At 53.4% G+C, this 140,746-nt stretch overlaps 3 protein-coding genes and 1 long non-coding RNA gene across 20 annotated transcripts; 1 reads left to right on the forward strand and 3 right to left on the reverse strand.

Annotated features, from left to right (window-relative positions):
- Nucleotides 1-14,701: 14,701 nt before the first annotated feature.
- SEMA6C (semaphorin 6C) lies at nucleotides 14,702-49,233 on the forward strand. 3 transcript variants are annotated; one of them, XM_059718270.1, is made up of 20 exons: nucleotides 14,702-14,871; nucleotides 21,210-21,293; nucleotides 29,781-29,991; nucleotides 30,156-30,270; nucleotides 31,324-31,381; nucleotides 31,641-31,697; nucleotides 31,774-31,875; nucleotides 32,204-32,294; nucleotides 32,625-32,747; nucleotides 33,263-33,351; nucleotides 33,812-34,029; nucleotides 34,229-34,360; nucleotides 34,625-34,780; nucleotides 35,393-35,566; nucleotides 37,631-37,768; nucleotides 39,255-39,332; nucleotides 41,236-41,291; nucleotides 41,754-41,804; nucleotides 43,052-43,192; nucleotides 47,317-49,233. In XM_059718270.1, exons 3-20 carry the CDS (start codon nucleotides 29,874-29,876, stop codon nucleotides 48,495-48,497), a joined length of 3,078 nt encoding a protein of 1,025 aa, XP_059574253.1. In that variant the 5' UTR covers nucleotides 14,702-14,871; nucleotides 21,210-21,293; nucleotides 29,781-29,873; the 3' UTR covers nucleotides 48,498-49,233. The 3 variants fall into 3 exon arrangements, with proteins under 3 accessions (XP_059574253.1, XP_059574254.1, XP_019334537.1); XM_019478992.2 differs by lacking the exon at nucleotides 14,702-14,871 and adding an exon at nucleotides 15,805-16,257; XM_059718271.1 differs by lacking the exon at nucleotides 43,052-43,192.
- Nucleotides 49,234-59,101: 9,868 nt separating this feature from the next.
- LOC109281032 (uncharacterized) lies at nucleotides 59,102-61,632 on the reverse strand. Of its 2 annotated transcripts, none has more exons than XR_002087539.2 (3): nucleotides 61,524-61,632; nucleotides 59,520-59,638; nucleotides 59,102-59,202 (listed from the first exon to the last, which is right to left on the reverse strand). It is a non-coding gene; the product is annotated as an uncharacterized LOC109281032 (long non-coding RNA). The 2 variants fall into 2 exon arrangements; XR_009457332.1 differs by lacking the exon at nucleotides 61,524-61,632 and adding an exon at nucleotides 60,735-60,818.
- A 590-nt stretch (nucleotides 61,633-62,222) lies between these two features.
- On the reverse strand, nucleotides 62,223-87,213 carry GABPB2 (GA binding protein transcription factor subunit beta 2). The gene is made up of 9 exons (XM_006275397.4): nucleotides 87,116-87,213; nucleotides 84,891-85,030; nucleotides 83,401-83,568; nucleotides 82,584-82,778; nucleotides 81,903-82,053; nucleotides 78,047-78,160; nucleotides 74,503-74,688; nucleotides 71,185-71,318; nucleotides 62,223-70,334 (listed from the first exon to the last, which is right to left on the reverse strand). Exons 2-9 carry the CDS (start codon nucleotides 84,996-84,998, stop codon nucleotides 70,050-70,052), a joined length of 1,341 nt encoding a protein of 446 aa, XP_006275459.1. The 5' UTR covers nucleotides 84,999-85,030; nucleotides 87,116-87,213; the 3' UTR covers nucleotides 62,223-70,049.
- Nucleotides 87,214-92,572: 5,359 nt separating this feature from the next.
- Nucleotides 92,573-110,105, reverse strand: LOC106738349 (uncharacterized). 14 transcript variants are annotated; one of them, XR_009457326.1, is made up of 9 exons: nucleotides 109,858-110,105; nucleotides 107,158-107,462; nucleotides 106,298-106,402; nucleotides 101,693-101,755; nucleotides 99,592-101,132; nucleotides 98,703-99,053; nucleotides 98,271-98,333; nucleotides 97,654-97,798; nucleotides 92,573-97,562 (listed from the first exon to the last, which is right to left on the reverse strand). XR_009457326.1 is itself a non-coding variant. In XM_059718278.1 (6 exons), exon 1 carries the CDS (start codon nucleotides 105,320-105,322, stop codon nucleotides 104,348-104,350), a length of 975 nt encoding a protein of 324 aa, XP_059574261.1. In that variant the 5' UTR covers nucleotides 105,323-106,281; the 3' UTR covers nucleotides 92,573-97,562; nucleotides 97,654-97,798; nucleotides 98,271-98,333; nucleotides 98,703-98,791; nucleotides 99,592-99,654; nucleotides 101,693-104,347. The 14 variants fall into 14 exon arrangements, 7 of the variants coding, with proteins under 7 accessions (XP_059574261.1, XP_059574260.1, XP_059574258.1 ...); XR_009457329.1 differs by having other exon boundaries at nucleotides 99,592-99,654; nucleotides 109,858-110,104; XR_009457328.1 differs by having other exon boundaries at nucleotides 99,592-101,755; nucleotides 107,271-107,462.
- Nucleotides 110,106-140,746: the final 30,641 nt, after the last annotated feature.

Consider the following 140,746-nt stretch of genomic DNA (forward strand, 5'->3'; position numbering starts at 1 on the left):
AGATGTTTATGGCTGTGGCACTAATTGCCTCTGCAGTTAATTGTTTTAGCGTGATAGATGAGAGGAGCGACACTGGGCGGGGGGAGAGCACCCGCCTGCTTTGTTCCCTGCTGTGCTGGCGAGAAGGAAGCTGGGTTTCCAGCCCGGAGCTCCAGGCTTCCTGCCCCGCCAACACCCACCTTGTGTGTATGTGTGTGTATGTGTGTGTATGTGTGTGTGTACGTGTGTGCATGTGCACGTGTGCATGTGTGCATGGGGCTCTGCTAAAGCCCCAAGGGGATGCCCCAAGGGCATTGCCACTGTCCCCCCTACTCTGAGTCCACCGCTCGTGGCAGGGGCAGTGAGAGGCTGGCCTGGGGGTCTTGGAGAAGGGGCCAGGCAGGTGAGGCAGGGTGTGGGCATGGAGGTGGTAGCACATGTACGTGCTGGTGTGTACCCATGGGAGCATGGGCAGGCATGTGTACGTGGGGGTTGTACAACAGGGAGGGGAGAGCATGTGGCTTTGTATGCATGGGTCAGGGATGGGGGGTGTGCAGGCATGGGGCACACGGATGTGAGTGCATGGTAGGTGTGTGCACACATGTATATGTGTGTGTATGCATACATGTGGCTGTGTAAGGGTGCAGGGGTATGCACATGGAGAGGCATGTGGGCAGATGCACATGCTCCCCACATGAGTGCACACACATAGTGGGGCGCATGCATGCATGTGGGTGTACTCACATAGAAGCGATGTGCCCATGTATGGGTATTATAAGCATGTACACATGGGGAGGCAGGTGTGCACAGAGGTAGGTGTGAGTAGAGGGGCAACCACAGGTGAAAATGTGTGAGCATATGTGTGTACCTATGGGGCTGTGTATGTGCACATGCATGTGGGGCATGCACATGGGGAGGTGTGTGCATGTGCCTATGGGTGTGATGTGAGTGCATGCAGCTGTGGTCACAGGGTGCATGCATGTGGCTATGAGTGTACACACATCCAGATTGAGGATCTCTAGAAGAAGCCCCCCCACAACCCCTGCCCCTGCCCCTCCCTCATGGCTAAGTGGGAAGGATGGGGGTCCCAGGCCCAGGGCCCAGAATAGATGATGCCATGGAGGGGCCAATCCCCTTTGCTACTGCCCCCTGCTGTAGTCGGTGCCACTCTGCCATGTGTCCCACGCCCTGTATTGCTTGGGGAAAGGGGTGATTCCCATCTCCCATGTTAGATCTCCAACCCAACCCCCCCATGCATGTTGCCTTGCTCCCATGCTGGGGGCGGAGGGAGAGCGCTGGCGCCCACTTAGCAGAGAGATGGATACGTCTGGTCTTCCCTGGGCTCCGTGCAGCCTTGGAGCAATCTGATTATAGCTCTGGCAACAGGATTAGCCTAGGCTGGTAATGCAATTCCACCCCCCCGCCCGCTTTGCCTTCATCTCATTGCTCTCCCTACCGCGACCTGCCAGGGCCCTGCCCAGTGTGGTGCCCAGCTCTGGGCCAGCCGGTTCCCAGCTGCGTACAACCTGGCATGTGCCCTAGTCCCAGCCCTGCCCTAGGTTTGGGCTAAATTCCACGCTTTTTGGGTCTGTCCCCGGCTGACATGCACCTCTGCAGTGGCTTCTGGAAGCCTGAGCTCCCCTTGATGCAGGGCAGGGCCTGGAGGTTGCCCAGGCTGCCAGGGAAGTATCCCTTGCCCACCACCAGCATCCCGGACCCAGTGCCAGTTCTCCCCCGGCACTGCTATGGCTACACAGGTTCACATGGGGCTCCAGAGCTGCAGGGAGAGCATCCAGCTGGCCTGGGGTCTCCTTGCCAATGCCAGGCAGCCTGGAGCAGGAGGGGGCACCAGCCTGGGATGGGGGCAGCACAGGTGGCTGGACCAGGGCAGTGGGGTGGGCACTGGACTCAGCTGAACAGCCAGAGCCGGGAGCTGGGGGCAGGAAGGTCCCATGTCTGGGAGGCAATGGCTAAGAGATTGAGGCAGGGTCCCATGTGCCATGTAGCATGGGGCATGTGTGTATGTAATATATATGTATAGACACATGCCTGCATGCACCTGCACATATATCTGTGCCTATGTGTGTGTGTGCATATACAAGTATGCGGATGTATATATAAGCATGCATTCCTATGCCTTAAAAGCTGCATGCATGTGTATGCACACACGTATAGATGTGTTTGAGCATATTTATGCATGAATGTACATATGGGGGGGCCCTAGCCCCCAGACGCGTGTGTAGGGGTGTGCATGGGCATACCTGTAGGCTACAGGTATACACATGCATGGCCACACGCGTGTGTGTTCCTCATGCATATGCATAGCCATAAGCATACGCCTATGAATATGCATGTACCCCCAGCCTGGCCCATCTGTCCCGCCCCAGGCTTCCCTGCGGTTCCCCGCAGAGGTTAATCACGGTGTCAGCGCGGCCAGAGGGGAATTATCGCTTCATCGCGGGCGGCTCATAAATCAGCCTGGCCTGGGCGGCTCCACAGCCATTTATCTCCCCCCCTTGTGCTAATTCACTCCCATAATGCACCTGGGCCTGCAGCCCGCCCCCCACTTCCAAACTACTGCAGCCAGAGCTGGAGGGTGTGAGGCTGCAGGGGCAGTAGGGCTGAGCCCAGGGGGCCTGGCTGGGCCTGCATACCCCTGCGGGGCCTGAGTGGCTCCCCCTTTAACCCCTTGGTGCCAACGGGGTGTGGGGGAGTGAGCTGGGCAGGGGAAACTGAGGCACACCGGCAGACCCAAAAGTGGGACCCCACTCCTCCCACCCCTGGGCAGCGCTGGGGCCCAAACCCCCCAGACCCCTCCCTGTCTGCCCCCCAGCTCCTAACACCCTCTGTCGCTGTCTCCATGATCCTGGGGGTGTCCAATCCCAGATCTCCCCCCACAGTGGGATCAGGCCCTGCCCAAAATGCAGCAGGGCTAGAGCAGGGCTCTTCAGAGCAGGGCTAGAGCACGTACGTGCATGCACTCGTGCACATGCATGCACACGCCTCTCCTGCTCAGAGGGCTGAAGGCCGTAGCCCCCAGCTCCCCGCTGCTGCATGAGGGCTGGCAGGGCCAGGCGTGCCTGGCTCCAAGGCTGGTGCCCGCAACCCCCCCAGCCTCAGTGATAAGAGGTGGCAAGAGACCTTGAGGCCCCTACACTGCCCTGGCTCTGGCTCTGGCTCTCCCTCTCCCCTTCTTTCCAACCCGGCTACAGCAGGACAGGACGGGGGCGGGCAGTGCCTCTCCCCCGGTCAGGCAGAGACAGGGCATGGACCAGGGCCGGAAGCCCTGGGAGCGGGTATAAGGGGCAGGGGGGCACCAGTGGGCCAGTGTGTGTGTGTGTGTGTGTGGGGGGGGGGGGCAGGACTCCTGGGTTCCTAGTTTCAGCTTAGAGAGAATGAATGGACGGCGAGCCCGGACTCCTGGGTTCTCCTGGGGGGTACATCCAGGGCTCCTGGGTTGCATGCTCTCTGCTGCCTGGCCTTGCCCCTGCTCCGTGCCTCAGTTTCCCCCTCAGAGGCAGTACAGGGGGGCTGCACAAACCAGGGATGACCCTGGATTCTCCCAGATGGTGAGGGGTCCTGGGTCCCAGTCCTCCCTTCAGGGTTACCATAATGTGTGTTATGCATGCCCCGAGGGTCCTGCCCCCCCCTGTGCCCCCGGGGTGGTGGGAGGAGGATTAGGGGGTAGGCTAGGTGTGCTTGTGGGGCAGCTGAGCCTAGGGAGGAGCCTGGAGCAGAAGTGTACCCCACTTTGCTCATCAACCCCAGGCAGCCCTGGCCTCCCATGTGGGGTCTGGGGGACACCACCACAAAGCATGCTGGGAAAGGCGAATCCCTGCTCCCCCCGTGATCCGGGCGTCTGTTCCTGGGATGCAGGATCAGGCCCTGAGGCCAAGGCCAAGGGCATCTGCAGCTTCTTGGGAGCGCCAGCTCAACCCCCAGGTCTGGGCTCCCCGCTCTGCCAAGCACAGCCCTGCTCATCACGGCCAAGGGCTGGTGCCCACTGGCACCATGACTTTGAAGGTAGGATGCAGAGAGGGTGAGCAGGGGAGAAGAGACTGGGAGTCAGCACAGGCGGCTGCGGGGAGGGTGTGTGTGTGTGCGTACATGTGTGTGCACGTGTGTGTGTGATACCCACCACTCAATGTGCGTCAGTGTGTATGTATAGGCATCTTTGACATTGAAAGCAGGGTTGTGTGTGTTTGATCTCTACTGCACAAAGTGTGTGTGTGTGCTTGTGTGTGTGTGTGTATGTGCATGCATGCAGGGGGTCCTTGGTACTGCATGGGTGGTGTGTGTGCGTGTGTTTCTCTAGCACACCAATGTGTGTGTTTGGGCTCCCTAGCACACAGAAGGTGTGCGTGCACAGTGCTCATGCATGTGCGTGTGCACACGCACACACACATGTCTGTGTGTACTGACACACCAGCCCCAACTCCCATATATTTGAGCCCCACCTCTGCCTCCTTCCCCCGCCTACAGCTGGCAGCTGCTGGCACTGAGCAGCCCCTGGCATCTGCTTCTCCTTCCTCCTGCAGCCACGGCTCTTACAGCTTCAGCATTATGGTCTCCTGGAGACTCCCCCTGAGCCATACAAAGGCTATGACACACAGTTCAGTCCCCAGCCAGCACGAGGCAGCGGTACTGGCTCCTGCTCCCAGCTCAGCTCTGGCTTCTCCTCAGGTGCCTATGCCTGACTGTCCCCTGTCTGCAGGCACTGTGCCCACCCCCCTGGCACAGGAGCGAGGGCACCTGTGCTGGGAAATTCATGGGAGAGCCTCCACCCCTGCCACGGGCATGCCTGGCCCTCGCTGCGGCAGGCCAGGGCTCGTCCTGGTCCCAGTGCGGTAGGGCCCAGCCCCAGGGCCCCTGGCTGCTCCCGTGGCCTGTGGCACCACCCCAGCGCCCTGAACAAACTCGTCCTACTACTAAAAAGCAGTGGGAGAGGATGGATAAGATGCGGCTAACTCGACTTGGCAAAGCGACTCTTGGCAAAGGCTATTCAAAGACACTGAGAGCTGGAGTGGTCAGTGATAATGAAGACGACAGCGACACAACCAGACCCCAAAACAGTGAAGACAACAACAGCAGGGTCAGCAGCAGCAGAAGCAACAGTGAAGGCAACAGTGACAACAACAAAGACAGGGAATAAGTGGACAATGTCAACCCTAACAGCGGGGTGAAAACTAAGAGACTGTGTTATGGAAAGCACTGCAGATGGGTATGCAGGGGCACAGAGGTGCAGGGGTGACCATTGTAACGGGTGCACAGGTTTTAAATGCGTTTTAAGGTTTGTGCAGAAATGCTTATCCGGGATGCTGTATCTATAGAAGTGTATATATAGAAATATAGTTTTCCAAAAAAAAAAACCCTGAACAAAGGTGTCGTGCCTCACTTTGAGACAGGGAAACTGAGGCATGGACTTTCCCCGGTCACACAGAGAGCAGGGCTGGGGAGGGGCAGAGCGAGGGCCTAGGATAAGCTTCCCCAAGTCCATAGCTTTCATTTCAAGGTCAGGGGCAGAAAGCAGAGGGTGGCAGGGGGATGTGGCCCCCACCCCGGGGCCTGGCTGTCCATGGATAGGGTGTGTCGGGTGCTGCTCACATGCCCTCCCTACCCGGTAGCCAAGGCTGTCCCTGCTGCTCCCACCACAAATGTGTCACCAGCCTGGTCTGTACCCCTAGCCTAGCCGCGAGAGTAGGTTGTTATCTCAGCTGCGGGCTGGGGATTCCCTCTGCCCCCCACTCCCTGACGGAGCCCAGCTTGGGAGCAGCAGAGATTTGGTCCAGGAAGGAAATGACCAGTGAGACCTTGCCGGCCCCAGGGCATCACCCCTCCTGCTGACATCGCCTCTGACATCACTGCCCCAATCAGCTGCAGGTATTACCTCACTGGCACTTGAATTGCACGCCCACGGGCTCCCCGCCCCGAAGCAGGCACGGCTGAGTGCCTGGCCCATCCAGCCTGGCCTCCTCGGGGCTGGTTTTACCTCCTCTCTCCTGGGAAGAGCTTGGAAAACAATCATTAGCCAGTGGGGGCAGGTGGGGTTACCCCAAGCTCAGCCCTGGCCTGGGGGGGAAGAGGCATCCCTGGGGTCTCCGAGGCCACTACCTGTGGGGGGAATACTCCCAGCAACATGGATCTGTTCCCAGTGGGCCAGGTTCCCTGCCCCCACCCCAGGCATCTTTTGCACCAGTGCAAAGCAGTCGTGAAACCCCCCTGGTGGGTGTGCACGCCTGGGGCACTGACAGACTGGGGATCTGGCCCCAGCTCACAGCCGCTGCGGTCTTTGCAGAGCAGCTACGGCCTCTCTAGCACGTCAGGGCCCCGGAGACGCATCCGTCACTGTCAGGGTGCCGGGAAGCAGCCTGCACACGGTGGCTGGGACGTGCCGTGGTGCTGACATGGGGAGGGAGTGTCGTGCCAGCCCCCTGTGCGGGGGCACTGAAATCCCTCTCTAGCCCATTGTGCCCAGGGGACAGCGGATCCTGGTCTCCCCATAACCCCTGAGTGTGAAGGCGCCACTACCACCCAGACCACGGGGCTAGCCAGTGATGCCACTTTCTCCCTGGGATTTTCTGCTGGAAAATCAGCCCTGAGGAAAAGAACAAGGACCCACCAGGGAAACTCCACACTTCCCTTTGGGTCCAGAGAAACCTTCTGTCCGGATCCAGAGTGATGGGAAAGCTCCCCAAAGTCTGTTCCCAGCTGAACTTGGTGGATCTTCCCCCATATCCTGTTGCAGCTGAATCTCCCTGACTCCTCACCCAGGGGCTTTTCTTCAGCAAAACTCCAGTGTCCAGTCTCCCCCCTGTCTTCTCTTCTCCAGCTAATGCCCCCCACCCCCAGCCCTAATCTTCCTTCCTCTCCTGGGGCACTGTGCTCCTAGCCATGCCATCGCACTGCTGGGCTCTGCCCAGGTTCCTCTTGTTGCCCTGTGCCCAGTGCTGGAGCCTGGGTGCTGGAGGCCTGCTAACCGGGACACCAGTTTACACCAGTTTGCACCCCTTTTGGGGCTGGTGTGCAACCGACTGGGGTAGATCCTGAGCTGGGGCAGATCTGCAGAGCTCCACTGAAGTTGGAGGAGCTGCTTCTGCCAGCTGAGACCTTGGCCTGGGTTCAGCATCTCTCTATGTCCTTACGGAGATGCCTCTGTGGGGAATCCTCCACTTGCTCTGCCCTGGGGGTTGGGAGAGGACAGTGCCGCCTAGCGGGTATCAGATTTACCCCCTCCAGAGCCTGATCCATGGGAATAAAGGCTCTACTGTTGCTGCCAGCTGCTGGAAGCCGCTCCTGCAGCACCAGGCTTCGGACTGTCCTCCTAGCTGAAGCCCCTGGGGTTGGTCCCAGAACCAGAGCAGAGAATGGGGGGGCATATGTAAATGATATGCAGATACATCCCTTGCACACCTGCCGTGGGATTTGCCAGCTCTTTGCCCCCTGTACAGCCCTTCTCACCAGTGCAATCTGCAGGCAGCTGCTTTCATCAATGCAAGGACTATGCAAAGTGCTGCCCCTGTCTTGATCTGCTCATGTTTCATGCCCATTGTTACACACATGCAAATGCCTTTGCCAGGTCACAGCCCTGGAAGGGACGTGTCATCATGCTGCGGGAAACTCCACTGCCCGTTGGGTCAGGGTCACTTCCTGTGTCTCCCAGACCTGCGGTCAGGATGGGTTTCATCTCAGCCCTGTCCCTGCAAAGCAGCTCCTAGTGGAGTTGGGGCGGGAATTTCGGCTGAGAAATGGCCTCAGGAGTACAGCCGGATGAGGAAGTTTTTTGGATGAGTGGTAAATACACCCCGGCTCAGACACATCAGACTCACTGGTGAGCTCAGACCTAGATCATTGAATCCTAGAGCAGTGGGGCTGGAAGGGAGCTCCGGAGGTCACACCTAATCAACCCCTGCCTGAGGCAGGATCAGCCCTGCCCAAACCATCCCAATCAAATGCATCATCTTAACTCTTAGCAAAACCACCCTCAGTCCTGACACCACACAGCACAACACACCCGACCCTGCCCCAGGAAAAATAGGGGGACTGCAGCAGCCAACCTCTTCCTGCTGCAAAGTGTTAATATACACTCAAGAGATCCCAGGCAGAGGCTGTGTCCCTGTTACAGAGGAAGGTGAAACCCCGCAGTCCATACCAGTCTGAGCACGAGGGAAGTCCCTTTCTGCCCCAGTGTAGCATCTGTGTGACCCTGAGCAAAGAGGCAAGACCCTCTAGCCAGGACCCTCCGACTTTGGTCCCTGCAGGAGCACTGGCACAGCCCAGTCCCCATCCCCAGCCTGGGCTGCAGCCAATACCCAGTGCCAAAACCCCCTGACACCAGTAGCAGAAATGGAGGGGAGGGTTTTCTCTCCCAGCCCCAAGCAAGAACCAGCAAAGCCAAGGATTTCAGCTCCAAAAGAGAGGGAAGGAGCATTGAGAAGGCACTGGCACCTCCAGCCTCCCGGCTTGGAAGGACATGGCAGTGTTTGGGGAACTGCCTGATGTTTTTTTCCAGTGCGCAGGCATGTTAAGGATGGAGCCAGCCAGGCACACACAGTGGACACTGCTTGGGGGGCTGGAATGGAGCTGGGGGGGTCTCGCTCTCCCATCCCACATCTGCTCCTCTCCCCTGCCCCTTGCCCCTTCCCTGTAACAGTTCCAGTTGGAGGTTCACTGCTTCTGGGTGAGACGTCACCTCCTTTTCCCACCAAAAATCAGGGCACAGGGCTGGCCAGCTCTGGAAATATTCCCTGTAAGGAAAAAAAACGTGGTGAAACCTGCTGGGAGGTGGAATGACCCATGAAGGAAATTCCGCACTTCCCTGCGGGTCCAGAGAAAACTTCTGCTTGATCCAGAGCTCCAGGAGAGCTCCCTGATTCCTGGTCCGGCTGGAGCTGAAACAGATGATCCTTTCCCCCTTTCCTGTTTCAGCTGAATCTCCCCAACTCCCTCAGGCTCGTTCTCCAGGGGGCTTTTCTCTAGCAAAACTCTGCCAGGCGGTTACCCTGCTTTCCACGTTCGAAGTGCTGTACAAACAGTGGCTAATTAATCCTCGCGGTCCCCCTGGGATGCAGGTAAGAGCATCTTTTTATCTTCAAAGCACTTTCTGGGCCTCGGCTAATCCCCGAGCACTTCTGCGAGGCAGAGAAGCGGTGGAAGTGTTATTGTTGTTGTTGCCCTGCTCTCATCCGTGGGGGAAACTGAGGAAGAGGGGTGCCCTGGGAGGGCAGAACCCAGGAGTCCGGCCAGCAACACCTAGCGATGGGAGATTCAGCCACGTTTAGGGCTTGGCAGGGAGACGGAAATGAGACACGGCTGCTAAGGAGGTTGTTACCCGGGACTCCTGGGTTCTACTTTCAGTGCTGCCACAGGCCAAGTCGCTGCCCCATTCTGTGCCTCAGTTTCCCTGTCTCAAAGCAGCGTCTGTCTTTAGCTCTTAAATCTGGGACAGCTTGGGCTGTGCACGGGGTCAAGAGTCTCTTGTGAGACTCTTTGGAGTTGAGGGCGTTTGAAGTTACACAGTATGAGCCGGTTTCTATGCTGGGTTTGGTGGGTGGTATGACGGACTGCTGCTCTGATGCTTAAGGGTATGAATAAATTGGACCAGTTTGTACCCTCCTGTTATACTGATGTATGGCTGGGGAAACTGAGTCACCACTGTGAGACAGAATCCAGCAGGATCTGGAGTGAGGCCACTTGCACCGATGTAGCTGTGATCACGTGCGATTGTATGTGATCGGACCAGGAGCATGGTTTATAATCCAGGGGGCTGGGGGTGACATATGACTGGTGCCTGGTGTGCCAGGGATACACCCCAAGTATTATATTGATGGGCACAGGTTGGTGTCGGTGGGAGGGGGAAGGCAAGGCACTGAAGACCTCATTACAGTCACGCACGATACAGGCTCCCAAGGACGCAGGTTGTCTCAATGAGAAGCCCTGCTTGTTAGTGGTCTGTTACATGCAGGAAGTCCTGCCCCAATACTGGCAATGATGGGTTAACCTGATGGAGGTGCCTGTGATGCCAATTTAGTTGCCCCTGTTCTGGAATGAAGCAGGGATGTTATATGTGGGACCTCTACAAGGGCCAAATTTCCAAAGCAGAAAGCAAGCACTGGCAGGGACCCAGAGTGGTCCAGGGACATCCCACAGACCCTGCCCCACAAGGCCACGGATGCAAAATCAAGGCACAGGGTCAGGCTAGTCAAGTGGAGCCGTGGAGGCAGGAATCAGATATGGAAATGAATATACAAAGGATAGGGAAGGAAGTGGCTATGTGTGGAAGTCTGGGTTACAGAATGCAGGGTGCTGATAAGGAATCAGGACTTGTGGTAGAGGTGATACCTTTTATTAGACCAACTAGATTTTTGGAAAAAAAAAATCTTTAATTGCAAGCTTTCAGGCACAAACACCTCAGCTCCAATTTTCAACAGCTAAATTTTTGGGAAAAGGTGCATGTTTTATGCAAGACAATAAGGCATGCTCAAAGCAACAACCCCCCTTCCTAAACTTGCCATCAGGGTAAAGCAAGCTGGCAGGTGCAGCTGGAGGGGGGTAAGCAGTGACGTGGAAAAGAGAGAAACGTTCACTGGATGTTTCTGGTCTGTGCTTGGAGCAAAGCCGGAGGAGGTCGCTGTCTTGTACCCTGTCATCCTCAGCATACATCCGGGTCACAAGAAGGCTAGAATACGCTGACATCTAATACAGTAATTACTTGTAAGCCACACAACCCTCTTTCCCCCAAAATGTAGCCAGGAAGCTGATACAAACTGTTCTTCCTTCTCACAGACAAGGCACAGGATTCATTTCAGGGCATGGGGTATGGGAGGAAACACAGTGGTCTTTTTTTCCCCACATTGACAAACCTGGGTAACTTACAGCCAAGAGTTTTAAGGGAACTGGCTGAGGAGACCAATAAAACACACTGAAGTTTTAATAAATCTGTGGGGGGGAAACAGGGAAATCCCAGAGGCTTGGAGGAAGGGAAATATTTTGCTGACATTTAAACTGGGTGAGAGAGAACGCCAGCGTCTCTACTCGAAAACACATGGAGTTCTCTATGCAAAGAATCAGGGGCTATGAATAGGATGAAGACCAGTTACGTGGTTTACTGGGAGGTAAACCACGGCAAACTGACCTGCCTTGGCAGCTGTGGCTAACGCTCATATAATGCCCTGGTTTCTCCAAGGTGTGTGACTTAGACCCGCTGGATGCTTTAATTAATATGTGTCTGATGTGGAAGGGCTGATGGCTTCAGTACTGGCTCCCCAACACCGCAGGGTTAATACTGAGGGGGAGTGGAAGCAGCAGGGCCAGGGAGCCCACTGGGGTCAGAGCCCTGCAGGGGGGTGGGATACAGCCAGACCCTGCTTGGTGTGTGTGTGTGGGGGGGATTTCTCACTCTCCTCCAGCCCCGGGGGCCCTGCTAGCCCCATTCTCCGTTGGTGTAGATAGGGGCCACTCCCAGCCCCTGCCCCCCATTGCAGCAGGCGTGAATCAGCGCTGCTGCACTCACAGCCCCTGAGCACAGAGCTGCGGGTCTGGGGCAATCGGGCGCCTCGAATCTACCGGGGAAAAATGAGCCCCAAAGCCAAAAGCCTGCCAGTGCGTTAAAGTGAGTGGAGGCTTAATCGGCTTAAGGGGATTTAATTAGCAGTGGGCGCGCTGCCTGGAGCAGGCTGCTCAGGTGGGGAGAGACAGAGACAAGGAGCCCTTGGTCCCCCTCTCCCCTGCTGCGGGCTGGCTCAGCACTGGTACCAGGTCCTTAAGGACCCGGCTGTGGTGTGGCCACATACCTTGCCTCAGTTTCCCCCACTAAGAAGCAGGCTGCAAGCACCAGCTGCAGGGCAAGCCTCCTGCCCGGGCTGTTGGACAGAGACCCTTGTAGGGCAGGGTGGTGCAGGGTCACCCCCCACCCCCAAGCTCCCTGGCCTGCTGGGCTGTGGCAAGCCCAGGCCTGGCAGCGTTGCTCAATGTGCTGATACTGGTTTGTCAGGATCCAGAGGGGCGAGGCACAAGGACGAGCATGTCCTCCTCAGGCTCTGGGCTTCTCAGCAGGTCCCTCCAGCCCTGGTGGGGACGAGCTGGGGTGAATCCAGTCCCTGAGGGTGTGAGATGGGGGCAGACAGGCATTCCCTATACCCCAGGACTGGGTGCTCCTCTTGCCATGGTTTCTGGGCAGTACCCGGTGCCTGCAGGGCTGGGCCATGACCATCGGCCACTGCGCTGGCACCAGACCTGCATCTGCGAGGCCTGAGTGCTGGGGCTTGGGGGGACATTTGATCCTGAATATTTTGGGGAGACTCAAGCAAACTCAGCAAGGAAACAGCCCCTGCTCCCCTGCTCCCCACTCCCCATAGCTTGTTAGCACTGGCTGGTGCCTGCATTAGGGCAGCCATCCAGGACAGGGGGCATTCACGTGGGAACCCCCTGCCTTCTCCCCCCCAACGTGGAAATGGGACGGTGAACCCTCCAAGGACTCGATTTGCAGTCAGTGATAGATCCAGTAGGACAGGCTGAGGCAGGAAAGGCCGATGGGGGCTGCTGGAGGGGTGTGTGTTGGGGGGAAACCACTGAGATGGGGGGCAGGTCAGTTCCTGATCCTGAAACGGGGGTTGGGTATGACCTGGGGGCAGCTTGGGGTCAGGACTTCTAGGTTCCTTCTTTGTACGACTCCCAGTGCAGTTGCCCCCCTTTCCCATCTTCTGTGCCTCAGTTTCCCCATTGAGGAAGGGAGTGCGATCAACTGGGCCAGGCACTTGTCACAGCAAAGAAGCCAGGATTGGGGCCTGGCAGTGCCCCCTGCCAGCGCAGCTGCCTTGATCTGTGTGCTGGGCCCCAGGAGCAGAGGGGGCTGGGAGGTGAGAGCATTGCCCTGCTCACAGACCCCTCTAATTTGTGTCCTAATGAGCAGATACTAATTGCTGCATTGGAGGTGGCCTCTGCTGTTGCTTTTTCCCCACAGCGGGAAATTCCAAGTACTGGACCCTGACCTGTGTGTCCAGAGTCCGCCTCCCTGGGGGGAAACCGAGGAATGAGGAGGTGGTCCCGACAGAGGTCTGGGGTCTGATCTCCTAGGACCCAAAGAAGCCCAGAGGGACTGGACCAGGCCCGGGGAAGCAGAGCCAGCTGTAACCCTGGGATTGGCGTGGGAATTGGAGCTGTGGGCTTACAAGCAGGGGCTGGAAGGGAGCACGCGGCGAGCGCCATGGTGGGGCGGGAGTACCTGCCTGTTCCCATTCCTAAGCACCTACCTTGAATTATCTATCTATCTATCTATCTATCTATCTATCTATCTATCTATCTATCTATCTATCCCCATAGACATCCTTGGATCTTTCCAGGCCAGACACACCCTTGTGTGCATGCATATATCTACCTAATATACCTACCCTTACCAGACCTTGACATATATCTCCCCCACTCCCCCCCCCCAGCCACGCCAGACCTCCAGATCTCACCAGCACAACCAGGGGACCAGAAAATGTGTCTGATCTGGTCCCACTGCTGATCTGGTCCCACCGGTCACCTTGACCCCAGGCAGTTATATTGCCCCTCCTCCACGGTTGCGCCGGCCTGGTCACTGGGCAGCGACCTCTCCATGAGTCCCCCTGCTCTTTTGAAGGTGGGGGCAGGGGTCACGTTTGCATGTAGTTACCTCCACCCCCCCTTCTGATGCTGCATTGAGAAAAAAAAAAGAGAGAGAAAACAGGGAGAAGGAGATGGCTAATTAGCGCAGAGCGAGTGACAGATGTTTCCCGCAGCCCGAGGTTTGTCGGGGCCTTTATTTGCCTCTTTCTGAGAGAGTCTCCCGGCACCAGGGCTAGAGTCAGACTATCCAGGACTGGGCCCAGCTCCGGCTGCGTGTGCCCTAGGGCCCGCTCCGGGAAGGTGAGGTCTCAGTGACCCACCCGCAGCCGTCTTGGAGCCAGGAGCCAGGCAGGGCTGGGCTTCCTTCCCCTACTTCCCCACGCAGAGATAACAGCTCCTGCTGCCTGGAGGCCTCCCTTGGCAGGGGGGCGAAGGAGGAGAGGTACATCCTCACTCCAGCCTCAGCAGAGAGGTGACTGTCCCGTGCCAACCACTCCCATGTGTCTAAATGGGCCACACGGGTTCAGAAGTCTCACACGTGTTTGTGGGTCTCACATTTGTTTGTAGGTGCCATGCAGGTTCATAGGGGTCACCCATGTTCATGGGTGCCGCACATGTTCATGGGTGTCAGATGGGTTCATGGGTGTCACGTGTTTATCGGTGTCACACGTGTTCATGGGTGTCATCTGGGTTCATAGGTATCCCTTGTGTTCATAGGTGACACATGTATGAATAGGTGTAGACATGTTCATAGTGTCACCCGCATTCATAGGTATCACACGTGTTCATAGGTGTCACTTGTGTTCATGGGTGTCGCACAAGTTCATAGACGTAACATGTTCATAGAGGTCACACACGCTCATAGGTGTCACACGTGTTCATAGGGGTCCCGTGTTTATGGGTGCCCCACATGTTCACGGGGGTCACTTGCGTTCATAGGGGGCACACGCATGTATAGGTGTAACACGTGGGTATGGGTGTCACATGGGTTCCCGGGTGTCACCCCCGTTCAGAGGGGACACCCGTGTGCCGAGGTGCCCGGGGGGCCGGGGCCGCCCGGGCAGAGGAGCGGCGCGGCCGGGGGAGGCGCTGCCGGAGCGGGCTCACCCGGGGCGGCCGGAGCGGGGCGGGGCGGAGCCCGCCGCGTCCACACGGGGGAGCCCGGCCGGGCCGGCCCGGGAGCCCGGCGGGAGCGGAGCAGAGCGGAGCGGAGCGGAGGGGGCGGCGGCTCGGGCTTGGAGCCCCGCGCTCGGCTTTGTTGTGCCTCCGCCCCGGGCCGGGCCGGGCCGGGCGGCGCCGCGGACACGGGTGAGGCGCGGGCGCGGGCGCGGGGGGGCCGGGATCAGGATCGGGGCCGGGGGGTGAAACTTGCCCCGGGGGCGAGCACCGCCCGGGGCCGCGGCCGCGGAGTCTTGCCCGGAGCCCGGGGCAGGGGCGCTGCGAGCCGAGCCCGGCGCCGGGGGCAGCGAGCCCGGCCCCAGCTCTGCAGCGGCCGCGGGGGGACGGGGCGGCGGGCTCCGGGGCAGCACCCTGGGGTGCAGCAGCTCGGGGGTGCAGCGGGGCCCCGCGGACGGAGCCGGGCAGGGGCTTTGCTTTCCTTGCGCAGCACGAGGGGTCCCCGTGGGGGGCAGGGGGTGGCCAGCGGGTGGGGAAGGCTGCCTGCCTGCCTGGCACTGGCACTGGCTGCGGCCAAACCCCTCCAGGCTTGTGCCAGGGGAACTTTCCCACCTTGCCCTGGCTCGGCCAGAGGTGGTCACCCCCGGGCTGGGCACCCAGGGCAGGGAGGGCAGTGCCACGGGATGCACCCGGTGCCAGGGCCCCATCCACCACGGCCAGACCCCCGATGCCAGCAGCAGCCTGTGCCCCTTGCCCTGGCGGGGTGGGGGCCGAAGGCACCAGCCCCCCCTGAAGTCCCGGCCCCCACTGGCCCTGCCAAGCCCCTCCTGCCCTGGGAGGAAGAGGTCCAGCAGCTCCCAGTTGATTCCAGGTCAGCTGATCCCAGCTTGGAAACATCCTGGAAAACAGGGGGGTTGTTAACCCTCGCCAGCCCAGGCCCACCCTCCCCCAGCTGCAGGAACGGGCCACGGCAGGGTGTGGGAAGGCGCAGGGCCTGCTTGGCGTCGCAGCTTGAGGAGGGCCTGAGGAGGGTGGGATGCAGGGGGTCAGTGTGACGCCCCAGGGGGAGCTGGGGGTCCGGGTGCTAGTGGGGTGCAGCTGCCGCTTGGGGTCTGTGGGTGAGCGTACAGTGCCGTGCGCTGCGGGGCTGGCAGGGCCCAACCTGGCTTCTAGCTCCTGCTTCCCCAGTCCTTGGCTCCAGATCAGGCTTGAATTTGGCCCCTGAGGCTTGCCGGGCTCTGAGGATCCAGAGGCTGCAGTGGGATTGGATCCCATTGGAGCCAGCGCGCCTGGTGCTGTAGGAACTGTGGCTGCAGGGGAGGTGTGAACCTGTCCAGGGCCAGGTTCCCATTCTCTGCTGGGGGAGGTTTGGGTCCTTCAACTGGGGAGGTGCGTGGCTATGAGGTAGCCAATCCCCTGCTGGCTGCGTGGGAGGAGCCTCTTGAAAACGAGGCTGAGGCGCTGGTGCTGTGGGTGAGCACACGAAGGCCAGATGCCTGTAGGGGACGGGAGCCCCAGTGCCGTGGGGCTGGGCAGGCAGAGGGAGCCCCCTGCGCCTGGATCTCTTGCTGTGACCAGGTAAGCTGCTTCTCTGCTCCATGCCTCAGTTTCCCCTCTCTGGTGCAGGCACTGCCCTCTGCTGGGTGGGTGCATCAGGCTCAGCTGTGTGTCACGAGCCCCGTACTGTGCTCAGCTGAGCCTGTGAGCTCAGGGCTTTGGGATCCAGAAAGGTGCAGGGCTTGAAGCTGTAATGCCTAGGGTCTGCGCCTGGCCCCGCCCTGCCCTGTGGTGTGGGCTGGAGCATGCCATGTCCCCGTTCTGTGCCTCAGTTTCCCCACCTGTGGTACTGAGCGCAGAGTCCTGACGCAGCCTGGGACTGAACTAGCTGGGGCTGTTCCTACGTGGGGTGTGAAGAGCAGCTGTGTTCCACCCCAGAACCAGCCGCATCTCAGCTGGTGAGGAAGTGGCTGTGGTGCGTCGGAGATGGATCTTGTACTCCCTTTTGCAGGGGGATGGACATGCTGCCTTGTTGTTGTAGGTCCTACGTAAAGATAGGGGTTGCCTGCTGGGCTGGTGTTGCTGGCTTTGCCCTGAGGTCTGGATGGGGTTTCATGTCCCAGCAGAGGGTGCAGCCTTTTCCCCCCTTCCCTGATGTGGCTGTGTCTGGGTGGGGTCGGGGTTACTGGGCTTCCTGGGGGCAGGGGGTTGCCCTTGGGGGCCATGGGCCCAGCATCATGTGGGCACTAGGCAAGGGCACAAATTAACACCGGCTCCTCGTTCTCATGCCTGCCATTCTAGGCCCCGTGTGGCACACGGGTGCCCTGGTGCCCCCTTGCTGCCCCGCTCCATAGCCAGGTCTGTCCTGGGCCTCACCTGCATGCAGGCTACAGTTGTCCCTGGGGCCAGGTGTGGGGGAGAACAAGGCACTGGTGTCAGGAGCACAGGATCCCAACACGTTGGGGGCATCTGCTCTGCTTGGGTGCAAGCTCCGCCCTATTTTTCTGGCTTTCAAGAGAAGAAAACAGCCTTTTTTTTTCTGCCTCACGGTTGATTGTCGCCTGGGAGCTGACAGCGGGCAGGATCATGTGGCTTGGGGCCTAGGTGTGGCTGGCGCACGGTGCCCAGGCAGCCCATCCTGGGAGCACCCTGGCCAGACCCACCGTGGGCTGGGGTCACGGGGCTATGGACATGGGGCTTGCATGCTAAATCCCACAGACCCTCGAGCAGACAGACCTGCTGCTGTCCTGGGGGGGCTGTTGGGCTCTCACATTTGGCACCCTGCGAGGGGCTATCCTGGGATAAGGATACAGGACACTTATACTGGTATCACTTCCCCATGAGTTTTGCCCTGATCCTTTCAGGGGGGGTCTAGGCAGGAGGGGGTGATGCTACCCCAGGAGGAGGGGTTACACTGGTGTAAAGGGGTAGTTTGTCTGGGCCCCTCGTTACTGCTGGGTAGCGATGGGCAGTGGAGCAGGATCATTGGAGGTCAGGCCCCGGTTCCCCCCTGCACCTTGTGCACCCTGTCATGCAAAGCGTGTACATGTAGATGGGCACAACTGTGCCTGGGGACACCTGGCTCCCATACAAGGTGCTGGGGGTGCAGAGGCCATTGTGCGAGGGGCCATACACAGTGTTTTCTACAGGCATCGCACGACGGCCAATGCGTGAGTGCCGGGCGCGTGGAGGGGAGCCAAGAGGCTTCGTGGCCGGCTGCCTCCAGCTGCTGCTTCCAGGCTGGGCTCCTGCAGAGGGAGGAGAGTGGGTGCTTTGCACGGTGAAGGGGTGTGAAGTCACCCCCCACCCCTTCCCTGCATGCCTGCTGCCGCCTCAGCCCTGCCCCGGCCCCGCTTGCTGCCCGCCAGCCCAGCCAGCGCCGCCGCGGCCCCTTCTCTGAGTTATTGTGTTTACGAGCCTTTAACAATGGAATAAATAAGGGGATCGATCACGCCAGGCATGCAGACAGGCGCATGCACGCACACAGACACATGCAGAGACAGGCATGTGCTGGCACGCACAGATGCACGGACACAGTGACAGGCAAACACAGACAGAAACACACATATAAGCACGTACAGACACACACACATGCACACTGAGACAGACATACATGCATGCCCACATATGCTCACACACATGCACACAGAGGCGGGAACATAGGCACACACAGACAGACACATGCACACACTGAGACAGGCGCATGCGTGCGTGCGCGCACACACACACACACACACACACACACACACTGAGATGGGCATGCACACACACATGAACATACCGATTGGAACATAGATATGCACACAGACACATGCAGAGATGGGGAAGCAGGACGGGGAATGGTGATGGCTGGGACCTGGGCCAGGTGCCCAGTGATCCCAGCCCTGGGGCCCCTGCGTGGGTACGGACCTCGCTGCTGGCCCGGACTCCTGGGTTCTCTTCCCAGCTGTGGGAAGCAGGGGCTGGGGTGAGTGTGCTGGGGCAGGGATCGGGACCCTGGGTCCTCTGGCTGGAGGCCAGGGCAGGCCCTGGGCAGTGGGTGCATTCCCTGCTGGTGCCTCTCCCCACTATGTACCCGGCCTGCGTGGCCTCGATCCTAGGCTGGGCTCTAGGCGCCAGTGCCGGGATCCCCGCGCTGCAGTGATGCTAACGGCTCTCTTGGATCCTAGATGGAGAGGAGCCGCCAGGACCTCCCAGCACCGCACCAAGGTGGCAGCAGCTGGGGAACAAAGTCCCTGTGCCTGGGCCACGCGTCTCCCCGCGCTCAGGGCTCCATGTTGGGCCATGGGCCAGACTGACCTGCGGGCAGCGACAGCAGCAACAGCTCCAGCTCCAGCCGGATGTCCCGGCTGTGAGGCTGCTTCCTGCCATTGTCCCAGACCCGGCCAGGGCCGAGGCCCCCCCTTCGCCTCCCCTCTGGCACAGATCGCAGCCCACATCTGCTAGGGGTTGCGAGCCAGGCCCGCACAGAAGCCAGGCCTGTCTGGGGCGAGGGGAACCCAGGAGTCTGGGTGCCCTGCACCCCCTCTGCTCTGGACCCCAGCTCCCACCCCTCCTCCATAGCTGGGGAAGAACCCAGGAGTCTGGGCGCCCAACCCCCTGCCCCCACCAGCTCTGACTCCTAAATCTCTCCCCTCCCAGAGCCGGGGAGAGAACCCAGGAGTCCTGGAACCCAGCCTACCCACTAGCCCTGGCTCTCTCCCAGAGCCAGGATACACAAACCCAGGAGTCCTGGCTCAGGGCCCCCTGTCCTTGGTGTAACCCGGCAGAGCCCCCACGCTCCTGTCTTGGAGCTGGGAAGGGAACCCGCATGTCCTGGTGCCCTCAGCTCTAGTTCCCGTGCAGGATGGATCAGGACGCTGGTGCTGCCTGGAGGTGGTGGTGGTGGTGGGGCATAGATGGACTGGGGCTAATTAACACACTCAAGTGTTATCCCATTACCCCTTTGCAGGGCAGCTGGGAAAGGCTGGCATGGCAGAGATGGGCACCAGTAGGGCCAAGCACAGCACAGACCTGGACAAAGCCTCTCCCAGCACTCTCCTGGTCTGACCAGATGCGAGACAGGAAGGGAAATCGAGGCCCAGAACCCCCCCCCAAGGGATTTAGGAGCCCAGCCTCAATGGGAGTTAGATACTCGGGTGCCTTCAAGGGCCTGGAGGCATGAGGCACGTCTGGTCACAGGACCCAGATTCCAGGGCTCTTGGCTGCTGGATTGTGTGGATCCTGGGGGCACCGGGCTGGTATGGACCTGATCTTGGCTGGGCTGCGGGCAGGGATGGGTGGCAAACAACGAACAGAGCAGGCCTGGTTGCTGGGACCCAGGTGTCCTGGTTGCATGACTGCAGGCAGGTTGTGAGAGCCAGGTCAGGGCGGGCTGTGTGTGCAAGCATGTGGAGGCATGTACATGCGTGTGGAGGTGTGTGCAACCCCATCCTGTTCCCAGAGCAGCTTGGCACCGGTTTCACTGGTCCCCATGGCCCCTGGTAGCCCTGCCAGCCGTTGCCCCATGCTGGCAGGAGAGGAGGGGCTGAGTCAGGCCTGTGTTGCATGGGGGGTTTGCATGTTGGTGTGTGCACACTCAGCCCTTGGGGATGCACCAGGGCCTGGGAGCTGCAGCCAGGGCCCCTGTGCACTCTCCCCCTGCCGGTGCTGCTCCCTGCCCCTGGGTCTGTCTGGTCCGGGGCTGTGAGATCAGTGGTCGGTGGCTCCAGACTCAGGGTCAGCCCCAATGTCAGGCACTGACTGGAGACCAGGGCAAAGGCGGCTGCAGCCGGTGTTGGGGGAAGGGTGATCTGTACAAGGCAGAGTGATGGGGGTGGGGGTTTGCACGGGGATCACGTGTGTGTATGGCCACATACGTGTGCACATGCGCCCCCTGTGTATGACTTGGATCATGGCTTCTCACACTGGGGTGCAGTGTGCATGCATGTGAATGCACAAGTGCACACTGGTGCTGGCACACGAGGCTTCCGTGCCCCCCCACAGGAAGGCCAACCCATGCCTGCGGCACCTGCCCTTTCCTCAGTTTTCCCACATTGTCCTGACCTACTGTGGGGGGGCTTCCACGGGCACTGTGCTGGATGCCTCCCTCATCTCTAAATGCCTCATCTCCCTTGGCCACATACCCTCTGGGGACCCAGGTGTCCAGACTCCCCGCTCCCCCGAGTTGGGGTACAACCCAGGAGTCCTGCCTCAGTCCTCGGTGCCCTGCTGGGGCTGGGCTTGGGGCTGTATCGGAGAGAGGAGACATGGGCAGCTCCCCCTGTCCTATGCTGGGCCTCAAAGGGGTGGGGGGGCTGGGTACCACAGAGATCCCATTTGGTGCTTGTGCTGGGAGGGGGGGCTGTGGGTCAGGAGTGAGGGGCACTGGCAGGGCTGGGCACAGTCTCTGCCATGCTCAGGGTATCTGGTGCAGGGTGCAATGGCTGATGGGGGGAGACCCCCACACCCGGACACCTGGGTCCCATGGCGGGGGGGTCTCATGTCTCCACATGTGGCCAGCTCTGGATCTCACCTCTCTTTTCCCCTTGCAGCCCTGCTGGACCCCCTGGACGTCACCCGAGCCCCCCTGGCTTCCCTCAGGTGCTGTCAAGCTGCCGTGGACCCGCGAGCCCCAGGTAGGGCCCAGCTGTGGGCTGGTGGGTGAATCCTAGGTATGGGGTGTTTCAGACTGAGCTGTAGGTGCCAGGGAGGAGCGGTGGGACCCAGGTGTCTGGGCGTGTGGTAGCTGCTAGGCCTGGCGGACAGGTTCAAGTTCAGGGACTTGGGCTTGGCACTGGGGCTGCTCCAGCCTGGCAGGGTCCCTGTGCTGAGGCTGGCTCAGGTCTAGCTTTACTCTGTGTCTGCAGCCTTGCACTGGGTGCATCCCACCAGGCTGCAGGGCTCCAGTAGCTGTTGGACCCCCCTGGCACTGCCCAGCCCACAGAGGGGCTGGCACTGCTGGGCACAGGCGCTGGCACTGGGCAAGGGCTGGCATGCAGCCGGCAGGCCTCCTGGCACTGACTGGCACCACACTCTGCAAAGCTAAGCAGAGTCTGGCTCATTCATCATTTGGATGGGAGACCAGGGTGGAGGGTGCGGGAGTGCCTGGCTCCCTGAGACATCCCCCCAGCCCTGCATCCGGGTCTCTGACCTACCCGAAGCACTGGCTGTGCCGCGCCCCAACGCTGGCTGCATTGGGGCATGTCCCCGGTGCTCCCCCGGCCACCGTCCCCATCACGTCTCCAGGCTGGCTCCAACTGGCCGCTGAAGCTGAATTATTCATATTTTAATTTCTGACGCAGCCAGACGTGGGGTGGGGGGGGCTGGGCGCGGACGTGCGGGGCTCAGGGGGGCGGGCTGGCAGCCCCCTGCTCGTTAGGGCTCGTGTGTGTCATAGCTCCCGTGTGGCTGGTGGTGGGGGTGAGTCTCCAGCAGAGCGCAGCATGGGGGTGTGGATCAGGTGAGGAGTGGGGGGCAGGCTCTGAGGGCCTGAGTGAGGGTCCAGTCCTGGCTGATCAGAGCGCTGGGCTGTTGGACCCAGGTGTCCAGTCTCCCCCACAGCACCGAGCCAACACCCCTGTCCCCACCCTGGCAGCCTCTGGAGCAGTGACTAGAGACTCTTGGGTCCTGTGCCCAGCTCGCGGGGAGGGTAGCGGTAGGGGTTAGGTCAGTAGTGTCTGTGCCAGGGCTCCTGGGTTCTCATCCAGGAGGCAGGTCACTGAGCTGGGGGAGGTGGTGGGGGGGCAGGCTGGGCTCCCAGGGCATCATGGGAGCAGGGAGAGAGGGACCAGGCTGTGAGTTGTGGGGGGCAGGGGGCAGGACACTAGGGTTCAGCTCCCAGCTTTGCCACGGCACTCCTGCCTGGCCTTGGCCATGTCACCTCACCCCCACCCACCTCCCCCGTGGCGTGGGAGACTGGCTTTTGAGTGTGGACAGGAAGTGGCAGGCATTTGAGACAGAAAGTGGGGTGGCACTGCAAACGGGAACTAGGGGGCATTTGAGACAAAGTGGGGGACACTGCAGGCCAGGACTTTAGGTATAGGGGTTCAAATCCCCAGACAGCATCATTGCAGACAACTCGCCACTCGCTCTGTGCCTCAGTTTCCCCAACTGTTGCTGGGCTCCACACGTCAGCCATGGCTGCCTGGCCAGTGCCCAGCAGTGAGAACCCACAGGGTTAACCCCCAGTCTCTGCCCTGGGGCACGGGGTATGTGCAGTGCTAGCTCCCAGGGCTTCAGGGAAAGCATACATTAGGGCAGCCCCAGGGTGACTGTAACTGACTGGCACCGGCACCCGGCTGGCCCTGGTCCTTTCCTGGGCTTGCATAAGTATAGGCCTACGAGCACACGCTTGCATGCACAGACCTGCTGATATGAGTACATGCCCAAGTGGGGGTGCCCCCACCTCTGCACCTGCAGGCCCAGGCACCTCTGGATGAGCACACAGCTGTGTGAATACACGCTCACACATACCCATGTGAGCACGCACATGCCACCTATTACATGCATACCTGCCTGAACAGATGTGAGTACATGCTCATACATGTGTGACCCAAGCAGGCACATACTCATGTGAACACACTCCTCCAGGACCACTACTTAGACATGCATACCCACATGAGTGTGCCGGCCCGTGAACTCTGCATACATGTGTACCCCCACGTGAGTACATACCCATGTGAACACATATCCACGCATGCTCATGTGAAAACACACCCCATGTGAACACACCTCCGGCATGAAGACCTCATGCATGTGAATACCTCTGTGAGTACACACCCATGTGAACACATGCCCACGTGAAACCACATTCCTATAGGCACACCCCCACCTGAACACAACTCTTAGATGAACACTGCATTCATATGCATACCCATGTGAGCACACACTCGTGAACATGCTTGCCCATGTGAAAACGTGTGTAGGCACACACCCATGTAAACACACCCTTTACCTGAGCACTGAATACACATGCACACCCATGTAAGTATACACCCAGTTGAACCAACTCACACCCATGCATGTTCACATGAAAACACACTCATTGCAGGCACACTTCTGTGAACACCTCCTCCCTCCCATGTAAGCACACACCCACGCAGGCAGCGTCCATGCACACACCCACCTGCTTGAGTAGAGGCCCATGTAAAAACACACTTGTGTAGACACCTGGGTGCACACTCATGTGAGCACATGCCCCATGTGAACATGCACCGATGCTGGCACATACCGCACATGAACACACAAGCATATACGCCTAGGCACGTACAGCCTGTACACGCCCCCACGTGGGCACATGCGTGCACACCCACTGTGTGCAGTCCGTCCCTCTCTGGGGCACTGCATGCCCCCGCTCTGCTCTCGGTGGGGCTCTGCCCAGCCCCTGCCACGCAGCGCCTTCTCCCCTCCCCCCGTGTGGCTCTGGTGCTCCCCTGGGAGCCAGCTTTGCAGCAGTGTAATTAACGGCGCTAATGACGCGTGCGGCGGCTCCGGCAGCCGGGGCCTTCATTAAAAATAATGGAGCAGAGAGGAGTGATGGATTTCGGCCGGGGGGAGAGACGACTGGGAGCCAGGACGCCTGGGTTGCTTCTCCAATGCCAGGAGAGGAAGGGAGGTCCATTGATCAGAGCTCGTGCACGTGTACATATGCATACATGTGCATATATACACACAGGCAGGCACATGTGTACATATGAACAAGCACACACAGGAGCACATGTACATGAACCATACACACACCTGTACACAAGTGTACATACAGACATGTACATGCACTTGCATACCTACGTGTGCATACAGGCATGCACATGCATGTATACACAAATGCATATGATTGTGCATACAGACATGGATATGCACACACATCCACACATGCTTGCACACACGTACACCCCCATACGCACACCTGTATACAAGTGTACATACAGACATGTATGTGTAGACACAAGCACACATGGGTGCACATACACGGGGCCCATGCACAGTTGTGCACACAATGACATCCTGGGTTTAGCTTCCTGTTAACCAGGTCTGCGGGGCCTCCAGTCCCACGGGGTTGCCGCACATCCCTCCGCCTGCTGTGGGCTGGGCTGCCCCCACCCTGGCCCCAGCTGGGGGTGAGTCTGAGAGCCTCTGTGTCACCATCGTGCTTGTCTTGGCCCCTTGTGCCCGATGTTGCACGTGCATGAGACAGCCCTGCCCGCTGGGGTGTGCACCGGGGACAGACAGGGGCTGAGCCCCAGCTGTGCCCAGGCTGGACTGAGTCTGAAAGGCACTGAATCAGGCCCAGGCTTCCCCCTGCCTGACCCCCATCCTGCCCCAAGCAGTGGTGTGGCTCTGTCCTGGGGGTCCTGCCCCCTTCTACACCAGGAGACACATGCACGGCTGGTGCTAGGAGCCAGGACTCCTGGATTTTCTCCCCTGTGCTGGAGCCAGGATTTCTGGGCTCCATTCCCAGCGCCAGAAGGCCTGTCTGCCAGGTGCAGATGAGAGATAGGACTCCTGGGTTCCCTGCTTAGCTTGGGGTTGCTAGCCCGGCTCCTGGGGTCCATGCCTGGCTGGGCCCCGCTAATGGGTGCCCCTCGCGATGTGCATGGTGCTGCATATACCCATGCCTGCCTGTATAATTCCCACTATTTAAAAAGGCCCCTTCCCCTTCTAATGATCTCAGGCAGGCTTAACAGGCACATGCCCACCTGCAACCTACACCTGGCCACTGTAATAGCCCGGCGCCTGCCGGGTTTTGGGGGCAGGGGTGGGGGGCTGGGTACCACAGAGATCCCATTTGGTGCTCGGGCCTCTTGGTGCTGTGCTAGCCAGGAGGGGCCTCTCTAGGGAGCTGCAGGGCAGTAGCGTGCCCCTAGGGTCCATTGTGCGAGGCGAGAGACCCGTTGTGCGAGGCAGGGTGAGCTCGGCTGCATGGGGGCTGCCGTTCCTAGGCCTGATCGCTGCTGTGGCAGTGATCGTGTTAATGATGGGATGATGATTGACAGTGCCTGGAGCCTGGCTGGGGGCGCTCGAGGTGAGCCACCCACTATGTGCCACATCAGTAGCCACGGCCCTGGGGTTCAAGGCTCTGTACATCCTGGCGTTATGAGACAAGCCCAGGCAGGAGGAGAAACTAAGGCACGGGTGGGGGCAGGACTCCACAAGGCCCCGTGGCAGAGCTGGGAGTAGCCTCTGGGCCCCAGATTCCATCCCTCCGGTGTGGCCCCACTGCCTCCTGCTGGCCATAGGGGTACCCTGTGCAGAGCTGTCCCTAGGGGCGTGCGGGGCGGTTTCCCTGATTCACTCCCCACCCGGGACGACCCTGACCCTGTGCCCATGCCCACAGCTAATGGGGTTTTCCCCAGGCTGCATTAGTGGCAAAGGCTTTTGGGCCCCAGGTCTGGCTGGGGGTCACCACCTGGGTGCTGCCAGTCCCCAGGGCTCCTCAGGATGCTGCCAGATGTGCCTGCCCCCATGGCATCTGCACTGGGGCAGATGGGCAGCAGGCACTGCCCCCAACACAGAGCCTGAGGTGCCCTGCTAGGGTTGGGCGGGGACAGAGAACTACTCCTCCAGTCCCTGCCAGGGCAGACCCTCTCCTGCCAGCCAGTGCTTCATCACCCGCAAATTACAGCTCCAGCTAATCATTCCCAGCTTCCAATTAGCCCTGATTGGGCTGGTGCAGCTCTGGGTAATTAGCAATCCAGCCAGGAGCTGGAGGGCGGGGGCTGGGCTGCAAAACAGCTCACAGCTTCCCAGCCTCAGACTACCGCACGCGTGTGTACACACACACACACACACACACACACCCCGGCATCCAGGGGACACACACATCCCACACTTCAGGCATCCAAGGGGTGTATACACACAGCCACCGCCCCCCAGGCATCCAGGACACCCCCCACTCCGGCCATCTGAGATGCACACACATACCGAAACCATGTTTCTGACACGCACAGAAACCATGAGTGTCTCTCTCTCGCGTGTGCATACACACAAAAGAGCCAGCAACAGAGCCGTTGATACCCAAGTATCTGATACCCAAGTATCTGATACACATCCGCACGCACACATGTGCACACACCCAGTTCCCAGCACAAGCCAGAAGCAACTGAGTAAGGACGGGGAGGGAGGGGCTGATAGCTGCACCCCTGGAGGGCAAGGGGCAGGGGGGGCACTTGGGCACAGTACCCCTGCTGGCCAGCACTGGAAGTGCCCCAGGGCGGTGGGGGCAGGGGGCACTGGAGCGCACTCTGCCCTTCCCGCAGCTTCATAGGGCTTGCAGGCCCTGTCCAGCTGTGTGACGGATCACCACGCCCCGGTGTCTAGTGCTGCTGGGGCACTGTGGTATGGGGCTGGGGCCTTGGGATAGCATGCCAGGCCCTGCCCACTACTTGTGTGTGCAAGCCCACACGGACACATGTGCACAGATAAAGACACATGCACAGAGCAGGCTTTGCCACTGTCCGGCTGAATGCGCACGCACAGGCACTAAGTATTACCCCAGTGACATGCACACATGTGGCTCTTCCTCTGTCCTGCTGCTTGCACACACATGTTGATACCAGGCATGGCCAGTGCCTGGCTAAACACATGGACACTCTCGCACGTGCACACACAGCACTTCTCCTGTCCTGCTACATGCATGCACATGCATGTTTGTTCCAGGCCTTGCCACTGCCCAGCTAAACACACATATACACATACACACTGCACTTTTGCTGTCCTGCTACACACACACACATCCCTGAGCATCACTCTCCTCCTGCCTCCCCCCTCTGTCTCGTTTCCTTCCTCCTTCCCTTGCTTCCCCCCCTCCAGGCCCGAGATGGGCCTCCCTGGCCCCACCTCATACCCGTGCCCCTGGCCGACCCCTCTGCACACATGCGGCGGCATTACCATCCATGGCTAATCGCGGCCACTCCAGCCTGATTGCACCCAGCTATTTATACCTCCTGGCACTGGCTCTGGGCTGCAACCGCAGCCCTGGTTGGAAAATCATGCCCCCCCCCCCCCCCCCATGTCCCCTCTCTGTTCTGGGCTGTAACCCCTGCTATGCAGCGGGGAGGGCAGGGGACTGGCTGCCGGGACTCCTGGGCTCCTAACGGCCCGTTCCTGGGTTCCCATCATGGCTCCGGGATAGTATTGTTTGCTAGTCTTTGGAGCAGGGTGCAGGCTGCCAGGACTCCTGGGTTCTCCTCTCAGTTCTGGGCTGGGTAGGGGGGAACGGGGCTCTCTTCTTTGGGAGCCAGACAGCACTGTGCCTTGCTCTGCCCATATGCCCTCACTGACCCAGACTGATTGTCCCTAGATCCGGGTCTGAGCGAGTCTGGGTGCCCCCGGGAGCACTCCTGCATTGTGCCAGAGGCAGCACTGCCCATGGCAGGGCAGGGAGGTGCCCGGGGAGGCTGAGCGACGTCAAGTCCCGACCAGGGGGAGCTTCGAAGCTCTCGTGGGAGGCGAACCCACGTCAGCCCCTGCCAGTGCCGCCCCATGCTGACGCCAGTGCTTGCCACGGCCCTGGGGACCCAGCTGCCCACAGTGCCCTGTGAGCTGGTGGTTAGGAGCTGTCTCTCCTGGCACCCTCCAGGATGCCCATCCATGTGGGTGTGTATGCACAGATGTGTGCATACACACTCATCTCCACACAGACATGCCCCAGCAGTAGGCACGGGTGCCCACGCCCTCCCAGTGGCTACACACAAGCATGCACACACCTTACACAGATGTGTGCACAGAGCACGAATACTGTATACCCAGATGCATGCCCTCTCCACCTTCTACATGCCCCCTGTGTCCAGAGAGACCGCCACTTCTGGGACACCCCTTTCTGTGTATACAGACACCATACCCTTTGTGCGTACACACATACACACACAGTATACCCCCATGTGCATCTACACACACCTCTTCCACAGTATACAGCAACATGTGTCTAGTCCACAAACACCTCTTCCACTCTCAGTTTACACTGGTGTGTGTCACACACACACCTCTTGCCCAGGTATGAATAGATACCAGCACATCTTGTATATATTGTACACACACACACGTATGTGTACAGAGGTGCACGTGCAACCTGATACACACCCCTGCCTGCTCCGGCTCTGGGGTCTAATGGGTTAGTATGGAGTGGGGCTGGGCACTGGGACGCCTGGGTTCCCTGCCCATTTCTGGGGGGCATGGACTCTGGCGGTGAGACTAGGGTGATGGGTGTCAGGACACCTGGGTTCTCTTCCCAGCTTGGGGAGGAGAAGGGGGCTTGGTGGTGAGAACTGGGCTGGGCTTGGGGACACTGGGTCTGTCTCACCAGCAGCAAACTGAGAAAGAACAAGTCAAGTCACCTCTTCCACTCTCCCTTCCCGGCTTCCCCAACCAGCTCTGGTGGTAACTCTATCCCTGCGCCAGCTGCTGCGCCCGCGTGCTCCCCAGCCCTGTGCCAGGACGGGGGGGCTGGGGGTACACGCCCTGTTTGCTATGAGTGGGGGGGGCAGCTCTGTGTCATGGGGGGATAGGGCTGGAGCCGGGGGGGGGGGCCATGGGACTGGGAGTTTCCCCTTCAGACCAGACAGCGCCGGTTCACCCCCTGCAGTGTCACAGCCCTGGGAGTGGGGCAGAAAGGGGTGTAAATCTGGAGCAGGCTTCTCGGGGCTGGAGCCCAGACTTCTGGGTTCCTGTCTGGGATGGGAGTAGGTGGGAGCAAAGTGGGGCTCTGTTGCCGGCTCTGGAGAGGTCTCGTGGGCTCAAGCACGAGACTCCTGGGTTCGTTCTTCATTGCTGGAAGGAGCATGGGGTCCAGAGCGCCTAAGTCTCCCACACCTGCCTCTGCCTTGGGCCAGCCCCGGTGCCTGGTCCTGCTGCGTCCCTGCCACAAGGCCCCCCCACATTAGCAAATGAGCCCCCAATGCCCGGTGCAGGGGAGAGTGTCTCCTGGTGGTTAGGGCATGGGGGGCTGGGAGTCAGGACTCCTGGGTTCCCTTCAAGCTGTGGTGGGGGGTGCGCGGAGGGGCCTGGAGTCCGGACCCCTGGGTTCTGCTCTGGGTTTGTGGGGCATGTGGGGATCCACGGCCGGGGGCTGTGCATGGGAGGAGTGCTGGCGAGGCTACAGAGATGTGAGCCCAGCCGTGTCTCCCCAGGGCTGGCGGCAGGTGAGCAAAGGATGGCGCAGCCCTAGGCCCTGCTGGGAAGATTCCTGCCTGCACCGCGCTGCTCCCGGGACGGCCGCGAGGATGCCCTGCTCCCTCCCAGCTGTGGCTCTGCTCCTCCTTGCCCTTACCCGGAGCCTCCCGGCGGCCACGCTGTCCTTCCCCGGAGACCTCGTCCCCCTCAGCACCGTGGGCCTGACAAGTACGTGAGCTGGGTGGCAGCCGTGGCGGTCAGTGGCGATGATGATGAATGCCTTGGTGGGAGTCTGAGGTGGGGCCGTGGCAGGCGTGGGGGTCCCAGATGTGGTTCCGCCGGGTGAGCGTGGGGCAGTGTGTAACGTCCACCTGTCCTCACCCTGCTGCCAGGCACGTCCCAGTACCCCTGGTTCCGGGGCCTGGCGGGGGACAATGACACGGCCCAGCTCGGCCTGGACTTCCAGAGGATGCTACGGCTCAACCAGACACTCTTCATTGCCGCACGGTGAGTGCAGGGGGGGCAAGCTGCCCCCCCCAACCACAGCACACAACATGCACCCAGCCCCAGCACACCCATCGTACATGTTTTGCACAAGCATCATGTACAGCCAGTGCCGACGTGCCCCTTGTGCCCACTCCCACCGCAGCATGCATCGTGCACGGCCCTCGCACAGCTTCTGCATGCCCCTAGTGCACCATCCCAGCATGCTGACCCCCGCTGCCAGCCCCACTGCCCTCCCAGGCCCGGTATTTCAGCACCCGTGGGTGCTGGGATGGTTCATAGAATCTGAGAGCTGGAAGGGAGCTGCGGCAGTCACGTCTAGTGCAACCCCCTGCCTGAGGCAGGATCTGCCCTGTGCAAACCAGCCCAGACAAATCCATCATCCAATCTCTTACATAAGACAACTGTCAGCCCTGACACAGCACAGACATCGCCCCCACCCACTTGCCCCAGGGAAAGCTGGGGGCCCACAGCAGCAGCGTCCTGCTTCTGTGAAATGTTGTTGATACACCCTCGAGAGATCCCAGGCAGAGGCCATGCCCCCACTGCAGAGGAAGGCAAACCCCCCAGTCTGTACCAGTCTGAGAAAAAGGGAGAATTCCTTCCTGACCCCAGTGCAGCATCAGTCTGATCCTGAGTGAAGGGGCAAGACTCTGTAGCCAGGACCTGCCAGCTTTGGTGCTAGCAAGAGCATTGACACAGCCCAGACCTCATCCCCAGCCTGGGCTGCAGCTAACGCCCAGTACCTCTGAGGGAGCCTTTAAAACCCCTTGACACATGGAGCAGAAAGGGCTGGGGGTTACCCAGCAAAGCCCAGAAGCCTGGACAATCCTCATAGTAAAACACAGGCATCACTACACCTAGATCACCCTCAACTAGTTGCTGTGCAGCCTCTCCTTGAACCCCTCCAGTGATGCAGAGTTCACCCTTCCCTGGCGTCTATGCCGTGGCCTCCCTGCTCTGACAGTGCAGAAGTGTTTCCTGAGGTCCAGTCGAAACCTGCTTTGCTGCCACTTCGAGCCATTCAAGTTCCACGTCCCCTCTCTCTCCCCGCAGGGACCATGTGTATGCCTTTGATCTCCAGTGGGCCAAGGAGCTGCTGTGTCCAGACAGGGTAAGGGGCAGAAGGAACCATGGCTGTCAGAGCAGGGCCAGGTGGGGTGTGGGGTGAGATGCAGGACTCCTGCAGTCTAATCTCAGCTTTGGGAAAAGGAGGGCAGCCCAATGGTTAGAGCTTGGGAGAGAGACTGGAAGTCAGGACACCTGGGTTCCAGTCCCAGGGCATCTGCATGGTGTTGGGCACTGCCTAGGCCCATGCAGGAGAAGGCTGCTTCCTGGCGCCACCTTTTAACCCTCTTCCTCCCCCACATCAGTATCTCACATGGAAGACGCAGGACGTGGACAACTGTGCCATGCGCGGGAAGCTCAGGGTAAGACCTACTTCCCCGCACCCTGATGTGGGAACTGGGGCTTCTGGTACTTACCCCCTGTCCCCTCCCCTGGCAGGACGAGTGCTACAACTACATCAAGGTGCTGGTGCCCAAGGATGACCGGACCCTCTTTGCCTGTGGGACGAATGCCTTCAACCCCATGTGCCGTACCTACAAGGTAAGGGGACAGGGTTTCTCCTGCTGCAGCTGGCTACGTGCCCTCCCCATTAGCCCAGCTGGCTGGTAGCCCTCTGCAAGGCCAGCTAGCCCCCTTGCCCACTCCAGGAGGGGAGCAAAGCAGTGACCTCACTCTGCTGGAGCTGCCTGCCACGAACCAGGACACCTGGGTTCCAGTCCAGGCCTTGGGCTCGAAGGCATGGGGCTTGTCAGCAGGCTGTGGGTGGCAGTGGGTGAAATGAGTTTGCTGGACCTCAGCCCATCCAGTCTCCAGAGTAGAGCCACGCAGTGGGTGTCCTCCCCGGTCTAACCTGGGCACCTGGTTTCAGATCAGCAGCCTGGAGCAGGAGGGGGAGGAGCTGAATGGCCAGGCCCGCTGCCCCTTTGATGCCAAGCAGACCAACGTGGCCCTCTTTGCAGGTATGTGGCTGTGGCTGAACTTGACACGTGGGGCAATGCAGGGGTGGATTGGGACATGACTCCAGACCGCTGGGTCTGGGGGGGAGAGGCCCATCCCTGATGCCTGGGCAGTGCCCATGTGGGGGCAGTCAGATCCAGCGGGCACTAGACCACAGGGTAGCTGCGACCAGGGCACAGCCAGCTGTGTCCCTCGGAGATCGCCAGCTGCTGCACCCCCTGGGATAGATCAGACTGGCATTGCTGCAAGAGGGAGGCCATGTGGGGCACCCCTCTATGCCAGCCCCCTGCCTCCCTCCCTCCAACCCCAACCTCTCTGCTCTCCCCTTGCAGATGGGAACCTCTACTCAGCCACGGTGGCTGACTTCCAAGCCAGCGACGCGGTGATCTACCGCAGCCTGGGCGAACGCAGCCCCATGCTCCGCACAGTCAAGTACGACTCCAAGTGGCTGCGAGGTGAGGCGGCAGGGGCAGGGGGCACAGCTGGTGGGGCAGGGACTCCTTTTTTCTCAGAGAAGCACATGTGTGGAGCTGTCTTAGGTGAACGAATGGCAGTAGAGGTCAGGACTTCTGGATTCTCTTTGTAGTAGCTCGAGCCACCGCCTGGTAGCCAGGACTCCTGGGTTGTGTGCCCAGCTTTGGGAGAGCCGTGGCATCTAGTCGGTGGCAGGCCTGAACCTCTGTCCTCTCTGCTGTAACCCCCAAGCTTGGGGCTGGCAGTCGCTAGAGTCAGGAGTCGGGACGGCTGGGTTCTCTTCCCAGCTCGGAGAGGAGATTGGGTGCCAGGACTTCTGGGCTCATTTCCTGATTAACCCAGGCCTGTTCCTGCCCCTCTGCCTGCCTCAGCTTCCCTGATGCCCTGTGGAGCCATGGTCTCAGCGTGCTCCTGAGGGGCAGGGCAGCAGGCACCCAGGCCAGGTGCTGCTTGGACAGGCCTGGCCTGGTGAACCCAGCTTTTCTCCTGCCCCCAGAACCGCACTTCCTCCATGCCCTGGAGCATGGCAGCTATGTCTACTTCTTCTTCCGGGAGATCTCCATGGAGTACACCACGCTGGGCCGGGTGAGCATGGGGCAGGGCTGGGTCTGTGTGGCAGCATGGGCCCAAGCTGCCTGTGGGACCCTGGGCATCTCGGACCGGGGGTGCTGATGCTGGGGGCCTTGGGACAGCTGGGTCCCTGGGCTTGCCTGTCACCCTGGCCTCAGGCCAGGCTGCTTCTCCGTGGGAGCCAGGCACTGGGGGCACTGAACCCCAGGGTCTTCAATCCAGGCTTCGTGAGCCCTCAGTCAACAGCCTCTGTCCCCAGCTGGGGAGGCAGTGACGTCTAGTGGGTGTGGGGGTCAGGACTCCTGGGTTCTTTCCCAGTTGGGGGAGGGGAGCGCAGTCTAGCAGGGGTAGGATCACTAGCTTAGGGAATGGGGATCTAGCACACCCATGGGCCCTGGGGCATCTCTGCTGCCACTGTGCTAAGGGGCAGTTTGGCTGCTCTCGCCCCACCATAACTGGGACTTCGCTGTGCCAGGTGGTGTTCTCGCGGGTGGCACGCGTGTGCAAGAATGACCTGGGCGGCTCGCCCCGTGTGCTGGAGAAGTATTGGACCTCTTTCCTCAAGGCCCGGCTCAACTGCTCTGTGCCCGGCGACAGCTTCTTCTACTTCGATGTGCTGCAGGCTGTCACCGGTGTGGCCCAGCTAAACGGGCGGCCTGCCGTCTTTGGCGTCTTCACCACTCAGGCCAACAGGTACCATGGCAGGTGTCTCTCCTACCAGTTCTCCCACTAATATCCCAGCAGCCTCTGAGGCAGGAGGCTATGCACCCCACAAGGGGTCTGGGACCTTCAGGAACCTGAGAAAGCCCTGAGGCCCCATGCCCTGCTAACTCTTGGACCCAAGCAGGGGGTCCAAGCTGTGCCCCATGCTCACACCTGCCCATTTCCCCAGCATCACCGGCTCGGCTGTCTGTGCCTTCTACCTGGATGACATCGAGCGTGTGTTCAGAGGGAGGTTCAAGGAGCAGCGGAGCCCAGATGCTGCCTGGACGCCTGTCCCTGAAGACAAGGTGCCCAAGCCCAGGTACCGGCTTTGGTGCAGCCAGTTGGTAGGGGCAGGGGGCTGGGATACCTGGCTCCCCCTCCCCTGTGGGTCTAGATGGGTCTGGCTGTTCTTTGCCTGCTTCAGGGGCACTAGGAAGTGATGGAGGTGTGGTTTTGGGGTGGGGGCTCCTTGCATTGTCCCCCTGTCTCACTGGGCCCCGGGGATGTGGGGCAGTAGGGTGCATGGGGCTGGGCAGAGAGTGCCAAGCTGCTATGCCCATGGCTGGGTGCTCTCTCCTACCAGGCCAGGCTCTTGTGCTGGCTCCGGGACTGCAGGCGCCTACCGCAGCTCCAGTGAGTTCCCCGATGAGACCCTGGCCTTCATCAAGTCCTACCCACTGCTGGATGAGGCCGTACCCTCCGCCACTGGCCGGCCCCTCTTCACCAAGACGGCCAGCAGGTACTGCCCCTGAGGGCAGCTCTGAGTGCATGTACACGTGTATGCACGTGGGTGTGTATGTGGATGCATATGTGCCTAGTTCTGTGTGTGCGTACATGCATGTGTGGATGCATGTGTGCATAGATCTGTGTGCATGTGCTTACTTGTGGGTGCATAGATCAGTGTGTGGGTGCATAGATATGTGCATACATGTATATGCATATGTACATGTATATGTGTGTGCATAGTTTGTGAGTATGTGTTTGTGCATAGATCTGGGTGTGGGTGTGTAGATATGAGCTTGTACTTGTGTGTGCATGGGTGTGCACATCAATCTGCATATGTGTACATGTATGTAAGCCCATGTGTGCGTAGATATATGTGTCTACACATAAGTACATAGAACTACATATGTGAGTGTGCACAGACTGGTGTGTGCATGCACGTGTGTGCACAGATCTGCATGTATGTGGGTGTATAGAGCTGTGTGTGTGTGAACAGAGCTGTGTCTGCATGCATAGATCATTGTGTACCTACGTGTGTGTGTATTCATGTGTGCAGTGTACGTGTGCATGCGTGTCCAGTGCATTCTAGATCTAGCTGGCCTGGCAGTGAGGTGCCCCTGTTCCCCAGGTACCGGCTGACCCAGCTGGCTGTGGACCCTGGCGCTGGCCCCCACCGCAACCACACGGTGATGTTCCTGGGTGCCGAGGATGGCACGGTGCTCAAGGTGCTGCTGGGCAGCACAGCGAACACCAGCCTGGAGCCCGTGCTGCTGGAAGATATCAACCTCTACAGCCCAGCCAGGTGAGCCTGGGGCCAGGGCGGTGCTGGGCTCCTGTGCCAGGGTATCTCAGTTGGCAGGGTGGGGGCATCTCAGCAGTTTAGAGCCCAGGGGGCTGGGAGCCAGGACTCCTGGGTTCCTCTCCTGGAATCAGGGGGCATGTGGTGTAGTAATTAGAGAAGGGGTTTCTCCCCAGACTTGCACCTTAACAGGGTGGAGAGGCTCTTGTGTGCCAATGACCCTAAAAGCAACGCTGTCTGGAGTCTTGTACTCCTGGTAGGGTCACCCATGGTGGTAAGGTCAAAGGTGAGGAATCAGACAAGGAGCAGGTGGGTGCAGAAGGCACATTTCTCACTGGCTGCGGAGGCGGATGAAAACTGCAGTGGAGGAGTAACCCCAGTTGTCTTGGATCCCTATGCCACTGGACACAAGTTTCTCCACAATGATCTATGTGGTTGTTGATGCGCAACAAACTCCTCATGTAAAGCGAGTCACACAATCTTCTCCCACTGGTGCAACATCTACTACAATAACTGGTGCTACTGGGAGCTGGGGGTGGTGCAAGTGCGGTGCTAAGGTGCTCAGTTGACAGCCAAGAGGTCACAAGTTTGAGGCCACAGCAGAAGAGCTTGCGGTGCAGCCTGTCATTCCAACAAACCTGCAAATTCTGTTAAATACATGGTCATGAGGATGCAGGGAAGAATTGGTGGTTGCTTTCCTACCTATTTAAAAATGATTACAGGATAGATGGGAACCTTTTCAGTGTCTCCCACCTCCACGCCAAAACCAGAGATAACTTCGGTCTCGATTGTAGAACTTCAGTCCGCCGATGATTGTGCTGTCGTTGCACATACAGAGGACCTGTGAAGGGCCCTTAACTGCCGCTCTCCAGCATATCAGTGCCTGGGACTGACCCTTAACATGGGAAAAACAAAGGTGCTTCAGCAGCCTGCTCCAGGGCAATCCACCCCGCCTTCCCTGGCAAAGATCCTCGGTGACAGACAGGAACTGGAGAAGGTTGAACCCTTTGCATACCTCCGCAGCCGTCTCTCCAAGATGGCCAACGTCGACAAGGAGATCCAGTATAAGATCCGATGTGCCAGCTCTGCCTTCAGAAGACTGAATCACTGTGTGTTCAATGATCACAGCATCGGGACTCAAACAAAGCTCCTGCTCGAACAAGGCTGTGGTGACCCCAATTCTTCTCTACGTCTGAAGCTTGGGCGACCTACAGGGACCGCCTGGACACCATCACCAGTGCTGCCTTGGCATAAAGTGGGAGGATCGTCACACAGGTGCCAGTGTCCTCACTGATGCTAACACCACCAGCATGGAAGAGTTGATTATTCACCATCCTCTCCGGTGGACAGGGCACTGTGTGCGCATGCCTGATACACATTTACCAAAACAACTGCTGTATCCTGACTCCACCAAGGACAAAGGATATGTGGGGGCCAGAGGAAACACTTGAAGGACACCCTCAAGGCAAACATTACGAAGTGTGGTATAGACACCACAAATTGGGAAAAGTAGCCCAGGGTAGGGCTACGTAGCAATGCCTTGTGAGAGGAGGAGGTACATCTTACTTGGAGGAAAACTGTCTTGCCCTGGAGGCAGAAAAATGACAGGAAGAAAGGAAAGGAAACAAGACTGAGAAATCCATGGTCCTGTGAACCACCACCTGGGTCGTCTGCCAGAGTTTGCAGCTCTAGGATTGGCCTTCTTAGCCATCAATGGACTCATCTACAGCCTGTGGGAGTGATCGTCTACGACCTGCGGGATTGCCAACAATGAGAGAAGAGGGCTGGGAGCCGGGACGCCCGGGTGCCATTCCTGGAATCAGGGACACGTGGTGTAGTGGTTAGAGAAGGGGACTAGGAACCAGACACCTGGCTTCTATTCCAGGCTGTGCCACTGCTAGGTTGCTTGACCCTGGGAGAGCTGCCTTGCATACTCTGTGCCTCGGTTTCCCCACCTGTGTGACATCTCTGTTCTCCTTTCTCCCATCCCCCTCTCCCCATCCAGGGCTAGTGGTGTGGTGGGGAGGGCTGGCTTGGTTCTGATCCGGGTGCTCTGCTCCATCCCAGGTGCACCGTGAGGCAGGAGAACAGGCGGATCCTGGGCCTGGAGCTGGACACAGCGCATCACGTGCTGTATGTGGCCTTCTCAGGCTGCATGGTGCGCGTGCCGCTGAGCCGCTGTGAGGCCCATGGTGCCTGCAGGAGGTGAGGGGCTGGGGAGAGGGGGAACAGGGGCTGCCCAAGCTGCTACCTCCGGCTCTGCCATGCTCAGTGGGTCTGAGGGAGTGGGGCAGGCAGCAGGGTTTGGGGGAGCAGCCATGAGTGCGTGTGCAAGTGTGAGGGCTTGTGTGTGCAATGGGGAGTCGGGAGTGTGACTAAGAGAGGGAGCTTGAGAGGGAGAGAAGAGGGTGTGTCAGGGCAATATCTGTGTGCGCGTGAGTGTGTGAGAGAGAGAAAGTGGGCGTGTTCGTATATGAGAGAAAGTGTATGTGTGTGTGTATGTGTGTAGGGAGCACACGTGCACAGGGGTGTCTCAGCCATGGACTCTGCCCCATGCTGCATCCCTGGCCCTGAGAGGTGTGTGTGTGTCACAGGAGAGCGTGTGAATGTGTGTCAGAGGGAAGTGTCTGTGTGTTTGTGGGAGTGGAGGGGGAAGTCTCAGCTGCAGGCATTGCCCCTTGGATGTGACCTCCACCCCCTCTGGCAGCTGTGTGTGTGTGTGCATGCGCATGCGCACATGTGGAACACATGTACAAGGATGTTTCAGCCGCAGACTGCCCCATAGCTGCATCCCCGGGCCCAAGAGATGTGTGCGTCAGAAGAATGTGCAAGTATGTGTCAGAGCAGGGTGTCGGTGTTTGTGGGAGCAGAGGTGGGTTTCAGCTGCAGGCCAGCACCCTTTGGCTGTGTCCCTGCCCTGGCAGGCCTGAGTGTGAGAGGGGAATGTGTGTGCATACGCATGTGTGCGTGCGTGCTTAGCTGGGCAGTGGCAATGTCTGGTATGAATATGTGTGTGCCTGCATATGTAGCAGGGCAGGGGAAGTGCCGTGTGTGCGTGCACACACAGGGGGTGTCTCAGCAACAGGCACATCCCTTGGCCACATCCCCGAGGTGAGGGTGGGGTGTGCGCGCACATGTGTGTGCAGGGGGTGTCTCAGCTGCTGGCACGGCTCCTTGGCTGCCTCCCCACCTCGACAGGTGTGGGCATCAGCCCTGGCGGTTCCAGGAAACCCAACGTGCCGCGCTCCCCCCTGACCTTTCTGCTCCTTTTGCTGGCACACTCGCAGGCTCCTATAAAAAGCCGTGCAAAGCCCTGCACAAACAGCCTGCCCCTGGAGCCCCCCTTTCTGTCCCTGGCCTAGAGCTGCAGGCATCGGGCTCGCCAGGGCAGGCTGGGGGTCAGGACACCTGGATTATGTCTCCAGCTACACCAGGCATTCATGTGCCTTTTCCTCCCTTTGTCTCAGTTTCCTCTCTGTGAACCCATCTCCTTCGTTGGCTGGACTGGTGTCCTAGCCAGGCCCAACTGGGTCAGCAGATGGCATAACGCTCCCTGGGTCCATTTGCTGCCCAAGGCGGGTGAGGAGGGGCATTTCCTTCCTGACCCTCAGCCATGTGCCCTGGGGCGTGCGAGTGGGTGGTTGCATGCTTGGTGCTGCACATGTCTTACCTGCATTTCCACCTGCGGCAGGAGCTGCCTGGCCTCCCGAGACCCGTACTGTGTCTGGCTGAGGACAGGAGCATGCGTGGCGTTTGGGAATGACATCAGGTAGGAAACTGGGGCGTATGGGCATTCGTGTGAAAAAGTCACCCTCCTTGTGTGTCAATCCAAGGCCCTGTGTAAACACGCCTGTGCTGTCAGAGGGCCCAGGTCTCCCCTGCAGCTCCTGCTGTCTGGCCCTTCCCTTCTTCCCCTCCAGTTCTCTGCCTCTGAGTCTTTTACTGCTAGCCCACCCCGCACCTGCCCAAGTGCACGTCCCTGCCTGGGCACTGGGGCTTCTGTGAAAGCCCCTTGATGCTGGTGTAAATCCCTTCTCAGGGCAGATCTAGGCGGCCCCGTGATGCCTCCCTGATGGCAGAAAGTTTGGTAATGAACAGGACCAGTTCCCCATTCCCCTGCCTCTCACACACTTGCTTCGCCAGGCCATCGGTGCGGCCAACTACTGGGGAATGCCATGGGCATGGGCAGCATTTGCCAAGTGCCAGCCAGGCAGGGCTTTGCGTGTGCCCACCCTGGCACTGAGCCCTGGAGACCCTCCCTTTCCCTGCGGCCTTCGGCTGCCAGGCATAATCAGAGCTGGGCCTTGGGCTGGTGCCAGCATCCGGCCCGGTGCCACAAGGAAGCCAGAGGGCACGAAATCCGTAATTAGCCTCATTAAGGCAGCAGCACAAACGAGCGTGCCCAGACACTAGGCCTCCCAGCTGCAGTTAATTAGGCTCTGGTGCTGGGGAACAGCTGCTGGGAAATGCTGGGCCGGGGCCTGGGAACGTGGCGTGTGGGCAGAGGTGTCCCAGCAGGCTCCCTGGGAAGCTACCGGTCCCCCTGTCCCCATCCCCATGGCCCCCGGACTCCTGGGTCCACCCCTGCTGTGCAGTGAAACAGGAACCTCTGCATCCGGCCCATGCAGGAGCAGGGGCCTCTGGGCAGTGACGGGGCTGGGACTTGGGTGGGGGGTTGGTGAAGGGTTTGGTGGGGCAGGGGGAAGGAAGAAGCCGGGGTTGCGGGGCTCGTGCACTGGGGAGTCAGGGTTGGGCTGAGCCAGAAGGAGGTGCTGGGGGTCCTGAGCTAGGGGCAAGTCTGGCCGAGGGGCATCAAGGGGGTTCTCCGCCCCGGGAAGTTTAGGTCGAGACCAGGGGGCTTTCCAGCCCCTCTGCGCTGGGTCACCCACAGTCCCCAGGCTTGGAGTGGGGAGAGGCTTGGAGAAGGCCTGGGGCTGGGGTTAGGGCCTCGTGGCTTTGCAGGTCTACTTGCCCTCCCACCTTGCACCCCCACGTGCGTGTGTGAGCAGCCCCCTGCCCGAGCTGGCGTGACTGCCCCTGTGTCCCTGCTTGGGGAACTGAGGCATGGAGTGAGGGTGCGACTCAGCCAGGGTCGCTCAGGGACAGAGCTGGGGAGAGGACTCAGGAGTCCTGACGCCCACCCGGCTCTGCTCTAACGGTGCGATTGTTGCCCTTCTCAGGGACCCAGGAGTCCTGAGCCCAGGCTCACACCGCCCCCCTCACTTTAACCACTGCACCCACTTCCACCCATTTCAGGGGGCTCTAGCTGCCTGGGCAGGACGTTCTGCGAGGCTGTTGGGGTTCATCATTGCTTGGAGGGTGGAAACCCCATGTGGTGGGGGTCTCTGCTTTGGGGTCCTGCGTGTCACCCCCTCTCTGCCCCCACACAGGCCCTGATCTCCTGGGTTTGTCCCTCCTGTCCCCATGCCTCTGCTTCCAGACTTAAGATGCAAACACCCAAGCAGTAAATTGCCTCCGACATCAACCCAGTCTCTGTGCAGGAGCTGCCACACGCTCCAGGGCAGGCCACGCTCCCATGAGCAGTGTTGCAGCCACGGCTGGCTCCCGGCGCAGATGAGGCCATGGTCCTCTGCACCCCACCCCGGTGAACGAGCCGAACACATAATGACAGCTCTCGGTCCCTTGCCCACCCTCTCTCTCCTACCCTCCAGGGCTGGCTTCGAGCAGGATGTGGAGAACGTGGCTGGGAACCTCGGGGGCTGCCAAGGTGAGTGGGGACTGGAGCGGGTCGAGGGCAGGAGCCAGTGGGCCAGGCTGCCTGTGTTTCCCTTGGAGGCCTCTTTGCTGCCCGTGGGGGTGCTGACTTCAGCCATAAGGGGAAGAGGAGGGGGGCTAGGGTAGCTTGGACACAGGGGGTTGGCCCATCTGGAGGGATTCATGGCTGCACTGTGGGCCCAGAGCGGTGGGCGCGTGGGCACACAGCACAGTTACCGCGGGGCAAGCGGACTTAGCTCCATCGTGAATGGGCTCAGCCCTCTGTTGCTGTGGGGCACCTCTCTCTGGGGCAGGGGTGCCCCTCCAGAGCCAGGAGCTGTGCCCCGGGGCAAGTTCTAGCAGCATGTCTGCTCCCCTGGGCTGTTTGATCCTGGGGTAAGTGTTCAAACCATGCAGGGCACAGTGGAGTGCCATGTGGCTGCACCTTGATGACACCAAGTCCCTTTTCTTGCAGATGTCGCAACCGCCACAGGGAACCGCAACAGCGCCAGCGACTCGGCGTACGGTCAGTGATCCCCTTCTCCCTGCCGCCCCGAGACACCCACCGGGCCTTGGAGACGTGGCCAGCCTTGCCTCTTGCCCCACGGCCCTGGGGGAGGGCAGGGGTGCACTTGTCCCTGTTCTCTTGGGACACCCCGAGGGCAGGGGACAGAATATGAGGCCGTCTGTCGGGCACCATATTAGGCCTCAGCAATGCAGTGGTGGTGGGGTGGGTGCTTTGAGGTGCCGTATTGGGAGCCCCCTTGATTTGCTGGTAGACACCCCCTCCTCTGGAGCACCAGGACGTGTGCTGCCATCCTGGAGTCCGGGTGGCCTTGGGGAGACTCCTCACTGAAGGCCTGTCCTGACATGCTGGGCCAGCAATGGGGCCCCTTAGGGCAGTGCATCACGGCCAGGTCCAGTGAGGTGCGTCATCTCCAGATGGCTCCCAGCAGGCATGCGGTGTCCAGAGAGGGATCCTAGCAGCCCACAAGGCTTAAACATGTGGGGAGAAAGAGGCTGCTGGGGGGGACCTGCCTCATGGGGCCACACGTCACCACTAACTGCATCCTGCAGCATCTGTCGCTAACCCTGTCACCCCCCATCACACCACGTGCCACCCCCTCTCCACGGCACCTGGAGCACCCGTGGCCTTTCTGTGGCAGGACAAAGCAAATCTGGCTTGGCATGAGCCAGGCAGGGGCCTCCGGTTTGGATCCCATGAGCTTGCAGCTGCTCTGGGTTAGCTCTGGTCTCTGGTGGGTTTCTGGGTGCCCCATGGCTGGGGGCTGTCAGCAGACCGGGCACTGGCAGGTGGGGGCTGCGGAGATGGTCGTGGGGGGCAGAGGGCTGCTCGGCAGGCAGGGGCTGGAGGCAAGCCTCTCCAGCCCCAGCTCAAAGCCCTCTTGGCACCCTGTGGGGAGCTGGGCACTGCTGTGCTGGGCTTGAACAGTGGAAGTAGTGGGGCAAGGGTGTGTGTGCACACGCACACATGGGTACACACGTGGGCATGTCTTTGCATGCACTTGTGAACCTATATAACCACGTCCACCTAAGTACACCTGTGCGTTCGAGCATGTACGTGCACCTGCCTATGTGTGTGTAAACACTTGTTGTGTGTAGATATGAGCCTGTTTAAAACTTCTGGGTGGCTGTGTGCACATATAAGTGCACACATGTGTATACACATCTATGCCAGTGTGTAGGGCCTGGCAATGAGCGGGACACCCTGGGGCTGGTCTTGCCCTGACCTTCTTGTTGCTGGTCACACAGGGAACACCGGCCCCACCACCAGCGTCGTGCCCTACCAGGTTCCCACAGATCAGCCCCCAGTGGGCACAGCCCCAGATGCCCACCCTGCCCCTGGCGCTGGGGACCCGCGCTCCACCTTGCGCGTGGCTGTCAGCACTCAGGGTAAGAGGGCTTGGCACGTACAGCACCAAGCACCCTGGCCTGGCATGGGCACTGGTAACCCGGGTACGGGGGCTTGGAATGGCTGAAGGGACCCCAGGGTGCGGTCTAACACCCCTGCCCCCCTCCCCCGGCCTGAGAAGCATGACACCAACTGGTGTGCTAACAGCCAGCAACTGGTGCATTCCCATTCAAGCATGCTCGGGCCATGGCAGGAACACAGGGCATGAGCTTGGCAGTGCGTAGAGAGATAATGCGTGCCTAGGAGTGTGTGTGTGTATGTGTGTGTGCGCGTGCGTGCTTGCGTGCAGTGGAGTGAAGGGAGGGGTGTGTGTTTGTGTGTATATGCATTGGGCTAGGGCAGGGTCTGTGTATGTTTGTGTGTGCACAGTGGGGTGAAGGGAGGGTATATGTGTGTGCCCAAGAGTGTGGTGTGTGTGTGCGTGTGCAGTGGGGTGAAGGTAAAGGGGTGTGTTTGTGTGTATGTGGTGTGCGTGGGTGGGTGGGTGTCCAAGGGCTGTGTGTTTGTTTGCACACGTGTGTTTTGTGTGTGTAGTAAGGATGCTGCTTTGTGTACATTGGGGAGTGAGGAAGGTGTCATGGCTTAGCCCCCATGAGAGGATTGTGCGGCCATGTGCACAGATGAGGCATGTGGTGTGTTGGTGGGTGGCTGTCCAGGGTGATGTGTTTGTGTACATGAGTGCCTGTGTGCCAGGGGTGTGGAGTGGGCATTTGTGAATGTGTGTGCGGGGTAGGTGTTGGTACAAGGGGACTGTGGGCAGGGTGTATGATGTGGGTCTGTGGGTGGGCGTGCAGGTGGCACTCATGGGTATGGGAGGGCCATGCACAGGAGGGAGAGGGTTATGTATCATGCCTGTGTACAAGCATGTGCACACGGGCAGGAGGGCATGGGCATCCTGTTGGCTCTGGACAGGGTGCTGGCAGGTCAGACTCCTGGGCTCCATTCCCCATGCTGGAAGGAGAGTGGTGTCTGGCCAGGATCTGCCGTGCTAGGCCAGCGCTGGGGTGGCAGTGGAGCCCAGTGGAGAGATTGGGGGATGGTTCTCAGGACTCCTGGGTCTTGCCCCTGCTCCCCAGGGCTCGTCCACATGAGCAAGCCAGGGTGGGAATTCAGGGGGCTCTGCTATCCTGGGGTAGCTTTTCCAGTATGTCCATAGGGGGTTTACCCCAGAGCTGTCCAGATCTGCATCCGCATCAGCTCTCTCACATCAGCACTGTGGTGTAAATACTCCGGCTGCTTACGCCTGGAATGGGCTTTGCCTGCCAGGCTGGCTGGGGAGGGTGAGGCCCAGGGTGAGGAGGTGACCTGGTCATGGCATGTCAGACAATGACCTCGGCTCCCCTTCCCTCCCGTTCTGTACCGACATGCGACCACCTCTGAGGTGGGACATAGCAGCTGTGTCTGCAGAGCGCCTCCCAGCGTCCCCTGTCCCACAGCTCCCTCTGGTTGGGGGTGCTCCTGCCCTTGTAGCATGTGCGGCTGCCTCTGGGGTGGAGCGTCCCACTGGGGTGGAGTGTGATTGTTGGCCCTGGAATAGGCCTGGACCTGGGTTTGCCTGCGGCTCAGGCAGGAAGGGCAGTGGGGGGGCTGGACATGTGGTCATGCTTGTCTGCGGGCCGGCACCAGCCCCCTCCCTCTCCTTGTATTCCCAGCCTCTCTGCCCTGCGCTCCTCTGTGCAACCGCCCCCGCAGCCGCGGCCAGAGCCTCTCGTGAGGCTGGCCCTCTGCCACCCGTCCTGCTGCCTTGGGGGCCCCCACTCCCTGCCTGCCCCCCCGCCCTGTGTGGGTTGTGGAGGGGACTGGATCCCTGCCAGGCCCCACGCGGCTGGCTCCAGCTCTGGCTCCCTGTGCCGGTTAGAAATAGCCGAATCAGCTCCAAGACTCTCCTCCCCACAGCCGTGGGAACCCCCGCTCCCCCCGTGAGAGCGGGCAGGGCAGAGGCCCTAGTGCCCAGCGCTGCCCGAGGGCCTCCAAGGGACAGGGGGAGGGGACAACAGGCGTCCTCCCTGCCTCTGGCGAGATTAGCCTCGTCATGGGGAGGCCACAGCCAGTCGTGTCGTTCCCCCCCTCTCTCCGCCCGCTTGTGCAATAGTCTGGATTGCTGGGAGTGGCGCCATTTATGCCCATGGGGGTTTGGCCCCTTGTCCCCTGTAGCCTCCCAGGCCCGGAGCCAGCCCCCCACCCAGGCCTGTGGGCACCCCTGAACCTCCTTCTCCTCCATGCCTGGCCAAGCCAGGGGAGCTGCCCACAACCCCCCGTGGCAGGGCACACTCAGGGTTGTCTGCTGCAGAGGAGGAGATGCAGTGCCGGACTCCCGGGTTCTCCCGGTGTCTTGGAGGAGTCGTGTTAGGGGTAGAGCAGTAGCGCTGGAGTCAGGATGCCTGGGTTCTGCTTCTGGCCACGGAGGGCTGCGTGGTTAGAGCAGGGGGCTGAGGCCATGACACCTGGTTCTGCACCCAGTTTTGGGGGTGTTTCCTATTTGTGAAGCGGGCAGGGAAAGCCCTGGACTCCTGGGTTCCACACCTGGCTCTAGGGGAGCGTGGCTTGGTGGTTACTGGGGAGCACTGGTGTTCAGGACTCCTGGGCTCCTTGGTGGCTCTGGAGGGGAGTGTGGTGCAGTGGTCTGAGTCGGGGAGTATGCAGGGGGACAGCAGCTTGCTGAGGTCCCGGGTCTGGGTGCAGGGACCAGGACTCAGTCAGTGAGGCTGGGGGCCTGCCAGGCACTGCCCACCCTTCCCCATGGCAGGGCTATTGCTGCTGCATGGCACTGTTGCTTGCCCTTCCTCTGCCACATGCTTTCTGCCATGGCCCCACAGCTCGGCCCTTAACTCACCCTGGCACATCCGTACTAACTGCATGGAGCACATCACTGGGGCGCGTGGGGAGCCTGGGGCATCGGGCAGCCGGCATGACCTGGGCTCTGGGAGGGGGGCGGTTTTACCCCTCCTGCCCTCTGGCGGCAGCATCCCAGGCCCTGCGGCCTCACACCCCACCCAGGTCTCAGCCCACCACTCCCTGCCCCGACTCTCCATCATGGTGCCCAGCCTGCCCCTCTGGCTGAGCACAGCCACCATGGAGGGGTCCCAATTGCCCTGTCCTACCCCCCTCCACCTGGCACCAGAGTTAGTCACTGGTACGCATCCAAGCCTGAGTCCCTCCTGCATGTGTGCCCCCACGGGAGGGCAGCCCCAAGCCTGGGCCCACCCGCCACCCACCAATCCATTGTCCCTGCCCCCAACCCCTGGGCCCTGGTGCCTTTGGGAGCAGAACCAGGGAGGGGGGAGAGTGAGCGGCATTGCCCTGCCTCCCCTCTCCAGTTTCCCTTCCTCTTCCTGGTCCTCTCCTCCATCCTTTCCCCAGGGTGGGACCCCCATCATTACCCAGCATTACCCTTCTCTCAGGTCGGGGGGGCATTGCTCCCTGGAGCTGCCTGACCAAGCCCCGTGACTGTGATAGGAAGGGGGCAGGCCAGACGCAGCCCCCTCCGCCGGCCGGGCTTCCCCAAAAAGTGAGGGGCTGCATTGGCCAATGGGGACCACCAGGGGCCCAGCCTCCAGTGGGAGCCATCATGGTCCTCCTTGTCCTCTGTCTCCAGACCCGGCGTCTCTGTCCCAGGTCTCCTAGGTGCTGCCAGGGCCCACAGCTATTTGCTAGGAGCCTCAGGGGCTCAGGCTGTTCCCAGCCCACGTCTCCACACGGGGCAGGCATCATGGGGTGTAATGCAATGTATGTGTATTTGGGGGGGGGGGGAGTGGATGAGATGATGTCATGGCCCCCTGAGCCAATTAGAGGCTTGGTTGAACCCATGGTGCTGATGTCACCACCATTGAGGTCACTCTGGCCAACTTCAGCTGGAGTGAGGCCAACCTGGGCTCCGGGAGACCCTCCGAGTGTCACCTGGCACAGGCCGGGCAGCCCCATCCTTGTCCGCCCTCCTTTGTATGGGGCCAACTTCCACCCTGGGTGCAACTCCATCCCCACCACAGCGTCCATCCCTCACTGCCACAGCCCCATCCCACCCCATCCCATTGGCACTGTGCTGCCCTGTGGGCAGGCACGGGGCCCTGGCGCTCACCCCTGTGTGTGTGTTGTGTTGTGTCCCCAGGGGTGCGGCAGGATGTGGAGGGCAGAGACAGCGCCAAGACTGTGCACTTCACCTTCCTCATCGGCTGCGTCCTGGTGGCTTTCGTCCTGGGCGCTGCCTCCGCCGGCCTCCTCGTCTCCTGCTACTGCAGCCATCTCTTCCAGAAGGCCAAGCGAGCCGGCAAGGAGCCCGAGGGTGCCCTCCCACGCCCGCTCTCCCTGCGCAGCCTGGCCAAGATGAACGGGCTGCTGGATGCCCCACCAGGCAAGGACGGGCGGCCTGAGGGCCCCTCACCCAAGCTCTACACCACGCTGCTGCCCCACGAGAAGGAGCCGCCCCGCGCCAAGGAGCATCCGGAGCTCTCGGGGCTGCCCACGCCCGAGTCCACCCCTGAGCTGCCTGTGAAGAACGTGGTGGCCGTTCGGAGCCCGTGGGAGAGGAACCACAACGCCAACAATGCCAAGGAGGCCCAGGGCAAGGCCCAGCTGTTCCCTGGCACTGCCACCCAGGGCTACCCCTTTGCCAGCGGCCTCCGCGGCTATGACATGATGCCGGGAGGCTGCGGGGAGGAGAAGAAGGCGCCGCATGCAGAGAGGGTGCTAGTGCGCCCGTCAGCTGGCATGGAGGTGACCACCCTGGAGGAGCTCCTCAGACATCTCCATGAAGCCACTGGGCCCCCGCACACCACGCTGGGTGGGATGCCTCTGGCCCAGCCGGCCGCCAGCCCCCCTGGCGCACTGTCCTTTGCCAACCGGGTGCAGCCCAAGATCCCCGACACGGAGAGCGCTCCCTACTACAGCTCCTCCACCCTGCCCAGGGACAGCCTGCCCCGGCGCCTGGACGTACCCCCCGACCCTGCCCCCCAGCCCTGCCCAGAGAAGCAGCCACTGCCCCGGCCTCCAGGCCACAGACACTCGCTGGTGAACGTTGGTGGCGGTGGCGGCGGGCTCCTCTCACGGCAGCACAGCTTGAGCCAGGCCACGCGGCCACACCCATCGCTGCTGACACGTGTGCACTCTGCGGGCACGCCGGGGCCCCTGGCCGGCCATGCCGCCTTCCTCCCGCGCCAGCGCCAGGGCTCTCTGCCCCAGGCTGCTGGCGGCGGCATCAAGGGGGCAGGTGCCGCCAAGCCCAGTGTGCCACCCAAACCGGTCTTCATGCCCTCGTCCCCTGTAAAACCTGCCGGACAGTTCAACTACTGACCTGCCCCGTGGCTGGGGTGCAGGGCTCTGCTTACACCCTGGCTGGAGCCCCCCGGCCTGGGCCTGGGGAGAACAAGAGGCAGCAGAGACAGCCGTGGCATCAGGAGCACGTGGCTGGGAGCAAGGCCATTGGGCTAGCGGTGCTCACGGGAGCAGGGACACACTCCTGGGAAGGCCACATCCCTGACAACCTCCCTGCTACCATGGAGCTGCAGGGCAATATCCCAGTAGCAGCCTGGGCACTATGCCAGCCCTTGCCTGTCTTTGGCTGTCAAATCTCCCTGGGTGCTGGGGGCAAGGGACAGGGCCACGTTCTCCCTGCCCCCATTGCAAACCCCAGCCTGGGGCTTTATTTATTAGACTTGAACTGCTCTTTAATTTAAACCAGGCAGCACCACTGTAGCATTGGCCCACGCGGGAGCCTGATGCTGGCGCAGCCGGCTCCCCCCACAGCGACGCTTGTCGGCTGCACATCAAAGTTGGCTGCACATCAATGTATTCCAGGCCCGGCAGGGCTGGGGAAGCCGATTTTGGGGCAGGAGGAGGGGGCTGATTTGGAAGGACAGCGCAGTCGGAGCTGAGGGTTCGGATGGAAGAGGCCTCATACAGAAGCGGGACAGAGGGCAGGGACGTGGAGGGCAGTGTTTCCTACTGTGTAGGAGCCCGGACTGCGCTGGGGGCGCATCTGGACATGGATGCACCCCTGCCACCGTCTGAATTATACGGTCTTCCTGTCCCTGGCCTCGGGTCTGTGTTTGGGGGCAATTCTCTGGAAACTGGCTTTCTACAGAGGGGGGCAGCAGGTGGGGACTGGGCGGGGAGTGTGTGTCAGTGCCCGGTGAAGGCAGCATGAGACTGGTGTCATCCTCGCTGCAGCTGGTGCCTTCGCTCGGCTCCATCAGTCGGGGGGGTGGGGGGCGGTAAAGCAGCTCCCTCACCCACCCCAGGACCTAGAGGGACCCCATCCCCTCCACTACAATGAGCTGTGGGCTGAGACCAGGGGCAGGGATTTAAATCCAATGCATCAGCCCCATGGATGCTCTGGCTGAACTGGAGTAAATGGGGAACAGGTTTGAGCTGGGCTGGTTGGACTGGATGCTAGGTCACAGCCCCCCTGGGTATCGGGGAGCCTGGACTGGGGGCAACCCTTTGCAGGGCTCATCAGGCCTGAGGCAGGGTGTTGGCACTGGGCCGGGCTGCGGGGCCTGCTGGGTCCCCTCCCTGTTGCCACCGGGCATGGAGGGGACACGGTCTTGTCCCTGCAGCATCCCAGCTCGGGGCACAGGGGGTAGACCCCATCTGGATGGGGGTTGGGAGGGGGCAGGGGATACAGCCCTAAAAGACCCAGGGGCCAGGCCTTCCCAGCATGCATCAGGCCACGGCAGGTCCAGGCCCTGGGATCGGCAGCAGCATAAGGAGAGGGTCCAGGGCTGGTTCTGTGCCTCAGTTTCCCCTCCTGACCATGCATCGCCCCAGGTCACTGCATCGGCAGCACGGCCTAGTGGTGGCTGCAGCGCAAGGCTGGGAGCCGGGACACCTGGGTTCTGACCTGGCTCAGTTCACACAGGTCCCGTCCTGTCTCTGTGCCTCAGTTTCTCCTCCTAGCAGTGAGCTCTCTGGCACATCTGCCACAGCCGTCTCCTGCTGTGGGCACCACAGATGGGTAGCTGATGCTGAGAGAGACGGCTGCTCACCATGGCCGCATAGAGATGCCCTGTCCACCTCCCTGCTGCAGGAAGGACAGGATAGCAGGGTGCAAGAGGCCTGGACAGTGAAGGAAGAAGGGGCAGGGACCCCAGTTAGGGTGAGGCCCGGGGCTGGGCCGGGCTGGACTGCATGGAGGCAGAGCAGCAGCTGCACAGGTCGTGCTCCAGCCAGGTCTCCCCATTGACCAGCATGGTCACCGCTGCTCGCCCTCCTCCCAGGAGGGTCCTCTAGGCACCCAGCTGCTGAGCCCCCTGCCTGGTCCCAACTCAACCTATGCCCCTCTCCCTGCTCTGGTGACAGACAGGGGTGGGACTGGGGGAGTTGTGGGGTGGGGGGAAGCCAATTGCACCTTCTAGCTCGGCACAGACTCATCCCTCCCCCCACCCACTCCTGTGAGCCCCATCGTGGCCCTCCCATCCTGTCCCCCCACCTCCTGCAGCGAATGCCTCCAGCCTGGTGGAAGGTACTTGGGAACAATGCACTGACCTTGGGGTAATGGTGCATGTATGTGTGTGGGGGGCACTCCTGCACCCCCACCCCCACCCTCCCTATGAGTGGGGGGCCCAGCCGGGGGGGGGGGGGGGGCATTGGGTGGCACGTTATATGGGGAGAAAGAGGAGTGTGTGTGTGTGCGTGCACACGCGCGCATACATGCAGGTATGTGTGTGTGTGTGCCTGTGTGCATGTACAGGTGTATGCCAGCATATGTGTGTGTGTGTGTACATGTACATGTCTGCACAGGCATGTGTACAGATCTGAATGTGTATACAGGTGTGTGCATGTGTGTGTATGTGTGTGTGTGTGCATGTACAGGGGGGTGTGCCTGCATGCATGCATGTGTGCGTGTGTGTGTGTGTGTGTGTGTGTGTGTGTACAGGCCTGCATGCATGTGTGCAGTTGCCCGCAGGACCTTGAGCAGCCTTAGGTGACACCCTGTGCACTCCTGCCCCACCTTCATCCCCACCCCCAGGGCCCACGCAGGGCCCTTGGAGCAGCTGTGCCCCCCCACCCCCAGCAGTGGGAGCCCTGTACAGCCCTGGGCACAGAGACCAGGGAAACTGAGGCATTGGGGGGTGGGGTGGGAATGGCCCCTGTAGCTGGGGGTGGGGTGGGGTCTGGACCAAATCACATTCACACATGCAGCTTGGAAGATGCACACACATGCACACGTGCATATCTGCAGGCCCACACACATGCATATGCATGCACATGCACGTGCTCACTGTGCACACATGCAGGTCCCTCCTCCCCACACATGCATATACACACAAACACAGAGTCATGTACACCCATGTGTGCGCGCAACACATGCACCCCCCCCCCGACAGTCCGGCCTGGCAGAGCTGTGGGTGGGCCAGTGGCGCCCCCACACTTTGGCCACTGGAGCTCAGTGCAGCCCCTCCCCCTATACTGCACCAGTGCCCCCCAGACACCCCCCCCAGCCCTGGGACCCCCATTACTCCACCACATGCTCCCATCACCCAGACACAGCAGCACAGCCGCTTCCCCAGGACCTCACACACAAAGTGGCTGGAGGGGAAACAGAGGCATGACGTGGGCCATGGATACATCCTCGTGGGGGCCAAAGCTCTGAGCTTGCCTGGCTCCTGGGACGTGGCAGTGTGCCCAGCAGAGGGGCAGACACAGCAAGGGATGGGCACGGCCACGGCAGAGCAGAGCCCAGGGCCATTTTAGGATAGGAAGCGGAGGCCTGGAGCGCACCCCACCCCGTCCCTGTTAGAAGTCAGCACCCAGCACCCAATCTGAGCTGGGGACAGGCCCAGGCCCCACAGCACCCCTGAGCAGCCCAGGTAGGAGAAGGGCAGGAGGGGAAACTGAGGCACAGGGAAGAAGCAGAGCCCCGAGTCACCCAATTAGCTCCCCACCCAAATGTGGGAGCCTGAAACTGCCCTGCTCCATCCAGCCTAGCCCCTGCCTGGCACAGGTCAGTCCAGGGCTGGAGCGGGGGGTGTGTGTGTGTGCAGGAGGGAGAGAGTGTATGTGGGTAGGTGGTGTGTGAGTTTTGTGTCTGAGTATGTTTGTGTGGATGAGAATGTGTATGCATATGTGTAGGTGGTGTGAGTGTAAAAAAGTGTATGGTTGCATGTGTGTGTGTATATGTGAGTGTGTGTGGATGAGAGAAACTGGATGGATGAGTGTGGATGATGCATGTGTATGAGTGGATGACTGTGTGTAGGTAGGTGTGTGTGTGTGTAAGAAAGTGGATTGCGTGTGTATGGGTGTGTATATGTGTGTGTATGGATGAGAGTATGAATGAGCGTGTGTGGATGGTGCATGTGGATGACAGTGTGTATGTGGATAATTGTGTATGCGTGGGGGCGGCATGTGGGTACATATGTGTGCATGAGTGAATCTGGGAGTATATGCACATGTGTGCATGTGTGTGTTGCTTAGTTTCATTGCATGCGAGTGCATGGCCCTGTGTGTGTGGCATGTCTATTGTGAGCTGTGTGTGTCCTTGTGGGGGCTGGGAGGGGCTGTGTGGGCTGCAGGTTTTGGCCTGTCTGGGGGGAGGTCAGCCTGGGGTGTCTGGGTTAGTGCGTGTGTGCAAGTGTGTATGTGCACAGCTGATGGGGTGCTCAGCATGGGGAGGGAGGTGTCTGCAAGGGTGAGGGGTGGTGTGTGCGTATGTGTGTGGGGGAGGTGTAGGTATGTACATGTGTGAGTGCCTGTGTGTGTGGCTGGCTGTGCTGGCCTGGCAGGGTGTGAGAGCGGGGTTTGTGTGTTTGCCTGTTGTGTGAGGTGGGTGTTTGTGTATGTGTGTGTGTGTGTGACTGGGTGTGCGGTGCGTGTAGGAAGCCTGCTGGCTGCCTGGTTAGCGTGTTTGTACCTGAGCATGGTGAGGCAGGAGCTGTGTGTGTGTGTCTGTGTGTGTGTGTGTGTGATGTGGAGGGCTTGTGTATGTGCATGAATGTGTGCACTGGTTGGCCTTGGTGTGAGAATGAAGCTAGCGTGTTTGTTTCTCTGTTGTGTGATGTGTGTGCATGCGAATGTGTGCTTTGCTCATCTGCATGTTTGTGTGTGCACTGCCCACCTACATGTGAGATGTGGGGGCTGTGTGTGTTCCTGCCTGTTGTGTGTGTGCTCTTCCCATCTACATATGAGATGGGGGGGGCATGCATTGTGTGTACCTGTGCACGCGTGTGCATTGCTTTCTGTATGCATCATGCGTGCCACCTCCCATGCCGTCCCCGGCCCAGTCCAGATGATGCTGCTAGCCCTGGGCCCCCTCACCCACCCCAGGCACCTCTGGGACTGTAGGCATCTCTCCAGCGCAGGCATCACCCACGTTACAGCCAATGCGGTCCCTTCATGTCGCTATAGCTACTGGTTGCCACCAGCAACGGGTCCAAAGCATCCCAGGCTGGTGTGTGAGAGGGGGACCTGGCAGCCAGGCATGGGCCAAGGAGGTGCGGGGGCTGCAGACTGCCCCTGGACAGGGTAACGGGACCAGCGCCTGGCACCAACGTGGGGAGACAGGTGACATCCTGGTAGGTACCGTGGGCTGTTGGGGGCCGACTCTGGGCTGGCACAGCTGGAGCAGGTGGCACAAGACATGGGGAGGCCTGGCTGGTGGGGGAGGCAGTGAGACCCCTGCCCACTGGTCGCCCTGTCTGCCCTGGGCAGTCAATGCTGTGTGGGGGGCGGGCACAAGGGGCACGGACAGGTCTCTCTCTGCATGCGTGTGTGTGCGTGTGCAAGTGTGTGTGCATAGCAGCCAAGCTAAAGGGGCCTTCTCTCTGCACTGTAGTAACTGGAGAGGGGTGTGTGTGTGTGTGTGTGTGTGTGTGGATGTAGCTGGCTAGGTAAAGGCACCTTGTCACTGCACTGTAGAAACTGGAGAGGAGTATGTGTGCATGCATGTGTGCGTGCATGTGCATGTGTCTATGTGTGCATACGTGTGTACATGCACAGAGGTTGCAGGTCTGTGAGATGTGTGATGAGGAGAGGGGGTGTGTATGTCCCATGATGCAGAGAAGGATGTGCGGGTGTCTATGGGCTGGCTCTGAGTGTGTGAGATGATGGGGAGCTGGTGTGTGTGTGGGTGTGTGTGTGTGTGTGTGTGTAGGCTATGAGTGTGTACAGATCGTCCGCTGATGGGTAGAGGCCTGACTACATATAAACACGTGTAGGCTTTGTGTGTGCATGCTGTCCTGGTGCATGTGTGCCTGTGGGCTCTGTGCGCATATGCAGGGACACACACTCATGCACGTGCACACACATGCATTGTGCTGCAACCCCAGCTAAATCACCCTGTCTGCAGAGCCACATATACATATACATATGCACAGGCACACACACACAGATGCACACCATCATATGAACAATTATAGACACAGTTACATAGACACACACAATCACACAGATACAGAGATGTGCAATCATGCAATGGCGCACACACACATGCAAACAATTAGAGACAATGATACAGACACACACACACACACAACCATGCAAACAAGTCTGTAGATTCATGCAGCGACACAGACGCACACAATTGTGCAGTTAGAGCCCTACCCACAGAGGCCAAGCAATTACACACTCAGAGATGTAGACACTGTCATACACACTATGATACAAACACACAGACACGCACAATCAGGCAGTTACAGAGATGTGCCATCACGCAATGACAGACACACATGCACACGCATGTGCGTGCACACGCACATGCACACACAGTGTCAAAAGAACAATTCCACACACACGCATGGTCAGAGACGCGCACAAACATGCAGTTACAGAGATTTGCAATAGTGCAATGACACCCCTCCACACACCCCCAGGTGTTCAGAATACACACACTCATGCACACACACACACACACACATGCACTGTGCTGCTACTCCAGATAAATCACACTGCCCACAGAGCCACATACTCATATGTGCTTGCACACACACACACACACGCGCGCGCGCGCACACACAGTCATTTGAACAATTATAGACACACTTAGTCACATAGACACAATCACACAGATATAGAGATGTGCAATCATGGAATGGTGCACACACGTGCGTGTGCATGCACACACAGAGTCAAAAGACCAATTCCATGCACACGCATGGTCACAGAGACATGCACAAACATGCAGTTATAGAGATTTGCAATTGTGCAATCACACACACACACACACACACACAGAACCTAGGCATTTGGGACACACTGTGTTTCTACCCCAGTTAAATCACCCTGCCCTAGAGCCACCCACATGCCTTCTCCCTGAAAATACCCCCCCTCATCACACTCCCCCACCCCGTGCCCAGTCCCTGCCCATGGCCTGCTCCCACAGCTGCTCGCTCTAGACTTCCCCCCCCCCCCAACCGTGCCCCCGATTCCTTCACACAAGTGATGCCAGCCATGAGGACATGGCAGACACACATATGCACACACATGTACCTGCACAACACCCAAGCTCAACTCCCTCTACCAGGCTGGCACAGGGGACACAGGCACGACCACGACCTTGGCCTTGCAGCCCTGCTTCCAGATGGTAACCTCAGGGCCATGGGGATGACTCCGAAACCCACCACCCCCATCACCTTGCGTGGCTGGGTCGTGGCAGAGGCTTGGTGCACCCCAACCCAAGCCCAGGACCCCATGGATGAGGTGTGGGCACTGCAAGCTTCCCCAGGGAGGCACTGCATCTCCAGTGCCCAGCCCTGGGGAGCAGTCCCTGAGGCCAGGGGCTCTACTGAGACAGCTCATGGGAGCCCTTGCCATGAGCTGACAGCTGCCCTGGAGTGCCCAAGCTCTGGGGCCCACAAGCTTGAAGGAAGGGCAGGAGTATGCTGTTTGACAGGCTGCCTGGATGTGGGTGCCCATTATTAGGTGAACTATGGTGGCAGCAGCTAGGGAGCAAGCAGTGGCTGGGGTCTTGAGGACTGGGGGTCAGGAGGCCTGGAATCTCAGTGCTACCTCCGCACAGGGAGTGGGGCAGCGGGAGACAGAATGCCTGGGTGCTATGCCTTGTGCCTCAGTTTTCCTACCTGTGCAATGGGGACAAGCCCTCCCCAGCTGGGCTCAGGGCCCTGATATCCTCAGCTGAAGGGGCCTAGAGAGAAAGAGGGTGGGGGAAAGGCTGGCCACAGGCAGCGATGCCTTCCCTTGAGCCCCAGCACCTGCTGGGCACGTGGCAGCTGGGTCAGGGCAGGGCTGGAGCCAGACCTGTTTGGAGAGAGCCTGGGGCGGGGGGAGAAAAGGGGGGATTGTTCGTTCTTCTGCTTATGGCACCTTCCTGCACTGAGGAGCCCCCATACCCGATGTTGGGCCCTGGTACCAGGCCCTGCCTGCCCTGACAGACAGTAGGGGCCTCCCACCCTCACCCCAGGGGCCAGAGCTGGGGAAGACCCCAGGCGTCCTGGTCCCTCCAGCCTAGCCTGCTGTCTTCTCCTGGGGCTGGGGAAGGAACCCAGGAGTCCTGCCTCCACTCGCAGGATCGGCCCCCCCCCGCGTTGGGAGCTGCATGGAGCCTGGAAGAGAACCCGGGAGTCCAGGCTCTGCCCCCCACTGCACCCCCCGAATCCAAGCAGTAAATGCCCCCGGTTACCCTGCAGCCCCAGCTGGTGCATTGATATGCAGCTCTGTGCACCACTGCAGCATGGCCCTAGGCAGCATGGGCCGCTGCTGCAGCAGATGCATGTCTGCAGGCACCTGCTCAGGTGGGGGAGACTGTGTGCGCGCGCGTGCGTGAATGCAGGCGTTCGATCTCAAGGTGGTGTGAGCACAAATTGTGTGCGCGTGTGCAGGCACCCGTGGCGGTGCCTGTGTTGGAAAGAGGGGTAGACACGGTGTGTCCCTGGGAGAGGTGTGTGCGCGACATGGCACTGTGTGTTCCCAGCAGAGTGTGTTCGTGATACACACGTGTGTGAGCAAGGGGGGAGGCTTGGGTGTTTCAGAGCTGGATGCCTCAAATCCACTCACTGCCAATGGAGACGGGGTCCGACCTGCTTAGGTGCCTAGGCAACCTCAGCCAACACGTGTATACATGCATGTGTGCAGCTGCAGTGCCATGCCATGCGAGCAGCCCCATGTACAGAGGTGTGTTTAGGTGTGAGCTCTGGCTCTCAGGCTGGGGCACCATCACAGCACCCAGACCCCCCCCTGCAGCCACTGGGGTCCAAGACCCGGGGCTGGTACCCGGCCCCTACTGGATCTGGGCAGGGCAGGACTGGCTCGGGGGCTGGACGGGTGGATGCTCAGGGCTGGGGTGGCTGGTCCTGCTTTGCCAGGCAGAGTCCGGGGCATGGAGGGGCAGACACCATCCACTCCAGACTCCCCACAGTAACGTGGTGCCTCCTGCTTGCAGGGCCGGCTGGACCCCGGGCTGCGGCCCCTCGTCATGGCAGAGGGTGTGCTGAGCTCCACCATGGCCCTGCCTGGCACTGCCCTGGTGGGGCCTGCCCTCTCGCTGGAGCAGAAGGCTGCTTTCATCTTTGTCTTCCTCCTCTTTGTCTTCCTGGGGCTTTTGATTGTCCGCTGCTTCCGGATCCTGCTGGATCCCTACCGGAGCATGCCCTCATCCACCTGGACCGACTACATGGAGAAGGACACCTTTGATTACCGCCTGGCCTGAGTCGGGCTTGGGGAGGCTCCCCCATGAAGACAATGCAACTGGCCCCTGGTGCTGGCCCACTCCGGTAGCCACCAGGCTGGAGTCCTTGGGGCCCTGCCCTGAACCCCAGCCCTTTGGCCAGGCACGTGAATGCCCAAGGGCAGATTTGTCCTGCAATCGGGAGGACAGAAGCTCCATGAGTTCCAGCCACTGCTTCCATCTTGGGGGCATCTCCATGCCAGCCTCAGCTACGCCGAGGCGAGCAGGCCCTGCAGGCCCAGGCACTATCACAGCACCCTGGCTGCATGCGGGAAGGTGCCTGCGCCCCCTCGCTGTCACTGGCGAGGCTGGGACCCTTGGACAGATAGCATCCAGCTGCCTCACGAGATGCCCCTTTGGCTCCCTGCATTCTTGGGGACCATGGGTGGTGGTGCCCAATCTCACCTTACAAGGACACCATCTACTTGGGACCACAGTGCTGGTGTGTGACGTGCAGGGGCAGGGATGACAACAGGCTTGAAGCCACCACGTTTGGTGCGTTCACCTGTGTCCCTACTGATGCTTTGGAGGCCTAGCTCTTGGTGCTGACATCCTTCCCTTGGGAATGGCCTTTTTTTGGAGTGACTCTTGAACTGTGGTGCTGCATCTGAGAATGGTGCCATTGCCAGGGGGTCCTCAAATTGCTACCAAAGCTGGTGACTGGCCTCAGGACAGGGACACATTGCACCAGGGGGCAGGGTTGGCCTGGGCTGGGGGGATCCCCCTTTGCTCTTTTTAACATTGACAGTGAAGTGTTTTCTTGCTTTTGATAAATGAATTTTTGATGCTAGGATTTAAAATCAGGCCCCTTGACAGCCACCGATTCTTCCTTGGTGCTTGCACAAGACACTCAGCATGTACAGACAGTCCCGCTCCTGGGAGTGATTTAACCCTAGGTGTTCCCCCATTATTTTTCTGTATGCAGCTGGTCTCTCCTGGGAGAGCAGCGACTCTCACAGGAGAAGCTGAACATCCATACATGGCCAAAGTCCAAATGACACACCAGTGAGGGGAAAAGAAAGTCCCGAGTTATCAGGAAAGCTCCACTTTGTGAGACTGCCCGGTGCTTCCCAGCTCTGAAACCACGTGGCTCAGCCCTCTTTAGGCTGCTCTCTGAGAGTGCTGGGCAATTACATGCATGGCCAATTACCTACATGGCTCAGCAGAGATACCAATTGAAAGGGACATAGCCAAGGTCACCCACCAGGGTGCAGCTGGGCCATGAACCTGGTGCTCCTGGCTTCCAGGGCTGGACATACAAACCGTTTGCCACTCCAGCTGAAAGCAGGGGTGGGGGCCTGGTGATGTGTACAAGCGCCCCAGGGACAGGCATAGGGTGAGATGTGGGTGGGATCCTGGGTCGGCTGGTGTCCGGTTGCCCTGGAAAAAACATACGTGGCTCACCATCCAGCAAAGGGTGCCAGGCTTCTCCTGATTTCAGAGGGGTTATCTACACCCCCAGCTGCTGAGACACTTCGTGGTCCTTCACATTTCTCACCCTCGCGTTAGGGAGAATTACTAGAAAACACGGGCCCAAAGCACCTAGGAAACACAAGCCTGAAGCACTCCGAGACCACCGCAACCCCCAGTGCCTTCTGGGCAAAAGCTCCCGGCCTTCTTCAGCAAACCCTGTGGCTTTTTGGAAAGGGCCGATGCAGGCCATGTGAAAGCAGGGAGTTGGCAGCCTTGATACGTACCTCTGCAGTGGAGGTGGAAGTGCCCACATCAAATTACCAGTCCTCTGCTCCAGGTGTAATTATTCTTCTTGGCAAAGCGAGCGCTGGCGGATGTGAGCAGCGCATGCATTTGTTTCTGTCTGGAGGAACCCAGGAAAGCTTTTGAACAAGGTATAATTGCTTCCCTCTCTCCCTTCCCCCCACTGTAGTCAGCAGACTTGAGATTCTGGCTGCGCAGGGCTGTTCGGCAGTGTACCAGGAGCACTGCTCACACCACAGCTGCCCAAGTCATAGTGCAAGGTAGGGGAAGCTTGGCACAAGTGGCTGCAGTAATATGCCCCATCCCTTGCATTCAAAGGGTGCAAGCAACCCCAACTCCAGCTACCTGTGAAGGAGGCTTCAAGCCCCACTCCCCTTCTAAAAACATAAGAACTGCCATTGAGTGAGTCAGCTCATAAGACTGTCTTGCCCAGTCTCCTGTGCCACATGGTGGATGCTGAAAGGGAGAGTGACCCGACTCTGATAGGGGGTTTTTCCATCGTTTCTCTCTAACCTGTAGCCTCCAGCGTTTCAGGTCTGCACCATCAATTCTACCCCTCTCCTGCCTTGTACAAGGCCTGCCTCATGATTTATGCTGACGATTGGAGCCGAAAGACTGCTAAGACCACGGGACCTTTTTATTCCTAGGCGCTGGGCACAGTAGACACAGAAGGGAAAGGGTCTCACTTACGTTAATGCAGTTCTAAGGGGGGGGGGGGGAAGTCTCCATGCTGGGACAAAAGACACTTTCCTCTGCTAGCACCTCTTTTTTTTAGGTAGGGACTGTTACATTTTCAATAGGCAGCAAAGCTGTGCTCAGCCCATCCATCCTCCCTTCGCAGCGTGAATTGCCTGGGGGAGTCGAAGCATACAAACAAGGGAGCAGAAAGCCAAAAGCCCCGTTTGATTGATGGTAGCCTGTAACAGAGTCTAGCTTGGGCTATTTTAGTGTCCTGAGCGGGCATTCGTTTCCTTGTAATTTAACTTGTATCCTATTTGTACTGCGTGGGGGGAGAAAGGGTGAGAAGTGCCTCAGTACGCTAGCAATCTTTCACTCTCCACTAGTTTCCCAAGAAAAATAATTATTTCGCAGTCAAAACCCCGCAAAGCTATTATAAATCAAGGCTGCAGAAGGCCCAGAGCTCATAACCACCCGTAAAATGTTGGCTGTTAGTCACTGCAAGAGAGGGAACGCACCTGGCATGTTAAGAGATTATTCCTTGTAATCAAAGAGCCGTGCCTTCAAATGAGGAAAGGCCGGGTGAGGCAGGGCTTCGGAGGCTCCCTGGGGTTTGAACTCTTGCAAACAAACGGCAAAACGAGAGGGTAATTTTCCCCGAATCAAACCCACTATTCAAGACATCAGGGAGACCACTTATTTCCTTCGACATGGGTCCATTCACTGGGAACGTGCAGCTGTTATGTGTTAAGCAGATGAAAAGTGAGATTTCGGAGCACCTGTTTAACAAAAAAAACCCCAAACCCCACCGCTGAGAAGCCCTGTGCAGTTTTTGTGGCGAGGAGGCTGGGCAAAGGCAGGTTTGCTACTGAAAAGCTACACAAAGCAAGCAGAGCACGTGCAGAAGAGATCAGGATTACATCTGGGGTATATCCGGAGTAAGATGAACACCTAAAATGGAATTTGGCCCTCAGGCTGCGTCCCGTTCAAATTATGTCGCCCCATTAGCACAAAGCAGCGTGTATTGATTTTATACGCGTTGGTACTTAGGTAGCACTTGACCTAGGATGTCACATCCCAGACTGCGTCAGCAGAGACCCTCGACAGTCACGAGGGGGATGCTCTTTGCACGGGTCCTCAATACTGTAGCTCGTTCCTCCCCACTTCTGATCACTAGAACTTGGGCTTTTTCACCTGCGGAGCAAGGCGAGACACTCGCCACCCCCTGCTCCCTGGCTAGGGATCTTGAAGACGGTGTGAGCCAAGGTGTGGTAGGATAGCTGGGTCCACTATAGTTGTTCACTCACCTCAAAACCCCATCTGTCCTCACAAAGCATGTCAGGGGAGACGTGCAGACACACAAAGGCTTATTCGACAAAGCGCTGGGAAAGAGTTTGTGCTACAGACCTCGAGCTGTACAGCTGCACTTTGTACCGGGTATAGCAAAGCCCCCCTGTATGACGTACACAAGCACTCTCTCCTAAGGGCTGCGCTTTTGACTGCATCTACATCAGCAGGTTGTGTCTGATTCCATGGCATCACACCTTGTGATGCTGGCAAGTGTGTAACGTGTCCCAAGCTGTCTGGATACTAGGCTAGAAACACGGGAGCAGTTGTGTACTTTGTGGAACAACTCTCCTCAGCCCATGCTGGCAGGCCAGTGACAGCCCAGTCCCTTTATGCATGAGAGATGATCCTTTCAATCCTAAAGAATCCCTGCTAGGGAGAGAATACAGCCCCATGACCACACACTTTAATGCCCAGGGGAAAGAGCCATTAGAAATCCCTCTGAAAGGGAAGTGGGAGAGCTTCACTCATCACTTACATGCAGCCACTTCTGGGGTAGAACGTAACAGATGACAGCACCAGGCAACACTAAGCAGGTTGCGACTGGAAATAAATATGATATTGGGAGTGAAAGCAAGGAAGTTACTGTGATTAGGGGTCCTCCAGCAGTCAGACCTGAGTGAACTCTGCTGAAGCGAAGGAAGAAAAAGGCCAGTACATACATGACTTTGGCATTTTATTAAGAAACATATATAAAAATGTATATACATGTGTACATTTTAACATTTAACCCCCCCCCCCCCCCCCCCCCCCAATTATCCTGAATATAAAAAGAAAAACTTTGGCTTTCAAAAAGCATCCTGTACATAAAGCTAATTTGGAATCCTTTACAATTCCGGGCACTTCAATTTTTAAATCAGAGTGCTAATTGCATTTGTAATGGAGTTTTTGTAATGAAGTGGAAATAGGATCCTGTCATCACAGATGATAAATACACAGCCAGACCTCAATGGTGTGAAAGTATCTGGATCTGATTAGGGGTAAGACTGCAGAATCCAAGTGCTCCTCTCGCAAATGCGGAGAGACTCAGGAATGTGCTGGCATTAAGAGGTGGGGGAGAAAATAAAAGGGAGTCACTCAGCAAGGCATTATTTTAAGTGACTACGGGCTGGTCAAGCAGGGGGGAAGTCGTTTCCTAGAATAGCTGCAGTGGATAGATAGCTACTCCGCTATAACTCCCCTGAAAAAGTCCATGCTGCTAACAGTCTGCAGTTTTCCAGGAGAGCTGGAATCAGCGGCAAATTTCCGTCAGGGTATTTACAGCTTTCTATGCAAGGCTTATCATAAAAAAAAAAATCCGTAATGAATCTTTAATGATTCAGACTAAAGGAGATTTATGGCTTACATGACATGCTTAACATACTTTCCTCCTTTAAGTATAAGAATGGCAAAGCTTAGTTTTAAACACGGGCTATTTACAAGTCAGCATTATCAGAAAAGAAAAAGCACAAAAAACCCGAGTTGCTGCTGCCTCCTATCACATTCACTGACTCGGAGAATCTCATGTGAAGCGCATGCAGGGAAATGTAAGCCCAAATACAAATAAAGACTCCTTCAAGCAATGAAGTCTGCTTGATGGGATTCACCTGAGTCCAAGACTATGGGTCCAGGCCTGATCAAAATAAAACTGCTAAATTTGCTGCTGCTTTTTTAATTTGCCCTTCTGGATTCTTTTAAAGTAGTGTTCAACCATCTAACAGAACTTAATGTTAAAAGGGGGAAAACCAATAATTTAAAAATAGGTTTTCTGACTAATTGCTCTCATGAAGTCAGTCGCACTTTTCCTGCCCTCTCAAAAATGCAGGAGGGAGAGAGATAAAAAAAGCTTACCAATTAGCTCCAATTGTTAAAAATTCAGGCAGGCGGCATGGGAGGATTTAAGTGTTTTGCACAGATCACTATACATTGCTTAAGGTCAAAGTTTTCTTTTTAAACTTTGTATAATCCTGTATTTGTACTTCATAGCTTAATTTTAAAAAACAACTGTGGGATCTAGACTGTGCAGACGCACACACACTCTAGACGCCTTGTTCTTGCAAACATCTTTGATTTCAACAAAACTAGTCACATAAAGCTACTCGTTTGCTTATTAAGTGCTTGCAGAAGCTGTGCTTAGCATGCATTTTTCCTGATACTTGTTTTAAAAAACAGCCCACAGAACATCCCGCTAACAACACTGCTCCTAAGTTAACAACTGGCTTTCCTCCTGTAATTGCAGCAGCCGACAGTACAAAAAAGTTAATTTTTGGTTTCAAATGCTAGGCATTTAGCAAACATGTTGCCATTTTAATTTGGACCCTGCGTGGAGAACGTTTAAAAAAAAAAAAAATCAGTGTTTTCCCCCCCACTCCAGCATATAACTGTCACCTTTACTTAAGTGCACCAATAATTAAAAAAATTCCATTTACTGCTGGCACCATAAGCATTAAGTCTTAGATATCTTTTTTTAAAGGGGAGTTTCTGTTCCCTAGTTGAAGCCTTTGAGCAAAACTGACACTGTACAGGGGAAACGGCAGAAGTGACTGTATGCATAATGCTGTTGCACGCACAATGTACACACTACTCTTACCAATTTCTCTCTGCTGTAGTAATCTCAGGTGTTACAAGTAAATACAACAGGCACCGTTTTGGGGCTGATGCAGTTTTGAAGTTGGCAGTGTCCCTTTAGCTCTGTAAACATTTTGTACAGACCTGCTAAATCATTCTGTTTGGGCTAAATTTACTCATTTAGCCTCCCGCTGCAATCCAGATTTTCTCCTCGAGACAGAAGGAAGGAAATTAATGCATTCCTTTTAATTCAGAGGAAACACTGACAACCATCATTTCAGAATACTGAAATCATTATAAATCAGGAGACACATTTCTGCAAAACATTCATTCATCAAAATATCCATTATTAAAGCCTTCCTCAAAACATCTTTTGGAAAAGATAAAAGTCTTTGTTTTTCTTCTATAAATATAGCTACATTGGTTATAAATAAATGCACTTAGATACATAAAAAACCCCAAATAGTAAAAGCTTCCGTGAGCCTTCACAATGCAAAGAAAGCAGTTTTGTGAGTCTTTAAGTTTCCAAAAATGTTTGTGTGAAAAACCAGTAAAATACTGTTATAAATGTTAGCCACATTTAAAAAAAGTCACACCGGATGAACACAATTTTTACTTGGACTGCGCTATCAATTTAGGGCATCTTTAAAGTGGAGAATACTTTAAAGAATACCTAAAGAGGTTCTGAAATTTAAAGGACTGATTGGTTTCAACCTCACTAAAACGTACTCAGCCAAACTCCTCTCTGCAGCCTCAGCCAGTTTAATGGGCGTATCACAAGAAGGACGATAGTCCATCACGTGAAATAAAAAGAGCATTTGTCCTCCTGCATGGACTTTGTGTGATCACCAACACAGGCTGTAACCTTATGACACCTAATAAATAGGTCTGAATCAAACAGCACCGAGACCGCTGGATGTGGCATGTTAGTGCTGATGATGCTGTTGAACTGCCCTTTCCATACGACAGCTTCTGTATTTTGGGAAGCTGCACTCCAAGCCTTGTGTCTTGCTAACGCAAGGTGGGTAAATTCTTTGCAAGGTGCCCCTGGGATTTAGCTCATATTTTTATGCTCCTGTCTCCCGCCTCATTATATTGTCTCATTGTTACAATGATGATATTGGCCTCACATTTTCAGGTTCAGTTTAAGAACGCCTCAAATATACTGATAACTACAGAGTGCTTGGATGACTAGATTCATAGATGTTAGGGTCAGAAGGGACCTGAATAGATCATCGAGTCTGACCCCCTGCATAGGCAGGAAAGACTGCTGGGTCTAGATGACCCCAGCTAGATTACTATTACTTTTACAACCCCCCATTTCCCCTAGGAGAATCAAAAGGTTAAATGCACTAACATTGAAACCAGAACTGCACTGAAACAGTGTCTGATCTGGGGCTTTGAGGGGTTTTTGGGGGCAGATTAAAAGGTGGAACCTGCTGATGCCAACAATCAAGGAGTTAATGCTGTCACCACTCAACCCCTGTTGCTGCGGCTGTGGTGTCAGCACATCTAGCACAAGGGGTGAATGCTGCAGCGGTGGCAACGCAAGGGAAAGGGTGGGGAGAGCAGCTAGGAGTGGGACAAGGACAGAACTGGTCATACTGATGGTGATAAACTTTACTAACTGTTAAGGTTTTCCGCAAGACCGTTTGTCCCACTTCCCTGCAACTTGATAAACTCTGTAGAGTTGACTATTGCTTGCAGGTGGGGAAGTCTGTTCCTATGGGAACACCTGGGTACTGTTTATTTTCCCAGGTTTTTGCTCAAGTCAGGGTAGAAAATGTGTGCGTGTCCCCTAATCTGAACTGGGCCTTTGTTATCGCTGCCCACGGTCACACTTTGGGGGGGTTGAGTGGTGGTCGCAATGTTAACTCCTTGGCTGCTGGCAACCACGGCAAAAGCCTCCCTTGCCAGGACACCCACCTCTGCAGGTCAGATATTTGATACCCCTGTTATAAAGCACTTATTTTCTTTAACCTCCATCTAGCTGCTGGAGAAGCAACAGCATGATCAGCTATTTGCTTGATACTAATTGCTGCATCCACCACATCCAAGGAGATAATCAAGATGTAGTGAAACATAACCTTCCAAATGGACCTCATTTATTCTCACCTACCCCAGGCAGGTTTTTTCCCCTGCCAACCTTCGGTTTGTGCCGTCTTCTAGCTCACTGGTTTGGAACAGACTGCAGAGCCAATCACATCTCACCCTCAATCCTGCTTGGGGTTTCTGGTACAGATCAAGCCAACTGCTGCTAAAAGATCAAAATGGGTATGGTCTTTTTCCCAACCCCCTCTCCAAAGCTGTGGTCTGCAGACAGATGCTTGATTCTCCCAGTCTGGACATTTTCACTGTTCTGCTGCTATCCACAAGAATTAAAAAGAAAAGACATCAAAGACCAACTTGCACCTCTTTGCCCTCAAGAGGCCAAAGTTACCCTCATGGTCTCCATCAAAAGGAGTGCAGAACATTTGATCACAACTTGCAACATTTGTTACCTGCTCATAACTCCAGCAGCTAATCAATGCACTCAAAAAACGCTGAAGAGCTTGTTCAGACACAACCCCCTTACCAGCAAAGGTCAACCAAGGGGTTCTCTCAGCTGGTGTCAGGAGTGGCCAGACCATGGCTCATGAGCTGCGTGCTGCTCCCTGACAGTAAAATGGAGCTCCTGGAGAAAGACAAATTATCAGCAAACTGATCTGAGCTGGGGTGCTGCAATGATCGCCAAGCATCATGAAAGGTGTGCGCCCTGTGGCTCTCAGCCATATCAACATTTTGGTTTCTAGCTACAAGGGTTAGGGAGTTTGGCCACTGCTGGCTTACATAATGGATACCCTGTTTAAAAACACTGGACCGAGCAAAACCTCAGGAGTCCAGCAAAAAGCAACAAAAATGATCATAGGCCTGGGAAACACGACTTAGGAGGAAAGGCTGAAAGAGCTGGGGTTTAGTCTGGGGAAAAGACAACCGAGAGGGATTTGGTAACAGTCTTTAAATATCTGGAGGGCAGTTACAGAGAGGATGGAGATGGGTTTCTCTGCGGCTGGAGTGGACAGGACTAGGAACAACGGACTCAAGCTGCAGCCAAGGAAATTTGGGTAGGAGATAAGGAGGAACTTTCTGACTATGAGGGTGGTCAGGCACTGGAATGGGTAACGTAGAGAAGTTATGGCATCTCCATCCCTGGAAATTTTCAAGAGCAGGTTGGACAGACGCTTGGCTGGTTTAAGCAGGGATGATCCTGCCCTGAGTAAGGGACTGTGCATAATCCCTTCCAGCCCTACGATTCTAAAACACAAGGGAAGGCACAAACATCTGCACTGACAAGGGCATGGTTTGGATAAGTCAAAGACCTGGATAACACCACTGCCTCTTTCAATGAAAGAGAAACAATACCTTTACATCTAATATCTGTTCAAGAAACATGTTGCTCCTTTTCCAGTAAGGCAACTACATTTTATAACTGAGATTTATATTAATCCACTGCTAAATTTTTCCTTCCTTCATTTCTAAAGGCACAATATTTTATCTGCACTTTGTTATGAGACATATATATATATATATATATATCTTAAAAAAGCTTTGTACTATAAATCTATGTACAAAATAAATACAAACTATACAAGTACTCTGTGGGTTTGCAGCTATGCCAAAGTCTGCTCCGTTCCAGCTACACAATCTAGCTGAAGCCAGAAAGGGTTCATGAGCAAAAATGGAAGCTTTTGGTAAAGTATATGTAGTCGGAGAACTTCTAGGCCAAAGTGCATAGTCAAATATACTGAACAGGTACGAGATAAGCACCATGGGAATGGGAGTCTCTTTGAACATGCAGACAGAAGTGGCAGTTCATGCTTTAGAAAAGGTTGCTACAGAATTCTAGCTGCTAGACCAGTGGTTCTCAGCCTTTTTTATTCTGTGAACTGGCACAGGAGCAGGATGGGATGCATGGAGGTGGCTGCCTCTTCCGGGGCCGCCCTGCCACCCAGTTTTAACCCTGCATGTGACTGCCGGCAGCAGAAGCCACCCACCTGGGCAGACAGACGGGGGTCTGAGCGGCGGGCTTGTGCCACTACCAGGCAGCCAACCCTTCCTGGCCCAGTACCAGGCCGCAGCCCGGTTGGTTGGGAACCTCTGTGCTAGAAAACACTAGCTTTTTACATCTGTTATGGATTAGATCCTCACGAATGCAAGAGAACAAAATTAATTCAAGCAGGGGTACCCACATCTCTACTTATGACCTTACCTCCAACATCGTTGCTACCAATTATGAACTAGCCACTCTTGAACGACAGCTACCATACAAATTTATACCAAGCTCCTATGATTAAAGCCAGTCTCCTCTAAGGAGTTAGCTATGTTTCAAATCTGAGGAGTTATCATCTTAACAGATGAAGTCTCTATTATCCATCTCAGCTTTCACCCCCTGGGCATATCTGCTAGCAAAGAAATGCAATGAAGGAGCTATCTGTATCAGTACATAACCACATTAACAATGATTAATGTGCTTATTGCCAAACCTCACAGATGTACAACTAACTTATATGTGGGAGCAAATGGCAAATTCTGTCAACAAAAACCATCAAGTTCATGAACCTTATCTTGCAAAGGAAGGAGACATATTAAAACAAAAAAAAAATTAAGGCACCAGTAGCACTGTCTATGTCATGTCAGTCTTTTGAGAAAGAGGTCAGTTAGCCCTTCCTAAACCCTGCAACCAAATTGATCAGGTGACATTCTTATAATTTAAACCTGTTTCACTCACGATCACCAATTAAAACTGCATTACTGATCCCACAGTTGGGACACTTCCAATGAGTTTTACTTCTATCCTGGAACAAGAGAAACGTATCTGCGCATGGAAAGTTTTGCCAACTTTACTAGCTGGGCCTCCAAGCAAAACAGTACAGGAAAGAAAAGTGGAGACCGTGAAGACTTAGCTAAAAGAGAAGTCAGTTGTTGGATTTTGGTTTTAGCTTTCAGTTTTAAAATGTACTATTTAGTAATAATGTACATACCACCCATACCACTTTTCAGGCTTATTTTGCATATATAAGCAAAGTCGGTGCCATTATATAGCACAAAAGTACTAAACAGAATACCTAAGTCCCAGAAAACTGTGTTTAAAAAACAGAAAAGAAAACTGCGATGCCCTCTGGCAGCAAAGGGTTCAGATGCAGACAGCACTTTCTAAAACACAGACCAGAAAGGACAGGCTTGATATTCCCTGATATATCAAATTACTTAAGTACTGAAATTCATGCAACCTCAGCCTGTGCTTTTTTTCCCCTCTAGCAAGAGTGCTGGTTGTGTTTCAATGTAGTCTGGATTTTGTACTCCAAAGATTGATCTATTTTTCTCCTTTTCTCAAGGTGCTTTTTGCAGATGCTGTCACTAGTGTTTCCATTCGGGCAATGAAGTTCACTTTCCTCTGAAATCCCAACTTGTTAAAACCCCAAAACAGACGTTTCCAGAAACTGTCTCCCAAGCCACACAACTACACAAAAAAGGGTGCAAATATGTCAGGTCATTGCATAAAATCTGTTTTCAGTGCAGTAAACTCAGGGCAGCTGAGAGTTATTACCAGCTACTTTGGCAATGAGGTACCACCCTCCCCCCAACATTACAGGCCTACATAACAAAATAGGCTTTTAGATCACTTGCTGGTTAAAATGAACGAAGTATGCCATTTTTCCAGGTTCGACTGAAAAAGCACCTTTTGGTTCTGTGCTGAAAGCAAAACCATGTTATGGAGCTGCTGGAGGGATTCTCATCCCTCCAATTGGGAGCACACAAGCAGTTCTGTTCTTCAGTTTTCTAACTGTGTGGAGATCTTATGCTACCTGGCTCACAATGTTCCTTGCAAACAGCAACTTCTTTAGATGTTTTTTTTCTTGTGGGTTTTTTTTTTTTTTTAAATGAAGGTCATTTGAAAGTTAGGAAGTTACAGTTTCCACAGCAACATCAGTAGGTTGCTCTGCTAACATCACTGTGCCTGCTGCCCCCATCTCTTCCGATGATACAACAACAGCATCTACCTCGGCAACCTCCTCGACCACTGTGATCTCCTCTCCATTGGGCTGCTGCCTTGCCATGGCTTCAAGCTTTAGCCGGTACTGCTCTGCTTCTTGTTCCTTCTTGAACAGCTGGTTTCGGTATTCCTGAGCCTTCCGGTTTGCTTCTTGCAATTGTAACTGTAACATTTCCCTTTCACTGCTGTCCTACAAGACAAGACAACCTGTGACTAATACCCCAAAGGCGATGTGATGGCCAAAACAAAACATCCCGGTATCCATGACAGAACAAATGCATTCCGAACGTGCGATGTCTCAAGACAATGGGGATTAAAAAGCTTTCTGCTTCTAAGCTACTGGTACAAATCCAGCCAGTTGGAGAGTTACTGTCTAATGCTAACTGGTGACTTAAAGTAAGTGAACCACAGTTGCCCGGGATACACCTTAAGACAGACATCAGCCGCTGGGCCATCACCTAGTGAAATCAGATTAATTTTATAGTTATGAGTGACCTCTGAAAGCCTAATTAGTGACATTTCCATAATAGGAAGTAGTGTGCAAACAAATGGCTACTAAGACACAAAAGCAACAGTGGTAACGAGTCAGGAAATAAGACTGAGAGACAATTACAGGTGCTAAAACTTTCAAAATGCAAGTTCTGCCAATAAAAAGCTTCTTCCCAAGAGAAAGTGCAGAGCAAGTTAGTTTACAGGGTCATTTAGATGGATTTGGGAATGGAGTGGAATAGTTCAGGTCAAAAGCTTAGGCTGAAAAATGAACTAAAGGTTGCAAGAAGTGATTAATTTGAGGATCTTCTACACTAACAACTTAACCAACCCCCCATGTTAACTTACTGAATATTAAAACAATGGGGGGGGGAACCATTTATGTAAATGCATTATAAAGATACCAATAATCAAGGGAAAGCAACACAAGTCATGTCATCTATATTTTGAGCTTTTGCTAATATACCAGGAACCCTAGGTTCTTAGTATATTAGGAACACCTGCTTAGACTGTTCCTATTGTCAGTGAAAGTCGTGAACAAAAACATATACCTCGTTTTCTTCCAAATCACTGGCATCTTGTTCAACTTTTTGCTTCTTGGCTAGTGGTTGTTCTTCCTCTTCTACATCACCGTCTTCTTCAATAACAGTCTCCTCTGTAATCTGACCAGCAGGTACATTTAAAACTGGAATATTAAAATGCAAGAAGTTGTTATACAAAGTGGCACAGATACTTTATCAGAATCCACCAAGAGAGACAACTCGGAAGTTAAAATAGGAGGAATTTAAATCAGTAAAGTCCAAATTCCACTAGGTAGAAGCTGAGCTTGTGATCCAGTCAAGGACTGCTTCTTGATTCTGAAATAAGATGTCCTACCTAATGCAACTAAAAGAATGATTTTTCAAATCAGTCACAACTTAGCTAGGAACATCTTAACTTATGAAGAACAATTTTGTTAAAAAAAAAAACAACCATACCTCACTGTTTTAGAAAATGCCTGTACACGTTTCCCTTGCTTTATGCAGGTTCTGTACGTGCGAATTCACTTACATGATGACCCTTTTTTATACCAAAAAATCGTTATATGTGAGGTAAATTCACTTGTGTGCAATTGTTGTGGTGGAAACCCAGTTAGCTGCTTTGTGCCGTGCTTTGTGAGAGTGACGTGCAGCAAAAGTCTCCCGTGTGGATCTGTGCTTGTTGCAGACAATGAGCGAGATGTGTTTCTGTAGTTGCCATCCCCATTATGATAGTACCCTGTGCTTGTGTGTACTGCCTGCTGTTGGTGAGTACCAAAATTGTCTTGTAAAAGTGGTAGAAATAGGCCTGGGGGTCAGTACAGTCGAGGTCTTGGAATGTATCCCCATTTGTTACATTGTAAAGTGGGTTCACTTTATGTGAATTCAAGTTATGTGCCATTTTCCAGGAACGCATGTAGAGCATAAAGCGAGGTAAAACTGTAGTTAAATTAATACTGATCTTCTTGATAGTCAGTAATTGAATTAAGTAAAAAGGTATATACTATTTTGGGGACTATTTCAGAAAATGACTGTATTTTAAGTACAGGAGCTGGAGATTTTTTTTTTAATCTGAGAAACGTATTGAAATTTCCTTTAATGAAATATCAAGATGTGTCATGTGACTTGCTCTAACCCAGGCTTGTCCAACATGCGGCCTGCAGGCCGCCATGCAGCCCGCCAGCCATTTTATCTGGCCCGTGGTTGGCACTGCTGCTGCGGGTCGCAGAGCCACGGCAGCGGTGGCAGAGCTGTGGCGGTGGAGTGCGGAGCCACGGCAGCGCCAGCAGAGCCGCGGTGGCAGGGCAGCGGCAAGGCGGGCAGGGCCAGCCCGCAGGCCCCAACTGGCAGCGAGGGGAGGGGAGCTGCTTACCCATGCGGGGCCCGGCTCATTAGTGAGCCAGGTCCTGCCGCAGCTGCCCTGAGGGCTGCGCGGAGCGGGACTGCCCCAGCTGTGCCTGATTGGAGGAGCTGGGGACGGGCTCCGCCCCTTGCCCCCGGCATGTGGCCGGGGGAGCTGCAGCATGGCCTGCGCCCTGCCTGTATGCGTGGTGGACGGAGGCACGAGGTAAGTTCCCGTGCGGAGCTGGGGGCACCCTGGGGTTGGGCCGGAGCAGACGGAGGCACGGAGTAAGTTCCCGTGCAGAGCAGACCCATTTCATTGTCACTTCCTGCGACTTCACTGGTGTCAAAGGTCACGTGACATCACTTCCTGATGTGATGTCACTTCCGGTGAGGTCACTGAATATGGCTTGCCAGCCCACTGGGTGATAAAAAGTTCATGATCCGGCCCCACATTCAAAAAGGTTGGACACCCTTGCTCTAACCAAACAGCCCTAATTTTAAAACATAGGATGCCTGTAGACATGCGGGGCGCTGCTCTGACACGCTGTAATTACAGCATGTAGGAGCAGGCTCGATTAACCGAGTCTGTTGGAGTGTGCCAATTAGCAGTCACAACTGAATACATGAGACGCTGCAGGTGCTTTAATTAGAGTGGCTCTTGGAGCTGCTCTATTTAAAACGCCCCCGAGCATGTGTAAAGATGCCCACAGTGACTAAGAACAAACTATGGACCAAGAATTATTGGTTGAAATTTGGAAAATAGTTCTAGAAGTGCCATTGACAGGTTCTGATCATAGGTCCATCTTGCCCAGTCTCCTGTGTTACACAGGGACAGAGAGCAGGGGCTGAAAGGAAGAGTGAACTGGGTGTGACCATGGTTTTTTCCACCGCTCCTTTTTCACTTACAGCCTCCAGCACTTAAGGTCTAGGAAGCTCTGATCCATGCTCAATAGCCACCCGACCCATGCTCGACAGCTGCTAATGTCCTGTTCCCAAGGATTTGTTCATTCCTTTTTGTATTGGGCTAAACTGTCAGCTTCCACATCTGGTGGCAACAAGTTCCACGGTTTAATTACATGTTACGTGAGAAAGGACTTCCTTTTGTTAGCTTTTGATCTGAAAAACTATTTCATTGCTTTCCATTAATGAAAAGGAAGAAGCAAAATTGAAATAGCTATTTCATTACAATTCATCTACCTCTGTTGTAAGAAATCCATGCTTATCTGATACTATCCTCTTATTTACTGATATCAAACCAAATAAGCAAGCACTGATACAGCATGTTAACAGAATCACAGCTAGCAGATACGGCTGACGTTCTGTAGTTCTTAAGGAAATGAAAAATGAAGTATCATAGATCTCTGCCTTGTTTCGTTAAGCATTATGCATACATGACTTGTAAAACTGACAGAGTAGGATCACCTAAGGCAATATAAATAGCACTGTAGAACAGAAAGAGCATAATTAACTTGATAGCTAGGAAAAATGTCCTAAAAGCAAGTTCTATTAAACTGTGGAATCATCACCCAAGGGAACTGGTATAAGCTCCATTGCCTAAGTCATTAAAGTCTAGATTCAGAGTGACGCATATAGTCATGTGGTAGGAAACAATCCTGGCCAGTCTGGATGCATCAGATACCAGTGCAAAAGATCCACTGGGTTAAAAGATGAACTTATGCATGCTTTATATTTTAATCTTTAGAATTAAAGCTAATAAGGGCAGCATTGTGTCTTTGTGAAATTACAAAAGAATTTCTAAGGTCTAACCTTTGTATTAAGTAACCATTTTTCTACCTTTCCCTTTCATAAAGCAGTGTCCAAGTACACACTTGTAACATCATACCACAAACAGAAGTAACATTCTAAAAGCTACTTTGCTACAGTGTGCTTGTGTTTACACACAAACCACAGTGCGAGTGTGCTTGTGTGAACATGTTGTTTCTTTTTCCTTTCTGAGAAAGAAACCTAAAATTGGCTTAAAGTTTTCTAAACCGAGTAGTGTTTTACCTTGCTGCCCATCTTGCATGGTCACTATGAAAGGCTGGTTGATGCCACTCGTAGGAATAGCTGCCTGGAGATTGCTCAGTGGAACTCCATCTGTCACTATTGTGATGACTCGCTGACCTCCACTGCCAACCACCTGCTGTATTGCAGAGTCTACAGAATTTGCTTCTACAACCTCCTCTGTGGTAGCTGGAAAATCAGAGCAAAAAACCCTCCTAAATCAGCCATCTTAAGAACAAACAAACAACCCCCCGCTACGCTTAAAGGAGTCAAACCTCACTGCATCATAATTAGGCTTGGCAGGATTAGATTTTTAATTGGGAAATGCCGATAAATGTTGAATTCATTTCACACTCACAGACAGATGAAAAAAATATTTCCATCATTAATAACTGACATTTACAGAAAGACATTAGAAAAATGAAGGCTGATGGGGTGCGTGATGACAGGAGGAGCAGTCCTACACAATCGTAGGATATTTTCTGGAATACTCACTGTTTTTGTGAATATTCTAGAGAATGACTGTATTTTAAGTACAGGAGCTGGAGATTTCATCTGAGAAACAAATTGCAGTTTCTTCTAATGAAATGTCAAGATATGTCATGTGAATTTTTCTAACCAAACAGTTATTTTAAAAGTACAGGGCGGGTGCCTGTAGACATGTGAGGATGCTGGTCCAACACAGGAGTACTGTAATTTGGACTTTCACATTTTTTTTTTTTAAACGTACTACCAAATGAACAGAATGATTGAAAGCAGGTATGATTTACTGATTTATGGATATTTACTTTTTTACATTTGGACATGTGATTTTATACAGCTTTTAACAGCATAGTGTCATTAATAAATTGTCTGCCGCCCACACTTCTAGTTTTGCACAATCCTGAAAATTAAAAATCGATCAAAATTGAAATAAATGTTTAAAAATAAACATATTTTTGGTCAAAATGATTAAAAAAAGAGAAACTGAATTCTGCCAAGCCTAAGCATAATCCATATACTGAAGTATCTGCAAATGTAGACAAAGCATTACTAATAAAAGAATCAAAACAGCTTTGAGATGGTAAAAAAAAAAAAAATCATTCTCTTTTCACACCTTAGAGCACAGGCACAAATGTGAATAAGCAGCTCGGAAGAGGAACAAATGCAAACATTTTGCACATACACAGCCTGAAACCTGCTCATTAGGGTTGTGTGAAACAGAAGCCTTTTGTTTTGACCAGCGTTTCAACAGAACAGTGTTTCGTTTCAACTTTTGTTTTGAATTGAAACGGCTGTTCCATTTCGTTCTGTCGAAACGTTTTACTGTTTGGACCCTCTTTCGATGTTTCGCCCATAGGATATAATGGGGAAGGTTGAAACAGGCTATAACTGTCATTTCCGGCCAGATCTGGATGAAACTTGCAGGAATGGTAGCCCGTTCTGAGGGCATGATGCATGCCACGTTTCAGGAAGGTAGGTGCAAGGGGGTCAGAGAAACTGCACCCCAAACTCTTGAAAGTAAAATTAATGTCATGTGTATGTGTTAAGCCACAGCAGGGTCAAAACCGTGGGGGTAGTAATCCCTGGTGAGGCCACAAAGCCTGCCAAATTTCAAGGTGATAGGTGCAGGGTTTTGGGCGGGAACTGCACCTCAAGCTGCTGACAGGAAAAACTCGTGATATAGATGACACTGTGTGTGTTAAGGTGCAGCGGGCTGAAAACTGCAGGGGTGGGGGCCCCTGCTCAGGCCACAAAGCCTGCCAAGTTTCAAGGAGAGAAGTGCAGGGGTTTGGGGGATACTGGACCTCAAGCTGCAGACAAGCAAAACTCATGACATGGGTGTTTGTGCAATTGTGTCTGTCTTGGGGCACTGGAGGGGTGGACACTACTGCAGGCTTGGCTGCTAAGTTACTGTGTTACCAATCAATCACGATTCACTCAGGGACCAGCTCAATATACAGGACCTAGCTACTACATAATGATTTAACAAGCATGGATTAACATCTGCAAAACCAGGACTAAGGAGAGGAAATAATCAATACAGACAATCAACTGCCCCAAGACAGACACAGTCAGCTGCACAAGCACCCACGTCACGAGTTTTGTCTGTCAGCAACCAGAGATGCAGGGCCCCAAAACCCCTGCACTGATCTCGACAGCTGGCAGGCTTTGTGGCCACAGCAGGGGCTAGCAGACCTGCAGCTTTCACCCTGCTGCGCCTTAACACACGCAGTGTCACCCATGTCACATGTTTTGCTTGTCCGCAACTTGAGGTGCAGTTTCCCCTAAAACCCTGTACTTATCTCCTTGAAACCTGGCAGGCTTTATGGCCTCAGCAGGGGCTAGCATGCCTGCAGTTTTGACCCTGCTGTGACTTAACACATACACATGACAAGATTTTGGGGTGCAGTTTTTCCAAACTCCCCAAACCTATCTTCTTGAAATTTGGCACAGTTTATGCCCTCAGAAGGGGCTACCATTTCTGCAAGTTTTATCCAAATGTGGCCAGAAATAACAAAGTTATAGGCTGTTTTGACCTTCCCCATTATAGCCTATGGGCAAAAGAGCATTGAACCGTTTCGACTTGGCTCGGTTTGTTTTGAGGCTGTTTCGACCATATCCGTTTCATTTTGATTTTGCTGTTTTGACCTTGAAACAGGTCAAAACAGCATCAAAACAAAACTGGTGGTGAAATTTCGCACAGCCCTACTGCTCATGTATTTAAGCACGACCAAACCAACAACAAGAATACTTTTTAGTTCAGCTGGATGACATCTGAAAGCCTGTTTGGCTATTTGGATACTTTTACATAAAACTCTAGACAGCTCATGCAAATATTAAGGAAATCAGGACTCCTCAGACATGTCCCATTCCTTGGGTAGGATGCTAATGTAGGAAAGAGAGGGGTATCTGACCTCATTCACATACCTTTATAAAGTAGCCAAAGGTGGAGAGCAGTTAGTATAACGCATTATCTGAAATAGAAAATTATTACGTGGGAGTGGGGAAGGTGCTGCTAGAGTTTATCTTCAGACTAAAGATTAAGAAATATTCTGTTTTTGAAAAAAAAGGCTCAAAAAGATATTACATAAGGCTTATTAAAAAAAACCTTAAATTGATCAAAATAAAGTCAGCTGCTAGCTTTCACAAGCTACACATTGTAAAAATGTTGCAAAAGGACTTCCCAAAATAAAACATTAACAGAACGCACATTCTACCAAGGTCTCATGACATCCAAAATGATGGTTATAAAGCCAACATTTTATTTGAAGTCAAGAAAATGCATAAACTATGAAATCTGGGACACAACACTCCAAGCAAGCTGTTTCACAGAACTGAAGCTGGGCAGGGGGAGATAAAACACAGTCAGCTATGATAGTAAAATAAAATAAAAATAAAATAAGCATGAGCTGCGATAACAAGTGAATCCAATAGTCTCACAGACACTGTCAAATGTCACCATTTAGCATCTCTCTCTAGTTAACCTGATTTCCTTGAGATTCCTTGCAAGCTACCTGCTAGGCATTAAATAAGTTTATATGAATGTCAGATTTATTTCACCTACTTGTAGCTCTGTTCGAATTGGAAAGGGGTGCAGATGCTTCAGCTAGTGCAGCAAGGGTAGCAAGTACTGAGGTTGTTGAGTTTGAAAATTGCACTGTAGATACATGGGAATCGCCTGTTTGGAAGAGATGAAGGTAAGCTGAAGGATATTTTCAGTAGAAGCATGTTTTACCCTTAAATCAATGCAATGCAATAGGAACTGTGAAAACAAACCACACTGCTCAAATGAAAAAAAAAGTTTTTCCAGCTTGTAATACATACTCAGCATCATCACTTCAAGAGCTAGAACAGCCCAAGCATACTATCCTTAAAACACTTGAAATACATCTCTTACACCTACTGTTCATTTTACTGGATTTAAAATGCATGTTACTAGGAACAAGTTCCAAGGAATTCACTGTAATGATCTGATGCAAGGTGGACTATTTTACTGTTGTAGAGACTTACAACAGGCCAGATAATAGTTTATTGGGCTACCAAACTCTAAGTTGGCACCTCACTGAGTTCTCATTCTGAACAGTTGTGAACAATGTCTTCAAAACCCATTCCATGTTGCATGATCAAATTGAAGAGCCTCACACAAACACAGTTGAGCTTCAGTACTCTTATTTAGTTTGGAGAAGGAAAGATGGAGGCGGGATCTGATAGCAGCCTTCAGCTCCCTGCAGGGTGGTCCCAGAGAAAATGCAGCTGGACTGTTCTCAGTGGCGGCAGATGACAGAACAAGGAGCAATGGGCTCCAGATGAAGCAAGGGAAGTTGAGGTTGGATATTAGGAAAAAAACCTCTCATTAGGAAGGTAGTAAAGCACTGGAACAGGCTACCCAGAGAGGGGGGAGGGAGCCTTCATCCTTGGAGGCTTTTAAGGCCCAGCCAGACAAAGCCTTGGCTGGAAGGATGTAGTTGGGGCTGGTTCTGCTTTGAGCAACAGGGTCGGACTAGACTTCCCGAGGTCCCTTCCAACCCTAATTTTCTCCGATTCTGTGATTCATAAGATGTTAGAGGCTGGAAGGGACCTTGCAGATCGTTGGGTCCAGCCCCCCCACTCAAGGCAGGAAGACAACTGGGGTTAAGTGACCCCAGCGAGGTGACTGTCTAGTCTCCTCTTGAAAACCTCCAGCGTAGGTGACTGCACCAACCCTGGAGGGAGTTTATTCCAGTCTGGACATGATACTCATGCACAGGATAAATACTTCTGCATTATGCCAAAGTGACTGCTGTATGTCATGTCCTGGCTTTGCACTATGCCAGTTTCCACAATTCCTACTTGTTTGGGTTACTGAACAGCAAGTATCAAAAGAAACTTGAACAATACAAGCAAATCAATCTCCCCAAATTCTTGTTTCACAATTTCAACATACTGTCTGGATGCCAGCTCAAGCAATTCAGCTCGTGGGGAAAAGGAGTTTTCCTGGTTGAAATGTAATAAAAACAGAAATGTTGCAAGGACTATTAGCACTAGCCTTTCAAGTTACTGGAATGCAGCTGCCAATTTGTTGAAGCAACACAAATGAGCCTCTTCCTTTAAATGACCACAGTAATACCCTGTTTAAAAAAGGACTGAGATAATGGGAACGACGAGAAATAAAAATAGATGAGCCCAAATTTGTACGCTCAGTGAACTATTTTTAGATGCTTATCAAGTATCTCCTGGCAAGCTATTTTTCCTTGTGAAATTTAAAGGAAAAAAAATGTGATGATCTAAGAGTAATAAGTTAAATAAGAATGTCTTAACCAGTGAGGAAAAAAAAAAGCAAAAATATTTTCTGTGCTGAAAACAGTCACTAGTGCCCTCCTGTGGGGATAAGGGAAAATGCTTATGTCATCTAGCAGAAAGCAAAAATCAGGAAAGACCATCTCTTTACTGGATTGTTCCCCCATCTTTTTTAATGTTAGCACTAACCTGCTGCTGGAAACAAGTGAGGAGAAGACCTGGCTGAGTTAGCAGATCACAAGAGATCTATGATCCATCAACACTGTATGGTTATGTAAAATGTCAATACACCTAGGACATACCAGGTGAAGTACTTCTAGGAGACATGGAGAAGTAATAAGGACATTGTACATGGCCCTCATTTTGAATATTGTGTATTATTTCAGTTAAAAAGGGTGAATTCAAACTGGAACAAGAGAGCCTTTCTGGGGAGTGGAGAGAAGGTGCCTGGATTTCTTAGCCTAGCAAAATGAAGGCCAAGAGAAGCTGACATCACTCTTTACTAATTCTTCAGAGGATGAATACTGTGGGAGAGAGAAGCGTTTAAATCAATGGCACCCAACTGTATGACCTTGCAGACCAGATGAGTGGCATAGGGTTGGTCTGCGAGTCAAATTCCATGTGCGGTTAGCACATAACCTGCAGGGGCCACATTATCTGATTCTGCAGGCTAGATCTGGCCCATGGGCAAGAAGTTGAGCACCACTGGTAAAAACTAAAGGAAAATGCCGGTGTAAAACAACCAACCATGAATAGATTTAGAGTGGAAATTAGAAAGTTTTGACTATTTGAGGAATGAGGCTCAGAAACAGTCTTCCAAGAGCAGGAGGCAAACAACCTAAGTAGTTTCAAGACTCAGTGTGATAAGATAATGAAAGGAATTATTTATATGTCTGATATCAGAGTCCAGGAGTCCCTTTCCAGTCCTATGTCTGTACACAATACAGGAATGTTCTTGCTTTGAGATGCTGCTGAGAAAGCATGGCATTATCCACATGGTATATAACACAAATGTTTCTGCTCAGAATTTCAGGGGGGGGTTTAATTTAAGGGAAGGAATTTGTCAAATGTATTAAATGAATAAGTCAGAGGACGAGTTCCTACAAGCACATGTTCAGAGCCCTGCTGAAATTAGTAGGGCCATGCAACAGGCACAGAGGTCACTTGTGTAGCTCTGGATGCAGAACTGAAAACAGAAATATCAACACGAACATTTGCAGCGTCACCCCAATCAACTAAAGCAAACATTCATGCGTATGTACAGCCCTGCTAACTTAAAAAAAACCCACTTATATGCAGAAGGGTTTGCAGAGTAAAACTCTTAAATGACTTCATAATCTTTGTATTTAGTGGCCTCCATCTGACTGAAAAGAAGCAGTGGTCTGGACTTCCAATTACAAAAATCATTTCAGAAGCTTATGAGAAGAATTCATATTTAGCATTAAATGATTTTTTTTCTAATTAAGGGTGATGGAAATAACTAGATCTCTCATTTTTCTCTCTCTTTAATTGGACAAAAAAAAAATAATACATGCTACTGGTTTGTGGACCCAATATATTTTTTCATTCTAGAAGGATTTCCCATCTGTTTTCTCGTTTGACATTCAAATATACGTTACTCATTCTACCTTTGTAGATAACCAATTAAGCAAGATATTGACTCTTGCATAAATGTAAGGATTACGTACACGTGGCCAAACTGCATTTTTTTTGGAATGATAAACTAATTAAATTTGAAGTTTTTCTAGTTCTTGGGCTATAAGCATTTTAGTTTCTTACTTATAATATGCTGGACCAGCTCTTCGACTGGTGTAAAACAGGTCAGCTCTGCTGAAAATGAACTACATGCATCTGCATCAGCTGAAGAGCAGGCTCATCCCCTCCTATAAATATAGTGTATTTTTGGCTAGTACAGGTATTTCTCTCTCATCTTGTGAGTTGTTTTTGTCAGTCATCCTAAAGTTTTATGGATAGGGCAGGATATAATTCTTAATTTTAATTTTGGTGCACTCCACTTTATTTACAACTCTTTGCCTAGCAACTCTGATTGTGTTCTCTACTCTTGAGACAGCTGAACTAAGGGATGCATCTCTCTAAACACCTGTCCAAGGAAACTTTTCCCCTATGTATTCACAACAGCCTACCTGAGGTTGTTTTGGTGTTTGCTGAAGAAACGAGGCTGGCAAGGTTGAGAACTTCCCCTGAAGTAAGGATGAATGGTGAGGTAACAGTCACTGTGCTCGTGATGGGATTTGATCTGTCCAGATTTGAGTTTACCCGATTCTGCATTGCCTCCTAAAGAACAGGATGTAATCAGGTACAGGCTCTTATCTCATCTCCAACAACATAAATATTTTGTGTCCCTTGGAGCACTTTTGAGGACTCAATTTTGTCACACCAGTTTGCAGCAGTGTGAGGCAAGAACAACGCAGCAGTGTAGGTCACTGTGCTACATGCAAGCAATAGACAGTCAGGCCTGCTTTCTAGAGACCTTTACTAATCAAACAGTCAACTTAAGAAAGTGAATGATATTAATTTTCATTTCTTGAAGCGGGCTTATTAAAATCTATAAAAAAGGGCCATGCCATGAATTCAGGAGTATTCCACTGTTTACACATGATGCAGTGCCAATCAGTTACTATAGAACTAATGCTTCAAACTTATTACTCTAAGACTTTAACACCTGGTTGATAAGGCAATCTTTTATACAAGCTAGCACTCATTTTTGATTAAAGTATGTCAAAGAGAAACTTCTGTAGGAAGTACTTGTTCTTATTCGATTGCCCTGTGCTACAGGCAGGTAACAGTATTCTTCCTTCACCCACCTGCAGCATTACCAGAGTCTCTGGATTGTTTTTGTCCAGAGCTATATCAAAGGCTGATTTATCAAACTTGCTGAAAGCATGAACATCCGCTCCATATTTTATCAGCAACTCTACAACATCTTGATGGTTGTGTTCTGTTGCCCAGTGCAAGGCAGTCATCTTTAGCATGTCCCTGGCATTTACATCTGCACCGTTCTGAGGGAAATCAAAGCATTTATTTAGTGTAAATACTGTTAGAGTAGAAACATTCCGCAACTCTAGAAAAACAGGCTAAAGAAAAGTGTTAACAAATTCAGACACACAACACCAAAGGAATCAGAGGCTTTGTTTTGGTACCAACCTCCCTCATATTCATCCTTGGCATTAGTCGCGATAGTAAGCAAAGCATTTCAAGTGCAAATGTACATTAAAAGGACACTATTAACTTAATCTAAGTGATGCACTTCCCTTTTTCCTCAATAAGTGTCTATTTAGGATGACTCCAGAGGGGGACTCGTTTCAGCTTATTCTAGGCTGAACCTCAGGTAACCTGTCTGACCCGAGGCGGAAATGATGTAATGACTGACATGACTCCCCATTTCAGCCAGTGCGCCAACTGCATGGTTGTTATGTATCAGTACATAAACTGTAATTGCACTGAATAATTTAAAGAAGAATTTTAAAATCATACAAAAAAAGGGGCAGTCTTCTACCACCAAGATATCTAAGCAAGCATTAATGACCTCATAACTTTTTAAAAAAGGTTTATCAAGTAGTACAATAATGTTTGCTATTAGATTTATGTTCCATATTGTTTTACACATGACATGTCATTTACCCTAATTAGTAGTTCTACGATGTGCGTGTGTCCATCAGCTGCAGCCATATGCAGAGGTGTCCTGTCTACCTTGGTTCGAGCATCTCTACTAACACCAGCGCGGAGCAGCACTTCTGCTGTTGAGTAGTGGCCATACTGAGCAGCAAGATGAAGAGGTGATGTTCCAAGCTAAAAGTGATTTAAGATGACAAAGTTACTCTCTGCTCAAAGCAGTCCACGAAGCATGTTAATTATAATGAACATGTTAAGCAGTTTTAAAAAATTGCAACTAACTAATTTCATAAAAGAAAAAAATGCACCTGACCTTTTTACTTAAAAAAACCCCAAAAGATATTTCCTTGGTAAACTATTAAGCTCTTTACCTGTGAATATATTTATGTATTTGCCATTTGCTGTTTTGGGAACAAATGTACTCTTTATCTGCTGTGACACCTGTTTTATTCATATCACAGTGAAAAACATTACCCTCATTTCTGTTCTGTATTTTGAAAGATGTCTTGAATGCTTTTATCTTTTTCCACATCATGATTGAGAATTTTACTGATATTAGATAGGGGAAGATTTAAAATATTGTTAGAATTCTGTTTGTTCACCTTTCCTAAACAGACGGATTATTTTTTAAACAGAAAACTTTTCCCCAAAACTGCAAAATCGCAGGGGTTTTCTGGACCTCACAAAGCATTCCTAAACAATTTCCAGCTATCCTTCACATTTAACTACTTCTTTCAAGTATTTCAATGACTGTTGTGTTCAGTTTTGGAAATCTGACTTCTTAAAGACACCAAGTGCCTGTGTGTGAATATTCTGCACTGTATGGGACTAAATGTATGTGCACATACATTAGACAGCAGATGTTAACATTAGGTTAGTTATCGATTCATTATTAGTCTAAAAATCTGTCCAATATTTAAAGATGCTTCATTTATGATAATTCTGTATTACCATAAGAATTAAAAAGCTCACTACCTGTCCATTTATACCAGCTCTAAATCCCACTTGCACTCTCCGAGCTCAGCAGGTCACTGTGCTTTCTCTGTATTGTCACGTAACTATATTCTAAAATATGCTGACAAGAATAAAGGACCCAAACCGGTCATTTACCAAGAGTGCAATGTCATGATTAGCCCCAGTCTCGCAAACATTTATTCATATACTCTACTACCCACAAGAAGCCCCACAGAGTTCAGCAGAACTATTTCCAATAGCAAAGCTCAACACATGGGCCTTACTAAGGAAACAGGTCATTCCATGATGATCAGCTTGCAGGATCAGGGCCCAGAATTGTATAAACAGTCATCTATTATCATATCACTAGGAAGTACTTTGAATCTGTCAGCAGTAAAATGCAGTTATTCATCAGCCTGGTCTTCAAACGGTATTTTGAAAGTGTATCCAAAAGGCAACTACAGATTCTGTCACCTGCTATCATACCGCCACCCAGGACCCCCGTTCTATACCAGAGAAGAGGGCCTTTTTTGCTCAAAACATACCCAATCAGTGGTGAAAGGAGCACCGTTGGCCATCAATGTTCTCACTTCATCATCCTGTCCTTTGCGAGCTGCTTCTAGCAACCTCTTCCCTAGATCCACTAACGACATTTTTATACATGGGAACAGATATTTTCAGAATGCTGTTTAAAAAAAAGACAAGAAATATGTTAAAATGCATGGTATGATTAAAACAACATCCACCAGACCTGGGACACGGATTTTCAGTGGGTGGCTGTGACCAACACAGTAAATATTACTTAATGCTTTAAGTGCTTAAATAGATTTCATTTTTGAAGCATGATGGGAATGCAAAAATACAGGCCTGATCCTGAAACTGAATTAGCTGAGAACGTTGACACGCAACCCCATTTAACTGAGGGCAGTTATGTAGACATGGAGTTTGCCGATAAGGATCTGATTCCAGGATCAGACCTGTAAGGGCAATTACATCATTAACTAGTAATGATAGCATGCAACAATTTTTATTTTCAAATCATTTTGCAGCCATTATTTGAGCTTCACAACTACCCTCTGCCCCACATGCAGGTGCCAGTGATCCTGCCCTCAGTTCACAGAGAACAAAGGGAACTTTATAACTCAAATGACTTGTTCATGATCATAAAGACAGTCTGTATTAGAGCTGGAAATATAATTCTGAAGTTCCCAGACTTTTACTAAATCTACCAAGAAACAATGCTTCTATTTTTAAAAACTGTATTATAAAATTATAAATATGGTAATAAGGTAGACTGAAATACAACACTCAAGTCCATGACATATATACAATGGAATTTAATTCCTATGAAATATGGACTTCAAGCCTAGAAATTAATTTATGCGCAGCGTTCAAATGGCTATATGTCAACTGCTTATCTGCGACTCCACATGGACCTAGACAGGACACCTAAGTGCGATACTGTTTTCTTAGTTTCAAGTGTTAAAAATAATTTGAACGAAAGGAAAGCTGCAGGACAAAACGTTATACTTCAATTAACAATTTGGTGTGCAGAGACACACACACACACACACACACGCGCGCGTGCGCACGCTTTCATCTGGCAATACTAACAATGTCAAATTTCCACTTGTAAAATCAAATCAGGACTCTTGGTAGAGGTGGATCTCTTTTATTAGACCAACTAGATTTTTGCAAAAACAAAAAAAATACCTTTACTTGCAAGCTTTCGCGGTAAAGACTATTCCAACTTTTCTGTGAGCCTAATCTGCATATAAAATGAACTTTTCCAAACAGGGGATTTTACCATCCCTTCAACTCTCCTATGAAATACAAACTTTCATTTCTACCCTGGAAAACTTTTACAGTCGGGTTGGACTCGATCTGTTGAGGTCCCTTCCAACCGCCGCACCTACGAATCTTTTCTCTGATGTCTGCAGTGGGGTGGGCGTTTGTGCCTGAAAGCTTCCAATTAAAGGTTTTTTTGTTGTTGCAAAAATCTAGTTGGTCTAATAAAAGATATCACTTCCACCACGGGCCCGATTGCTTTTTCTCTCCCCCTCTAGACCCGGATACCTGACGCTTGTAAACTGGCACGCTGTTATTTTAAAGCCTCTAACTTTCCTACAAGCGCCGCTGTCCGCAAGGTGAATTATAAGAAGGCAGGAGCTGAATCACTATCCCGCTGCCACGAAGACCTGACGGCTGTGATATCCAACATGTAATAAAAAGGAGGGGAAGAAAAAAAAAGGACCCCGCTTTGTCCCCGGCCTGCGCGACGGTGACAGCGGAACCGGACTGCTTGAAACCACCCGGCACAACCCGTAAAGCGACCCCCCCCACCCCCGCTTCAATCCTCCCCCTCCGGGCACCGCGACACAACCCAGGCGCGCGCCTGCACGGGCCGGGGCCGGGGCCGGGGTGTGCCCACGCGCGTGTCGGTGCCGGGCTCCCTGAGGACACGCTCGTGACCGGCCCGCGCGCTTCGCCCACAACCCCGGGGCGGGCCCCAGCGCCGCACGGACCCCCGCACTTGAGCTGCTCGCAGCCCGGGGATTTGTAACGCTGCTGTCAGCGTCTCCCGGGGATCAGACTCGGCTGCCGCCACGTGGGGCGCGTGGCAGCCCCTCCGCCGCAGCGCGACCCGGGCAGGGATCAGCGACGGCGTCTCGTCTCGTCTGCCTGCGCCCCCCGGCTCCAAGCCTGATCCCGCACCCACCAGCCCCCGGTTGGGGTCCCCCAGCCCCCGCCGGCCGCGGGCTACTCTCACCTGGGCGCCAGGCAGGGCCCGGGGCGCCACCCCCGCAGCGCCGCAGGGCGGGAGACAAGATGGCGGACCCGGAAGTGCCCGGAGGCCCCGCCCCCGGGCGCGGAGGGATGCGCGCCGCCGGCTCTGAGGTGGAGGGAGCGGCCGCGGCAGCGTCCTCTACCCAGCCCCGGCTAGCCTAGCTAGGGGCCCGTCCTAGGAGGCACTAGCCCCTGCCCTCATGCGGGGTGCCGGGGTCCCCGGCAGGGCTGGCAGGGGCCGGGGGATTCTTTTTCGACGCGGAGGCAACAGTGTGAGCTTCCGCGCAACCGGCACTACGTCACGCGGCGCCAAGGACGAAACCGGGCTCCTCGGCTGCGCGCGCCATCAGCCGTGCCCGGGTTTCTGCCGCCGCCTGCACCTCGGGGTCCCCCCGGGCACCCCCTCGGCTGCGGCACCCCAGGTAGGGCACCCCGCAATCACCTCCCCCCCAAACACACACACGGGTGTCGTCTGTTTTGGTCGTGGGGCGGTGCTGGCCCCGGCCCGTCCCGCCTTTTCCTGCTCGGGGCTGCAGCTGCACCATACATTGGTCCCATATCGGATTTGCACCGATATAAGGAAAATCGTCCCTGTGGGAAATCAGCCTGACCCGGTGGGGAGGGGGGGGTTGATCTTCGCTTCCCCCTCCCAGCCCCCCACAGCGCGCAGAGCTGGAGGCAGCCCTACCGGCCAGCACGCCTCCTTCCAAAAAAAAAAAAAATTGGCTATCGGTACCGGCCCCGAAGGTGCACCCCTACTTCATCGACGTTGGGGCTGGACGGGACCTTGAAGATCGAGTCCAGCCCCCTGCCCCAGGGGCAGGAAGTCGGCTGGGGTCGCAGGAGCCCGGCAAGATAGGCGTCCAAACGTTTCTTGAATGAGTCCAGAGTATCTTCTATGAAATGTTCGATATATGCTCAAGAGATGCTGGGTACGAGACACACTTCCCGCTATGGAGGAAGGAAGGAACCCCCCACCCCGACAGTCCACACCGATCTGAGCGCGGGGTCAGACTCCTCCCTGACCCCAAATGCGGCGTCGGTCTGACCCCGAGCGGATGGGTACGACCCTCTAGACAGGAACCGCTGGTATGGTCCCAGCAGGAGCCCTGGCACAGCACAGTCAAGGTCCCCAGCCATAACACCCTCAAGACACTCGTCCCAACACATAACACCCTCACCTGCCTGTCTCCCCTGACTTCATGAAGAGGAAGAAAAATCTGGCATCAAGTTTAATTCAGTTCCCTTGCAATACATGAAGCCGAGGTGCCATGTAAAGATGTTCCAGGCCAGCACATGAAAGGGCAATTTCGAATACGTTCTTACCACATGGGCCATTGCTGGAGTGCAGAATTAGAAAAGCTGTTAGCGGTAAGAGACGTGATACCTTTTCCAGTGACTCCAGGAGATACTGGAACGCCTCCTTCGCATTGGGTCCAAGTTGACAAGGACCCCAAGTTCTTCCTGCCTGGAAAGTTTAACATGGTGTTGCTCACAGGACCGTGAAGTCCAAGAGGTGCCTCGGAGCCCCACTGTGTTAGGACTGGGGTAAGAGAAGACTGCACCAACCCAGCATTTCCCATCTCAAGGGATGCAACTGAGAAAGGTGGAAAGATACAGGAGCTGATGCGTGGAGAGCATTTCCACAGGAGCTTTAGGATTTCTGTTCCAACTATATGATAAACATCTGACAAAAGTCTCCGACTTGTTTGGGAGTTTTGCCCACCCGTCAAGGCTGCCTTGCTCTACCACCTTAGCTTGCAGGATCCAGGCTTGCAGACATTGGCCAATAGTCCCTAGGCAGGATGGGTTTTTATACATGTGTGTACAGGACATGAATCATCTCAGTGGGAGCCTCTGAGAAAGAGGCTGCAAAGGGAGATTCATGCATAAAAGTTCCTGCATCCTGAGTCTGGGGGAGGCTGGGGCATAAACCTCTGTTTGCAGCAGAACCACAGGTCTGATCCTGCATCACAAGGTTGGCTTCTGTGGCAGTGGGACCAGGGTGAGCGATAGCACTGGATTGGTTCCACATGGGCATTGGAGGGCACGTTGCATTTCCATCACCTTGCCTATCTGTCCATCCCATCCATTTGGCTGGAAGTTGATACTTGGGATACTATAAGCATCCCAAGAGTCAGAAACTCCCATCAGGGAGACGGTGGGCCCCATGGGTTGCAGTTCCCACAGCACTGACAGCTGCTGCCTGCTGGGGACACGTTAGAAATCCAGCCTTAAGCAGTGTGAAGTGTCCCCATGGGTAGTGGCCTGAAGGGTTCCTAGACGGTTCAAAGACACAAGTGGACATCCAGAAAGTTAACTTACCTCTGCTGCTTCCCAGACATGGCAAAAGGCACTTTACTAAAACTAAGGTGGTTGATGACCAAGCACAGGGTTCCTCTACCTCCAGGCCTTGAGACCCCCCCAAGGGAAACCCCTTGACCTTGCAGATGCTGCCCAGGGCGTAGTGACCTTCTGGTCCTGGCTTGGTCTCCACCTGAGCTTAGCCCAGGTCCCCGGCAGGGCAGGGGAGCCCCAGCCCGGCCTCTCCCAGCACAGGAGAGGGTTCACACACACATGGTATCCGGCGGGGAATCTGGCTGCTCAAGCAGCAGCTCTCCCGGCAGCAGAACAAGGACATCTCCCTGAAAAGGGCTCGTTTGCTGGAAGCAGTGCGGTTTCTAGGTGCCAAGAGATGTGGCTGGGGAGGGACACAGGCCTAGTCCACAGGCAGACACAAGGACACATACCAGCCCTTTCAGCTGGGGTGAGGAAGACAAGAACTTACATGCAAGATCAGACCTTGTGCCTCCTGCTGCCTCAGCTGTTCAGTTTAAAATGTTGTCCAACCACCTGTTCCTCCCTGCCATGCTCCACTACAGTGGGTTGGCCCTGCTGGATGCTGCCAGACACAAGTTGGACACTATTACTGGTTGGACCTTGAGATGTTTCAATCCCGAAGTAGCAAGAGGTAAAGGAGCCCAGTGTGACAACAAAGATTTCCCAAGATGCAAAAAGGAGGCAGACACCAAGCCCCTAGGTCCTCTGCCACCGAGCAGCTGTTGAGGTTCTGCTGTTATCGTGTTTTACTGGGAGGGCAATGGGAGGTCACGGGTTCAAAACCCTCCTTGGGGGGCATGGGTACTGCCAGCGTACAGCCCTGAGTAGCATCTTAAGTGTCTGCAGTAAAAGACATGGTGTCATGACTTCAGTGAGCAAGAAGATGCAGCATTTGATTAAAACCAAAGCAATGCTCAAGCCACAGCCCTGCTCCCACTGACAGGCACTCCTGGCAATGCCCCTGGGTGTGCCTTGGTGAGCACGGAGGCAGCTCTCAGGTAGGATGCAGTCAAAGCTGCTGACTGTTGCTAATGAGCCTTTTCATCCAGCCTTTCAATTCCTGGTCCTCTCACAGACCTGCTATCGGTTCCTACCCAGGGCCCCTTCCTGGAAGATGAGCCCAACACTTCTCATGAGTCCCAGCCGTGGGGCTCCTAAGCTGGCGAGTAGTACCAGCCTAGTTTGAGGGTAGAGGTCACAGAGCCACTGCTGAAACATTCAGATTCTCCCCAGGTCCAAGTGACCTCCCAGATTTACCCTAGGCTTCACCTGAGCCTGGCACAGGTCCCTGGCAGTACAGGGCAGACCCAACACTCAGTCTGTACACAGAAGAGGGTCTCGCCCATGTGGTGCCAGGGGAAGCTGGGTGATCACATAGCCCCTTGCCCTGCAGCAGGACAACAGTGTCTCCCAGCAAAGCACTCCTGCAGCCAAGAGGCTGAATAAAAACGTTTCCCTGGACCAGGAAACCTGAGTTTCTGACTCACCAACTTCACCAATGGGCGAGGCAATTCCTTCATTCCCCAGCTGGTGCCCGTCTCCGAGATCCCTGGGCTGGGATCTGGAGTGACGCAGGCCTGGAAAGGAAAATACAGAGTTAGATCTTGGACTGTGACAGCACAACACATCTGGTGGATTGCTGGGGTTTGGATTGGGGCAGTGGCAGTATGACCCCCACCACCGCAGGGTTACTGATGCTCCTGATCCAGGCCACAGCCACCCCAGGCAGAAGAGTCCTGTGCCCTTTCACTGGGAATATCTCTGAGGGGATCTTCCAGGTCGATTCAGCAGAGCACTTGGAGAAGGACAACTCCTAGCTCCATAGTGTTCTCCCACCTGCTGGCTAGATGCCATGGGATGTATTCATGGCCCTTTTCCAGCCTGAAGTGGGGATTCATAGACTGCAGGATGCTCATTTCCTACATTTTGTAAGTTCACAAATAAAGCATTTCTGGTCTGACCCTACAGCTCTGGCCACGGGGCTGTGTCCCACACACCAGAGGAAAAACCTTGGATGGGGCCTTGTCACTAACCTGGTGCATGGTGCTTAAGGAGTAGGACAGGAGCTATTTCAAACCGGCTATACCTGGATTGGATTAATAGTATTGTGGGAGGCTGCCCCTGGGTCCAGGAGTGAGCCTCAATCCTTCAGCTGTCTTGTGCTCCATGCACCCAACTGGTACTAGGCTTGTCCTCAACCACTATATCACCTTGGGGCATAATCTTGGCTCCATCTGCCAGTGTAGCCATGCCCATGCCTTGTGGGTGGTACTATGCATCACTCAGGGGGGCCCTGGCTCCATCGCAAAACTTGGACCCCAGAGGCCTCAAACTTTTGTGGATGCTTCGGCCTTCCTGGCTTCGGCCCCTTTTCTTTGCCTGTGCTCCCTCAGCCTAGGTCCACAGCCTTGGACTTCATGTTCTGGACTTAAGTCCTCTCCTGCCCTTCTCAGGCTGCTTGGGCCCCTTACCCATCTCGCTGTTTGGGCCCCTGGCACTAGCCCTGGCAAGGCTGGTGCCTTGCGTCCCAGCCCCCAGGGACCCTGACCCAGGCTAGGCTGCTCTCATGCTGCTCAGGCCCTTTAAGGTCTCTCACCTTTGCAGGGCTTTATTTTGGGTGCCCCGTGGCTTCCATACCACCCCCACAGCCACAACCTAGTCCTCGAGTCTTGGACTTAAGTGTAACGCAAATATAAGCAAACAGCTTCCCAAGCTAAACTTTACCCTCGCTCTGGGTCGATGCCTCACCACAAGCCATACCTCCCCTTAGGTAGGCTGTCCATAATGAGATCCGGGACACTGCCCCCAACCTCTCCTCCCCGCATTCTCACAAGCTGGCAGGGGTCTGGGTCACCGCTCCGTGCTGATCCGACTCTGTCCTGCACCCTTGCATTTCTGGGCACCCATTATAATTCTCTTCAGCTGGCTAGGCCGGTCTCTTAAATCTGGGACTGTCCCAGCTAAACCAGGTGTAACCCAGGCGGTACTCCAAGAGGTTCCCCCTCTCCAATGGGAGGGATCAAAGCAGGTGCACAAGTGCTGTGGGAGGTGTAGGGGCTCTCCTCCCCCTATAGAGCAGAGCCAGGCCACCACTGGGGACTTAACTATATACCTTTTAATGAGGGAACAATACTGGGAACATAATCAGTATAAACCAGGGGGGTAGAGGGGACACTACAGTGCCCCAAAGGGGCAGGATTCAACAAACGTTAGACTCTTAAAATCATAGACATTCATCCAGTTGACAAAAGACAGGGTTAACCGAAATGTAAAACAAACAGCAGAACAAACTATACTGGTTGGTATTAGTGGAAATACAAAAGGCACAAAATACAAAATGGGGGAAGACAACACAATGGCCCCTTTCCACTGCAACAGGAATTTTTCCTTGTTAGCTCACTCACCCCAAGTCACCAAAGCTAGGACTTGAACTCAGGTGTTCTACACAGTAGGCAGAAACTCTGCTATGCAGCCACCACTGCTGCTGCTGCTACTGCTCCAAGCTGCTAGGGGTCTTGACCTTCCTGGAGCCCCCGCCTCACGTCGAGCTGCCTGGTCTCTGGAGGAGCTGGAAGCAGAGCTGGGAACCTCTCAGGTTGCTGCTCAGATCTTGCTGAAGCAGGGGAGCCTCTCCTGCTGGCCACAGCCTCTGGTAGGGGATCCTGGAGCCCAGCAGGGAGCCTCTCCTGCCAGCCGCACGCCATGCTGCTGAGGACCCCAGTGCTGCCTGCACGTTGCACTCCTTCAGGCTCTTCTGGGGCAACTGCTCCCGCCCTGCTGGCCCAGCTCTTGCCAGCTCCTTGAAGATCCTTCCTTGTGGTCTCTGCCTGAGTCAGCTGCACTGCCCCTTTTATCCCCCTCCAAGTGACCCACAGGGCCAATCGGGACATGGAGGGTGTCTCTCTGGGGCCTGATTGGTGAGGAAAGGGAATCCCAAGTCCTCCAATCATCTTTTGCCCTGGGCTAAGTCACTGCCAGCTAGCCCATCACATTGGAAAGATGCTCACCCTATCTTTAGCTGCTTTATCTAGCACCTCTGGGTCACTTGGGTGTCCATGGCACTGTTCCCTGAAACCTTGCCCTCTCCTAGGAGCCCCTTCCCCCCTAGCATGCAGGGCAAGACTGCCCCTTTTGCCTCAGGCCTTGGGCTTATATACCTCCAAGCCCTGCCCCTTCTGGTCACATGGCTCACCACCCACACACCATGGCCAGCACCAGCTCTTCAGCTGCAGCTGAACACAGCCTCCTTGACCTGCTGCACCCTCTCATTCGAGTGCTAGGAGCCTCTGGCTCCCTGCTACACACAACAGGTCCACACAGCAGATGGTGGGAGCGCCAAGAGCCTTCCCCCTGACCTGATGACATTCTCTGGCCATGAATGTGACCTGCAGAAAGATCCAGTCCGACGATGGAGGAGCGAGACGTTGGGAACACCGAGGAGAGGAGGGCTGGCGGCCGCTCAGCAGAAGTCACGCAGCGTTGGGCTCCAGCACTGTGTGATGGGCCCTTCCTGTTCCCATACCTAAGCTGAGGAGGTCTCAACTACTACCATGGAAATTCAGCTCCACTCTGCAAAGCAACTGTTTTAGCCAGTGGTGGTCTCTCTTCTGTGAATCGTGCTGGCCACAAGCCCAGCGGTCCTGGACACTGCTGCCTGGGGACCTGGCCTGGGTCCCCATGGAGAACCGTCCCCCTTTCCGCCTCTAAGGAGAGGAAGTGAAGGTAGGAAAAGCCCCACATTCCCCTCTGCTCTCTGGACAAATGTCACTTGGTATTTTACCTAAACATTTCCCTTACCTCAGCAGATGTCTTTGGGGACTCAGCCAGGCTCCCTGTATGAGCGGGTCTAAAATGCCCACAGGGCAGCAGGCAGATTGCTCTGCAGGCATGTCTCTCCTGCACCCTTGGTAGACCCTGAGTAGAGAGAGGGGGTTGCTGTGTTAGGCTGGACTCGGGCAGAAGGCAGGGCAGGGGTCTGTATTTCAGACTCTTAGAGTTGCAAGTCAGTGCTTCTACATGGTGATGGAGTTAATTGTCACATGCATGTGAAATCAAGGCTGTTACAGGCACGATGGCATGACAGAGTTTTTTGCACTAGGCTCTGTTGTCAAACAGTGCATATTAGGGCTAAGCAAAGCAGTCTGTGATGGTATTTCAAAATCCTCCAATTTCATGGCTTAAGAAAATGGGGAAAAGGAAAAAACAGAAGTAAAACCTCCCTTCACTATTTTTGAAGTGAGATGGTTCACACTCGTAATTACTCGCTAGTAATTCCCCCCCAAAATACCTTTTCCTTGGCTACCACCTGAAAAATCAAATCCTCAGACACTTCCCATGGCCAGGGGCAGAAAGAGATTCCACCTGCTAAGTGAGAGCAGCAGGCAGTTGTCACCTGAAAGGGAGGCCAGGATACTTGGGAAGGAGTTGATGAATCAGCCTGGCCATCTTTGGAAGAAGGCTCTTGGTTGGCCAGAGTCTGAAAAAAGGAAACTCAGGTTGTCAGACAGTCTTCCAAGGGTTGTGTGCCTCCAATAAAACTAAGCATCAGTCAAACATAGAACAGAAGTAAATCACATGTAATGAAACTGAAGCAAAGCCAGAGACAGTTGGTTCTGTTTGCTCTGTAAGGAGAGAGGGCACGACCTGGTGATAGGGAGTGGGCTCAGCCCGATGCCAGTCCTTCCTAGGGAAATCCTCCGTGGGCACAGCACATTCTCAAGGTTGTTTCCCTGGGGCGGATTTTAACTGGTCAAGCAGTTTCCAAAACGTGCTCCCACAGGAACGGCTTCATCTCTGCTCCACCAGCTCAGGTGAGATTGTGCCATTAAACTGAGGGTACTATTCAGAACAATTCCAGCCACAGCTATGTCTCTAACCAGCTGACAAAAGCTGCTTAGTTGTCCGGGAGTTTCACCCATTGGGTGCCTATACATGTGCTCTGACACGTTCTATTTACAACCCATGGGAGCATACTCGATAAATCAGCTGTGATCTATTCTAATTAGAAAGCACCAGTGTGCCCCACCATCACGTGTATTAAGCATCTCATGTTTCAAATTGGCTGCAGGGTACTTTAATAAAAACTCATTGAACGAGGTTTAGTTAAAGTGGTCCAGTAGCCATTCTGGAACACAGGGTGCTCAATACATGTGACACTGCAGTGTTTTAAGAATGTGTATAGACACCCATTAAGAAACCTGTATAGATACCCATTAAGGCTGCCAGGCTCTACCACCTGAGTTTCTAGGTTCCAGGCTGGCAGATATTGGCCAATACTCCTTAGGCAGGATGGGGTTTTATACACATCTGCACAGAACACGAATCCCCTGACTCTTCAGTGGGAACATCTGAGAAAGGCAAAGAGGCTGTAAAGGGAGATACGTGCACAAAGGTTCCTGCATCCTGAGCCTGGGGGAGGCTGGGGCATAAACCTCTACTTCCAGCAGTACCAAAGGTCTGATCCCGCATAGGACAGGGCTCTCTCCCAGGTGGTAGCTGGCTGCTCAGGCACCAGCTCCCCCAGAGACAGAATCCAAAAACACGAGAGAGAATTCAGCAAACATGGTGTTAATCAAATCATGTAATTTCAACTGAGGTGCTGGAGACAGGTGTCAGCTCAGCCATTAGAAGGCACATTTGAACTTATCTTAGTATACAGGGAAGACTTGCCAAGGGGCAAAGAGGGAGAGTGGATGGGGTGTGACCAAGATGCCTGGGAAGGAGCTGGTGGAACATCCTGGCCAGTCTTGGAAGCAGACTTTTGTTTTGACTGAGCCTGAACAAAAGCACCCGTAGTCAGACAATCTTCCCATGGCTTGGTGCCCCCAGCCACAACTAAGCACAAAAGAAACACAGCACAACATCAAATTACATATAGAAACTGAAGCAAAGCCAGAGACTTGGTTCTTTTTCCTGTGTAAGGAGAAAATGGCAAGATCCAGCAGTGTCGGTGGGGCTCAGGTGAATGCCCGTCCTTCCAAGGGAACTCCTCTTTGGGAACTCCACACCCCAAGGTTGGTTCCCTGGGGGAATTCAAGGCTGCCAGGCTCTACCAGCTGAGTTTTCAGGTCCCAGGCTGGCAGACATTGGCCAGCAGTCCCTACGCAGGACAGGGTTTTATACACATCTGCACAGAACACAAATCCTCTGACCCTTCAGTGGGAACGTCTGAGAAAGGCCAAGAGGCTGCAAAGGGAGATACATGTAAAAAGCATCCTGTATTCTGAGCCTGCAGGGAGGCTGGGCATAAACCTCTGCTTCCAGCTGTACCAAAGGTCTGATCCTGCATCACAAGGTTGGCTTCCCTGGCAGTGGGACCAGGGTGAGCGATAGCACTGGCATGGTGCAAGATGGAAATTTGGGGGCACATTGCAGTTCCATTGCCTTTTCTATCTGTCTGTCTAGTCCATTTGGCTAGAGGTTGGCCTTGACTAATACTATAAGCATCCCAAGAGTCAGAAACTTCCAAGAGGAAGACAGGGTGCACCTCATGGGTTGCTGTCCCCACCTCACAGACATCTGCTGCCTGCCAGGGACCCATGTTGGAAATCCAGCCTCAGGCAGTGTGAATTATCCCCACTGGTAGGAGGAAGAAGAACACATGGCCTGTAGGGTCCCTAGACTGAGTTCAAAAGAGCAACGTGACAGCTGGGATGGAAACTCAGCTCTGTCTGTCCTGGCAGCTTTCCAGACACAGCAGCACCAGTGCTGTCTCCACGCTGAAAAGATCAGGCCATTAGCCACACACACCTTCCAAGCATCAGTGCGCTTGCTGACCAGCCAAGGGCTCCCTCCATCTCCAAGACCTCAGCTTTTCCTGCAACGAAACCCCTTGAGTTTGCAGATTCTGCCTGCACCCAAGTAACTTCTGGGTTTGCTCTGGGTTGCAGCCAAGCAAGGCACAGGTCCCCAGCACTACAGGGGAACCCCAGCCTTGCACTCGCTGGCACAAGAGAGTGCTTTCACACACATGGTGTCCAGGGGGAAGCTGGGTGCTCAGGCACCAGCTCCCCCAGCAGCAGCACAGCAGCTCTTCCTCCAAAGGGCTCATTTGCTGGAAGTGGTGGGGCTTCAAAGTACTGAGGGTGAAGCTGATGGGGAACAAAGGCCAAGTCTGAGGGCACACACAAGGATCACACACCAGCCCTCTCAGATGCAGGCAGAGAAAGGACAGGAACTTACTGCGCCCCACATTTGCTCCCCTTGGATGGGTGCGGAAGAGCTCATTTCTGCCTGCCGGGCTGCTCTGGGGCTTCTAGGCAGTGCTGGGTGTCATCATATACAGGCCGAACAGTGTAGTACTTGTTGGACTTGCAGGCATTTCACTCTGAAAGTGGAGAAGAGGGCAAGGGTGTCCAAGGGAGTGGGGAAAATTTGCCAAGGGGCAAAGAGGAGGCAGACCTGGCACCCCAGGACCTCTCCCAGCAGAGCTCTGCCACAAAGCTTCAGAACTGAACTGACACGGGGACCTTTCCCTCAGGCCAAACCAAACATAGCGCCTTCTCCAGCTCAAGTTCTGCCTAACCCAGAACAACCGGTGCTCAGCTTCCTTTCCAGGACTCATTCCCAACAGAAAAGGCTAAGCCCTGAGCAGATAATGGGGTGACACCCAGAAACAAGGACTGTGCTTTTCACCCTTAATCACACGTGCTTGGACAAGGAGTAATTTTCAAAGCAGAGCTCACAATGTGATGGACTCTCTTTAGGCCTGGACACAAGGAGTCCCCACAGGCAGGAACAGAGTCTATCTACTGAGCCAGAGCAGCACTCAGCTGTCACCTGAATGGGAGGCAACGTACCTGGGAAGGGGTTGTTATAATTGCCTGGCTGTCCTTGGAGGCAGGCTCACATTTTCCCTGTGCCTGAAAAAAGAAAAGGCAAGTACTCAGACATGCTTCCAAGGGTTCTGTGCCTCCAGCCAAAGCAAAGCAATGCAACGCAGAGCATTAAATCACGGACAAAACCTGAAGCAAAGCTGGCAAACCTGAAGCTATCTATTCATTGGCTTCTCCATCCTATCTCTCTTTATAGAAGACAATGGAGAAGAAGCAGTGAATGGAAAATGTTTAACATCGGCTAGATCCAATAGGAGGGTGAGAGTTGCCCTTTAAACAAAGATTCTGTATCAAAACTTTCAGAAGTCTGAAGAGGGCAGCTGTCGGCTACCTGGAAATCTTCACTGGTAAAATGTCAAATGAAAAAGTGATATTGCCGCTTAGAAGATTTCCTACCTTCCTCGGTAGGGCTGCAGTCTGCTTTGCTCTCCCAGTTGGCATCTTCAGCAACGCTGCTTGGTAAGAGCCGGCCTTCAACTCCTTGACTGCCAGGAAAGTGAAGGAATGTTACCTGTGAGATTTTGGAAGCTAGAAAGCTGCCTGAGAAGCCCATTTGCTTAGCAAAAGAGAAGAAAAAGAACATCCTCTGGTGCTTAAGATGCCATATCAGTTGCCATAGAGAGGGTGGAAGATCCAGGGGGCAATTCTTGACAGGAGAGTATTCACAACCAGGGAAAGAAGTGGAACCAAAGCCCCAGGAAGGCAATGAGCATCTCCTCATCAACTTCTGTGGAGTCTGGATCCGGTCTTGCAGAGACCAGTGGAGAAAAAACGAGACTGAATTTAGTGAACAGGGTGTTAATCAGAACATGCTTTAAGGATATTTCAATTGAGATCCTGGAAACACGTATCCACTCAACCATTAGAAGGCACATTTGGACTTATTTTAATATATATCTTATTTCTGGGTCAGGTTTTAAAAAGCCTTATTGCCTCAGGCCACGGTTCCCAGCATTCAGCAGCCAGAAGACAGCAGTACCCAGTCAGCGGTGTGCTCTGGGCAGCATCATACTTTGCCATTGTGCTCCACTTCAGCTGCCTTTCATGTCCTGAGGCTGAAAACCCCTTGAGATGCTTTCACAGCCAGCATGTCATTTGGGATTCATGACCTGGGTAGCACGGGCTTAGGGCCAAGCAGCTCAGAATAGGATTCCACATGGCTTAAAACAGAAGAACTGCTGTTCACCAGGACAGACCAAGGGCCCACCTTGCCCAGTCTCCCATCTCCCACAGGGGCAGAGAGTGGATGCTGGAAGGAAGAGTGGACAGGGTGTGAGCAGGATACCTGGGAAGGAGTTGGTGGAAAATCCTGGTCATCCTTGGTAGCAGGATCTTTTTTTGCCCAAGTCTAAAAAAAGAAAGCACCAGTAGTCAGACAATCTTCCCATGGCTCTGTGCCACCAGCCAAACCTAAGCACGGAAGAAACACAGCACAACATTAAATTACATATAGAAATTGAAGCAAAGCCAGAGACAGTTCGTTATGTGTCCTGGATAAGGAGAAAAGAGCAAGATTCAGCAGTGACAGTGGGGCTCCTGTGGATGCCCGTCCTTCCTAGGGAACTCCTCTGTGGGCACAGCACATTCCCAGGATTATTTCCCTGGGGGGAATTTAAGGCTGCCAGGCCGTGCCAATGGAGTTTGCAGGTCCCAGGCTAGCAGACAATGGCCAATAGTCCTTATGCAGGATGGGGTTTTATACACATCTGCACAGAACACGAATCCTCTGACCCTTCAATGGGAATGTCTGAGAAAGGCAAAGAGGCTGCAAAGGGAGATGCATGGAAAAAGCTTCCTGAATCCTGAGCCTGCAGGGAGGCTGAGCATAAACCTCTGCTTCCAGCCGTACCAAAGGTCTGATCCTGCATCACAAGGTTGGCTTCCCTGGCAGTGGGGCCAGGGTGAGTGATAGCACTACTGTGGTGCCAGCTGGGATTTGGAGGGCACATTGCAGTCCCATCCATTTGGCTAGAAGTTGGTCCTGACTAATACTACGAGCATCCCGAGTCAGAAACTCCCATCAGGGAGATAGGATGGGCCCTATGGGTTGCAGTTCCCAAAGCACTAAGAGCTGCTGCCTGCCGGGCACACGTGTGGGAAATCCAGCCTCAAGCAGTGTGAATTGTCCCCATTGGTAGGGGTAAATAGTACCCACGGCCTGAAGGGATCCTAGACTGGGTCCAAAGGAGTAACGTGACAGCTGGGAGGGAAACTCTCATCTGCCTGTCATGGTGGCTTTCCAGACACAGCAGCACCAGTGCTATCTCTACTCTGAAATGTTTAGGTCATTAGTAAAACCCACCTACCAAGCACCATGGCACTTGCTGACTAACCAAGGACTCTCCGACTCTGGGACCTGAGGTTTTCTCACAGGGAAACCCCTCGAGCTTGCAGACTCGGCCTGCACCCAAGTGATTTTCTGGGTTTGCTCTGGGCTACAGCCAGGCATGGCACAGGTCCCCAGCACCACAGGGAAGCCTCAGCTCTGCACCCTCCACCACAAAGGAGGGCTCTAACCCACAATGTGTACAGGGGGAAGCTGAGTGCTCAGGTTGCAGCTCCCACACCAGCAGGGCAAGGGCATCTCCCTGCCAAGGGCTCATTTGCTGCAGACAGTGGGGATGCTAAGCACCAAGGAGTGTCGCTAGTGGGGAACACAGGCCTAGTCTGAGGGCACACACAAGGATCACATACCAGCCCTTTCAGATGCAGGTGAAGGAAGGACAAGCATTGGTTTCTCCTGCTGCTGCTGCATTTGCTCCTACTGGATGGGCGTCGAAGAGCTGACTTCTGCCTTCCAGGCTGCTCTGCATCCGCTAGCCAGTGCTGGATGCATCAGACACAAGCTGAACAGTTTGCTACTTGGTGGACTTGCATGCATTTCACTCTCAAAGCTGAGAGAGGGGCAAGCGAGTCCAAGGGAATATGAAAGATTTGCGAAGAGGCAGAGAGGAGGCAGACCCCCCCACCCCTGGGACTGTTCCCAGCAGAGCTATTTCACAAAGTTTCAGAAATGAACTGACACAGGGACCTTTCTCTCAGGCCAAACCAAACATAGTGTCTTCTCCAGCTCAAGGTCTCCCTAACTCGGAACAACTCCTGCTCAGCTTCCTTTCCAGGACCCATTCCCAAAAGACAAGGCTAAGCCCTGAGCAGAAGAACAGCCCCTGCTGTGGGCAGAAAACCAGCTGACACCCTGAAACAAGGGACTACGCCTTGCACCCTTCATCACACATGTTTAGATGGGGAGTAATTTTCAAGCAGAGCTCACAATGCTATGGATTCTCCTTAGGCCTGGAGACATGGCATCCCCATGGGCAGGAAGAAATTCTCCCTACTGAGCCAGAGCTGTGTTCAGCTGTCACCTCAAAAGGAAAACAGGGTACCTGGGAAGGGGTTGCTTGAAGTTCCTGGCCTTTTTTACAAGCAGGCACACGTTTTCCCAGAGCCTGAAAAAAGAAAATGCAAGTGGTCAGACACTCTTCCAAGGGTTCTGTGCCCACAGCCAAAGCAGAACAAAGCAAAGCGATAAATAAAGAACAAAACACCGAAACAAAGGTGGCAAGCTAAAGGCTAGCCATTCATTGACTTCTCAATGCTTTTATCTGTCTTTACAGAAGACAACAACGAAGAAAAAATGCTTGGAAATCCTTTAGCATCAATCAGATTCAAGAGGAGGGTCAGGGTCACCCTTTAAACTAAGATTCTGTATCAAAACCTTCAGGAGTCTGAAGAGGGCAACTCTCAGGTACTTGGAAATGTTCATTGGCAAGATGTCAAATGTAACAGTGATTTTGCCGCTAAGATCATTTCCTGCCTTCGTTGGTAGGGCTGCAGCCTCCTTTGCTTTCTCAGTGCAGGTTTTAGTTGGTGGTGCCTGGCTAGTGCTGAGTTTGGACTCCTTGCTTGCCTGGAAAGTGAAGCACATTGTTACCTGTGAGACTTTGGAAGCCAAAAACTGCCCGAGAAGCTGATTGTTTAGCAAAGGAGAAGCAGAAGAACATCATCCAGTGCTTAAGATGGCAAATCAGGTGCTGCAATAGGGAGAGGGAGGAGGATCCAGGGGCCATTTCTTGTAAGGAGAGCATTTGGGACCAGGGAAAGAAGTGGAACCAAAGCTCCAGGAAGTCAATGTGAATTTTTTCACTGATCTCTGTGGAGTTTGGATCTGGTCTTGCAGAGACCAGTGGAGAAAAAAGAAGAGAGAGAACTCAGTGAATAGGACAAATTGAACCAGGCTGTCAGGAAGTATGAACTGAGACGCTGGAGACAGATGTCCACTTAGCCATTAGAAGGCAGATTTGGACTTAATATAAATCTTATTTCTCTGTAAGATTTAAGATGCCTTTAATTGCCTCAGGCCACAGTCCCCAGCATTAAGCAACCCAAGGGCAACTGTACTCAGTGAGCACTATGCTCTGGGCAACATCATACTTTGCCTTCGTGCTCCTCTTCAGCTGGCCTTTCCTGAGGCTGAGATCAACTTGGGATGGTTTCATAGACAGGCAGCATGTCACTTGGGATTCATGAGCTGGGTAGCATGGGTTTAGAGCCAAAGCACCTCAGATTAGGATTTGACATGGCGCAGAACAGAAGAATTGCCGTTCACAGGGTCAGACCAGAGGTCCCCCTTGCCCAGACTCCCATGTCCCACAGGGGCAGAGAGTGGATGCTGGAAGGGAGAGTGGACAGGGTGTGAGCTGGATACCTAGGAAGGAGCTGGTGCTACTTCTAGGCCACTCTTAGAAGCCCAATCTTTTTTGGATAGAGCTTGAAAAAAGAAAACACAAGTAGTCAGACAGTCTTCTCATGGCCCTGCATCCCACCGACAACTAAGCATGAGGGAAACAAAGAACATTAAATTACATATAGTAAATGAAGCAAAGCCAGAGACAGTTGGTGCTGACTACTCTAGAAGCAGAAAAGGGCAACCAGCAGTAGACGTTGGGACTCAGGTGGATGCCCGTCCTTCTTAGGAAACTCCTTTATGGGCACAGCACTTTCACAAGGTTGTTTCCCTGGGGGAATTCAAGGCTGCCAGGTTCTACCAGCTGAGCTTCCAGGTCCCAGGCTGGCAGACATTGGCCAGCAGACCCTACACAGGACAGGGTTTTGTACACGTCTGCACAGAACACAAATCCTCTGGCCCTTCAATGGGAACATCTGAGAAAGGCAAAGAGGCTGCAAAATACACAAAAGTTCCTGCATCCTCAGCCTGGCCAAGGTTGGGCATTAACATCTGCTTCCAGCAGTACCAAAGACCTGATCCCACACCACCATGTTGGCTTCTTAGTCAGTGGGATCAGGGTGAGTGCTAGCCATGGCATGGCGCCACATGGGAATTTGAGGGCACGTTGCCGTTCCATCGCCTTTTCTATCTGTCGGTTCCATCCATTTGGCTAGAAGTTGGTCCTGACTAATATTAGTAGATGGTAAGGATGGTAAATCCAAAAAAGATGACAAAGCCGATAGGGAAATACAGAACGCCCAGGCGAGGGACTAACAATAGAAGGATGGGGGCGAGGTTGGGAACGCAACTAGGTTACATGCGATACAAAGTTAGCCAACTAAGCCCGGGGGTAAGGGGAGAGGGGAGTGGGGAAGGGGAGGGAGTGGGGAAGGGGAGGGAGGGGGGGGGTTTCACGACGCTGAGAGAGAAAGAGGATAGAAACACACATACCCGTGACAATGGTCCGCAATGGTGGAAGAAGTGGTCCGAGGAAAAAGTGTCTCAGTCTAGATATAGTCTATTGCGGGGGTCCTCTTCGGGTGGCGCTGGGTCGTCGTCTGTTGTTGATGAGTCCTCTTGAAGCGAAGGTCCGTCTGTTGCAGAGAGGGGGGGGGGTTCAGGCGGTCCCCTCTGGGTCCGGTCTGGCGGCTGTTCTCCTGGTGGGGTCCGTGTACTGGCGGTGGCCCGTGATGTGCTCCATGTAAATGTTGCGGGACCACTGGATGGTGTCCGACACCATGAGGCAGCGCATCAGCTTGGCGTAGCGGCGGGAGACGCGGCAGGCACGCAGGACGCTCTCATTACTGGGGTCCTAGGCTCCGAGCGTTCCCACGATGAGCGCGTCGACCGTCACGTTGTAGCCGTGGCCCCTCAAGGTGTTGGCCAGCAGGGCGTACTTCTCCCGCTTGCGAGCCCGGGCGTCGGTGAAGCCTTGGTGCCGGTTCTCGAACGGGATGGTGACGTCCACGATGGTGATCTTCTTGGCCTCCTCGTTGGTAATCATGATGTCGGGGCACATCTGGCTCTCGCAGCCCGGGATGGTGCGGTTGACGGAGACCTGCCCCGTGGCGGCCGGGATGGCCCTCGCCAGGCGGTCCCGGACAGCGTTGTGGCGGAGCTGCCAGGCCCTGGCGTGCGGCTTGCAGCTGCACAGCACGTGGGGGAGGGTCTCGGCTGCGTAGCCACACCGTCGGCACCTCTTGTCCCGGTGGCTGAAGCGGACGGCTCCGTTGAGAGGCAGGCAGTTGAGGCGGGCGCGGTGGAGGAAGCGCCAGTCCGCGAAGCGCGTGAAGCTCCCGCTAGGCATGAAGTGGTTGCTGGCGTCCCACTTCGAGGTGACGTCGAAGACCTTGCCCTGGTTGGGTTTGGCCCTCAGGTCGCCAGTGTATTTGTTGCGGACGGCGTCCTTCAGGAACCTCTCCAGGAAGGTCTTCGTGCGGGGCATCACAGTCACGGAGTCGGCGTGTGGGGCTGGCTGCAGGGAGACTGCCAGCTCCCGGCGCTCCTCGGTCCAAGTCCAGGTGCAGCCGACGCGCTTCCCGAGGCGGCGCATGGCGTTGCGGGCTCGGCTCCACAGCCAGGCAAAGTCCCCGCCGTCTTGGCTGAACTCGCCCTCCAGCGAGCCGCTCAGGAAGGTGGCCAAGTCACGTCCGGTGGGTTGCCTGCCGATCCTCTTGCAGGTGGTCTCCTCCAGGGCGCTGGCAGCGATGATACTTACCGTCGCGTCCGGGCAGGTCAGGAGGCGGAAGGCGTGGGTGACCACGGCGATGTCGCCGAGGTCTCCCATGCGGGGCACGTTGGCACCCCCCTGCCGGTAGGGGATGTGCAGGACCTCGTTGCTGGCCCTCAGCGGCAGGTGCAGCCACTTCTTCAGCAGCTGTCGGATCTCGGCGTCCGCCTTCTTGAGTGGGGTCTTGGGGACTGCCAAGCCTCTCAGGACGAACGCGACGCGGGGGATGAGCAAGCATCCTGAGTCCTGAGTCCTACAAGTCAGCAAGCATCCTGAGTCCTGAGTCCTACAAGCATCCTGAGTCAGAAACTCCCATCAGGGAGACAGGATGGGTCCCGTGGGTTGCAGTTCCCACAGCACAGATAGCTGCTGCCCTGCCAGGCACACGTGTGGGAAATCCAGCCTCAAGCAGTGTGAAGTGTCCCTCTTGGTAGGTGTAAGTAGTATCCATGGCTTGAAGGGATCCTAGACTGGGTCCAAAGAAGTAACGTGACAGCTGGGAGGGAAACTCACCTTTGCCTGTCCTGGCTGCTTTCCAGGCACAGCAGCACCAGTGCTATCTTCACTCTGAAAAGTTCAGGTCATTAGCAAAACCCACATACCAAGCAGCGTGAAACGTGCTGACCAACCAAGAACTGACTCCATCTTCAGGACCTGAGGTTTTCCCACAGGCAAGCCCCTTGAGCTCACAGATTCTGCCTGCACCCAAGTGACTTTCTGGGCTTGCTCTGGGCTGCAGCCAAGCATGGCACAGGTCCCCAGCACCACAGGGGAGCCTCAGCCCTGCACCCTCCGCCACAAAGGAGGTCTCCAACCCACAACGTGTCCAGGGGGAAGTGGGTGCTCAGGTTGCAGCCCCTGCACCAGCAAGACAAGGGCATCTCCCTGCCAAGGGCTCATTTGCTGCAGGCAGTGGGGCTGCTAAGCACCAAAGGGTGTCTCTGGTGGGGAACACAGGCACAGTCTGAGGGCACACACAAGGATCACACACCAGCCCTTTCAGATGCAGGTGGAGGAAGGACAAGAACTTACCAGCACTGGTGTCTCCTGCTGCTGCATCTGCTTGTGGTGGACGGGTGTCGCAGAGCTGATTTGTGCCTTCTGGGCTGCTCTGTGGCTGCTAGGCAGTGCCGGATGCTATCAGATACAAGCCAAACAATGTGATACTTCTTGGACTTGTATGCATTTCACTCACTAAGTGGCAAGCTAGTTCAAGGGAACGGGGAAGATTTGTGAAAGGGCAGAGAGGAGGCAGACCCTCCACTCCTGGGACCGCTCCCAGCAGAGCTATGCCACAAAGTTTCAGAAATGAACTGACACGGGGACCTTTCAGGCCAAACCAAACGTAGTGTCTTCTCCAGCTCAAGGTCTCCCTAACTTGGAACAACTCCTGCTCAGCTTCCTTTCCAGGACCCATTCCCAAAAGTCAAGGCTAAGCCCTGAACAGGAGAACAGCCCTGATAGAAGCAGGAAACCAGCTGACACCCAGAAACAAGGGACTGCGCCTTGCACTCTTAATCACATGTGCTTGGACAGGGAGTAATTTTAAAGCAGAGCTCACAATGCTATGGACTCTCCTTAGGCCTTGGGACCTAGAGTCCCAACAGGGAGGAAGAGATATTATCTATTAAGCCAGAGCTGTGTTCAGCTGTCACCTGAAAAGGGAAACCAGGGTATCTGGGAAGGAGTTGCTTGAGATGGTTGGCCATCCCTGGAAGCAGGCTCACATTTTCCCAGAGCCTGAAAAAAGAAAATGAAGGTGGCCAGACACTTTTCCAAGGGTTATGTACCCACAGCCAAAGCAGAGCAAAGCAAAGCATTAACAGATAAAAAACTAAAGCAAAGCTGCCAAACTCAAGGCTATCCATTCATTGGCTTCTTCACGCTTTTACCTGTCTTTACACAAGACAATGGAGAAGAAACCATGCTTGGAAACACTTTAGCATCGGCCAGATTCAATAGGAGGGTCAGAGTCATCCTTTAAATTAAAATTGTGTATTAGAACCTTCAGGAGTCTGAAGAGGGCAACTGTCCGGTACTTGAACATCTTCACTGGCAAAATGTCAAATGTAACAGTGATACTGCCACTGAGATCATTTTCTTCCTTCCTTGGTAGGGCTGCAGCCTCCTTGGCTTTCCCAGTGCGGGTTTTCACTGATGGTGCCTGGCTAGTGCTGGGCTTGGACTCCCTGGTTGCCTGGAAAGTGAAGCACATTGTTACCTGTGAGACTTTGGAAGCCAGAAAGCTGCCTGAGAAGCCAATTGCTTAGCAAAGGAGAAGCAGAAGAACATCATCCAGTGCTTAAGATAGCAAATCAGGTGCTGCAATAGGGAGAGGGGCCATTTCTTGCGAGGAGAGCATTTGGGATCAGGGAAAGAAGTGGAACCGAAGCCCCAGGAAGTCAGTGTGAATCTCTTCACTGATCTCTGTGAAGTTAGGATCTGGTCTTACAGAGACCAGTGGAGAAAAAACAATTCAGTGAACAGGGCGTTAATTGAATCATGTCATAAGGATATTTCAACTGAGATCCTGGGGACAGGTGTCCACTCAGTCTTTAGAAGGCAGATTTGGACTTAATATAAATCTTATTTCTCTGTAAGGTTTAAGAAGCCTTTAATTGCCTCAGGCCACGGTCCCCAGCATTCAGCAACCCAAGGGCAACTGTACCCAGTGAGCACTATGCTCTGGGCAACATCAGACTTTCCCCTCATGCTCCTCTTCAGCTGGCCTTTCCTGAGGCAGAGAACACCTTGGGATGTTTTCACAGACAGGCAGCATGTCACTTGGGATTCATGAGCTGGGTAGACGGGTTTAGGGCCAAAGCACCTCAGATTAGGATTTGACATGGCGCAGAACAGAAGAACTGCCGTTCACCGGGTCAGACCAGAGGTCCCCCTTGCCCAGACTCCCATGTCCCACAGGGGCAGAGAGTGGACACTGGAAGGGAGAGTGGACAGGGTGTGAGCAGGATACTTGGGAAGGAGCTGGTGCTACTTCTAGGCCATCTTTAGAAGCCCGATCTTTTTTTGCCGCAGTCTGAATAAAGAAAACACAAGTAGTCAGACAGTCTTCCCATGGCCCTGCGCCCCCATCCACCCACAAGCATGAAAGAAACACCACACAACATTAAATTACATATAGGAAATAAAGCAAAGCCAGAGTTGGTTGTGACTACTCTAGAAGGAGAAAAGGCAACCAGCAGTCGACGTTGGGGCTCAGGTGGATGCCCGTCCTTCCTAGGGAACTCCTCTATGGGCACAGCCCTTTCACAAAGTTGTTTCCCTGGGGAAATTCAAGGCTGCCAGGCTCTACCAGCTGAGCTTCCAGGGTCCAGACTGGCAGACATTGGCCAGCGTACCCTTGGTAGGACACGGGTTAATACACACGTGCCGAGAACATGAATCCTCTGATCCTTCAATGGGAATGTGTGAGAAAGACAAAGAGGCTGCAAACGGGATTTGGGCACAAAAGTTCCTGCATCCTGAGTGTGGCAGAGGTTGGGCATTAACCTCTCCTTCCAGGAGTACCAAAGCCCTGATCCCATATCACCATGCTGGCTTTTCAGTCAGTGGGATCAGGGCGAGTGCTAGCCCTGGCATGGTGCCACATGGGAATTGCAAGGCACGTTCCCGTTCCATCACCTTTTCTATCTGTTGGTCCCATCCATTTGGCTAGAAGTTGGTTCTGACTAATAGTATAAGTATCCCAAGACTCAGAAGTTCCCATCACGTAGACAGGGTTGGGCTCCTGGGCCACTGTCCCCACGCCACTGACAGCTGCTGCCTGCCTGGGGCACATTTGGAAATTCAGCCTCAAGCACTGTGAAGTGTCCCCATGCGCAGGGGTCTTTAATGCCCATGACCTGACGGGAACCTAGACTGTATTTATCGGGATCAAAGGTTCCTTTATCAGGAAACTGTAACCCAGGGTTTTCATAGGTATAACCATTCCAAGCATGTGCCAATTTAACTAAGAGCTTTTGCTTCTTTGGACCCAATTTAGTTCCATATTCCTTACACATATACCCCAAAGGTGTTTTTGGGTCTGGTTTTTGGTGTTTCTGGTCTGGGTCAAGAGGATCCTTGACCCATTGCCAGGATAATATAACAAAACTAGGAGAGATTTACCAGAGACACAAGAGGAAGGGGAAACGGGTTCGTCAGAGCGATGCCCGGTGCCAGAGACACAAAAGGATGCACAAACTGGAACACGAGCCCTTGCTTTCAAGATTGGCTCGCAAGCGGCCAACTTGGGGCGGCTGCCCGTGAACCAGGCACAAGGGAAGGACACAAGACAATCTCTCAAATATAAATCAGAGTTATCAGGACAGCCTGTTAGAGGCCAGTAGGCAAAAGGGATAAACAGAGAAAAGTCTAGGCGTCCCCAGACAAAATCCGAACAGTCCACCTGTCAGGGATCCCAAGTCAGTCAGTTTCAAATAAAGTATCTTTCAGTCAGTCAGATAAAATAAACTAAGTCTTATACTTATAAAAGTAACGTAGGGAGCGCTTACTGCCGAGAAGACGTTACTTGTCCAGGCTAGGGAACACTGAGACCCATTAAGTGAGATTTTTTAATTAGGATCTCTTACCTCTGAGTTTTGGCGCCACGGGTGTCGGTTGTGTCCCCAGGCTGTTCAAGCTGCCAGCTCGGGGTTCCGCCGCATCCCACTGCTGACACCAGAAACTGTGGGGGAAAACTTCGTCCCCGGGTTCGTTGGGCAGAGGCTCAAACAAACAGGCCAATCGAAGTTTAAAGACTTAGTTTAATAAAGAATGCATTCCTGGTCAGCGTCATACACGAATTCAGAATTTTGCCACGAGGTCTGACTCTGAACATAGGCAGTGAGGGGGTAATATAGAAAATGTGAGGTCATAAGCATAGCAACAGTATAAACCAATCAACATTAGCCATGACGCAGACAAGTCTGCACATGTCTTCAACTTGTTACTGGAGAAAAATACTAGTTTAAACCAGTCTGTAACAGCAAGGTCATGACCTGGCTACATGACTCGCTCACAAACAAAATGGCAGACTGGAACCATTTTGTTTTTCCCCTTCACAGCCAGGAGGGAAACTCAGCTCTGCCTGCCCTGGCTGCTTCCCACAAATGGCAGCATCAGTGCTGCCTCCACTCTGGAAAGATCAGGTCTTTAGCAAAATGCAGCTTCTGAGCATCACAGCTCTTGGTGACCAAGCAAGAAGTCCCTTCCCGTGCCAGAGCCCGAGCTTTTCTCTCAGGAAAACCCCTCGATCTTGCAGATCCTGCCCATGCCCAGGTGACCTGGGTTTCCATTGGTTGCAGCCAAGTGTGGCACAGGGTGCCAGCACCACAGGGGCGCCCCAGCCCTGCACCTCCAGTACAGGAGAGGGCTCGCACCCCGGCGGGGCCTGGGGGAAGCTGGGTGCTCAGGCAGCAGCTGCCCCAACTGCAGGACAAGGACATCTCACTCAAAGGGATCATTTGCTACAAGCAGTGGGACTGCTAAGAGGCAAGCGTTGTGGCTGGGGGGGGAACAGGCCTAGTCGGAGGGCAGATGCAAGGATCACACACAAGCCCTTCCAGATAGAGGAGAGGGAAGGACAAGAACTGACTGGTGCTGGTCTCTTCTGCTGCTGCTCCGAGACATGTAGGATGAGTGTGGAGGAGCTGATTTGTGCCTGCCGTGTTTCTCTGGAGCTCGTAGGCAGTGCTGGATGCTATCAGACACAGGTCAAGCAGCGGGTTACTTGTTGGACTTGCATGTGTTTCTAAGTGGAGAAAGGGGCAAGTGAGTCCAAGGGAACTGGGAAGATTTGGCAAGGGACAGAGAGGAGGCAGACCCCCCACCCCTGGGACCGCTCCCAGCAGAGCTCTGCCACAAAGCTTCAGAACTGAACTGACACGGGGATCTTTCCCTCAGGCCAAGCCAAACATAGCATCTTCCCCAGCTAAAGGTCTCCTTAATGCGGAACAATTGCTGCTCAGCTTCCTTTCCAGGACCCATTTCCCACAGACAAGGGCTAAGCCCTGAGCAGTAGAACAGCCCCTGGTAGGAGCAGAAACCCAGTTGATACCCAGAAACAAGGGACTGTGCCTTGCACCCTTAATCACAAGTGCTTGTAGGGGGAGTTATTTCCAAAGCAGGGCTCCAACAATATCAATTCTCCTTAGCCCTGGAGACATGGAGTCCCCACAGGCAGGAAAAAATTAAAAGCTACGGAGCCAGAGCAGCACTCAGCTCTCGCCTGAAAAGGAAGCCCGGAGTCCTCTTCCTCATGGACGCGATGCCCAAGAAGTATTTTTGTGGTGGCTCCTCCTTGATGGGACATCTGCAAGGAAACACATCAACAGAGCATGAGTGAGTGGAGTCAAGAGCGAGTCAACTAAACTAATAGTTTGTGCTGGTCACACTTAGCTTCCCAATGACAACCTTTGCATCTGTAGGTGCATGACCATGGGGAATTAGACAGTGGCACCTATGTGGAAGTTGAGCTGACTTGGTGTGGAGTTCACTGAAGGCCTTAGGGTGAAAATCAGAGATGGATAGGACATTCATAGATATTAAACCATGCAAGCCTGTCCAGGTCAGCCTGTATCCCCAGCCTGCCCTCAAGCACTACCACACTCCCCCATAATTTGGTGTCGTCCGCAAACTTTGCCAGTACACTTAACACCCAAATCTAAATCATTGATGAATATGTTGAAAAGCACTGGTCCCAGTACTGAACCCTGAGGGATGCCACTCGTCACCTTCTGCCATGTCGACTCAGTTCCATCTATTAATGCTCTCTGGGTCCTCGGAGCCAGTTACCTCGCCACCGGACTGTAAAGTAGTCAAGGCTGCATTTTCCATTTCATTCGTCAGTGGCTCTATGCTTCCCTTATTTTTTCTCTGACTTCCTACATATCTAAAGAAGGACTTTTTATTTTTCTTCATTCCAGTTGCCAATCTGAATTTGGTTTCTGCCTTTGCTTTTCTAATCCCCTCCCTACAGGTGTGGGCTATGGCTGTGTACTCCTCCTTGGTGGTAATTTCTGACTTCCATCCCTTATAAGCTTCTCTTTTTAATATCAAGAGGTCCATGACATTCCTATTGAGCCAAGGGGGTCTCCCAGCCCTTTTCCAGCCTTACGACAAGAAATGGACTTCCTTTGTGCTCCAAGGATCGCATCTTTGAGGAATGAATGCTCTTCTTGTACTCCCTTCCCCATCGGACTACAGTCCCACAAGGCCTCACTAACCAATCTCCTAGACTTGTGGAAGTCAGCTTTCCTAAAATCATGGATTTCTACCTTACTGAATGATTTTCCTGTCTTACAGTGGGTGAAGAAGGTGATCATCTCATGGTCACTGTCACCTAGCTGCCCTTGGATCCTTAGGTTGCTCACTACTAGATCATCCCCTTTGGCCAAAACCAGGTCCAGGAGCGCCTTACTCCTGGTCAGCCCATAGACTTCTTGAGTCAGATAGAGCTCTTCAGTCCCCTTCTACATGCTCTTCCCGTATCTTGACCAAGAGGGTTTCAAGTCACCCTTCTTTATTGCCAATCTCCACCTCTAGAGAGGTGTATTGTTCCTTCACATAGAAGGAACATCTATGAATATGAAGGAGTCAAGTCAGTGTGAGGGGCACCATGACCGTGGGTCAGCAAACGTCTCTCCGGAGGTGGGAATGGACGTTCAAGAGAGATTTCATAGAATCATAGAACCATAGAAGTCGGGTCGGAAGGGACCTTGTAGATCTTCAAGTCCGACCCCCTGCCTGGGCAGGAGGAAAACTGGGCTCAATTGACTCCAGTCAGGTAGGCATCGAGCCGCTTCTTAAAGACCCCCAGGGTAGGAGCCAGCACCACTTCCCTTGGAAGTTGGTTCCAGATCCTAGCCTCCCTAACTGTGAAGTAGTTCCTATGGATGTCTAATCTAAACCTACTCTCCAACAACTTGTGGCCGTTATTCCTTGTTATCCCGGGGGGCGCTAGGGGAAACAAGGTCTCCCCCAAACCCTTCTGCTCCCCTCTAGTGACTTTATAGACGGTCACCAGGTCCCCCTTCAGCCTTCTCTTGTGAAGGCTGAACAGGTTCAGGTCCCGTAGCTTCTCATTGTAGGGTCTGCCCTGCTGTCCCTGGATCATGTGGGTGGCCCTCCTCTGGACCCTCTCAATGTTGTCCACATCTCTCTTGAAGTGGGGTGCCCAGAACTGGACACAGTACTCCAGCTGTGGTCTGACCAGTGTCGCGTAGAGGGGGAAGATCACCTCCTTGGACCTACTTGAGATGCACCTGTGGATGCACGATAAGGTCCAGTTAGCCCTGTCGACTGTGACCTCGCATTGTCGGCCCATGTTCATCTTGGAGTCAATGATGACTCCAAGATCCCTTTCTGCCTCCGTGTTCTCAAGAAGGGAGTTTCCCATCTTATAAGTGTGCTGCCAGTTACTACTGCCCAAGTACAGCACCCTGCACTTGTCAGTGTTGAAACGCATCCTGTTTTTGTTAGCCCACCCCTGCAACCTATCCAGGTCTTGCTGCAGTCTTTCCCTTCCTACTAATGTGCCCACCTCACCCCAAATTTTGGTATCATCAGCAAATTTGGACAGGTTGCTTTTCACCCCATCGTCCAAATCGCTGATAAAGAAATTTCTGTGCGGAGGTGATGGATTCTCCTGATGGCTGGACACGAGGAGTCCCTGCAGGCGGGAAGAGACTCTATCTCCTGAGCCACAGCAGTTTAGCTGTCACCTGAAAGGGAAGCCAGTGTACCGGAGAAGTGGCTGGTTGAGCTGCCTGGCCATCTTAGGAAGCAGGCTTGGGTTTTGCCAGAGTTTGAAACAAAAAGCAAGTAGTCAGACAGTCTTCCAAGGGTCCTGTGCCCCAAGCCAAATAAAAACATTAATTAACAGATAAAACACTAAAGCAAAGCCTGACTCCTCAAGGCAATCTATTCACTGGTTTCTCCAGGGTTTCACCCTGTGCTTACACAAGACAAAAGGGGATGATACAAGACATGGGATCCCTTTAACACTGGCTACATCCAACAGCAGGGTCAGAGTCGTCCCAGACCAAGAGTCTGTCTCAAAATCTTCAGGAGTCCGAAGGCGACAACTGTCAGGTGTTTTTAAGAAGAATCGTCACCGGGGAAATGTCGAATGAAAAGGTGACATTGCCGTTAAGAGGAGTTTATACTTTTTTCCACATGGCTCGAGCATGCTTGGCTTTGCAACTTGGGTTTTTCAGTGATAGTGGTTGGCTAGAGCCAGGCTTGGCCTCCTTGCTTGCCTGGAAAGTGAAACATTGGTGTTACCGATGAGACTCTGAAACCCAGAAAGCTGCCCAAGAAGCCCAATTACTTAGCAAAGAAGAAGCAGCACAACATCATCCAGCCTTGCCTGTGGCAAATCATGTGCTGCAGTAGTGGAGGGATGTAACACCCACACACACTTGGGGCTGTGTGTGGTCAAGTGTGTCTGGTTTTATTGTGCGGTGTATCTTGTTTGTGCTGTATATTTTGTTTCCTCTGGACTGGAGAGACCCACCTCCCATCTAACTGTATTGTGTCCAGACCTGTTGTCTTAAGACTCCTCAACAGAGCCTGTAAAACCAGTTGAGTGACTGGTCTGCTCTGCATGTACAGTGTCGGGTGAGGCTGCTTTGGGCTGGGGCCCTGGATGAGGTCAGAAAAGTGATTTCAGGTCAAGGCCACCTGGTCTGGTCTCTCTTCTTCCTCCGGGGGCTGCTGATGTCTGAATGCTGATTTGGAAGCCAGAAAAGCCTGCTTCCCATGGAGAGAGGGGGTCACTCCCCACTCTTCACTGAAGAAGCAAACTGAAGCTATGTGAAGGGAAAGGCTCAGGGAGAGGGAGAGAAAGCCTGTCTCAGGGCCTGAGACCTCTGTTCTCTCCCTCTCCTTTCCCATTTTTTTTTCTGGGTTTTTGAGTGGGATGATCCTGTGCAGGGGGCATCATCCACTGCAGCAAAGTGGCGAAGGTTGAAGCCTGGCAGTTTTGCTGGCACGCTCTGGGCCAGGGCTGAGAGCCCGGCAACTTTTAGTTGCTGTTGCAACGTCTTTTGGGTTCAGCTCTGTGTCTTGCTGGCTGTTTTGGCCATGCAGGCCTTGAGTGGGATGATGCCAGGAGTGTATCTTCCTAGTTCAGGCTGCCCTGGAGCGTGGTCCTGGCAGTCATTGCACTGGGGACTGTAATGTCTCAGCATGCTGGTATAGGTGAGCCTACATGTCCTGGCTGCAGCTATAATATATAATATATGGGCCCTTTTTGCTGTTTTACAACTGCTGCATTTCAGCTCAGCGGTGTGGGGCTGAACCCCAGCCATATGTTTGGCTGGCAGATTTGGGCTAGGGTGAAGCCCTGGCACTTCTTGTTGCTTATTCAGGCCTCAGTGGTGTATAGGCCTGGTTGATTTTTTGCTGCCCGGTCCGGGCCCAGTGAAATAGGCCTGGGCCTACTTTTTGTCCCTTTTGCAGTTTATGCCCCAATCAAGTGCTGTGCTTGGACGCTTGTTCTAGTTCAGGCCCAAGACAAAATAGGCCTGGGCCCCCTGTTTTATCAGCAACTAAGTAAAGCCACAAAAAGAAGCGCTCGGTTGGGGCGGTGGGGGGGGGGGGGTGCGGCGGGGTGCTGTTCTTCCAGGGTGTCCTAACAGGTGCATTGTAAAATGTGAAAAGCAACTGCACTCTCCGCAGGGATGGAGAGGCCTCGGCTAGAGCCCCACGTCCTCCAAGCAGGTTAGTGTGGAGGGAGAGATAGGTTGCTAGCCTTTAAAGGTGTGAAAAAGGGATTTCTAAAGATGACCGGGATTGTTTGTTCCCTTGGAGGAGCATGAGAACAAGCCATCTTACAGGACGTTGGAAATTGGGAAGAACTGTCTAGCCGTAAGGATAACTGTGGGCTGGGAGAGGGAGGATTGTTGAATCACCTTCACTGCGGGGTTTTCAGGCCAGGGGAGATGCCCCTCTGTCTGTGCTGGGCCAGGTGTCACTGATCCTCCTCCAAGCAGGGGATGGACTGGATGATGCCTCGAGGGCCCTGCTGGGCCTGAAACTTCCCCACACGTAGCCCCAGCTCTTAAGCCCCAGCTCTGGCCGCTCATTCCCACTGTCCTCTGTCTCCCCAGCAGACGGGAGTGCACTCCTTACAGAACGGGCCAAGACGCCTGTGGCAAAGTGTGGCTCCTCACATAGCCACAGTGCTAGGTTCCCCACTTGCCATTGGGCATGCCACCCACCTGACTCGCCTGCCATGCCTTGTTCTTAATTAATAGTTGTTAATTAAGGCAGGAGGCTGCCCATTTTATGCCCCGATGCCAGGGGGCGCTATCTGAGGCTCCAAACCTTCCCTACACTGCAGCCCATGCTTCGCAGATGGCATCCAGATGTTACAGTGCTCTCGGCCTACAGCTGGACCAAGCTTAGGCTGCGCCATCAGGCCTCAGTCACATGCACATTCATACCGCCCTCCTCTCACTAGGGCCTCTCTCACAGGGTCTCTTTCATATATCAACGACTCATCCTGCCTTGCTCCCTCTTGGAGCGAGCCCCTTAGGCCATAGGCTTAGCTAGTCCATCCCTTGGGTGGCAGACGTATCGTCTTTTGGTTCTCCCCTGCGACCCTCACTGGGGTAGTGGCCAGCCAATTACCTGACCGGGTCTAAGCTTGCTCTAGCCCCTTCCTGGGGCAACTCTATATACATAAACATACTGGGCACTCAGCCCTCTGGTTTTCCTTTCCCCCCCCGGGGCTCTTCATCTCCGCCCCTTTCTGGAGCCACCCCTCACCAGGGCAATCTTATCCCCTCACTCGGGGCTCCACCACCCCCTCACTTGGGGCCATGGGGCTTCGCTCCCAGGTGGGCTCAGGTGGCTACAGCCATGCCTGGCCCCACTCTTCCTCCTCGGGGTCTCTTGGGGTCTCGCACCCCACAGGGATCACGTGGCCTCAGCCGTGCCTGGCCCCCAACTACCTCTGGTGTTACCTAACTCACCTGAAGGTGAGGACTAGGGTTAAGACACCTCTACCCGCCTTTCACCAAGGTGCTAACTGGCCTGGCATTTCCTAGGGGCTCCCGTGCCACTGAGAGCCCCACCAGGCCACCCATGCCCGGCAGGGTGCAATTTTGGGTCATGCCCAGGACCAGGAGCCTCCTATCCATCCCCTACTGCTCCTGCCCTTACCTCCAGGATGTTATGGAGCCTTGCAGCCAGGCCATGTTACTGCCTGCCCCGCCAGCAGGAAACCGATCTATTTATATGGGCGGCCAGAGATCTGAAATGGTCACCGCAGTCAAGCACCTGCTGGCTACTTGGCTCTGGTCTTAAATTGGCAGGCACCAACAGTGCCCTGCCACATGCCTTCCCCCTTAAAATGGTACCTCCAAAGCAGGCTCCCCTTGGAGCCTGTGAGAGCCCTCAAGTGGCGAGCACCCCCAAAGGTGCTCTGCCACACACCTCCCCCCTTCAAATGGGATCTGGGGGGCTTCACTTGGCTGCCTTCCCTGCTGGGCTCGGCCTTAGCCTACTGCAGCCCCTACCATGTGGCGAGCACCCCTAAGATGCTCTGCCACAACGCCCCTCTGGGCAGTGGGGCTCACACCTCCTGGCAGTGCTGCAGGGACCTGCGAGGCCCCGCTGCCTTCCTCCCAGCTGCGCCCTCCTCCAGGCTGAGGTTTCTCTGGCACTGGCTGAGATACCCGCTGTGTGTGATGTGGGCTGAGAACAGCTAGAAGAAAGCAAATGTTTCTCCTTTTTTAAGATTTTTTGTGTGATTATTTTCAAACAAACATTCACAATGAAATGTATCAAGGAAAAGCAGAGTAGGGGCAAGATGGGGCCATGCCCCTGCCCTTCCACTCTTTGTTTCAGGCCCTGCCTACCCCATGGTCCTCAGGCACCAAGTCTGATCAATGCAAACTCCTGTGAGCTGGTCCCTCCCTTTGGGGCTTCCAGGCATTGGCGACACATAGTGGGTACATGTGGGTGCACGTGCACCCCTGGAGATTGGCCATGTAACCCCTGGAAGTGCCAGCCGCAAAACCAGAAGTGCCAACAGAAGTGGGGGCCCCCCCGGTCGGTGATCAGCCACTGGGGGACCCCCCTCCCTCCCGCCCCCGTCTGCGATCTGGTGCCCCCCCCCCGACTTGAGAGGCACCAGTCGCCCATGATCTGGCATAACTGAAACTTTATCATTTGAATAATATCCTTCATTTATTGGAAGTCTAGGGTGTTAGTTCAATGAACAAATCACCAAATTTCTTCTATTCTGCTTGTTTTCTTAGATTTTAGCATTACAAAACAAGAGAAGTCTCATTTGGAGCTGGACAGGCCACAATAACCACCTTCCTGCGTTCACCCAAGCCAGCTGGAGGTGAATCTGATTGCTACCATTCATCAAAAAGTGCACAGGCTCAGGCCAGTCATGAGTCAATCATGATGCACCTGATTCTCGGTGAGAGCTTGCCACTGCGAATAGTGGAGTCACAAGGATGTCTCAACTTTATGCAGGCGGTTGATCCTCGGTACAAGCCTTTGTGCAGGCAGACCATGAAAAAAGATGATCACCCACAAGGCAAACGACCTGAAGTACGAAATAACTGAGAAGCTTGCAAAATGTGAAGCTGTCAACACTACAGTGAATTTATGGACAGATAGAACGATGCAATCTTTCCTTGGTGTAACAGCACATCATGGAAGATGACGGTGAGGGAATTAAATTGGCAACATACACTCTGGCTTGTGAACATTTTATGGGTAGGCACACGGGTGACAGGATTGCATCAGCATTTGACAAAATACTTGAGGACTATAGAATCAGGAACAAACTTGATTTTTATCATCACTGACAATGCTTCAAATATCAAGAAAGCATTCACAACAGCTTTCTCAGGGCTGATGAGGACACTGCAGAGCTGGCAGAAGATGGGGTACAGTCATCCATTGATTCAGCAGCTGACCTTGCTGATGACACTCTTTGGGAGCTGCTAGATGATGTGGACCAGCATGAGTTAGACTCCATGTTCTTCAACACAACACGGGTGTGTTGTTTGTCATGTTTCACCCATACTCTTCAGGTCTGTGTCAGTGATGGGCTCAAAGAGTAAAGGTAAGAAAAAAATGTCTGGTTCAAAGTTGAAACTTTGAACTGATAATTTCAGAGTAAATGCTGGCAGCAGCAAGTGCAGTTTTGCAAAATAATGAACCATGAAAGCTGTTAAAGATGTCACTGATCAACCACAGGAAACATCTTGGCAGCAGTTCTGTGACAACAGCTTAACAAAAAGCGAAATAAAATCTTAATTTTTTATCATGGTAATCTGTTCAGCTTTGAACAGTAGTTTATTTGTTGCATAGCAATATGCTAAGAATGTTGGTTTTAGAAAGGACATTTTTCATTTAAACCACTTCATACAGATCATTCAGTGCAATTGAAGAATTTGATTTGTGTTTATGACTGTCAAATGTGTTCCCAAGCACAGGGGATTTTCCAAATTGTAAATGGACATCAATTTCTGTTTGAAATGGTAATAACTTAATTGCAATGAATGTCATTTGTTTCTAATTAGATGTTAGACTTGCTATGTCCAAGACTGACAGCACGTTTCCCCTCCAGCACAATCTTCAAAGAGGCATTTGAGAAACCTTTGGAGCAGACAAGTGTACTCCATCCCCCAATGCCACCCAGTGGCATGAATGCTGTGTGCCCCTGGAGGCGGGGGGCAAGGCAAGCTCCGGCAGGCGGTGCTGGTGGTGGCAGGACTGTGGTGGCGGTAAGCGTGGAGCTTCTCTAGGCAGCTGTGATGCTGTCGGCGGGGGGTGGGGAAGGGCGGTGAGCACTGACCAGTGGTCGGCTATCATCTGCCGACACCACCAGCAGCGGCCAGTGGCAATTGCAGACCACTCACAAATGCCGCTGGTGGTGTTGGTGGTGGGGGCGGGGTGGAGAGCAGCGACCACCCGCAGGTACTGTTGGCAGTGTTGGCAGCACCTTTTCATAGGGGGTGCACTGCTATGCTCAGGGGGTGCGTGTGCACCCACGTGCACCCCCACGTGTCACCATTGCCCAGTGGAACTCTGTTTTACTCTGGATACTGTCCATCATATTATTGGATCATCAACAGCTCTCTGATACATGCAAAGAAGCAGGCCATATAGAAATTGTCCTGTCGGTACGTGAATGGGCACACATGAAAGAATGTGTTGAGATGCTGCAACCATTTGCTGAAGCAACAAACCTCACATAAGTACCAACGATAAGTTTAGTGATTCTTGCCATCAGTTCACATTTAGAGAACTGTGGCAAAAAGCCTCAGTACCTGGAGCCAGTCATTAGTGAGCTTAAATCATCTCTCCATGAGCGTTATTTGGGGATTTTCACAAGTGTCTGTCTCTAGTGGGTTATGGAATAGAGAAAATCCCACACAAATTATTGATTCGTTTGATGCACTGGCTGGGGAAATTTTTAGCTACTTGCACGATTTCACAATGATTACAGTCTTAATTCATACAACACAATTTTATTTAAAAATTCTTTGCTATGCATATAACACTGCTTAGCTTTAAGAAATACCACAAACATTAAGAACACAATAACTACATATATCAGAAACAATGCTCCAAATGCACTTCCTTCCCAAACAATGTTATAAGAATTAGTATTACAAAAACGACTACAATTACAACTAAAAGTTAAATTTGAATCAATACTATTATTTTCATAATATACTTACAATCCTAGAATTCCGAGAAGCCAAACACCTAGATATGCTTTCATTCCTCAGTAGTACAATTTAATGGGTTGGCCTCAGTAGTACGGTTCAATGGGCTGGCTTCAATACTGATAGGACTAAGTCCCCTTCCTTCAGTCCCTTTCAGGCGCTCCGCGGCTTCAGCGTGAACTAAGAGATTCGTGTTCACGGAGAGGGTGGTTCAGGTGATCAGTCTGATCTGGCCTACACTTGTGATTCTTCCTTCATTGTTCTGCAAGTGAGGTTACCTCCAAATTGGGACAGTAAGTTACAGTTTTTATTGAGTGAGTTGCCGTCTTGGGCCCCTCCTACCCAAACCTGTCACTACTCCCAAATTTGGGCTCGGATCTTACACAACAGATTTCTGCTGGGTTCAGTTTCTTTTGTTGACTGTTTTAATTACTTTGGGGAATTTCCTTTCTTTCCAAACTTTTCAAAGACTCCTAGGGTTTGATTTCTCAGAATGTGGGATGTTTGCTTAAGGGTCGTTTTTAGGTTAACTTTGTTAAAGGCCTCTAAAGATAAAATTCAAGAGTTAAGACTTTGAGCAAAGCTCGGACCTTCCGCACGTAGGCCAAAACAATGGCCTAGATAAGAAGATGAATCTTGTCTTTTTCCTAAACTGGCTAATGGGCAACTATTACAAACATTCAAATATTACATTCAATATAACAGTGTCGGTGTAACAGGGGGCCTTCTCAGGGCCGATCTGTCTTCAGCCCGCCCACCTGTTTCTGGGCTAACCGCCTGCCTTCTCGTCCGCCACGCCTTGATGACATTTAGTTAAGTTGTTTATTAGGCAGGAGGCTGCACAGTTCTTGCCCCGATGCCAGGGGTGCTATCTGCGGCTTTGTACCTCCCCTACACCGCAGCCCATGCCTCGCAGATGGCATCCAGCTGTTACTCTCACTGGCCCCACATTGGGCCCCCGAATCCTCCTATCAGGACCCCTCCAAGATCCCTCCAATCAGCTGGCCTACCCTGCCCTCATTCAGGGCTGCTGCGCTCCCTGAAACTACTTCCCCTCTTGGACGTGGTCCACCCCTGGGACCTTTGGCCACACAGGCCCTGGCCCCGCCTCCAAGGCCAGTCGGGAACCCCAGGCTCCCCAAGCTCTGGGCATCCCTCGCCGTGGGCCCCTGGCCCTTTTGACCATTCTGGTCCTGGCCTCAGCCCTGACCGGTCGAGGGTACTCTCAGTCAGGCCTCTGAGCCTCTAGCCCCACTCTCACTCCTGGGGTCTACCCTCAGGACCCTACCAGCAGGTGACCCACCTGGTTGTGGGAGCTGGGGTTAAGGAGCCCTGATCCGCCTTTCACCGGGGTGGTCACTGGCCTGGCATTTCCTGGGGGCTTCCGCTCCTGGGGTGCGGTGAGAACCCTACCAGGCCACCCACGCCCGGCAGGGTGCAATTTTCGGTCATGCCCAGGACCAGGAGCCTCCTAGCCATCCCCTACAGCTCCTCTCTTACCTCCAGATGATACTAGCAGCCTTGCAGCCAGGCGATGTTGCTGCCTGGCCTGCCAGCAGCAAAATGCCCTGCTTATATAGGCAGCCCTGAATCTAAAATGGTTGCTGCAGTCAGGCACCTGCTGGCTGCTTGGCTTAGGTCTTAAAGTGGCAGCACCCACAGTGCCCTGCCACAGTCGGTGTGACTGAGGAAGGAGTGCCTGAATTCAACAACATCCATCCATTTGGGGAGTTGGTGCACGCTGTGGCAACAGTCCTGAATCCTGCCTTCCCTTTCCAGTGGCTTGCTAATGTGAATGTTGAGGAAGAAAAGAGAGGTTATCTGTGTTAAGGTGAAACGTAAGAATTTTGTGTACTTTTCCCCCTTAAATCATATACAAGGGAACAATATTAACTAGGCAGGATAACTTTAAATTGGAATTCTAGTGCATCAATGCCACCTACCTTTTTAACATTCTTGGTTTATGTAGAAATCTAGAAGAAATTTAATTTGAATGACAACATGTTTGGAATAATTTAGCCTATAACCATAATCCGATTGAAGATGTCAGCTTCTTGACTCACCAATCCAGACTTCTACTTCTCTTGTCCCTCACTGACTCACTGCATGTATGTCAGTGTAATATTATAATGTTACTACCATTAACTTAGCAACAACTTTATGAAAGGTAACTTAAAAGATTTATTAAGACACAATACAATTCCAATATTATCCAAAGTAGGCATGTACCATTAAGTCTCTGTTTTAAGTGAAAATGTATATTTTATCTTGTAACGCCCCCCCCGCGCAGTTTTTTATGTTTATTTGCAATTATGTAGAACGAGTGATGATGGAAGCCGAGTCTGTGGGTGGGAATACGTTTGCTTCAAGCACAAATGAAGATGATGAGCCACCTTACAAATATGTAGAGCTCTTCTCCCTCTGCAAGAAACAACGTTCCAACGGTGCTCCCAAAACAGTTGCCTCCCAGCTAGTGAGATTTTTGGAATTAGCAGAAGATACTGAAGCTCCTTGCTTGAAGCTCTGGGCACCTAATAAAACAAAGCTGAACATGCTTTATGCCCTTGTAAAGAAGGTTATAGCAGTCCCAGCATCAGTGCACCAGTAGGGAGTATTTTCAGTCGGGGGGGACTGTTGATGTGGCCACATTGCTCTCATCTTGGTGACAGATTACTGTCGGACTTGGTATTTCTTAAATGCAACCATCAACCAGGACAGCAGTCTGATACTTGCACTTGCATATAGACTGTAATCTGTTGGTACAGTTAAACTATGATTTTACCTCAACTACTGGGATTGCTATTCTTTGTAACTCCTGTGTGTTAATGCCTATAGCAATAAATCTATCCCAAGAAAGGCTGCATAATTTCATTTCATTATGTTAATGTGCCTTTCATTATGCTCAAAGTCAGTGGGGGATGTATGTTCATATTGTGCATCTCAATTTTATATTTGATTTGAAAGTTTCTTGCTGTTTTAATTGTTGATTGCTAATCTTGTGTAAAGTTCATCTGAATAAATCAAAACCATGTTGATCGGTCAGAACGAATTACTCGAATTGACTCGAGCCATATAAGTGACTAGACTAGATCGAGCTTGGCATGTCAATGACTTGACTCCACTCAAGTCTTTACTCACAAATGACTCAACTCGACTTGAGTCCCAATTTTTGTGACTCATTACAACCCTGCTGTGGAAAGGACTCTGCCCTGAAAGCAAACCCTGCTGAAAGCAAATGGCAGGTTGGATCCCTCACCCAGCAGTGAGCTCTTGATGCTGCTTAGTCTTAGATCTAATTTAGAGACACCGACACTGTAATCATTAATGAGCAATCATGATTAGGACAGAGCAATCCCAGGCACTGGTACAGGCTGAGGCTGATTAGCTGGGCAGCAGCTCTGCAGAAAAGGACGTGGGGTGACAGTGGACAATAAGTTGAATATGAACCAGCAGTGGGCATGTGTTGCCAAGAAGACTAACGGCATCCTGGGCTGCATTGGCAGGTGTATTGCCAGCCCATCAAGGGAATTTAGTTATTCCCCTCTGGTGAGGCCACATCTGGAGTCCTGTGTTCAGTTTTGCACTCTCCACTATAGAAAGGATGTCGGCAAATTAGAGAGAGTTCGGCGGAGGTTAATGAAAATGGTTTGAGGGCTGGAGGACATGTAGTATTGCAATAACTATGATTGCTTATATGGTTATTTTTCTTTTTATATAATGAAATATTTAACCATTAAGATAAAGTTAATTTTGTTATGATTTACTTTTTATAATATTTGGATCAGTCATTATTAGTGTTCTGGAATTAATAATCTATTTTAAGTTTCCTGTTGCTTAGCATAAATATATTTGACCTATTGGTCTCATGATTTTAGATATATTTGACCTATTGGTCTCATGATTTTAGAACTTAAATTTAGTATAAGGAAAATGTTTATGTAAGGTCTGCCGTGTGTCTAACATTTAAAAAAAGAGGTAATGAAAGAGTGAATGATGTATGTATGTGCCAATGTGAAGGAAGACAGTCCTCTTGCAGCAGGTGAAAATAGCTTTCTGTGGTTTAACAGTTAAAGGTTGCAGTGACGTTGAGTCAGCAGTTAAGGATTTCCAAATACTAGATTATGCTTCACCCTGATGGCTGAAGACTGCAAGCAACAACCCCCCTGAAGACTGCAAACCACAAAGCCAGAAGATCATGTCCTACCAATCCCAGCCTGCCAACAGGACAATGAGGATGACCTTCGTGTCTGACTCAGCAGAATCCATAGGCTTGTACGGACAGCGATCACTATAAAGAATGAACACAAAGACAAGGCTTTGAGTCTTTTTCCACCTGCAAGAAGTTTTCGGCACATTCAACAAGACCTGACTCCAGCCCTCGTGGCTAGTCTGGCTGGCCACCAGATTGACCCGAGTGACTTTAGAAGTTGGTAACACCTTAACCTTTGCAGGACTGTCTAACTATGTGTGTGTGTGTGCTTGTTTCTTTTGTATGAATGAATGAATGAGCATGCATGGGAATGAGTGAAGCAGATAACCTTACTGTTCTTTATTCTTGTCATGTTGCACGTTTTATGTTCCAGTACATGCAGCATTGTGCCATATCCCCTGATAAAATCCCTGCTTGTTTTGACTTCCAACAGACATGACTTGGGAGAAGAGACGGAGGGAACTGGGCTTATTTAGTCTGCAGAAGAGAAGACAGAGAGGGGATTTGACAGCAGCTTTTACCTACCTGCAGGGTGGTTGCAGAGAGGATGGAGCTGGACTGTTCCCAGTGGTGGCAGATGACAGAACAAGGAGCAACGGTCTCTAATTGCAGCAAGGGATGTTGAGGTTGGATATTAGGAAAACCTCTTGCTAGGAAGGTAGTAAAGCACTGGAACAGGCTCCTCAGAGAGGTGGTGGAGTCTCTATCCTCAGAGATGTTTAAGACCTAGGTAGACAAAGCCTTGGCTGGGATGATGTAGTTGGGGCTGGTCCTCCTTGGAGCAGGGGTTGGACTAGATGTGACCTCCTGGGTCTCTTCAACCCTCATTTTCTATGATCTAAGGTGGTTGGTTCAATGGACCATTCTGCTGGGAGGTGTTTTGGTGGTTTTCCCTTGTTCGGTTGTAAGCATTGTAGTGTTGACAATCCAGTAGCGACATTGTTGTAGTCCTTAATTTTTCCTTGTAAAGTGGATGGTTAAATGTTAATATTCTGTCTGGTGGAGCACTTCCAGGGTAATCATAAACATGATTTCTACAACGATGGCAGTGTTTCTCCACTGAAGATTTCAAGGATGCAATAGAATTGAAACCAACTTTTAGCAATAAAAAAACCCCTGTGGGGCTGAGTGGGAGGGTGAATCTAACCAGGGTTTTTCCCACTGTTCACTTCTCCCTTGCAGCCTCCAGCATTTAGGGTGTAGGGGTACGTTGTTTGGCACCCCCATTCCCTTCAAGAGATGGGGGTTGCATGTGGTGTTTTCCATGGGCTTTAGGGGTTGTTCTCTGGGTTGCCCTGGAATGGACAATGCTCCACGTGTCTAGGAAGTCATGGCCAAATTTGCAGTGGGTTTCTTTGAACGTTTTTCCAAGGCATCACTCCTAAAATTATACCTGTCCCCAGGAGCATCATGTTTTACGAAGTGGGTGATGAGGGGAGGAAGGATTTTCTCCATTTTCCAGACATTTTTTTATTTGGTTAACTGCTTAGGTGTTCTTCTTTTCTTTTCCCAGTAAATTCATTAGCGCTTTCCTATGAAGGCACTTTCTAATGAAGGTGCCTGCAATCTCCTTCAGCTTTGTCTTTGGGACCTTTCACCAGGGGGTGAAGCTGTAGAGTAGAAAAACGTGCCTTTCCAAATTAGTGATTAAAGAATGAAAGTTAACAAGTGAAGGAAACTTCCCTGCCTGCCTTCAGCTAACCATTGAACAACTACAAGCTGCCTTGTCTTCACCAGAATTTTGCCTTGTGTTCATTTGATCTAATAAATGTGAGTTAAGGCCAGGCCTGTTCAGTTTAGAAAAGACAGCTGGGGTGGGGGGAGAAAAGAGACGTGATAAGGGTTTACAAAATAAATGGTAGAGAAGGTCAATGGGGATTTATTATTGACTGTTTCTCACAATACAAGAACCAGGCTAATGTGGAGTCTCTTTCCTTGGAAGTTTTTAGAGAGCAAGCTAGACAATTATGTCTCTGGATGGTTCAGGCAGGGAGGATCCTGCCTTGAACCAGAAACTGGACTAGGTCCCTTTCAGCTTTACTTTCTATGACTTTATAGAAGCCTGTTCCTTTGGGAAGATGTGCTGGAAAGGCCCTCATCCTGTAAAAAATTATGTGCAACCCTAATTTTTAGGCACTATATGAGATACCCACAGCTGTGTATAATTGCAATTAATGGCTATGTTGTCAGTGTTGCCAGCTCTCATGGCTATTTTACTCAGTCTCATGATGTTTGGTGTTTGTTTTATAACTTCATCTAGTTAAGTCAAGTGATATCATGAGATTTCACATTCTAGTTTTAAAAATAAGTAGCCTGCCTTTTTAGGGAAAAAAGCATGAACAGAGTTTATCCTGAAGGCTCAAATGCCTTTGGAAATCAGATTAAAAAAATCCTGCATTTGTTACATAAACAAAGGGGAAAAAATCCTCTTGACTTTCAAGAGTGGCATGATTTTTGGGGGTCTGACTTGTGTTTTTGTGGAAACCTAAGTTTGGTAATGCTATATTTTAGTGATAGTATTTGATGAGAGAAATTTCAGCTAGGATTTACAATTTAATCTGAATATATGGTTTTTCTTTGTTAAATGGGCAATGTCAATTCTGTCCCATAACTTATTTTTTCTGCAGCAATAAGCATTTATAAAAGTTAAGAGGAATAGAAATATAGGTGCTGCACATATGGGCATTGTTGTTATTTTTCTTTTCACTTTAGAAGCAACTATGCAATTGTCTTCAGCATTTAAAAAAATGACTGTGATCAGATCACCTTTTACATCATTTCCCCTGCAGCCAGGGAACATTTTTACAATCATTTAATTAAAGTCTGTATTGGGTAATTTGGAGCCTGGTTTAAATCCTACTGATATCAATGGAAAAACACCTTTTGATTTTCATGAGATATTACTTAGTCTTATGAACACAGAAGTGAAACCAAATATAAAGAAAAGTGCAACTGATTTCACTGATTTTTATCTTGCAACCTGCGGAAAATGCAAAAAGTAAATAAAAACACATGAATAATGAAGCTGGATTTTAAAAACATTTCCCCTTTTTAATAAGCTAAGATGTTAACATCAAAGAGGAACTGTTTGTGACATGAACTTTTCAAAATAAGTCTCTTATTAAAGTACCCTCCTGGAGCTGGAACCAGGTGTCCAGGCTCCCAGCCTTCCCTGCTCTAGCTGCACCCCCCCCAAGACCTCTTCACCCTCCTGGAGCTGGGGATGGTATCCAGTGTCCAGGCTCCTGGCTCTCACCAACAGGTTCCCCTTGTTCCCTCCAAGGACCCAGGAGTCCAGTCTCACACTCACCCCCTAGTTTAGTCCTGGGGTTGGAATGGGACCGCCTGATCCCCCACAGTGACCCCTCCTCTCTGCCCCCCACCCAGGTACTTGTACAAGCAGCTGCTGCTATGGAGGGCATGGTCGGACCCCCCTTCCAAGCCCACTGCATCCTGAAGCTGAAGGGTGATGGGGAATGCATGGGCTTCCAGCCTGGGGTCTTCCTGCACCTGGTCCTGGTCCAGAAACCCAGTGGGGCCCCCACCAGTCCCCTGGTACTGGGGGAGGTCAGTGGCTGTGCTGGGGAGGCAGCTAGGAGGTATGGGGGACAGCCAGTGGCAGGGATGGGCGAGGTCAGGAGCTGTGCTGGGGAAATGTGGGGTCAGGGCTGGGGGTTCAGCTGGGGTGGGTGATTGGAGCCGTGCTGAGGGAATGGGGGGGGGGGGTCAGGACTGCTGGTGGCAGTGGGTGTGAGCAAGACAGGGTCTCTGGGCTGTGCTGGGGGATTGGGAGGGGGTAATGGGAAGTCTGTGCTGTGCTGGGGTGTCAGCAGGGATGGGGCAGTGGGGGTGCAGGTGGCATGGGGGTCTAGCTGTGCTGGGGGGTGAGGGCTGCATTGGAGAGATGGAGGGTTCGGGGGGGGGGGTTGGTAGACTGCCAGAAGCAGATGTGGGAGGGGGGTGGGGGTCAACAGGGGTGGGAATGGGGGGGGGGCTCTGCTGGGGGAATTTGGGGGCCTGAACTGTTCTTTTGGGGGAAACAGAGGGTCTGTGCTATGTGGGGGGTGGGGAAGAAATGTGTGCTCCTTACTGATCCCAGCCCCCCCTTCAGGGTGCTGTGCCTTGAGCAGCAGCTGTTGGCCCACAGCCCAGGCACACCGGCCCTGCTGTGCTGGGAGTGCCCAGAGGTCCTGGCCTCTCACGTGGTGAGCACCAGCGACAATGCCAAGCAGCTGTGCTGGGAGGCGCTGGGGCTGTAGGGTGCCCTGCTCAGCCTCCTCCTGCAGCTGCTGCCCTGCACCAGCCTGGTCCTGGGTGAGCTGGAGGGCAGAGGGGCGCAGCAGGGGGCACTGGGCTGGGGACAACAGGGGTCCAGCAGGGGGCGCTGTGCTGGATGTAGGGGGTGGGGGGGGTAGCAGAGGGGGTCCAGCAGGGGACTCTGTGGTGTCGGTGAAGCGGGGGGTGCGGCAAGGGACAGTGCTGAGGGCGGGGCAGGGCAGGGGATCCAACAGGGGCCACCACGCTAGGACGGGTCAGGATGGGGGGGGGGGTCCAGCAGGGGGTGCCATGCTCTGGAGGCAGCAGGGCTGCTGTGCTGCAGGTTCAGGGGCTTTAGGGGTTCCAGACACTAGTACTCACCCCCCGCCCCATCTCTCCCCCCCTCCCCCCGGCAGTGGGGAGAGAGTCATTAAACACCTGTGGAGCTAAAGTAGCAGGTAGATTTTAATGAGGCATGAAGTCAATTGACTGCCTCAGTGTTGCCTGAATAGAAATGCCACTGCCTCTCCTAGTCAGTTTGGTTTAAAGCTTGGGTAGAGCAGGAATAAAAAAGGAGGTGCAATTGCACCCTCCCCCCCATCCCCGACCTGGACAAGCACTGCATTTATTCTTTTCAACGGCAGTGTTTTGGCCACAATTTACACAGAGGGGTGTATGTGATTGTCGCTCTTCAATTAACACCCACTGCTTGTGGGACAGGCAGGACTGAGTGCTGCTGGTCTACATTTTCAGCTCCCAGAGCTCTGGTTTCCAAACGCGTTTGCTAGTGAGACCTGTTCCAACTTCTATGAAGTTTTGGGATGCAAGGCTGTGCAAAATGGAAAGAATGTCTTTTTAAAAGAGCAGGCACAGATGTACCTCTGTGCACCAGTTCCCACAGACTTGGCCAGGTGACAAAAACTCTGGGAACGACATGTCAACAGTCTGGGAAGGAGACGGGATTTTATGTTAATAAAAAAATCCAAAGACTGTTACAGAGTTATTTGCTTTTACACTTGCTTTTACACCCCTGGAAGTCCAAAGATAACTTCATCTGTTGGCATAAGTTAGCACAAGTTGAGCTAGTTGAGGTCTGGCCTTATGTAGAGGTGCTGAGCGGCGCATTGGGTTGAGTTTTAAGAACTACAGCTCTAATATATATCTTATACTTATTTTTACACACACACACACACACACACACACACACACACACACACACACAAACCAAATTGGACTCGTTCTGGATGGGCTTTGGCAGCCTGGGACCAGAAGAGTCACTGCACAGGTTGTGAGACTGTACATTAGGCAGAGAGAGGAGGAGATGAGCCACACTTACATTTTTGATGCAGCAAGCCTCTCTAGGCTCCCCCCCAAAAAGCTCACCCATGAGTATATGGCCAGTATTTATGAGTGTTTTTGCCAGTGCCTCTCAATAAAGCTTGCTTCTTAGTTTGAACACAGTGGAATCCAGCCGTTTTTGATCCAACATCATCCAGACGTCTAAGTCTCTGCAATCCACAATAGCTACCTTTGCTATGCTGATATATTTTATCTCAATACTTTATCTATTTACATGTGCTACCTCTGGCACTCCCTACCTTGAAGGAAAACTACTGTGTTAAAATTGTAGTATGTATATGTAGCACATGCCAGGTGCTCCAGTGCCCCTTCAGCCAGGCACTGGACCAGGACTGTCTGTGGGAGATGCTACTGCCCATCTACCGCCACCTGGGGAACCAGGCCCAAATATCCATGATCATGGAGAGCAGCCAGACGGAGCCATAGCAGCATTCCCACTCCAAACATGATTTCCTGGGGACCCCAGCTCCAGGCCAGTCATAGATCTTTACTGCCTGTCTCACATTGCAAACCCTCTCCTGCTGGTCTGGAGGGATGTCTTCATGGATGCATTCACAGCCGAGACCTTCTTCCCGAGAGCCCTGAATCACCCAGGTTTCACCCAGCCCAGTACAACTGTGAATCCAGGGTGTACAGGGAGTGCAGATGTATTTAAAGCTGAACATTTGACCTGACACTTTGCTGGCTGGTGTAGCTAATATCTGAATGGAATTATAATAGCATTGAATCCAAAGAGCATCAGTGTACTTATTTTTAACTATGGGGTATTATCATTTAACTGTGTCAGGCCAGGCCTCTCTTGGTCTGCTATCTGGTACCATGTAAACCAGTACAGTACAGCCTGTTCCATGGTCAAGTTGTCGGTAACTAAACCGGTATCCCCACCTGGGCTTGCCTGCATGAGGGTGGTGTATGGACACCCAGCAGGACTAAAAAAAGCAAGACTTGTCAAAGGGTGGATGAGCTCCCTCTGAGCCAACGGCCAACCATACCTGGACAGATGGGTGCCACCAGGTCCTTTTGCCTGAAGAATTGCCAACAATGCAAAGCAACTCAACTAACCTAGGGTTGTTACAGCATCTAAGGTACCCCAATGGTTGTAGAGGCCTCAGGACTGACTTGACTCTCAAATAAAGAGAAATACCCACACAATGATAACTTTTACTTCCTTTTTCCAGATATTTAAGATAGTTATTACCTTCTGGAAGGACATGAGGATTTAGTAACTGTTAATGCAGAATTAATGAAGTTTTGGGGCATGTAGTTTAATTGATAGTTGCCTCTGACACACAGAATTGCAGCACTGAGATGTATTTTCTCATTTTAACGGCACTTGGATTCAATGGCAAAGCTGCCGCTTCCCGTATTAAACATAATTAGGAAGTGATTTGGGGTTGATTGGATCTTCTTCTGTTGATATAAATATATTCATGACAGTTGCAATAAAGTTTTTAGGAGCTGAAATGCACTTCAATCATATGTATACAATAGGACCCAATATTTTTAGTACAAAATGGCACCTTTTATGTTTAATACACCAACTGACCCAAAGCTTGGTTGGCACCCAACCTGTAAGACCTGCATGTTGCCGTTCTGCCAGGCACTGGACGGCAGGATGAATGGCTGCATGCCAACACAGGGATTTTTCACCAGCTTTTCAAATTTACCTCCAGCTGCCATGCAGAAACTTGGTAAAGTAACGTAGAGCTGCGTGATGCAATTTAATGAAACCTGCTCACTCATGAGAAAATGTTAAACCAAGTTTATGACACGGGAAACAATGGTGCTCCCTAAGCCAAACCTTAACCATCAACCTTCAATGGTAGCTCAAAACTGATCACAGTCATAGTCAGTGGCAAACCAACCCGGGGAGCTACATCTGAGCCCAGTCACTGGAGAAGGGAGTCTCACCCAGGGCTGCCGTCCAGGGACTCTACCACCTGCACTGGCTTAGTAATAAGTTCTGGGCAGGGAGAACCACCCCAGAGGCTCTGCTGCTCCCTGCTGCCAGGGGCTCATAGACTTATCGAATCCTAGAGAAGGGTTGGAAAGGGCCCCCAGAGCTCACCTTAGGTGCAACCCCTGGCAGGATCCAAACCGTCCCATCTAACCATACAACACAGACCTAACGCCTGAACCTGGCACAAGGAAGGCAGGGGAACTACGGCAGCCACAGTCCTGTTTTTGTGAAATGTTATCAGCCCGTGCTCCTGGGTACAGGCCATGCCCACGCTACAGAGGAAGGCAGAAGCCTCCACAGTCCAGATGCCAATCAGACCGTGGGGTAAAATTCCTTCCTGACCCCAAATGTGGCGATCGGATTGACCCTGAGTGAAGGGCAAGACCCTCCAGCCAGGAACCTCTGGCTTTGCTCCTAGCAGGAAAATTGGCACCTCCCCAGTTCAAGTCTCAGCCTTGCCTCTGAAGAAAGCTTAAAAGCACCCTGACACATGTAGGCATTGCTATGCCTAAATCATCCCCATTTTCCAAGGGATGTGGTGCTCTCCCCTACCTTGGGGGCCTTTAAGAGAAGGCTGGACAGGCATCTGGCTGGGGTCGTCTGACCTCAGCGCTCTTTCCTGCCCAGGGCGGAGGGTCGGACTCGATGATCTGTTGAGGTCCCTTCTGACCCAAACGTCTATGAATCTATGTCCAACCTCTTCTTGACACCTCCAGCAGTGGAGAGTCCACAATTTCCCTGGGTGTCTATTCCACGGCCTTACTATTCTCACAGTGAAGAAGTTTTTCTTTATATCCAGTCTAAATTTACTTGGCTGCAACTTCATGCCATTGGCCCACATCCTCCTCTCTGCAAGGCTTGCTGTTAGGGGTGCACTGATAAAGATTTTCTTGGCTGATCCCGATAGCCAATGACTAACCAACCATATTGGCTGATGCCGATCTGGTAACTAATATTCAGTAATTTGTGCAAGGCGTTTTAAACTCCCAAGATAAATAAACCCTTTTTTGTTTGTTTTGCATTTCTAACACACACATGCACACGCACACGCACGTGCACATAGATGATAGATTTTTTTGCTTTCCTGCATCTAGAAACATTTTGTAGGAAAATTAAAAAAAACATGTTAACTTAAAAACTTTTACTTTTAAGATGGTAGTTTGCAGCATAAACTTTATACACTTCTATAATGATTTGTTTGACAGCGAAGTCATAAAACTCAATCTTCAATTTGTGGGGGTGATTCAATTTGTTGGGGTCAAACAAAGCAGGGGAAAAAACAGTATAACCGTAACAATTTTGGCTTCGAGATAAACCCATGAGAAATGCAGATCAAAATGTAAAAATGATAAAACGAAAAATGTTGAGGTACAGTTTGTAGTACATTATCATAATCATAATAATAAGAAATTATTTACAGTATTGGTAGAGTAAAAAACCCTTATATTCGTGACTTCCTCATTGCTTGCTCACAGCTTTAGTGTAGCAAGTGGGTGAGTGGAAGATTTTAGTTGATATAAAGCAAAATTTCTGCTTTTTTCCACATCAGTCAGTTCCTCTCCTCATCCACAACATGTGAAGCTGCCCTGACCACTGCTGCCGGGGGGGCAGGGAGAAACTTCTGCGCAGCTCCAGCCAAACTGGGAAATCGGCCTTTGTTGCTCTCCTGGTATTTCAGTTTTTTTGTACTTGGAAGCATGGTCTCACTCGGGTAGCTTTGTTTCTGAAGCATTGCTCTGCTTTCTGCCCTACAGATACTGTCCTCCAATATCTCATCATACATCAAACACAGTGCTCGGGTTTGTAGTGCTGTCGTCTGCTTCCTTTGATTTCGTTCACGTTCCTAAGCTTGTTGCGTTGAAATCTTTACTGGTGCTGCCTCTGTGTGAAATATTTGCAGCGTGTACTTGGCAATCAGTTGTTCTGTTGTTCTTTTCAGACACCTAAAAAAAATGTCCCTTGAGACATATTTACAGCTGATTGAGATCGCACGGAGCACACCACAGCAAATATATTCTTGTCTCCCAGTTTATGCGTCGCAGCAAGCAATGCGCCAGAAGGCATAATTATCGGTAAACATCGTCAGCTACAATGACCCACAAAAGCCGATAGCCAAAAATGTCATTTCTCCTTTTATTAGTGCTGATCCAATAGCTAACTGAGATATGGGTGCAGCCCTAATTGCTGCCCTTCTCCTGGGCTTCTACCATGACAGCCAAAGCAGCAAGGGCTGGCTAGTTCCTTGATGGTGGAGAGCGGTGCTAGGGTCTGATGCTAGGAAGCGCCGTTGTGGATGCCAGCTCCAGGGCTCTCCGTTGTGGGTCTTTGTCACTCCACCATACCACGAGGGGTATCCATCACTCCTCTGTCCTGCCAGGGGTTTCTGCTGGTCCTCTTTGGGTTGCCATAGAAGGCAGATCTTTTAGGTCCTGCCCCAGACCCGTGGTAGGCTCTGGGATTGTTTTGAGCTGTTTTGACTATACTACAGTACAGTCTGATGTAGACCAGTGTTTCCCAACCTTTTCCAGCCCATGGCACACCTACATCAATATACATTTTCCGTGGCACACCTGTTCAGGTGTTCCCCATCCCATACTTATGAGCTCATTGCAGCTCATTGCTGCGGCAAAATTCGGTGGCACAGCTGTTCAGAGGCTCACGAGCTGCGCATCCCCCACATGCACAGTGGATGAATTTCCTTCTGCTCGGCTGGTTCTCTCTCCCCACACAGGATATGTTCAGCTTTCAACTACAATAATGCTGATGTTTTCAAATTAAAATAAATCATCCCCTTTGTTCCTGCTGCCCCCATCCTTGCCTGCGGAGAGGCTTATTAGCTAGGCTACAGGACGTCAGGTTGCAAGCAGACCAGCATCACATCAGGAGCAGGGCATTGCCTTGCCTGGCTGTGACCCTGCACCTCTCCTAGTGCAGCTGGGGCCGGAGCTGGAGCAAGGAGGGCACGTGCGAGCAGAGAGGGCTGGTGCCAGGCAGGGCAGCCATGCTCGGGGCTGCTTCTTAAGTCCTGGACTGGGCGCTCCCCACTGCGGGGCGAGTGGGGTGGTGAGAGAGCGGTCCCTGGCTGTGAGCAAGGGCCCCGCTTGTGCCCCTCCCTGGGAATCAGGCCCCAGGGCTCGGTGCCCGGGCACAGAGAGGGCTCAGCTCTGCACTGGAGCACAGCTCTGCCCAGCAGGCACCCAGGGGTCTGGCAGAGGCAGGACACAGGACTCTGTGCCTGCGGAGAGGCAGACCCTCTGCTTTTGTCAGCCCCACGCCCCTGGGGAGCATGAGAGGCCCAGGACCCAAACCTCATCCCCCAGGGCCCATGGCACAGGGCTGAGCTGCAGGGGGCCCAGCTGGCACCCGCTTTGCAGGCCAGGCTGGCTCAGGTGAGCAACGGCAATGGACACGGCCAGCTCTACAAACAGCTTTATTTGCACTCTCTAAATCCAAGAATATAAACAGTCTAGGCTGGGGGCAGGCCACACACGACCCCCTGGAAGTCCCCTGGCGCAGGCTGGGCAGTGCGCAGAGACCCTCAGTCCTTGGGGGCTGGCTTCATCAAGCCCATGCGCTCCACACCTAGGCAGTATTTCTCGGGTGGGCTGGTGGCTCTGGAAACAGGAAAAAAACTAGTAAGAGCCCAGACCACTGCCATGGAGCAAGACATGGTACAGGGCCACCTGCCATGGCATCTCCATCTGTGCCAGGGCCCAAAGCCAGCCCCAAGGGGCTCAGCAACACATCTGGCACCTTGGCCCCCCGGGACCAGGGCTGACTTGTGACAACAGGTGACGGCTGAGCCCAGCTGGAGGGACTCTGCTCTGGCTTTGCTCCCATGGGGACAGCCAGCCCCCAGTGAGCACGGGAGCATGGAGGGCAGAAACGAGGCTCAGAGCAGGTAGCAGGAAGGGCAGCTTGGGGCAGCACCCAGTAAGGTGAACTGCCTCCTACCCTTCTAACCAGCTCCCACCACTGGCCTGGCCAGTCCTGCTGCAGCCGTCCTGCCCTTAGCCCAGGACCCGGGCCCCCTGCCCTGCTCCCGCACCAGCTGGCAAGTCTCAGGGGCTCAGCTCGCCCTAGGACATAGCAAAGGGAGAGACAGCACGAGTTGTGCCAGATGTGGTGGGCAGCGCCCCGAGACCAGCACCCCTGCAAGCACCCACAGTCCAGCCCCTACATAGTCCCACCCTCACCGGAGCTCCTCTATCCTCTGCCTCTTGAGCTGGGCAACGTGGTCAGCATGCCACTGTCTCTCCTGCAGGCGCTTTGTGTCCTCGAAGGAGACAGCCCGCTCCCACGCCAGCTTCTCTTGGCACTTCTGCATTTGGCGTCGAACCTCCTTGGTGTCCACCACTCGCTGGGCCGCCCACTTCTCCTGCTGCCTCTGTTCCTTCAGTGCCTGCTCCCTGGGGGAGACACCAGTGCTGGTGATAGGGGCCAGCCCAGCCCCATGCATGGGCAGTGCCGGTCCTCCCCATAGCAGGCTGGAAAGGCTATGACCTTCCTGCCCACACCCCTCCTGCAGACATGGGGTCCTACGTCTACCTGAGCCAGGTCGTCTCCACCGCAGCTCATGCCCCCCAGGCTCAGCCAGAGCTGCAGAGGGCAAGCCTGATGTGCCCTAGCCTGGTCTCCCCACAGGCACGCTCTCCAGGGCCTGCATCCCCGCTGTCATCCTGGGGCTGGGCCACACCTCGCGCTACCTGAGGATCTGCTGGAAAGAGCTGCGGTTCTGTTGTGCCTGTATGACCTGGTCATGCCTGTGGTCCATCTGCTTCAAGCGGCTCTGCTCCAGCATGGCCTCTGTCTCTGCCTTTCATAGCAAGGCCTTCATCTCTCTGTGCCACGGCTCCCTCTCCTTAGCCTCCTGGTGCCGCTTGGCCCAGAAAGCATCCCGCTGGGAGGGAAGCACTGACTGTGCCGCTCAGGCAGCAGGGAGCCAGGCTGAGATACTGCTCCTGCTGCCCCGGGGAGCCAGCCCTGACCCTCGGGCTGCCTTTGCCTGGCTCCTACCGGCTGTATAGATTCTGCTCCATGTGCGGTGCTGCTGGCTGCCACAGCAAAGCTGGAAGGACCCAGGCAAGCTGCAGAAGCCGGAACAGGAGAGGCTGGCTGACCAGTGCATCCTGGACAGAGGCAGCTGCGTGCGTTACCTTCTCAGCCTGGTGGTCCTGGGTCCTCCCCTGCAGGGCTCTCAGGCGGGCCATGTCCAGCTTCTTCTTGTGAGGAGCCTTCTCCTGCACCTCGAACTCTGCTTCCTGCGCCTGTCGTAGCACAGCCCCAGCTCCATGAGCTGCGAGGCCACTCTGAGCCACTTACCCCCCCATGCACCGCACTGGCACATGCGTCACAGCGTTGTGTGTGTGTGTGTGTGTGTGTCCCGGGTCACTCATGCGTGTGCACCAGTCTCACACAGGCATCATCATGTGTGCGTGTGTGCTCAGCAGCTACACACAACCATGTGCAGCACTAACATGCAGGTGCAGTGTTCACACAGTGGTGCACACACAGGGCATTCGCACACAGTGTCATGCACACACGTGCAGTACCCCTGCATGTAGCATTCAGTGTCACACACATGTGCAGTGCCACACATGGAGCATTTGCAAATGGTGTGTGATCTCAGTGTCTGGGCCCAGAAGAGACCCCTAAATAGCTGCATGTGCTGATGGGTATGGGCAGCACATGCAAATGCTCCATGTATGGCACTGCACATGTGTGTGACACTGAATGCTACATGCAGGGGCACTGCACATGTGTGTGCATGACACTGTGTGTGAGTGCCCTGTGTGTGCACCACTGTGTGAACACTGCACCTGCATGTTAGTGCTGCACATGGTTGTGTGTAGCTGCTGAGCACACACGCACACATGATGATGCCTGTGTGAGACTGATGCACACGCATGAGTGACCCGGCACACACACACACACACACACACACACACACACACACACACACACACACACGTGTGACGCTGTGATGTGTGCCAGTGCGGTGCGTGGGGGGGTCAGTAGCTCAGAGTGGCCCCGCAGCTCATGGAGCTGGGGCTGTGCTGCGGCAGGCGTGGGAAGCAGAGTTCGAGGTGCAGGAGAAGGCCCATCACAAGAAGAAGCTGGACACGGCCCGCCTGAGAGCCCTGTAGGGGAGGACCCAGGACCACCAGGCTGAGAAGGTAACGCACACAGCTGTCTCTGTCCAGGATGCACTGGTCAGCCAGCCTCTCCTGCTCCGGCTTCTGCTCCTTGCACCTCAGCATTTCCTTGTTGATTTGGAAATCCTCTGCATGGGCTTCATTTTGTGCTGCCATTTGTGCTCCAGGTCCTGAGGAAGGTCCAAGTGGGTGGGGCTGCCAGAGATGCCAGGGGGACGCCCCAGCATGGATCCTTGTTCTGTCTCTTCTTTCTAGGCAGCTTCCCAGAGCCAGATGCTGCCGAGCCCAGCTTAAGCCTGCCAGACCTGCCCTGGCCTGGGTCTGCAGGGTGGCCCTGCTGCATGGCACTCATGGGGCACTGGGGATCTGATCCTGCTCTTGGGCAACTGGGTCAGTGCAGCTCCATGTGTCACGTGGGGCAAGCCCAGACCTGCATTGATGGGGATGGTGAAGATGAGCCCTCCCCTCCCTTGCCCGTGCCATACACACCCTTAGCTCTTCCAGGTGAAGCTGCTGCAGGTGGTCCCGTATCTCCTGGGCCTCCAGGTCCTGCAGCTTGGCCTGTATGGCCCTCTCCTTGTTGTTTTTGATTTGATCCTTGAGCTGGTGCTTCCCCCTGGGTGAGACACGTGTCCCACGCTGGTCCCGGGAGCCCTTGCCAGCAGGACCCCTGCAAGGCCAGCTGGGTTGGGGAGGACAGTTCCCAGGATGCTCTCCAGTGGCCAAGAGGTGAGGCTGAGCCCAGGGACATCCCTGTCTCAGCCTCCATGTGAGGTGCTACATGTGGGAAGTGCCCACATTTGAGGCAGCCCCTGCCTGACCATGGTGGCAGGGGGCCTTCCTGCTCACCGGATCAGCTCCTGCTTCCTCTTCTGTTGCAGCTGTTTCTGCATCTGGATGGCTTTCTGGTGCTCCATTTCCATCTTCTTGGCTAGGTGCTTCTCCTGTTCCAGCTCCTTCCCCATCTGCTGCTTCTCCAACATCTGGACATCCAGGACGGCGTGGCACCTGGTGTTAACAGTTTGGGGCAGAATCAGATCCTGCTCGGACACCTCAGACCCTGGGAGAGGCCGAGTGGGGAGCCATCCTCTGACTGACTAGGTGGACCCTGGTGCTGGTATTTATTCCCTGCCCCTTCGGTCTTCGTGGCGATGGAATGACACGAGCACGACATCACAAAGCTGCCCGTGTCTGGCGCTGTACATGGTTGTTGGAGAGGGGCCCTGGGCCACATCCTGGCCCCTGACTTAGTCTCTCCCGGGGCCTGCAGTGTCCAAGTAGGATCTGATTCAGCCCCAAACTGTTTAGCACTAGCGGGTCCTTCCCTTCCTCTCCATCTGGTCCAGCCCCAACTCAGGGCAGGATCAGCTGTGTCTGACCCCTGCTACATAAGGCTGGGGAGGAGCTGGTTAAAACATGCTCAGAAACCTCCAAGCAGAGGCCCGATCCCCACAGTAAAGGAGGCCACAGGCACCCCATCTCCCAGTCTGTGCTGGTCTGATGGGGGGAGGGGGGTGTTGGAGGGGGTCAAACCCCTTTCTGACCCCCAGTGCGGCACAGAGCTGCCTTGGGCGGAGGACAAAACCCTTCCAGCTAGGAGCCCCACCCCGCCACCCCGCTCCGTCCCAGCAGGAGCATTGACACCACCTAGTCCACATCCTGGTCTGGACTGCGGCTGACATCCGCTGGTGGGCTGAGAATGGTGAAAACCCACAGCAACGGGACCATAATAGTCCTTCCCAGCCCTGTGAGGAGACTAGCCAAGCACAGATGCCAGGGAGAGCCCTTCTCAGCAACCAGAAAGCCCATCTCCATTTGAAACTGCTTTCCAGC

The sequence above is a fragment of the Alligator mississippiensis genome, chromosome 15 (genome assembly GCF_030867095.1).
Source record: "Alligator mississippiensis isolate rAllMis1 chromosome 15, rAllMis1, whole genome shotgun sequence".
Taxonomy (NCBI): Eukaryota; Metazoa; Chordata; order Crocodylia; family Alligatoridae; genus Alligator; species Alligator mississippiensis.

Excerpts from the sequence above, each read along its gene's own strand:
- LOC106738349 (XM_059718278.1), bottom strand. The coding sequence starts at position 105,322 with ATGGGAGACCTCGGCGACATCGCCGTGGTCACCCACGCCTTCCGCCTC.
- GABPB2 (XM_006275397.4), bottom strand. The coding sequence starts at position 84,998 with ATGTCGTTAGTGGATCTAGGGAAGAGGTTGCTAGAAGCAGCTCGCAAA. Across the intron at positions 74,689-78,046 it reads CAATTCGAACAGAGCTACAA|CTACCACAGAGGAGGTTGTA; the intron begins GTAGGTGAAATA and ends CTGATTTTCCAG. Across the intron at positions 71,319-74,502 it reads CATGCAAGATGGGCAGCAAG|TTTTAAATGTACCTGCTGGT; the intron begins GTAAAACACTAC and ends TTAATATTCCAG.
- SEMA6C (XM_059718270.1), top strand. The coding sequence starts at position 29,874 with ATGCCCTGCTCCCTCCCAGCTGTGGCTCTGCTCCTCCTTGCCCTTACC. Across the intron at positions 33,352-33,811 it reads AGTACACCACGCTGGGCCGG|GTGGTGTTCTCGCGGGTGGC; the intron begins GTGAGCATGGGG and ends TCGCTGTGCCAG. Across the intron at positions 41,292-41,753 it reads GAACCTCGGGGGCTGCCAAG|ATGTCGCAACCGCCACAGGG; the intron begins GTGAGTGGGGAC and ends CTTTTCTTGCAG.